Source organism: Oncorhynchus nerka, linkage group LG16, assembly GCF_034236695.1.
Source record: "Oncorhynchus nerka isolate Pitt River linkage group LG16, Oner_Uvic_2.0, whole genome shotgun sequence".
NCBI classification, from domain to species: Eukaryota; Metazoa; Chordata; class Actinopteri; order Salmoniformes; family Salmonidae; genus Oncorhynchus; species Oncorhynchus nerka.
In genome coordinates, this window is record NC_088411.1 from 34181225 (window position 1) to 34322162 (window position 140938).

Sequence of the window (140938 nt, forward strand, 5' to 3'; positions counted from 1 at the left end):
TGTTATGTAATTAAAACTTTAATTAACTATAATTTAGTTAATTGTATGTAGTGCATAGTATTGACAACTCTGAAGTTGAAATGGGTAGAGAGATGCTGACAAGTAGAATAACAATTTGTCAAAATGAGAAATGTTTCAATTAGTTATGTTCTGAGTCAGTACAAATAAATCACAGGGACACACAGGTACAACACCAACACGGCATAGATGTACTTGCATTATGTATAATGAAATGTTTATTCGCATGTATTAAAAAGGTCAGTAATCAAACAAACTTTTTGAAAAGATGACAAAATGTTTTATTCAATGTTGGAACAAACTAATTTATCCCAAAATACAAGTCAGAATGATTAAGTAATTATATCAATCACTTCAAAAAGGATTCTCTTTCATCCCAGTGGAGCATGTAGTTTCACAATCTCCAGAAAAATGGTGCATTCCATAAATGTTTATACAATAGCAAAAGCAGTTGAATGTATTGCATGCGGTCAAACATAATGATCAGAAGCCCTTTTTGTCAATACTACAGGGAATGACTCTCTGTAACACTTTATTTGAAAGGTCCGTAATAAACCATTAATAAGGCATTTATATAAACTATTTATAATGCCATTACAAACAGTACTCACCATTTATTAATCATTACTCCCACATTCATAAATGGTAGCAAATATCCTGTGTTGTGCGCTTATTATTTTACCAGGTACTGCTGGAATGTCTACCAATGGCAGGCCCATCTTTTAGTGAGAAATTACACTGGTCACTCAAAACATTTAGAAGGTATATGTAAAGCTTAAATAGCACTCACTTTAGATTAGGGGCTGCAAAAAGACTTAATAACTAATGATTAGTAAAAGGTTTATAAATGTGAGAGTAATGATTAATAAATGGTTAACACACTTCATAAATGCCTTATAAATGGTTTAAGTGGTTTATTACACTTAAAATAAAGTGTTGCCTTAATCTCTACCCCGTTGTCATCCATTTATGTCACAAACAATTAAATGTGTGTCTCAAAGGCTTCCATCTTTACCTTGGTAAGGTTGAAAGAGGTCGCACCACCTTGCCAGGATCCATCTTTTGCAGGGTTAGCTTTCGGCTCCTCAGATTCAGTAATCAGCAGTGAGGAGATGATGATGTTGTCTTCCTCTTCTGTTGTTGAGTTATTCTCACTGTTCCTCTCTGTGTTCAAGGCCAGGTTGCCAGAGCTTATGCTGCCATCTGCCCCCATCTTTCCCAAAAGTGTGTTATCAAGCTACAGACAAAAAATATGATGTTACTGTTGAAAAAGAGATGTCAGTGTCTGTGCCAATGAGAAAATAATTATGAGCTGTGAATTCAGTTACTCTGCACAACTACTGACAATGTTATAATTGATTAGTAACATTCTTGTTACATTTTAAGTCTGCAGTTGAATGTGTTCCGAATTTTTATCCTCACAACCAGCATCTTAGGACACTGCAATGTGTGGTGGTATGTACTGTCACAGACCTACGGTAAATGACCATTTTAGTCATTGATTGGACAGAGCACCAATTCACCTGTTCTCACAGACCCACATCCATTGCAAATGGAAAAGCATTCACAGAAAATAAGCAAGGACTTCCAGAATTGCAGTTTTGTTAGCAAAATTTTGTTTAGACGTTATATAACCATTTCCTCTATTAACTCCAATCTGGGGTGAGAGCTACTGAAACACTTGTTACAGAGGACTGAAAAATACTTCTGTATTTTTTAAACCTCATGTTTTGAACTTGACGTGTCAATGTATGGTCCATATGGGCATTTCATTGAATTCTTATAAGATTGACCTGATATACATATATGATGTTGTAAAACATTTTTGGGACCTCTCTTGGCTTGAGTGCTATTTTCAAAACTCCTGGCTAAAAAGTATGCCCCATCCCGCCTCCCTGTCCCGCCTCCGTTCCCTCCCTGTCCCGCCCCCGTTCCCTCCCTGTCCCGCCCCCGTTCCCTCCCTGTCCCGCCCCCGTTCCCTCCCTGTCCCGCCCCCCTGGAAGGCTCTTTCCCCAGAGCTAAACAGCCGGATCACGTTCTGCGCATGTGTTACTTAAACTTAACTTTATGCACAGCTTAACTTCATTGCATAGCTGCTGATCACCCTCCCCTCACTTTACGTTTCTCACTTTATCCAACGTGAATGATAATTCTTCACATTTTGCCAGTGATACATCCATTCAGCATCTGCATGCCAACCATTTAATCTCAATCAGTTTAATTGGAATATGCATTAAGATCTTCTTGAATTATGTACAAGGTCGTTTTGTGAGCAAATTCGGAGCCAAACGTTCCCGTGCCGTGTAGGTGGTAGGCTATGAGCCAGAGTTTGACTAAAACAACATGCCTGTCAATTGAAGTGATCAGTCTACCCGCACATAGGTGACAATGTTTGTGGGCCGTAAATGTGATTTTATTAAAGGTAAGTGCCACAGCACTCATGCTACAGGCGAAACCAAGATGAAACCTCAAACAGGAAATGAGCAGAATTTTTGAGGCTCTGTTTCCCATCGTCTCCTTATATGGCTGTGAATGTGCCATGAATGAACTTGCGCTCTCTGCCGTTCGTCCAAGATGTCTGCAGCATTGTGACGTATTTGTAGGCATATCATTGGAAGATTGACCATAAGAGACTACATTTACCAGGGGTCCGCCCGGTGTCCTGTGTCAAAATTATTGCGTAATCTCTAGGTCCATGTGCGTTCCATTTCTTCAGAAGAGAAAGTCAACTGCCACGATGGATTTATCGTCGATAGATATGTGAAAAACACCTTGAGGATTGATTCTAAACATCGGTTTGCCATGTTTCTGTCGATATTATGTAGTTAATTTGGAAAAAAGTTCGCGTTTTAATGACTTAATTTTCGTTTTTTTTCTTACCCAAACGTGATGGAGAAAACGGAGCAATTTGTCAACACAAATAATATTTTTGTAAAAACTGAACATTTGCAATCTAACTGAGAGTCTCCTCATTGTTGCTTGCTGAATGTCAGGCATGTCAGGCATAATACTATGCTAGGCTATCAATAGTGTTACACAAATGCTTGTTTTGCAATGGTTGAGAAGCATATTTTTGAAAATCTGAGATGACAGTGTTGTTAACAAAAGGCTAATCTTGAGAGCAAATAGATTTATTTCATTTCATTTGCGATTTTCATGAATGTTAACGTTGCGTTATGCTAATGAGCTTGCGGATAGATTTACACAATCCTGGATACAGGTTTCTTTCGTAGCTAAACGTGACGCAGAAAACGGAGCGATTTGTCCTAAACAAATAATATTTTTGTAAAAACTGAACATTTGCTATCTAACTGAGAGTCTCATTGAAAACATCTGAAGTTCTTCAAAGGTAAATGATTTTATTTGAATGTTTTTCTGGTTTTTGTGAAAATGTTGCTTGCTGAATGTCAGGCATAATACTATGCTAGGCTATCAATAGTGTTACACAAATGCTTGTTTTGCAATGGTTGAGAAGCATATTTTTGAAAATCTGAGATGACAGTGTTGTTAACAAAAGGCTAATCTTGAGAGCAAATAGATTTATTTCATTTCATTTGCGATTTTCATGAATGTTAACGTTGCGTTATGCTAATGAGCTTGCGGATAGATTTACACAATCCTGGATACAGGTTTCTTTCGTAGCTAAACGTGACGCAGAAAACGGAGCGATTTGTCCTAAACAAATAATATTTTTGTAAAAACTGAACATTTGCTATCTAACTGAGAGTCTCATTAAAAACATCTGAAGTTCTTCAAAGGTAAATGATTTTATTTGAATGTTTTTCTGGTTTTTGTGAAAATGTTGCTTGCTGAATGTCAGGCATAATACTATGCTAGGCTATCAATAGTGTTACACAAATGCTTGTTTTGCAATGGTTGAGAAGCATATTTTTGAAAATCTGAGATGACAGTGTTGTTAACAAAAGGCTAAGCTTGAGAGCAAATAGATTTATTTCATTTCATTTGCGATTTTCATGAATAGTTAACGTTGCGTTATGCTAATGAGCTTGCGGATATATTTACACAATCCTGGATACAGGTTTCTTTCGTAGCTAAACGTGACACAGAAAACGGAGCGATTTGTCCTGCACAAATAATCTTTTTGTAAAAACGGAACATTTGCTATCTAACTGAGAGTCTCCTCATTGAAAACATCTGAAGTTCTTCAAAGGTAAATGATTTTATTTGAATGTTTTTCTGGTTTTTGTGAAAATGTTGCCTGCTGAATGCTAACGCTAAATGCTACGCTAAATGCTACGCTAGCTATCAATAGTGTTACACAAATGCTTGTTTTGCAATGGTTGAGAAGCATATTTTGAAAATCTGAGATGACAGTGTTGTTAACAAAAATCTAAACTTGAGAGCTAGCATATTGATTTAATTTCATTTGCGATTTTCATGAATAGTTAACATTTACATTTACATTTAAGTCATTTAGCAGACACTCTTATCCAGAGCGACTTACAAATTGGTGCGTTCACCTTAAGACATCCAGTGGAACAGCCACTTTACAATAGTGCATCTAAATCTTTTAAGGGGGGGTGAGAAGGATTACTTTATCCTATCCTAGGTATTCCTGAAAGAGGTGGGGTTTCAGGTGTCTCCGGAAGGTGGTGATTGACTCCGCTGTCCTGGCATCGTGAGGGAGTTTGTTCCACCATTGGGGGGCCAGAGCAGCGAACAGTTTTGACTGGGCTGCGCGGGAACTGTACTTCCTCAGTGGTAGGGAGGCGAGCAGGCCAGAGGTGGATGAACGCAGTGCCCTTGTTTGGGTGTAGGGCCTGATCAGAGCCTGGAGGTACTGAGGTGCCGTTCCCCTCACAGCTCCGTAGGCAAGCACCATGGTCTTGTAGCGGATGCGAGCTTCAACTGGAAGCCAGTGGAGAGAGCGGAGGAGCGGGGTGACGTGAGAGAACTTGGGAAGGTTGAACACCAGACGGGCTGCGGCGTTCTGGATGAGTTGTAGGGGTTTAATGGCACAGGCAGGGAGCCCAGCCAACAGCGAGTTGCAGTAATCCAGACGGGAGATGACAAGTGCCTGGATTAGGACCTGCGCTGCTTCCTGTGTGAGGCAGGGTCGTACTCTGCGGATGTTGTAGAGCATGAACCTACAAGGTGGTGATCCGTCATCCACACTGATATGTCTGCCAGACATGCAGAGATGCGTTTCGCCACCTGGTCATCAGAAGGGGGAAAGGAGAAGATTAATTGTGTGTCGTCTGCATAGCAATGATAGGAGAGACCATGTGAGGTTATGACAGAGCCAAGTGACTTGGTGTATAGCGAGAATAGGAGAGGGCCTAGAACAGAGCCCTGGGGGACGCCAGTGGTGAGAGCGCGTGGTGAGGAGACAGATTCTCGCCACGCCACCTGGTAGGAGCGACCTGTCAGGTAGGACGCAATCCAAGCGTGGGCCGCGCCGGAGATGCCCAACTCGGAGAGGGTGGAGAGGAGGATCTGATGGTTCACAGTATCGAAGGCAGCCGATAGGTCTAGAAGGATGAGAGCAGAGGAGAGAGAGTTAGCTTTAGCAGTGCGGAGGGCCTCCGTGATACAGAGAAGAGCAGTCTCAGTTGAATGACTAGTCTTGAAACCTGACTGATTTGGATCAAGAAGGTCATTCTGAGAGAGATAGCGGGAGAGCTGGCCAAGGACGGCACGTTCAAGAGTTTTGGAGAGAAAAGAAAGAAGGGATAATGGTCTGTAGTTGTTGACATCGGAGGGATCGAGTGTAGGTTTTTTCAGAAGGGGGTGCAACTCTCGCTCTCTTGAAGACAGAAGGGACGTAGCCAGCGGTCAGGGATGAGTTGATGAGCGAGGTGAGGTAAGGGAGAAGGTCTCCGAAATGGTCTGGAGAAGAGAGGAGGGAATAGGGTCAAGCGGGCAGGTTGTTGGGCGGCCGGCCGTCACAAGACGCGGGATTTCATCTGGAGAGAGGGGGAGAAAGAGGTCAGAGCACAGGGTAGGGCAGTGTGAGCAGAACCAGCGGTGTCGTTTGACTTAGCAAACGAGGATCGGATGTCGTCGACCTTCTTTTCAAAATGGTTGACGAAGTCATCTGCAGAGAGGGAGGAGGGGGGAGGGGGAGGAGGATTCAGGAGGGAGGAGAAGGTGGCAAAGAGCTTCCTAGGGTTAGAGGCAGATGCTTGGAATTTAGAGTGGTAGAAAGTGGCTTTAGCAGCAGAGACAGAAGAGGAAAATGTAGAGAGGAGGGAGTGAAAGGATGCCAGGTCCGCAGGGAGGCGAGTTTTCCTCCATTTCCACTCGGCTGCCCGGAGCCCTGTTCTGTGAGCTCGCAATGAGTCGTCGAGCCACGGAGCAGGAGGGGAGGACCGAGCCGGCCTGGAGGATAGGGGACATAGAGAATCAAGGGATGCAGAAAGGGAGGAGAGGAGGGTTGAGGAGGCAGAATCAGGAGATAGGTTGGAGAAGGTTTGAGCAGAGGGAAGAGATGATAGGATGGAAGAGGAGAGAGTAGCGGGGGAGAGAGAGCGAAGATTGGGACGGCGCGATACCATCCGAGTAGGGGCAGTGTGGGAAGTGTTGGATGAGAGCAAGAGGGAAAAGGATACAAGGTAGTGGTCGGAGACTTGGAGGGGAGTTGCAGTGAGGTTAGTGGAAGAACAGCATCTAGTAAAGATGAGGTCGAGCGTATTGCCTGCCTTGTGAGTAGAGGGGGAAGGTGAGAGGGTGAGGTCAAAAGAGGAGAGGAGTGGAAAGAAGGAGGCAGAGAGGAATGAGTCAAAGGTAGACGTGGGGAGGTTAAAGTCGCCCAGAACTGTGAGAGGTGAGCCGTCCTCAGGAAAGGAGCTTATCAAGGCATCAAGCTCATTGATGAACTCTCCGAGGGAACCTGGAGGGCGATAAATGATAAGGATGTTAAGCTTGAAAGGGCTGGTAACTGTGACAGCATGGAATTCAAAGGAGGCGATAGACAGATGGGTAAGGGGAGAAAGAGAGAATGACCACTTGGGAGTTTTTTTTAACGTTGCGTTATGGTAATGAGCTTGAGGCTGTATTCACGATCCCGGATCCGGGATGGCTCGTCGCAACAGGTTAAGAATAATTGGTAAAAGTAATAATTTATCATGTAGTTAATGAACTGAACTAAACTGTTGTTCTGAACTGTTCTTTCGAGGTTATCATGAAAAGTGACATCAGACGGTATCTTAATGCATGGAAGAGATAATTGGAACGAATAGTGTGTGTACCTCAAAACCCCCACTAACTGGCTGAAGAAGAGTGACAAAGGCGTTGAAGAAGGCCTTCTGAACCACTTCTACCGAGAGAAAGGAACCAAGCCAGAAATTGGTGTACAGTATTAGATCTAAGCTATCAACTGCTTTTCTTTCATGTTTCTCTCAGGAGTGCGAGAGTCCACATGGAGTGATCATGGAGAGAGATCTGTTCTAACCTTTTCTTATGATGCTGGTATATTGGTTGACGAATGGACAAGGCATGAGTTGTAAAGATGAGACATTGAAATTGGGACATTATCATGGGCTGTCCAGTTTGAACTGTAAAGCTATCTGAAGAAGAACCAAAAAGACGCCAGAAGAATCAGTGCCTGAGAGGGGGGGTTGGTCAACTGTGCCAATAAAATTGTTTTATACTTTTGTGGTATCAGGTCAATTGGAGAGGTCTACACCATGTAAAATTATAGTAATTTAGATTAAGAATGCATTGAGATACTGATCTGTATTATAATCATGATTTAAAAAGTTAATGGTATAATTATGGGATAATTCTACTGAATGAATGTAAAATCTGTTAATATTGATGTGTGTTAATAAATTGAGGTTTTTACTTTGGGTGATAAGACCAATTTGAATCACTGAGGAATGCCATTCTACATTTTGGTTGGATAAATAGTTGGGTTGTTAATTATGATTTGGAATATGAATGATTTCCCTGACCTATTCTCTATTCCTGACTACATCTCTGAGCATAAGGACTTAGAGGGATGTCTGTCCTATATGTTGTGAGGAGGCCTGTGTTTAGATACTGGTTCTCATGTAACTTAGGGAGCATTTCTATGTTATGGTTTTATTTTCCTCAAATAGATTATTCTGTGTTATTAAACATGTACAAGTTTGTCTTGTAGAATAAAGGTTGTAAACTTAGTTTCGGAAGGGAGAAAGCTTACATATAAGCTAAGGTATTTGACATTGAAGGGATTAGATTTTTTATTTTATTTTAAATATTGAGTATGTAATTAATGTTCTGATTCTTTAGAAGGCACAATGTCCCTGAGAGGGGAAAGTCATGGCAGAATCAGAATTCTTTAGGTAACATTTATAAATAAGATGTTTTATTAATTTTCATAAGCATGCTTATGTGGAGAAAGTTACTTGGACCCAGAGAGGGGAGAGGTCAGGTTAGTCTTATCTGTGAATGTGTCTGTAAACTATTCCTAAACCATGTGAGGGGATGGTGTGATTAATGGGGAACCAGTTAGGTTGGCTCCACAATGTCTGTGTGCCAGTCACGTCTCTCTTTAAGCTTGTCCAGGAGGGGGTGTATTTGATATATGCCATTGGATGAGGTAATGTTTTTGGTTCTAAGTGGTACCAAGAATGAGATAAGAACTTAGTTTAGGAGACCAAACTGAACGATAAATTATAGCCAATGCTGTCTGGCTATGTGTGTCTTTGCTATGAAGGATCTCAGTTGCCAATATGTAAGCACTCTCATAGAATTCATTTATGACACTGAATTGATCTGAGAGTCAAACAGGGTTGTGATGAAGCTCATATAATTAAAGATGGACTTTATGATAACTCTGACTTGTGTGTGGTTTGCTCTCTCATGATTTGGTAATACAGGACATTTCCACGACACCACTCAAGGTGGTGAAGTTAGGCAACATCACCTCCTCGACACTGATCCTCAATATGGGGACTCCATTAGGGTGCGTGCTCAGTCCGCTCCTCTACTCCTTGTATACCACGTCTGCATGGTATACACTGACGACACGACAGTAGTAGGCCTGATTACCAACAACGACGAGACAGACTCCAGGGAGGAGGTGGGCACTCTGACGGTGTGGTGCCAAGTAAACAACCTCTCCCTCAATGTCAGCAAAACAAAAAAGCTGATTATGGACTTCAGGAGGAACCAGGCAGAGCACGCCCCATCTCAATCAATGGGATCGCCGTGGGGACGGTCAAAAAGTTCAAGTTCCTCGGCGTACACATCTCCGAGGAGCTGAAATGGTCAAACCAAATTGTCATCATGGTGAAGAATGTACGAGAGCAACTCTTTAACCTCAGGAGGCTATAGAAATTGGGTCTGTCCCCGAGGGCCCTCACAGTGTTCTACAGGAGCACCATTGAGAGCATACTGTTGGGCTGCATCACAGCCTGGTACAGCAACTCCAGGCTGTACCAGGCACTACAGAGGGTGGTACTCTCAGCCAAACGCACCATTGGGTGCACACTGCCCGCCATACAGGACACCTAAAACACCAGGTGTCGCAGGAAGTTAAGATAAGATCATCAAGGACCTCAGCTACCTGAGCCATGGCCTGTTCTCCCCACTTCAATCACACAGGAGCATCATGGCTAAAACTAACAGACTGGCCAATAGCTTCTACCCCCAGAAACATCAGGCTGCTGAATAGCTCCAAACCCCCCTGCGCACTGTTGGAGCGCAGAGCTTCAGAATTTCACTGTACACTGCAACTACATCTGCGACCCTATGCATATGACTAAATAAAAATCTAATCCCAAACATTGTTGATTTGTATAATAGAGAAATTGCGTAAAAATATTTCCCAGATGGCCAATCCGCCACTGAGGGGAAGTGAGAACAGAAAAGAGGGAGCAGCAACTACCTACATTTTTCTGCATCAAATAGAGAATCCCTCACATGTGCAGAACGTTTGGTTGTTTAGCTATGGGGAAGAGATGTCAAGAGAATTCGGCCAAGCAGCCACTCCGTAAAAGTAAACAAAAACATCTGTAATGCATCTTTAAGTGAGGGAAGAAGCACTTCCAACTTTCATGATGCTATATCCTAGAAACAGTAGGTGACAACTTCAGGAAGCAAACATCAGATGAAAAAAGGAAGTAATGGCAATGCAAAGTCAATGTGGAAAAGGCTGAAGGCCATTTGTTAAAGTATTAAATAAGGTGTCTGCTAAGTGTCTGTTCAAGTCTGTCTCTGTGAAATAGTCTATTAATTGAGGTGCAAGAAAAGTAACCCAAACATCCTTGGTCCTGAGCATACAGCTGGAGAAAAGAGCAATTACTGGACAAAGCACTGACATTAGCAATGCCATTAGCATTGAATTAGTATAATGATTTTAATATATTCAGTAGTGCATTCTAAATACAAGGCTATTATGTCATAATAATACAAACCATTCAAAAAATGTCAGACTCCCCACTATGATTGCAGAATGGGTTATTTAATGCAGCGTCTCAACATAGTCTCAATAGATATTATATGTTACCTTTTTGGACATCAGCGCCTCATTCTCATGGATTGTCACAAACGGATGAGTAGACTTTCAGTTTTGGCATCCAGAGTAGAACCACGGACCAAGAACAGAACAACAAGATAAAGAACAAATAATGAATAAGGGGTTCATTCAAATTGAATCTCGAAATATTCAAACACAGTACTCTCTTCATTGTTACCCAACAGAAATAACTATAATGGTCACAAAGGAAAAAGTAACAAGGTACTCTCAAATATGAAAAACATGCTCCATGAGTATGTTGGAAACACCTGTCTGTGACCTATAAATTGGATCCATACCCTTGTTTGCAGCTTGAGTCATACTTGTATTATCACTGCTGATGTTTCTGCCTTGGGGTGACTAAGACAGTGGACACTACGCAAACTAGAACACCACTACGAATTGGTGAATTCTTAAGAGCACAAATACCCTTCAAGAGACGTTCGCTGAATCAAAACATTGGCCTCCAGTTGACTATTCTGTTTACCTGTGCCTGTACTTAGAGTGGATAATTACCTTAAGAATAGTTAATGTACCTGCAGATTGACTGCAACGGTTTAGTTCTCACTGGTGTAATGAATACGTCGCTATTTTTCCGCATGATGTATAAAACAAGATTTATTCAATAAATGAAAACAAAGGCGCGCCACAAATAACAATGAACACAACCCATGACAAAAAAGGATCTCAGTGTGACTGGTCTATAATAAAGACCAAATATATTACCAGACCCAGTGGGCAAAATGTGGAAAACAATACTTGAATTGATATCAAACATGAAAAACCGACTTTTTGTATTTGCATCACTCTGCCTGCTGCTTGATCCAAAGAGACTCACAAATTGTATTTTGTGACAAATGGGAAAACTGTGTGTGTGCCATGGAATATGCCATGGTATGGTTCTCAATCAGGGACAGCTGTCTACAATTGTCTCTGATTGGGAATCATACTTAGGCAACCTTTTCCCCTTTGTTATTTGTGGGAAGTTGACTTTGTTAGGGGCTCTATAGCCCGTGTAAGCTTCACGGTTGTTTCTTTATTTCTTGTTTTGTTGGCGTCATTTTATAAATAAAGAAAATGTACGCTCAGCACGCTGCACTTTGGTCCACTTATTCCAGCCAGGAAGACGGTCGTGACACAGAGGAGAGACTTTTTTGACAGAACCCTCTCAATGTCTATATACAGTACATTCAGAAAGTATTCAGACGCCTTAACTTTTTCTAAATGTTGTTACATTACAGCCAATCTACCCACAATACCCCATAATGACAAAGTGAAAACAGGTTTTATTAAAAATAAAAAACAGAAATACCTATTTATATAAGAATTCAGACCCTTTGCTATGAGACTCAACATTGAGCTCAGGTGCATCCTGTTTCCATTGATCATCCTTCAGATGTTTCTACAACTATATTGGAGTCCACCTGTGGTGAATTCAATTGATTGGACATGATTTGGAAAGGCATACACCTGTCTATATAAGGTCCCACAGTTGACAGTGCATGTCAGAGCAAAAACCAAGCCATGAGGTCGAAAGAATTGTCCGTAGAGTTACAAGACAGGATTGTGTCAGGCACAGATCTGGGGAAGGGTAGCAAAACATTTCTCCAACATTGAAGGTCCCCAAGAACATGTTGGCCTCCATCATTCTTAAATGGAAGAAGTTTGGAACGACCAAGACTCGTTATAGAGCTGTCCTCCAGGCCAAACTGAGCAACTGGGAGAGAAGGGCCATGGTCAGGAAGGTGACCAAGAACCCGATGGTCACTCTTTTTTTATTTTATTTTATTTTATTATTTTACTTTTATTTTACCTTTATTTAACTAGGCAAGTCAGTTAAGAACAAATTCTTATTTTCAATGAGGGCCTAGGAACAGTGGGTTAACTGCCTGTTCAGGGGCAGAACGACAGATTTGTACCTTGTCAGCTCGGGGATTCGAACTTGTAACTTTTTTTGGCTACTAGTCCAATGCTCTAACCACTAGGCTACCCTGCCGCCCCACTCTGACAGAGCTCAAGACTTCATCTGTGGAGATGGGAGAACTTTCCAGAAAGACAACCATCTCTGCAGCACTCCACCAATTAGGCCTTTATGGTAGTGGCCAGACGGAAGACAATCATAAGTAAAAGGCACACGACAGCTCGCTTTGAGTTGGTCAAAAGGCACCTAAAGTCTCTCAGACGATGAAAAACAAGATTATCTGGTCTGATGGAACCTGAATGCCTGAATGCCAAGCGTCACGTCTGGAGGAAACCTGGCACCATCCCTACAGTGAAGCATGGTGGTGGCAGCATCATGCTGTGGGACTGGGAGACTAGTCAGGATCGAGGTAAAGATGAATGGAGCAAAGTACAGAGAGATCCTTTATGAAAACCTGCTCCAGAGCGCTCAGGTCCTCAGACTGGGGGCGAAGGTTCACCTTCCAACAGCACAATGACCCTAAGATCACAGCCAAGACAATGCCGGAGTGGCTTCAGAACAATTCTCTTAATGTCCTTGAGTGGCCCATCCAGAGCTCGGATTTGAACCTGGTCTAACATCTCTGAAGTGACCTGAAAATAGCAGTGCGGCAAAGCACCCCATCCAACCTAACAGAGCTAGAGAGGATCTGAAGAGAATATTAGATTTGTGTGTATTAGGTAGTTGTTGGGGAACTGTTAGATTACTTGTTAGATGCTACTGCACTGTCGGGAACCAGAAGCACAAGCATTTCGCTAGACTTGCATTAACATCTGCTGACCATGTGTATGTGACATATACAATAAGATTTGAAGCATGGGAGAAACTCCCCAATTACAGGTGTACCAAGCTTGTAGCGTCATACCCAAGAAGACTGTGCTTCAACAAAGTACTGAGTAAAGGGTCTCAAAACTTATGTAAATGTTTCAGTGTTTTTATTTTTGCTTTGTCATTATTGGTTATTTTGTGTAGATTGATAACAATTTAATCAATTTTAGAATAAGGCTGTAACCTAACAAAATGTGGAAAAGGTCAAGGGGTCTGAATACTTTCCGAAGGCACTGTATATAAACTCCATACTACGTTTCATGTTTTGTGTTAGACTGCATTCTCTGAAATGATCCAGTCTGTTTAGACTTTGTTTGCAGTTGGCATTTCTTGATGACTTCTACAGTGTTGCTTTGTGTCCGAGCCTCCCACATTGAAAACAATGTTTATTGTGTCAGTCATTGACATTTCAAAATCATCCCTGATGTTTTCATAGAGACAAAATATGCTTGTAAGTGCTCACTGTCATGACATCTCCCTCTGATATTGTGATTGTTTTCTCACTGTCTGGAGGCTGGAAAGATTTGGCATGTGTCCCCAGATCCTCAAAAGGTTTTACAGCTGCACCATCGAGAGTATCCTGACGGGTTACATCACCGCCTGGTATGGCAACTGCTCGGCTTCCAACCGCAAGGCATTACAGAGGGTAGTTCGTACAGCCCAGTACATCACTGGGGCCAAGCTTCCTGCCATCCAGGACCTCTATGTCACAGAAAGGCCCTAAAAATTGTCAAAGACTCCAGCCACCCTAGTCATAGACTGTTCTCTTTGCTACCGCACGGCAAGAGGTACCGGAGTGCCAAGTCTAGGTCCAAGAGGCTTCTAAACAGATTCTACCCCTAAGCCATAAGACTCCTGAACAGCTAATCAAATGGCTACACAGACTATTTGCATTGCCCCACCCCCACCCCCACCACGCTGCCCTTACTCTCTGTTATTATCTATGCATAGCCACTTTAATAACTCTACCTACATGTACATAATTACCTTAATTACCTCGACACCAGTGCCCCCCGCACATTGATGCATTGACACTGAACCAGTACACCCTGTATATAGCCCCACTATTGTTATTTACTGCTGCTCTTTAATTATTTGTTATTCTTCTCTCTAACTTTTTTATGGATTTTCTTAAAACTGCATTGTTGGTTAAGGGCTTGTAAGTAAGCATTTCACTGAAAGGTCTACTACACCTGTTGTAATAACATTTGATTTGATTTGATTATGTGGGTTTTCATGCTGACTTTGATACCACATTACTCAGATCGAAACAAATATCTGCATCAGACATTTTAGTCAGCTTTATAAAATAGTTGGTTCTATTAGTTTTAACATGATCATTTTAGGTATACATGGCAGGAAGACCTAGTTGTACTTGTGACTTCCTATATATTCACAGCTCATAAATAAGAAATTAAATAATTACTCTTAATTGCTAATAACTATAAAGTATGGTCCTTCCTGCATTTATACACTCTAACCTTGTGTTCTGACTTCTATCTTGTTGCTACGCTACCATTTAATGTGAAAAAAAGTGTAAAATAAGACCATGTTATATGTTAACCTTAACTACGTGTTGAGTGTTTGAAAGCTTTTAGTGCGTTGAATTAGATGGAGATGGGATGGGAGAAGAGATTGGACACACTGGGGATTAGAAATTGAATGTGAGAGAGTGGCTCTGACAGAAGCTCTCAAGGTAACAACAGTGGGTACTGAACATTGGGGGGATCAAAATGAAGGAATGCAAAGTTATTAAGATGGACTGATGCAGACTCTGGTTACTTTATTAGGTCTGGTAAACAGCTGACAAGTGTTCCAAAACCTTCTTCATGTATGTGCCAAAATGACTGAAGAAGATATGATGTATACATTTGGTTATGTCATACCAGTAGTTGGTTTTCTTTGTATTGTTCAGTTGGCAATCATTCATAGTCAACCGGAAGTATACCGCCCAAACATATACGTGTGGTTGTCCCCATGCGTAAGCATGAAGGAAGGCCGTGAGGCGAGTGTAAAATTGCTTTTGCCTAGCTACTGCACCCACTTAAGGTCCGGTTTCTGAAGCAATCATCTGTAATTATGGCACTGCCCCGGTTTCAAGTGGTTTGTCTGCCAGCTGCCTACGATTGAGTACATTACAGATGTAAGATCTTAATTTGAGCCAGTTCGCTACAGCAGGAAAATAATCCTGCAGCAATAGGAAATATGAATTGTTATGTGGATTATAGCTAATTGTAAAAAAGGGTAGGGGTTGATACCTTTTCCGTTAGGGCAAATCAAGTCTGCAATTTTAAAGTGGAAATTGCAAACTTTATAAGCCTTTTTAATGCTGGACTGCACTAAAAGTTTTGATTTCTTAGCAAAAAAAAAGAGTTTGGTCCCTATCTCTGTCCACTCACTTCTCCGGTGATAAATCTCTATCCTAATCGTTTGGTTTTATCCCTCTTATAACTTTTATACAAGCTATTTAATAGACCGGCACCAACCAAGTTGTCCTGATGACTGAATGAAAAGCTTTCCATTACAAGAGGATGGTTTGACTGGATATGGTTTGATTTGAAGCTGGATAAAGCTCAAACGTTGTACCATAATGATGCCTGTTGTGATGTGAATACCTGCTGTGTTGGGAGTTGAGCCAAGAAAGTTTGAGATTCTATAATTTCCCCAAGCAGATACTTATCGTCTCACAGCAGATCTACAAAGTGTCACCCAAAGGGAGTACTATACATAATTAGACATGAAACAGAACGTTTCCTGACTTTGTTGTCAGTAAGTCTTGACTGGATTAAAGGTTGTGAATAAAGGACATAAATACATCCATCTTTGATTGGCATTAATATATATATATCACACAACGTGTGGGTCTAATCCTGAATGCATCCTAGCCGGTGTCAATTACACAAGTTACCACCGGCTAAATCCATGACATTAAAATGCCTATTTACTCTGTTCCGTCTGACTGCGCAATCCAATATCTCATTAGCCCAGCCAGGCAATTTATGAACTTGATCTCCATTATAAAAAGCATCTAGACATTACGTCACAGTTCTTGTAGACTAACATTAAGTTTTCAACAGCGGAGATTTATATAAATATTACTGTCTGTCTCTCCGACATTTTCCACATTTTTCAATATTCAAATTCGATCTCCAGCTGTCCCATAGTATGAACGTGTCGGAAGTCGGGATGAGACAGACAGGTAGGCAGCTTTTCTCCATCATTTTTATGTATATATACAAAGAACTGTCGATAGAAAACAAGTCAAATGAAACAAAGCACAGCTAGTTTTCCAGCTTCAGTTTTGAAGTGATTTTGTTAGCTGTGTTGTTGGCTAGCTCTTGAACAACAGTGTCCTGATGAGAGAGGACATTTCCTATGCCAGGTGAAATCTGCATCATTAGCTCATTGTTATGGATGTATACAAATAAATGTCACTAGAAAACAAATTAAACAAATGCAGCTACTTCGTTTTTATTCTGACTGCACTGTTTGATGTAAGTTAGCCATAGTTGGCTAGCTAGCAAGCAAGAGATAAGAATGTTGCCAGCCAATATGGCAATGGAACATTTTGAACAAACGACTGGGTCGTGTCAATAGATACAGAACAAAAAGACTGAACGACTGGGTCGCGTCTTTAACAATCGAACCGATAGAACAAACAACCAACCGGCTTGGGTAGCAACCCTAGATTTGTGTTGGGGCGATATGTTGTGGAAGGATGAAATAGTATGAATAAATTCATCAAAATAACGTTTTTAATGAAAATATGTAAATCATTATTTGAATATTTTGGTAACCCATTGTATAAAAGTGATAATGCCCTCGAAGCCGGTGTTTGGACCTTGAAGCCGGTGTTCGGACTTTGTCTCAGGCCTAACAACCTCCGTGCCAATATCCTCCAAACACCGGCTTCTCTGGCATTATCACTTACAGTAAATATACTCATATGAAGAGTTTATATCCAAAACGCTACATCCCTACATTTTTCACATTTTTGTTTTTTCAACTTATGGGTTATGGGTGTGTAAAATATGACTATCCTCTGATTTTTTATTCATAGATTCTGGATGTGTAAGAAAAATTGCACAACCAAGTATCCATTGTTTAGCTCAAATTGAATGTTGGTACTCAGTATATTTGACTGTGATGTGTGGTTCTCACCTAGCTACTGTCGCTCTGGGTTGACCCATGTATTTATCTCTGTGTACACTCACAAGACTCTACACACTCTGATACTCCAACACACGCACACGCACACACACACTGAATTTGCATCCACACACATAACATGCAAACATTTATACTGACAGGGGTGGGAAAACTTTTTGGCTTGAGGGCCACATTGGGATTTTGAAATTCAATAGAGGGCCGCATATTTTGGGGGACCAATTGTTTGTTAAAATCAATTTGCGAGGGCCTCCCGAGTGGCGCAGTGGTCTAAGGCCCTGCATTGCAGTGCCTGAGGTGTCACTACAGACCCGGGTTTTATCCCAGGCTGTGTCACAACTGGCCGTGAATGGGAGACTCATGAGGTGGCGCACAATTGGCCCAGCGTTGTCTGGTTTAGGAGAGGGTTTGGCAGGCCGGGATTTCCTTGTCCCATCGCGCTCTAGCGACTCCTGTGGCGGGCCAGGGGCATGCGCTTACACTGTCGCCAGGTGTTCAGTGTTTCCTCTGACACATTGGTGAGGCTGGCTTCTGGGTTAAGTGGGCATTGTGTCAAGAAGCAGTGCAGCTTGGCTGGGTTGTGTTTCGGAGGATGTACGGCTCTCGACCTTTGCGTCTCCCGAGTCCGTATGGGAGTTGCAGCGATGGGACAAGACTGTAACTACCAATTATATATCACGAAATTGGGGAGAAAAAAGTGGTAAAAAGTAAAAAATGTCTCGTGAGCCGGATAGCAGTGCCCGGCGGGCCGTAATTTCCCCCCCTTAGACAAGCACACATACAATCATATACAGTTGAAGTCGGAAGTTTACATTTACTTAGGTTGGAGTCATTAAAACTCATTTTTCAAACACTCCACAAATTTCTTGTTAACAAACTATAGTTTTGGCAAGTAGGTTAGGACATCTACTTTGTGCATGAGTCATTTTTCCAACAATTGCTTACAGACAGATTATTTCACTTATTACAATTCCAGTGGGTCAGAAGTTTACATACACTAAGTTGACTGTGCCTTTAAAGAGCTTGGAAAATTCCAGAAAATTATGTCATGGCTTTAGAAGCTTCTGATAGGCTAATTTTGTTAGGTTACAGCCTTGCTCATTTTGTTAGGTTACAGCCTTGCTCATTTTGTTAGGTTACAGCCTTACTCATTTTGTTAGGCTCCAGCCTTGCTTATTTTGTTAGGTTACAGCCTTACTCATTTTGTTAAGTTACAGCCTTGCTCATTTTGTTAGGTTACAGCCTTGCTCATTTTGTTAGGTTACAGCCTTGCTCATTTTGTTAGGTTACAGCCTTACTCATTTTGTTAGGTTACAGCCTTGCTCATTTTGTTACGTTACAGCCTTGCTCATTTTGTTAGGTTACAGCCTTACTCATTTTGTTAGGTTACAGCCTTACTCATTTTGTTAGGTTACAGCCTTGCTCATTTTGTTAGGTTACAGCCTTGATAATTTTGTTACGTTACAGCCTTGCTCATTTTGTTAGGTTACAGCCTTGCTCATTTTGTTAGGTTACAGCCTTGCTCATTTTGTTACGTTACAGCCTTGCTCATTTTGTTAGGTTACAGCCTTGCTCATTTTGTTAGGTTACAGCCTTACTCATTTTGTTAGGTTACAGCCTTACTCATTTTGTTAGGTTACAGCCTTGCTCATTTTGTTAGGTTACAGCCTTACTCATTTTGTTAGGTTAAAGCCTTGCTCATTTTGTTAGGTTACAGCCTTGCTCATTTTGTTAGGTTACAGCCTTGTTCTAAAATGGATTAAATCGTTTTTTACCCCCTCATCAATCTACACACAATAACCCATAATGACAAAGGAAAAACAGGTTTTTATAAATGTTTACTATTTTATTAATAATAAACAAATGAAATATCACATTTACTTAAGTATTCAGACCCTTTACTCAGTACTTTGTTGAAGTGCCTTTGGCAGTGATTACAGCCTCGAGTCTTCTTGGGTATGACGCTACAAGCTTGGCACACCTGTATTTGGGGAGTTTCTCCCATTCTTCTCTGCAGATCCTTTCAAGCGCTGTCAGGTTGGATGGGGAGCGTTGCTACACACCTATTTTGAGGTCTCTCCAGAGATATTCAATCGGTTTAAACCCAGGCTCTGGCTGGGCCACTCAAGGACATTCGGAGACTTGTCCTGAAGCCACTCGTGCATTACCTTGGCTGTGTGCTTAGGGTCATTGTCCTGTTGGCACTGTATAGTGTTTTGGAAATAAACTCTTCATATGTACTTGATAGGAACATAAAAAGTTTGTCAGTAGGAGCTTACATAATGTGACATTGTATTGGAGAATCACCCACAAACTCACTTTTCTTTTGAGTCAAATTAAAGTACCAGTGAAAAATTTGGACACACCTACTCATTCAAGGGTATTTCTTTATTTTTACTATTTTCTACAGGTATATCTCACTGGTCATCCCCAAAGCCAACACCTCCTTTGGCCGCCTTTCCTACCTGTTCTCTGCTGCCAATGACTGGAACAAATTGCAAAAATCTCTGAAGCTGGAGACTTATATTTCCCTCACTAACTTTAAACATCAGCTATCTGGGCAGCTAACCGATCGCTGCAACAGTACATAGCCCATCTGTAAATAGCCCAGCCAATCTACCTACCTCATCCCCATATTGTTTTTATTTACTTTTCTGCTCTTTTGCACACCAGTATTTCTACTTGCACATCACCATCTGCTCATCTATCACTCCAGTGTTAATTTGCTAAATTGTAATTACTTCGCTACTATGGCCTATTTATTGCCTTACCTCCTCACGCCATTTGCGCACACTGTATATAGACATATTTTTTTTCTATTGTGTTATTGACTGTATGCTTATTTATTCCATGTGTAACTCTGTGTTGTTGTTTGTGTTGCACTGCTTTGCTTTATCTTGGCCAGGTCACAGTTGTAAATGAGAACTTGTTCTCAACAAGCTTACCTGGTTAAAAAAAGGTGAAATAAAAACATATATAATTAAACATTGTAGAATAATAGTGATGACATCAAAACTATGAAATAACACATATGTTAAACAAATCAAAATATGTTTTACATTTGAGATTCTTCAAAGTAGCCACCCTTTGCCTTGGTGACAGCTTTGCACACTCTAGGCATTCTCTCAACCAGCTTCCCGAGGATGCTTTTCCAGCAGTCTTGAAGGAGTTCCCACATATGCTGAGCACTTGTTGGCTGCTTTTCCTTCACTCTGCAGTCCAACTCATCCCAAACCATCTCAGTCAAGGTGGCTACTTCGAAGAATCTAAAATATATTTTGACTTGTTTAACACTTTTTTGGGTTACTACATGATTCCATATGTGTTATTTCATAGATTAGAAAAGCCCTTGAATGAGTAGGCGTGTCCAAAGTTATGTTTGCAGTAACTTCTTTGGGGGGGAGGGATGGAAGGGGTGGGTGGGAGGAAGAGAGGGAGGGACGGACGGAAGCGGTGGGGTGGGCGGGGTTTTAAAGGACTGGGTGTGTTGTACTGTTTCAATGTCTCTGTTCCCATGTCTGAAAATCTACAAATAAAAAAAAGAAGAAAAAAAAGGAAAGCCTCTAAAGTAACTTTTATAAGTAAACAGAGACTTATGCAGAAGTTCTACACTAAACCCACTTTCCCATTTTTGTATGTCAAGTATGCTATTTGGAAACAGTTATGTCTAAGTGCTGGTTAATATGCATACTCTGAATGAATCAGGCAATCTCATAAGATAAACGTAGTTGTTTTCAACACATATGTGTTCTGAGGTAACCTAATACCAAGGTATTGTGGGTTAAACTATGCCTACCTTGTTCTGGTCATTGACAGTCAACTCGTCCAGATATTGTTTGAAGGGGTTTGGATGAAACGCTTCATCATCATGTTCCTCTGGCAATCTTGGGATAATATTGGCAGGTCGAATTACGCCAGGCTTGGTCTGTAAGGTTTGAAAATATGTCTCGATTCATTTGATTTAGTAGATAACGAAAACATAAGATCACAGTAAATATACACTTAATAAAGAAATAGCAAAGCATATGTGATGGCCATTCATTAGCATAACATAGTTTAAACAGATTTGACATATTTGCAATAGAATAACTACCTTATAGGTGTCTGCCAGTTTTCTCTCAACAGACCGTTGTAGGTTGAAGGTTGCCTGTAAAAAATAAAATATCAGCACATACTGTATATAATGTTGATGTATTTTGGATTTTTCCTACAAACGTAGGATCTTAATTTGACCCAGTTTGCTACAGCAGAAAAATTATCCTGTAAGAACAGATGAATTATCATTTTGATTATAATAATTAAATTGACATTTTAGTATGGGTTAATACATTTTCCGTAAAGGGAAAATAAAGTCTACAATTTCAAAGTAGAAATAAACTTCAGAAGCCTTTTAAAACCTTAAATACACAACAAGCTTTACATTTCCTGTTATCCTGCAAAATGTTGATGTTCCCTATGCAATGTAACCTGCTTTCATATACAGGGTATCTCTAAATCTCATGAGGACAATCTTTTTCAGGATATTCTATTCATTTATTTTCTTACAAACACATACGAGAAATGAAAACAACTCAACAAAGAACACCTCATGGATTGATCAAATAGCACATTGTGTAGTCATTTAATTACAGACACAGTAATTAGTCAACAAAGTTGTTGTGCTTTCCAATGTAGACATCAGATTCATCTTTTTGTAGAGCCTGAAAATTGTTTGGTTTTTTCCTTTAGGGAGCAAGTTTGCAGTTCCAGATGCACAATGACAAGCATTCTCATTTATTTTGGAATGTATAGTGGATCTTGCTAAGGGGGCAAAACAAACATACATATGTATACTCACATATTTCGTTTCACGTCCCAATGACCTTGGCAATGAGGTGTATCGCTACATGTGGGAGAAAGCAAACAGAGAAACGCAAATATATGAGAACTTTATGAGAAGACTATTCCTGGTAAAGTCAGTTTATCTACTTGCTGGGCTGTTTGTGGTGGTAATTGTATAAGTAGACTGTTATGATCCTGAATGTCACCTTTATACATCTGGACTGTCTTTTCAATCCACTTTGTGTAACACATTGTGTAGCCCTATGGAAGGGGATATTACCAACATAATTATCAGCCAGTTAGAGGATCATCTCATTTCATATGATCAGTATCTGACCACACGCACACACACACACACACACACACACACACGCACACACACACACACACACGAATGCACACACACACTCCAACATACAAAGACAGTTGGAATAATGGATGTAGAAAGGGATATTATGCTACTGTACCTGTATGCATTGTAATGAGATTATTGTACCTGTATGCATTGTAATGAGATTATTGTACCTGTATGCAATGTAATGAGATTATTGTAGCTGTATGCAATGTAATGAGATTACTGTACCTGTATGCAATGTAATGAGATTATTTGAGTTTTCACTGATGCAATGTAATGAGATTATTGTACCTGTATGCATGATTTATAGACATGCATAGTGATACAACGTTTTCCATTGTGCATTAGATTGCCAATAAGAATGGATCACATTATTTCTTTCTAATAAATTATGAGAAACTGAACAAAGTCTGACATAAGAGACGAGCCACCTACGAGACATTTAAACAGACCGCTCATGTAAGAGGGGTAAAGAAATCATTTTGGATAACACATCCACTTAATAGTAAATATGCAATCAGGGCGTATACACTTTTAAAACCAAGAGAACCACTAACAGTTTTTTTTACCAGCGTCAGTACGGTGTTTAAATGAAAAGGTATTTGTGTGCAGTATGTTTATCTTGTATATATTATACCTTGTAAGCATTTATATCAGACTTGTGAATGTTGTTGTTTGTATGTTTACTATATATATCTTTATCTTTTTTTATTAATTTTTATTTTACCTTTATTTAACCAGGCAAGTCATTTAAGAACAAATTCTTATTTTCAATGACGGCCTAGGAACAGTGCTTGTTCACCAGCAGAACGACATATTTGTACTTTGTCAGCTCGGGGGTTTGAATTTGCAATCTTCCGGTTACTAGTCCAACGCTCTAACCACTAGGCTACCCTGCCACCCCTTATCTGACTTGCCACAACTAAAGTTCCTTCTTGGGGGAAAAAAGTGTTCTATTCTATTCTACATATTGCTGTGAGTGCTTCTTACATTGGAAGTTTTTCTTGGTAAGCCCTTCTCCTAATTTTTGACATTGCTATTGAGCTGCCCTCCTTTCATTTGTTTGCTGAAGCACGAAGGCTCACCTGAACAGCATCTTACATACCTTTGGTGCACATTTGTCCATTGATTCCCTGGAGTATGCGAGAGCGGGAGATGCTTGGCGCTGAAAGATGCCAAAAGTAATCATAAAAGAGAACACTTCATTTGATCTCTTCTACTTTGGCTCAAGTGAGTGCAGGTCAATAAAAAACTCACCATTGGAATGGGGTCCTCTAACACTTCGTCTATGACAGCGTACAGATCTTCTGACTGCTTTCGCAACTGTGCAGGGGAACACATCTGTAGAGAGAATCAGCAGTTAAATAGACATTCTTGCAGCATATAGGCAAGGCTATAGTAGCTGTAATATTCTTAACAAGACCTTTATCATCCAGCTAACAGTCCTGCAATATATGGTTTTAAAATAGAAATTTGCACTTTACTTTTGAACGGACTAAATTGGTTTCCGAACACTTCAGAGAAAGTATTGGACTAATTTACAGTACAGATGCTCAGCTGCCTCAAAGTCAAGTACATCTACATGGAAACGTGTAAAGAAAAGTTGTAGCAAACAAGCATTTACAGAATATATTTACAAAATAGTTGATGCTACAAGTACACAGTGTCTTAGGAATCAGAGGCCACACTGTTCTGCACTATACTCCACTGTACTGTACCTCTGCATGTGTGTCCTCTTTCTTACGTCTGTCCACTGGGTCCTGTGAATCTCCTTCTTTGTGCACTTGATCATCAATTGCCTGTGAAAGCAATATAAATTGAGATGGAAACATCAATGGACACAACGTACAGTACGTACAGGTGTAGGATCTTAATTTGAGAATTGTCCTAATCTTTGAGAAATTTGAGAATTTTCCTGATTTTCCTTGTGTGAGAATTTTGTATACATACATATTGTATGAAAGTCTTTCTTTGTATTATATGTTCTCTTCCTTTGTCATGTGATCTACACAAAACGAATAGAACAACAAAGGTTTTACAAACTTTTATCTTTCTTTCAATGGAGCATGTTTTAATGTATTTTCTATTGAGTCAACATTTGTAAAGCAATTGAGACTGTCAGGCATTTTGTAAATGTTCCTGTCATCCACTTCTATCCTCAGTCTGAAGCATGTCAACCCTGTCACAGGCACAATCAAAAGTAATTCATTTTCTGTAGTAACAAAATAAACTCATTCCAATTCTGTTGACTAAATGAGAACTGTAGTGACTCATTCCAATAAGCATGTTATTATTATAGCATGTTATTCCTCCATTTGACTGAATAAACCACCTAATTTCAGTCACTAAAAATACTTACATTTTTCATTCCTCAACTTGTTGCCCTAAAATCCGACTGCACGGTTGAACTTAAAGGGGCAGTTACTACAGACATATTTGGACTGTTGAACTTAAAGGGGCAGTTACTACAGACATATTTGGACTGTTGAACTTAAAGGGGCAGTTACTACAGACATATTTGGACTGTTGAACTTAAAGGGGCAGTTACTACAGACATATTTGGACTGTTGAACTTAAAGGGGCAGTTACTACAGACATATTTGGACTGTTGAACTTAAAGGGGCAGTTACTACAGACATATTTGGACTTATAAATGTATGATGTGTACCCATTGATTCTTCAAGAATATAACTTAAAAATGCCTCATGAGCTTAGTTCAGCTGTCGTACCCCATCAGAACTCAAAATATTAGCTTGTTTAACTCCATTGTTTGTAAACAAAGTAAATGTAAACAAACGCTATATAGCCTCAAAACATGATTGAAACTGTAATTTGTATATCATGGATGGTCAGTCCTTGCATCCCTAACTCTGTCTATAATTTTGAATGGTTACATTTTCTCCAGCCCTATCTGTCAGCTTTTTAACAAAACAGGGGTTGGATAAACAGTTTATTGTTTCTACTGCCGATTGATCCAGGTCAGGTGTGTCTGTATCAACCATAATTTGGCAGCTGTTTAACTGTAATGTTCCTGGCTGATTGTCAATTAACAATGAGATAGGGATATTGGGTTTTCAACAGAAACGTCAGCAGACTGTGCTTACCTGCTGGTCCAACAGAACGATGTTTGTGGGAATTGCAGCGAGGGCTTTATAGCTTAACTTGATCTTGTGTGGCTAGAGTTGAGAGGGATGGGCGGAGGGATATGAAAAATACAAGACAAATCTTATTTATAGTGCTATTCCCAGGCTGGGCTTTGCTAGAAATGTTCAAAATGATTCAATTTCTCAATGTAACAAAACAATTCTGTTTAGACATAATGCACTTGAACCCTACAACATTTTAATGAAAACAAACTTTCACTAACTGTCTCTGAAAAGCAAATATGACAGTTGGGAACCAAGGACAATATAGTTACTGTTAGAGGTTGTAAGTTAACAAGATAATTTTTAGCCGAGTGGCATCTTGCCAGATACGCAATCATTCTTACAGTACTCAATGTTGGTCACAGGACATTAATAGTTTCATTTGTCCTTGTTTACTTGACTCATGCAGGTGGCGTGCGATTGGACTGCATGCCAGCATGCAGAGTAGCTACCTTTCTTTTTGTATCAATGGAGTCTGACATCTCCCTCCATAGGCATGGAGAGGGCGTAGAGCGCAGGGAGAGAGAGGGAGACGGAGTAAGGTCGCGGGTCGGGGGCGCCGGAGAAGGGGAGAGGGTGAAACGGTCGGGTGTAGAGGAGGGAGTGGGGGGCTTAGGGGATGGACATCCTGGGGGTGTGTAGAGGGTGGGAGTGAGGTGGAAAGCTCTGTGAGCTGGGGAGACACCGAGTTGCAGCATCGAGTGTGGAGGTGTTTTCAGGCCGTTCTGTAATGGGGTTGGTGATATTGTATCTGTGTACCTCTGTGCAGAGGAAACTATGCCACTGGGTGAGTGGGATGAGGCAGAAAGATGGCCCTCTGGGGCACAGCAGGAGAGAGAGAGAGGTTTAGGAGACCTGGAAAGACATGAGTAGGACAGTGGACTCCAAACTTGGGGCCTTGCAGTCCCCCGTGTGTTAAGGGTCCCCATAGAAATCCCCGATTGTTAGAGGTTCCCATGGAGGAAACTTCAGGTGTAGACGTATTGAGGGCCTTAAAGGTCTCCTGGTTATTAGCAGGTGCAGAAGACAGAAAGGTGAGCTTTGATTGTAGGTGAGAATTCAGAGCTTGTACAAAGTTCTTGCTAACTGGTTTAGGTTCAGCAGACAGTGTGTCAAGTGTTGAGTTTGATGAGGAGTTTACTATTCCGGGAGGCGATGAGCTGAGCTTTGAGAAGGATGAGTAAAGAGGTTGACATGCAGAGGTCCCCTGGTTGTGAGCTGGATTAGGAGACAGACATTTAAGTCTTGAGTGTGACGAATACAGGGGTTGATTTGAATCTTGGGGCACAGAAGCCCCCTGGTTCTTAACTGGTTTCGGCTCAGGCGACAGTGAGTTAAGTCTTGAGTTAACTGAGTTGTCGAGTGGCTCAGGAAACAGACGTCTGAATCGTGAGTGTGATGAGTACAGAGGTGGACTTGGAACTTTGGTGTGGTCTACTGGTTTGGGGAGGTTCTGAGGGAACGCTTGAGACAACGGTGGGACTGGTGATGCCACAAGGCTTCGATAAGAGGGGGAGGTGACCCTCTCAGAGATAATTCCATTGTTTGATTTCAGTTTTTCTGAGTGTCTTAATGGTGGGCTGTGAGGGCCAACCATTCTCCATGAGGTGGAAAGCTCCTTAGACTCTATGGACAGGGGTGCATTGACAGATCTAAGGGACTCTAACACACATCCATCCCTGTGATGGTAACTCTGAGCTGGGCTGTGTATGGAGGCTGAGGACTGGGCCCTGGATGAGAACACCTCCAGAGGAATAGAGGCCACACTGGAGGCTGCAGAGCAGGCGTTACAGGAAGTCCCATGGTGAATGGGCCAGCAGGGGGAGTAGGGTCTCTGTAGAGTCAGAGTAGGGGACAGGACTGGCAGGCGGCCCTTTCGGAGGATAGCTGTTAGCAGGGAGAGCCGCGTGGGAGGGGGCCTGTGGCGGGAGCGGGGGGACAGGGGACAGGGGGACGAGGAGGGACTTGCACAACAAGTTGGTGAGAGGCAGGTTGGCGGCATGTGGACTAAACTGGAGCCAGGTTCTAGGAAGTGCCTCTTGACTCGCACAACAGAGGGGGTGAACATGCCAGATCTCACTGAGGAGCACGGGGACACCGCGCAAGACGTCTCAGGGGACATTTGCAGTGCTGACCAGCTCCTGTCTTTGTCCCAACTCTCAGAGAGGATGGACTCCTGACTCTGACTCTTGGAAGAAGCAGGAAACAGGTCTGTGGAGTTAGCGGGGCTTAGTCTCTCGTCTGAGTCAGACTCCCTATTTAAAAAGAGATCCAAGCTGACCTCAGCACCCACAGGGGTGTTGTGCCACTGCTGCTGAGAAATGCCCTGGTGTTTGTTAACAGCTGTTTCCATAGTAGCGGGCCCGGATACAAAATGGTGGACTGTATTTTCTGGCTGGGTATTTATAGGGGGAGGGGTCTGGGGTGGGGTTGTGTGATCAGGAGGAGATATCAACTGAGAAGGGGAAAAAACATGGGATAGGGGTGAAAAGGTTCTATGAATATTAATTAACACATTGTTGACTAATGATAACTGAAGACGACTGTCAATGAGGTAGATTTATTTGATTTAATTTCATTTCAAATTCTGAATGATTGAACCATGATAGATAAACATTTTGCCATTCATTTGCAAAGTAATTAAAGCAGTCTCAGGCAAATATAATTTAGAAAAGGGTAAACAAAACTGGATTTTTACATAATCACTAATACGTTGCATATCTGAGACCCAACTTCAAATCAGGATTGTAACCATAGCTTCATATAACCAGGTTGTTTGTCTTGGTATACTATGTAAAAATTGAATCTCAGAAGGCATGTTCTCTCATTTAAAAGGTACAAGCAAAGGTTACAACAATTGGAACAGTATAGATTATGGCAAGTAGGGTTGGAACCAAAAATTCCGATCTGCCATTTGTGTGTCATTTTTATTACTATGTATAGATTTAATCTCAGAAGCTACAGTACGTCATTAAAATGGTCACATATGGAAGGGAGTCAAGCTGTTAGCCTTAGCAAAACATTGTTATTATCAAATATTTTTGACCAACTTCCATTAAAGTTACTATGTCTTGGCCTCAAGCAGAGAAGGTGCGACATATAGAACATGAATACAAAGCTTTAAGATTCACATTGTGATTAATGTTGTTGTTGGTCCTGCTGTAAATGCGAGTATCACATTGAGGTAGTAAGAGTAGAACATAAGCACTTACCCGAGTATATGTCTCCTGTTGGACCATGTCCCCTGCTCCACGTTTTTCACAGTCACTGATATAGATCACCTCCGCCTTGAAAAGCCCTCCGTCCGACATGGTGTGTTCAGTCGCCTTCTGCTTGGGAACTCCTAAATTCTGACAGAGGATCAGGAAACCTTGATGAGCCACTTAGATGAGTTACTGTAACCTGAGCAATCCTGAAGTGAACCTCGGCAAGTCCCTGTGTATAACTTCCAGCTCCTAAGCGAGAGCGGGATGTGTAATTATGTCTCTCTCCTGGGTTTCCTTTTACCAGAACACATGTCCCACATGAACTGTACACATGCACTACCACATGCACTACCACATGCACTACCACATGCACTACCACATGCACTACCACATGCACTACCACATGCCTCACTGGTTGAGTAAGAGCTTAACTGATACTATTTGTTCTTCATAATTATAGTAAGTCGTTTCTCTAGGGGAGAAGGGACACCCGTCCTGGATGACTGAATGACGACAGAATTACACAGTATGTTCTCCATACAGTCACAATTCATTTAGAAATCTTTCGTCACTGTCTAAATAAAATGAAACGAAACATTCATAAATGTTAGTGTTTTCTTTCAGAGATTCACTAGATTCACTAGATGTTAACTAGATGTGTGATACACTGCATTTAAAATGTAATTATTATGCGGAGAAAACATAATGTATTCTGTCTTTCTTTCAATTGTACTCAAAATGGATGTTCAAAAAGGTCAAGCTGGACTTCTACAGTAAGAGAAGCTCTTTTAACAACAGTTGTTGCATAATCCAAACTATTTGGCATACGGTATGATTGACATGATTGAGACTGATCCATGATAACAAGAACCTTTTTATCCATAATGCCAGTTCATTCTATAAGGCTTAGAAGCTTCGATAAATTCAAATTGAATTGATGAAATACGGTGTAAGACCACTCTAATGACATTTGGAATGTCTGTATGGGTTTGACTTTTTCATACATTTGCTACAATATCTCTTTCAAGAATGTACTCTCAAGTCCCCTTTAGGTTCAGTCTGCTTATCCTGATTATTCTTTGTAGCATTCATTCGTCTTGGCTGAATTGGACATTGTGTATGTGAAAATGGCGTGTATAATATATCTCATTCATTCCATGCTAGCATATAACCTATACCAATGTAAGTTCATAATTGAACATCTGAATGGGAAATGAGGGAACATGAGTAATACTGTCAAATTAATATATAATATCTCTAAAATCGTATATATTTTAAAATCAAATGTCTATAAAGGGACTACAGTTATCAAAACTACAGGATATTGCTTAGTAAAGCTGCATTTGAATAGAACAATGTCACAGCAGTTTTCAATGGCAAGTTTAACTCTGAACAGCATTAAGTACCAACAATATTAAGTACTGGAAATGGTTATTGCTAGTAAGCAGTATACATTATATTATTGGTCCTAATCATGCTAGGTATAGAGAGAATATTAAGGAGAACATAGCAAAGAACATTGAGATAAGTATCAACTCACCTTTACGTCTCTCAGCTTTATATCAATTTGAATTGTATTTGTCACATGCGATGAATACAACAGGTAGACCTTACCATGAAATGCTTACTTACAAACCATAAACAAACAATGCAGTTCAAAATAGTTAAGAAAATATTTACTAAATAAACTAAAGTAAAAAATGTAATAAAAAAGTAACACAATAAAATAATAATAACGAGGCTATATACAGGGGGCACCGGTAGCGAGTCAATGTGCGGGGGTACAGGTTAGTCAAGGTAATTTGTACATGTAGGTGTGAAGTAACTATGCATAGATAATAAACAACAGAGTAGCAGCTGTGTAAAAATATTTAAAAAGGGGGGGGGGGGGTCAATGTAAATAGTCCGGGTGTCCATTTGATGAATTGTTCAGCAGTCATATGGCTTGGGGGTAGAAGCTGATAAGGAGCCTTTGGGACCTAGACTTGTATCCTGATCTATCCTGATTTGTAGTATATACTGTATACTACTTCATGTTTGCTCCTGCAGTTTATATTCACCTATGAAATAACCTCCTTGTGACATCTGCTGGTTTTCTGAACAACAGACTCTTAGATATCCATGTGCATAACTCAGACCTTCATATTCATCACAAAAGGCAACCTAAGATTTACTTTAAATGAATAACTTGCAGATTTGGTTTCTCCTGTGTTCTGTATGTTACCATGGTAAAGAAAAAAGGCCTGGAGTTTTTGAACTCTTCACATTTGTATCTATGGTAACCTATTGAGCCAGTCCCTCTAGATATTATTCACAACCACACCTCATGTACTACAAGCCTGATACAATTCTGTCCATGTGATAATGCAGTATTTTTCTACACGACATAGCCAACAGACTTGCTTCATGGTTGCCTTAACTAAATGGATTCGCTAACTGAGTGCTTGAATTGAAGCGCATTGAAAATCCCATGGGAGTGGTGTGAAAGATTCGCTCAATGAAAAACTGATTCCCATATCAACAGTGACTACTTGACAACTGATGTTATATAAACATTATCATTTCATAATCAGGTGCATTGAAAACCAACAAAAGCTACAGCCAAAGTTTGAGACTGTGGAAATGGACGCAAACATGGATTGGTCAAACATATTTTCAATTTCTTTCTCATTTGATGAGAGTATGACATTTGAAATAGCTGTATCAATGAAGAGACGTCATCTCATCCTGTTCAGTTGGTGCATTATTAACAATGTTTTGACAGCGATATTATCTGAGTGCATGTATTTATGTATACACTGTATAAAAAAATACAATAAAAAATATGTTTATTCAACATACAATTGTAAGGCAACCAGTTGAAAATGCACAATCCTGATGCAGCTGGTTCCCTTACAATTTTATGTGGAATCAACATATTTTTCTTTTACAGTGTAAGAATTGAGACCACACAAAAGTGGCTGATTGAAGTTGGTGCCAAGTACCTTATTTGGTTTGCCTGTGAGTAGTCCTGTTTTCACAGCCTCTGTGAGCGTGATTTGAATTGGCAATGTCTTCAGCACCGGCACAAACATATAAGACAGAAGCTTGGATGACACTTCTTCTTCTGAGACCTGTAAATAAAGATGGTTACACATCATCTTATGTCTGTGATCTTCACATTAAAAAACGATTCAAATCACATGATCTGAGTTTGTAATTAAACTACATTGCTGAAGCACTGTTGCACGCTACTGATAGACATATTGTGAATATTTCTACCTATAAAGTATGTATTTCTACAATTTAAAAGGATGTTTAAAGAGAGTAAAGAAGCCCTGAGATGTGGTTTACCTTCTGCTTGCTTTAGTTATTCTGGTCAGAGTTGCATGAAATAAGCCCAAAGCTGCTCAAGACAATAATGCAGTGTTTTTCCAAATTCGTTTTGGGATGTAGTACTCAAAATGGAATGTGTCAGAACAGAAGCTCAATTCAGACTACATGAATATGTACACGTAGGAGGGAGAAATGAGTCCGTCCCTGTTCACATTTTAAGATCTCACAGTTAATGATTGTTGGCTGACTGAGCAAGAGACAAAGAATATAGGCAGACAAGTGCATTTTTCTCCTCCTCCATTTGGAAAGAAAACATGTTTTGTATTATCAATAGTATCTAACTACTTGAAATAAATTAATATACGTTCTGTATATACTACTGAAAGAAATGAATATACGTTCTGTATGTACTACTGAAAGAAATTAAGATACATTCTGTGGGTCTCCCTATTAATATTCCAATGTATATGTTAATTAACTTAAACCTTAACTCCACAAAAGTTTACACAATAACGAGGAAGTATGTGACAGGTTAGCATTTTTCATCATTAATCTTGTTTCATGAATTTTTACAATAATAGCCCATTTTGACTTTTCAGCTGGCTCATCTAATGGAAATCGCTCAGTTCTGCCTCATCAACCTGCTCGTATATGTAGACTACAGTATTCATTACAACAACCAAGACTATGAGTGTTCAATATTGAAGCGTCGTGCTTGAATTGGATCATACTTTGTACATAAGATTTAAAAGTCCTGAGGAAATTAACATAAAGTAAATGTTTAGAATCCCTTACTACCAGTTTAGAGAGATGGATCATGCCGGTAAAAAATAAATGGCACTGCAATCAACGGTCGTTTCTTTAGCTAGCAGAGTGATGCCATGCCATTAACTTGCTTATTGGGAGTGTCATAATGTTGGGTTAAACCAGAACTAAAGGCTTGCGTAATTGATCAACTGCTTGATTAAGTTCTGGGTCCATACGTGTTAAGAGAAGAGATGAATAGATGCTAGAACAAGGAGCGGAACCGGAATGAGTTGTGGAACCTCACTCTTTGCAAGATCCCGGGACGAATTTCCCCTCCCCTCCTGAAATTCGAAAGATGTTAACACCTGCGAAACCGTGATTTGTCCAAATAACAAACAAAACAAACACAGTGATGAAAAACCCAAACGAACTACTGCTGCTCGTTGGTCCATGCGTCTCATTCCTTCCCGACATATTCTACTGTACCAGTTATGTTTAGGTAGATCTGTCCACCAGAGAGTAGGAGTGCCATATAGTGACACTTAAAGGGAAATGTCAACATTTTTCTACTTCATATTCAAAATCTCCTGCACAACACCCAACATCAACATATCTGAAAATGGCGCATTTCTGATTTGTAGTAAAAAGATGAAGGTTTCAAATGACATCATCGGTGTGCATCATGTGTTTTAAACCAATTATGAGTAGGCATTGCCTACTAATTGCCTACTAATTGGTTGATGAAACACTTCTCTTCTATCTTTTTTACTACAAAACATAGAAACGCGCAATTTGCAATGTTGATGTTGGAGTGGTGCTGGAGATGGTGAATATGAAATTGAAAAATGGTTAAAAGTCCCTTTAATTGCAGCCTGGTTGCAATTAGCAATTTTTCAGAATCGACACAACTTTGTATTTTACTATGCTATATATAACTGCTGACAAAATAAGTTTTCGCAAACTTGCAGTTAACTGCATGAGGTATGTCTTGGGATCACTGGAGTGTTCTCTTGTTGAGCCAACAGCTGAACTGACAGTCACTGTAAATGTAGGCAGGCAGCTCAGGTTTTGTCCTCGATTTAATGTCGCTAGACAGAAATAGCCTTGTTTATTTCATGCTCTCGTAACTTCTCCATTGCGAAGTGACGCTGGGTTTATCATGAGACCAGAGCTAACTTGAGAGAAAAGACTCCAACAAAGATTGTCACTAGTTACCACAGCCACAAAGTCATAAACACATACAATTTATCTTCTTAAAATGTGATTTTAAACCTAACCATAACCACACTGCTAACGGTATTCATAACCCTAACATTAAATTAAGACTGAAAAACCTTTTTTTCTTCATAATTTTAAAGATATTATAGCCAACATTTACTTTGTGGCTGTGGTAACTAGTGGAAACCCCACAAACACTGAACTTATACTTCAGATCATTCCATTGTTTTCCCTTCTCTGTTGCTCCAAGACATTGAAGTATGAGTGTTTAATTACAGCAACAAAAACACAACTACTAAGGCTACAGGTATTAAATCAATGGTTGATAGTGGGTTTCCAGTTATTGCTTTCAGAATTGTATTTGATCGGCACAGCAGCTACGAAAATCAAACATAATTTGAAAAAGTGATACAGATATAAGATCTTCATTTGATCACCCTGTGTAGAAGAATTTCCCTGAAATGCAGGACATTTTTAAAAATTGCAGTGTATTTGAAGTTTAAACTGAGGGATTTTGATGGGGATGTTTTTATTATGTCACTTGACGCATCTGAAGTTTCCACTTTAAAACACTTACTGCTGTTGCAGGACTATTGTCCGGCCTTAGCACACTGGCTCAAATGAACATCCTACATCTGTAGTGCTCTCAGAATTGTGTTTGATTTTCATTATTATTATTATTTTGTCTTTAACCTTTAACTAGGCAGGTCAGTTAATAACAAATTCTTATTTACAATGACGGCCTACCCTAGCCAAACCCGGACGACGCTGGACCAATTGTGCACCACCCTATGGGACTCCCAATCACAGCCGGATGTGATACAGCCTGGATTCCCTCCAGGGTCTGTAGTGACACCTCTTGCTCTGAGATGCAGTGCCTTAGACCGCTGCGCCACAGGGTAGCTAATTGGTACAGCAGCTGTGGTAACTAAACATGCTTTCTGAAAATACACTGGAAATGATTGAATAACAACCTCAGTTAATATCTTGGCAGAGGGCTAAACTGCTTGCCCATTCCACAAGAAATTCTCCCCAAAACAAAATGCTGTTATAAATCCATTTGAATGAGATTTACTCTGAAAAAATAAACAAGAGTGCAATCAGCAGCCTTTGAAATGTCCACTCTCACCAGCTGTCCTTATAAATAGTGGAAAACAGAGTAGGCTGAAAGCAATTAGTGACACAATATATCATGACTGACAGACCATAACTTTCATATCATGTTACATACAGTAAATGCTTCTAGGTCCTTTTAGATACGAATTTGGTTAATTATGCACAGCAAGACATTTTATACCTACACCAAAAGTGGATTAGCCAGACACCATGAACAAACAAAGAGATAATAGCAAAATATGAGAGTTGGAAAAATCTTATTCCTACCCTGAATAATACCCTGAATAATTCATGCAATGTTATAACTGAGAAAAAGGAATCTGCTCCCTTGGAGATAAGAGGAGACGTATTTTCACAGAAGTCAATTGGTATGGGAGACGGGTTGGTTGTCTCAGATGTTGGTTGTCTCAGGGGATGTTTTTCTCAAGGGTTGGTTGTCTCAAGGGTTGGTTGTCTCAAGGGTTGGTTGCCTCAAGGGTTGGTTGCCTCAAGGGTTGGTTGCCTCAAGGGTTGGTTGTCTCAAGGGTTGGTTGCCTCAAGGGTTGGTTGTCTCAAGAGTTGGTTGTCTCAAGGGTTGGTTGCCTCAAGGGTTGGTTGCCTCAAGGGTTGGTTGCCTCAAGGGTTGGTTGCCTCAAGGGTTGGTTGTCTCAAGGGTTGGTTGCCTCAAGGGTTGGTTGCCTCAAGGGTTGGTTGCCTCAAGAGTTGTTAGTCACCGTGCTAATTACTTCCAATCTTTGAAAGAACTCATTCACCTGGTCAATTCATGTCAGCATGTCAAAACAATGGGGTGAGGGGAATGTGTGTTTTTCATAGTTGGGGGGGGGGTCTTGTTTGTTGTAATAATAATGATTAACATGTACTTTATAAATCATTTATTAACAACTATAACTGGTTCAAATTGAGTGCGGTACTGTATTTGACTATTGCTATTATTGATTATGGGACAGCAACATAAGGTTTGTAGCCATTGAGAGGTCACTGTATACAATACAACAATGCAAGTGGGCATTATTGCTCATTGAAAGTCATCTTAGCCATGGCCGCAGGAAGATGTTTTGGGGTGGGGGTGTTGTCTACGGGGGTGTTTTTCTCCCCCGCTCTGCTGACAAGTATTTTTCTCCGCTCATACAGGAATAATAAAGGCCTAGTCCACTCATTTATTTGTATTAATTATTTGTTAATTGTGATTTATCAGGAGGTGCTGCAGCAACCTCAGTACCTCTACTTTCTGTGACTATGATCTTAGCTGTGAACAGGGTGTGAGGAGCATGAGGTAACTGTTGTCTGTTTTCTTGTGATGTGATAGTATAGTATCAGGGCCGGCCCTGAACATAAAGCAACATAAGTGGTCGCTTAGGGCCCTCGGTTGCTAGGGGGCCACTGAACTCCTCAAAAAACAGAGTTTAGGAACTCGGTTGGGGTCTGAACTTACTGTTGAGAGTTAGAACAGTAGAATATACATGGTGAAAATTCAAAATTTGGTTGTGCATTAGTAGTCCCTGACAGTCACTCAATTAGCCCATGTCAGCTAAATCTTTTTAGATTGATAAGTTAGTTTAGCCAGCTATCTAAACTTGTAGTAATCATGGTTGAATTATCGACCAGGCATGAAGGGCATGTGCCCAGGGGCCCTGACCTCCAGGGGACCCCCATTGATTTTGTTAGTCACTCTCACTCAGATATCATATTAACATGGCATACAGTATATCATGGTTAAATGTGTAGAATTGGAGGAAATTAGCTTTAAAACTGCAAAGAAAATCTCTCCACCCTATGACAAAATGTGTGGAATAGCAATAAAATTTGCTGTAAAACTGCTACTTTTTCTGTCCACCCCATGGCAACATGAGTAGAATTGCATGAAATTAGTTATAAAATTGCTACATTTTCTCTCCGCCACTTTACAAAATGTGTAGAATTGCAGCAAACTTGCTTTAAAACTGCTATATTTTCTCAGCACCCCATGGCAAAATGGGCTTAGGGTCCACCCCCCCAGAAAAAGTTATCCGCATTGTGTTTACGTTTTGCTGTACGATATATTATGTACTACATATATTGAACCTCACTTCAATCATTAGCCTTTTTATATATTTTACCCCTCTTTTCAATCTTGTCTCGTTGTAACTCCCCAATGTGCTCGGGAGGCGAAGGTTGAGTCATTCATCTTCCAAAACATGACCCGCCAAACCAAGCTTCTTAACACCCGCCCGCACCAATGTGTCGGAGGAAACACTGCTCAACTGATGACTGAGGTCAGCCTGCAGGCGCCCGGCCCGCCTCAAGGAGTCGCAAGAGCGCAATGAGCCAAGTAAAGCCCCCCTGCCAAACCCTCCCCAGGCCCGGATGACGCTGGGCCAATTGTGCGCTGCCCTATGGGACTCCCGATCACGGTCAATTGTGATACAGCCCAGGATCAAACCCGGGTCTGTAGTGACACCTCTAGCTCTGCGATACAGTGCCTTAGACCGCTGCGCCACTCGGGAGGCCCAATCATTCCCCTTTTAAAAACAAAGATAAGATGTTGTGATTGTGAAAAGAAGCCGTGGTCTTGATAGTAGCGCTCACGATCATGGTTTTCTACCTCACTTTTATTACAGCAATATAGATTCTAGAGGCCAGCTACTCCATCAAAAGCCTTCGCTCCACAAATGCACTTAAAACTGAGTGCGAGTGGCAAATACAATGTCAAAAGACATGTTGCTATCATCTCTTAAATGGGGCCATTACTTTGTAGCATTACTTGATGATTACACTTCAGTCACTGTCAGAAAGGGAGCGAAAATTAGGGGTTTAAAGCCACAATAAGCCATTTCAAGAAGCCAGATCACACCAGATCCAATGCAGTACTTAACGTTCATCCAGGTTCCCAGGACGTCGAGAGATGCCTTCAATACATGCCACTAGGGGCAACGGTGAGCACTGTCACCATTAAGTAGGCTACCATCAAGAAGGCTCTGCAGGCTCCAAGGATCGTGGGGTTAATCCCCAGTGCTAGGGACCATTTTAACCTTACCCTAAAACCTTACCCTTTAACTTAACCAATCAGAATTAATGCCTAAATTTAACCGTTGAGTTGTTTCACAGGAGGTTGGCACCTTAATTGGGGAGGACAGGCTCGTGGTAATGGTTGGAGGGGAATAAGTGGAATGGTATCAAATACATCAAACATATGGTTTCCATGTGTTTGTTACCATTCCATTTACTCTGTCCAGACATTATTATGAGCCGTCCTCCCTTCAGCAGCCTCCACTGATTTTAACCCTATCCCAAATCTGTCAAAAATCGGTCGACGTCACCGGTCTTCTAGCCATCATTGATCCATTTTTTAATTTTCCATTGGTTTTGTCTTATCTTCCTACACACCTGGTTTCAATCCCATTCTTTACCTGTTGTGTGTTTAACCCTCTGTTTCCCCTCATGTCTTTGTCAGAGATTGTTTTATGTTCAGTATTCATGTTTTGTATTTGGTGTGCGACGGGTCCTCGTACCCACTTTGTTTTATTGTATTTCATGGTTTTGGAGTTTTGTGTTTTAAGTTATTAAACCTCTCCATTCCACCAAGTTTTGATTCTCCTGCGCCTGACTTCCCTGCCACCTATACACACGACTGTGACAAACTTAAAGGAGCAATCAGCAGTAGAAATAATAACAAAGCTTCTCAGAACTCCTGCCACCTATCATTTCAACCAAATGCCTGCAAGTCATACTAATGAAGACCTTTTATTGAAAAAAGACAAGTTGAATGCAAACTTTAATTACACATTTGTATGTCTAGTAACTGCCCCAATCTAATGTCTAGCCCCCTAATCTAATGTATAGGCCCCCTAATCTAATGTCTAGCCCCCCTAATATAATGTGTAGCCCCCTAATCTAATGTCTAGCTCTGTGGTAACGGTTTCTTCCTACGTTGTTGGCCAACTGTTCTGAGGGGTGTAAATGATTATTGAATCAAATAGATAATGGGGGATTAATTGACAACTGAATTGATAAATTCAGCACCAAATGAATTAAAACAGTGTAAATCATATAAAAGAAGAACCATTCAATGATTCCTTTTATCTCATGACCTTGGAATATTTAAAGTACATTTTAAATGTTCAGTTACAATTCCCACCATTTTTATCAATTTGAATCACTACAATAACATTTGCCGTGGTGGCAAATCAAATCCACTCAACTTTTATCATTGAGGTCCATATGGAGAATGGCTAAATATGTTTTCCTGTCTGGATTCAACCCAACCATTCAGGTCGCATATGGATTTTTACCAGAAGAAGAAAGCTGTATTTGTATTTATTGTGGATCCCCACTAGCAAGGCAGCAGCTACTCTTCCTGTGGTCCAGCAAATTAAGGCAGTTGTACCATTTAAAAAACATTCACAACAGATTTCACAAGACACTAAGTGGGTGCCCTCAGGCCACTAGTATACTACCAAATATCGACAACACAAAATCAACGTCAATAGTGTGTATGTTAATGTGTGTATGCATGTGTCTGTTCCGGGGTTTGTGTCTCTTCACATCAAATCAAATACTATGTAAATAGTCGTCTCAGCCAAAAAGGATATATGCTTGGTCCTAGGAACCTTTCATTTGATTTGAACTGTGTGTTCTCACATGTTAGCCCCTTGCTCTGTATTTCCTCTGTAGTCACAACAGCGGGTAAATACATGATTTAAAGGTTAAGGCAGGCATTTCCTACTTGCCAGTTAGGGCTCCTCTTGAAGGTTTAATTACTGGGACTATTGCCAAGGTCATACTGTCCTCGCAGATCATATTTCCCCCACTATGGGGCAATACTGCCAGTCATTTCACTGGGCCTGAGCTCACACAGGTATTTCTCCAGAGAATTCATGGCACATACCCTGACCAATACCAAACACCAACAAGAAACAGTAATAGATCATTCCCAGAAACAGACCACCCCTGTTGGTGTTCGTTATAGGTACAGTCACACATAACATCCACTATCGACTGGATGTTCACTTTACTTTAAACATTTCAAGATCAAGACCACAGAGAAAAGTGTACTTACATGGAATTGCTTGGAGATTATTTAACCCAGAATTGTAGATCTACATTATGGACAGCTAAGCAATTTTTAGTTTCAGGGGATATGGCATCTCCATTGAGGTTAGAACATAAACAAGTGGGTGTGTCACTTTGTCAAGAGTTTAATTACATCCAAACACTGCCCCTCCTTCAAAAGTAAATATACAAATATAACCATCTGCCAGCTGCTCGGTAAATACGCTGCTGAGACCAGTCTGTCTGTCATAACATGGTGGATATAGGGTTTGTACGCGCTCAAGACAATCACTTTCTTCGGCAAGAATAAGCTTTCCTATTTTAGAGAAAACGTCTCTGTGATCTCACTAGACATTTAGATTAACTCTCAATGCCATGGAGACCGTTGGTTGACTTTCCATTTAGGGTTCCATAAAGTTACATGGACCAAACACATTAGAATGCTGAGCTCCCGGCCTCCCGGGTGGCGCAGTGGTTAAGGGCACTGTACTGCAGCGCCAGCTGTGCCACCAGAGACCCTGGGTTCGCGCCCAGGCTCTGTCGTAACCGGCCGCGACCGGGAGGTCCGTGGGGCGACAAACAATTGGCCTAGCGTCGTCCGGGTTAGGGAGGGTTTGGCCGGTAGGGATATCCTTGTCTCATCGCGCACCAGCAACTCCTGTGGCGGGCTGGGCGCAGTGCATGCCAACCAAGGTTGCCAGGTGCACTGTGTTTCCTCCGACACATTGGTGCGACACATTGGTGCGGCTGGCTTACGGGTTGGATGCGCGCTGTGTTAAGAAGCAGTGTGTATTGGAGGACGCATGACTTTCAACCTTCGTCTCTCCCGAGCCCGTACGGGAGTTGTAGCGATGAGACAAGATAGTAGCTACTAAAACAATTGGATACCACGAAATTAGGGAGAAAAGGGGTAAAAAAAAATATATATATATTTTTTTTAAGAATGCTGAGCTCCCAACACGTGATGCTGACCACAACATAATAGATAAATGACTTTCTATACAGCATCTGTGCCAAGTAGAAAATGGCTGTCCCCAGCATGCAGACTGTGGTATGGGAGGCAAAACTCAATAAAGATCTATTCAATATTCAAGTGAGGCAGAAGTAAAGGAAATCATATTTTTTGGACTTTTGAGACATGTTTCTCTCAAAGCGCAATTCAGCATCTACTATTGAACAGGCCTTCACTAAGTATAGTTCTTTACAGCACAAATTGTTCCATCTGGTTTGAATCAATATCTCTTACTGTAGACACATGCTGAAAGGAGTACGAATATTGTTCTACCAATTCTTCCTGACCTATAGCCTCAAATGTACACAGCTGAGAAAGGAATTCCAACCGTACTACTTTAATTTAAAGCAAAGTAATGAACAACAGTTAGGCTAATGAAATTCACAAGCAATTGAATTCCATTCAATTAAAGAAAAGTAATTCATGTATTTAATTTCTGACACCCAATGAAATGCTCCCTCTTAACATCATCTCCAGCATCAACTCAACATCAACATATGTGAAAATGGCACGTTTCTGTCACAGATCCCTCGGGAACTGTCACTACCCACACCTGGTCCCATTTGATTAGTAATTGTATAAGTCTGCCCTTTGTTCACCATTGCCTGTTGGTTGTTGTTCCAATGTCCGTTGGTCGTGTGAGTACCTGTGCTGTGTTGTATTGGATTTCGTGCTGTGTGTATTGTGCAGATGATTATGGGTCTCGTCCCGTGTGGTATCATTGTGCTCTTGTGTTATTTACTTGAGGAAGTCCTTGCTCTTTTGTTTGGGTTTCAACCCTGTGTTTTGTATACGTGTTTGTTTGGTCTTAGTCCCTGTGCCTTTACACGGCATTTGGATAAAGATTTTTTATTTTTTTTACTTACCCATTCCTGCACCTGTTTCCTGATCCCTTCTACCAACGTGACAGTTTCTGTGTTTTGTAGTTTAAAAAGTTAGCGGTAGCAGTAGTAAACCACTGAAGAAGTTGCTAATGTGTAGCATGATTATTTTTGTTGTGATATGGCGACTAGTTAGTGAAGACTAGATGACATGTATCATAATGTACTGTACAGCAGTAACCTGTGTGCACGCAGTGTTAGAGCTGTCAAATGCATTGAAATGTTCAACCTCTCCTCTGTAATTCCCACATGTTTCAAGCTGACTACCATCGTTCCTGTCCCAAAAGACTCTATGGCATCTTGCCACAATGACTACCGCCCTGTAGCACTCACATCTGTACTAATGAAGTGCTTTGAAAGGCTGGTCATGGCACATATCATCTTCATTCCAGACACCCTAGACCTACTCTAATTCGTATGCCACCCCAACAGATCCACAGAGGACGCAATCTCAATCACACTCTACTCTGCCCTCTTCCACCTAGAAAAGAGGATTACCAATGTGATGATGCTGTTCATCGACCACAGCTGTGTTCAACACCATAGTGCCCTAAAAAGCTCATTAAGTTAAGGACTCTGGGACTAAACACCTCCCTCTGCAACTGGAACCTGGACTTACTGACAGGCCGCCCCCAGGTGGTAAGAGTAGGTAACAACACAACTGCCACGCTGATCCTCAACATGGTTGGCCCCCCAGGGGTGTGTCCTTAGTCACCGCCTGTACTCCGTTTACCCACGACAGTGGCCAAGCATGATTCCAACTCCCAAGTTTGCTGATAACACGACGGACGATGGTGACAAGCCTGATCACCAACAGTGAGACAGCATACAGGGAGGAGATCAGAGACCTGGCAGTGTGGTGCCAGGACAACAACCCCTCCCTCCACGTCAGTGTGGAGAGGGTCAAGCGCTTCAAGTTCCTCGCTGTCCACATCACCTAAAACGTATCATGGTTCTCTCACACCAGTACAGCCTTCCTTAGGAGGCTAATATGACTGGGCATGTCCCCTGAAATCCTTAAGAACTTTTACAGATGCTCCATCGAGAGCATTCTGACCTGTTGTATAACAGTCCGGTATGGCAACTGCAGAGGGTGGTGCGGACGGCCCAGCGCGTCACTGGGGGTGAGCTCCCAGCCATCCAGGATGTAGATGCTAGGCGGTGTCTGAGAAAGGCCTGAAAAATTGCCAAAGACTCCAGCCACCCGAGACGGGGACAGTTCCTCATGCTCCCGTCCTGCAGACGGTCCTGGTGCATCAAGACTCAGACCAACAGACTCCTAAACAACATTTAACCCCTGGCCATAAGACCGTTAACTGGCTAACAACTATGGCTTCCCCTTACACCTACGCTACTGCCTAGGCTTCTCCTGACACCTACGCTACTTTCTCCTAATCCCTACCTGCATGTACAGTACATATCTATCATTTGGTATTGGCACTGTAACCGTATATAGCATCCGCTATTTATTGTGTTTTCTTTATTTTTATATACACACACACACACAGTTGAATTCTGAAGTTTACATACACTTAGGTTGGAGTCATTAAAACTAGTTTTTCAACCACTCCACAAATGTGTTAACCAACTATAGTTTTGGCAAGTCAGTTGTGTCATGCACAAAGTAGATGTGCTAAGTTATTTTTCCAACAATTGTTTAGACAGTGAATTATAAGTGAAAAAATCTCTCACAATTTCAGTGGGTCAGAAGTTTACATACACTAAGTTGACTTCCTTTAAACAGCTTGGAAATCTCCAGAAAATGATGGCATGGCTTTAGAAGCTTCTTACAGTCTAATTGACATCATTGGAGTCAATTGGAGGTGTACCTGTGGATGTATTTCAAGGCCTACCTTCAAACTCAGTGCCTCTTTGCTTGACATTATGGGAAATCAAAAGAAATCAGCCAAGACCTCAGAAAAAAAATTGCAGGACTCCATATGTCTGGTTCATCCTTGGGAGCAATTTCCAAACGCCTGAAGATACCACTTTCATCTGTACAAACAATAGTACGCAAGTATAAACACCATGGGACCACGCAGCCGTCATTACGCTCAGGAAGGAGACGCGTTCTGTCTCCTAGAGATGAACGTACTTTGGTGCGGAAAGTGTGAATCAATCCCAGAACAACAAAGGACCTTCTGAAGATGCTGGAGGAAACCGGCACAAAAGTATCTATATCCACAGTAAAACGTGTCCTATATTGACACAACCTGAAAGGCCGCTCGGTAAGGAAGAAGCCACCGCTCTAAAAAAGCCAGACTATGGTTTGCAACTGCACATGGGGACAAATATCATACTTTTTGGAGAAATGTCCTCTGGTCTGATGAAACAAAAATAAAACTGTTTGACCATAATGACCATTATGTTTGGGGGAAAAAGGGGGATGCTTGCAAGGCGAAGAACACCATCCCAACTGTGAAGCACGGGGGTGGCAGTGTCATGTTGTGGGGGTGCTTTGCTGCAAGAGACTGGTGCACTTCACAAAATAGATGGCATCATGATGAAAGCAAATTGTGGATCTATTGAAGCAACATCTCAAGACATCAGTCAGGAAGTTGAAGCTTGCAAATGTGTCTTCCAAATGGACAATGACCCCAAGCATACTTTCAAATTCCAAACAAAGTCTAGGTATTGGAGTGGCCATCACAACGCCCTGACCTCAATCCCATAGAATATTTGTAGGCAAAACTGAAAAAGTGTGTGCGAGCAAGGATACCTACAAACCTGACTCTGTTACACCAGCTCTGTCAGGAGGAATGGGCCAAAATTCACCCAACTTATTGTGGGAAGCTTGTGGTAGGCTACCCAAAACGTTTGACCCAAGTTAAACAATTTAAAGGCAATGCTACCAAATACAAATTGAGTTTATGTAAACTTCTGACCCACTGGGAATGTGATGAAAGAAATAAAAGCTGAAATGAATCATTCTCTCCTTTTATTTGGACATTTCACATTCTTAAAATGGTGTTGATCCTATCTGACCTGAAACAGGGAATTTTTACTTGGATTAAATGTCAGACATTTTGAAACTGAGTTTAAATGTATTTGGCTAAGGTGTATGTAAACTTCTGACTTCAAGTGTTTGTGTGCAGTACCAGTCAAAAGTTTGGACACCTAATCATTCAAGGCTTTTTCTTTATTCTTACTATTTTATACATCGTAGAATAATAGTGAAGACACCAAAACAATGAAATAACACATGGAAGTAACCAAAAAGTGTTAAACCAATCAATATTTTTTAGATCTTCAAAGGAGCCACCCATTGCCTTGATGACAGCTTTGCACTCTTGGCTTTCTCTCAACCAGCTTCACCTGGAATGCTTTTCCAACAGTCTTGAAAGAGTTCCCACATATGTTGAGCTTTTACACCTGCATTGCTTGCTGTTTGGAGTTTTAGGCTGGGTTTCTGTACAGCACTTTGAGATATCAGCTGATGTACGAAGGGCTATATAAATACATTTGATTTGATTTGAGCACTTGTTGGCAGCTTTTCCTTCACTCTGTGGTCCAACTCATCCCAAACCATCTCAATTGGGTTGAAGTCAGGTGATTGTGGAGGCCAGGTCATCTGATGCAGCACTCCATCACTCTACTTGATCAAAAAGCCCTTACACAGCTTGGAGTTATGTTGGGTCATTGTCCTGTTGAAAAACAAATGATAGTCCCACTAAGCGCGCAAACCAGATGGGATGGTGTGTCGCTGCAGATTGATGTGGTAACTGTGCCTTGAATTCTAAATAAATCAGTGTCGCCAGCAAAGCACCCCCACACCATCACAAGTCTTCCTCCTTGCGTCACAGTGGGAGCCAAACATGCAGAGATCATCCGTTCACCTACTCTCTCACAAAGACACCTCGGTTGGAACCAAAAATCTCAAATTTGGACCTATCAGACCAATGGACAGATTTCCACAAGTCTAATGTCCATTGCTCGTGTTTCTTGACTCAAGCAAGTCTCCTTCTTTTTGGTGTTATTTAGTGGTGGTTTCTTTTCAGCAATTCGACCATGAAAGCTCCTCTGAACAATTAATGTTGACATGTGTCTGTTACTTAAACTCTATGATGCATTTATTTGGGCTGCAATTTCTAAGACTGGTAACTCTTAACAAACTTATCCTCTGCAGCAGAGGTAACTCTGGGTCTTTCTTTCCTGTGGCAGTCCTCATGAGAGCCAGTTTCATCATAGCGCTTGATGGTTTTTCCAGATTGACTGACCTTCATTTCTTAAAGTAATGATGGACTGTATCTCTTTGCATATTTCAGCTGTTCTTTCCATAATATGGACTTGGTCTTTCACCAAATAGGGATATCTTCTGTATACCCCCCTACCTTTTCACAACACAACTGATTGGCTCTAACAAGTTAAGAAATTCCACAAATTAACTTTAACTATGAACACCTGTTAATGTAAATGCATTCCAGGTGACTACCTCACGAAGCTGGTTGAGAGAATGCCAAGAGTGTCATCAAGGCAAAGGGTGGCTACTTTGAAGAATCTAAAATATTAAATATATTTTGATTTAAGACTTTTGTGGTTACTACTTGATTCCATATGTGTTATTTCATAGTTTTTATGTCTTCACTATTATGCAATGTAGAAAATAGTTTTTTAAATGTAAAAACTGTAATGATTAAGTGTGTCAAATTGACTGGTACTGTATGTATTTATTAGTTGTAGTATATTGATTACTGCACTGTTGGTTAGAGCTTTCAAGTTAAGCCTTTCACTGTAATTCGCATGTAACAATATATCTTGAATTTAAGTCTTCCCCAAACAAAGCAGTATGCTGTGTGTCGCAAATGAGAGTGCATGGGGGGGGAGGGGCTTTTTCAAACAAGGTCATTGGCAGCACAACCCTTAAGAAAAAAGATTACAGTCACAGTGCAGTTAGAGTGCAATATAACTACAGTATGCTGCAATTACTGCACCCAAAATACCACAGTCGATTGCAGTTACTGCGGTTTCAAAACTGCAGTCTTTTTTGTAAGGGAAACACCTTACACACTACTAGGTGTTGCATTCCTGCCATAATATGTAAAACCTCTGCAATATGACTAAGCTGCTACTTCCTTTTTCTTTACTGAATTAAAATATTGATTCCCTTCTTACCTTTCCCTGGCTCTCATTTGAGCTGTCACGCTTCTCCACATCTAGGCATTGTTTATGTCCAGGTAAAGGTGAACTGCTCTCAGGGTTACAGAGGTCCATTCGGCTACACACTATAATTCAGATTAAGCAACTTTTCCATATGGAGTCCTAACATGTATTACCCTGTGATAAGTGCCGAGCAGCGCTGGCTTCCATTTATAGACACACAAAGCCACAAATAGCTTTCAGACGGCATCCAGCCTGCAGGGCACCGATAACTATAATGATCATGCCATCGCTAGCAACTGTGCTCTGTGCCCCCGGGAATGCATGGCCACAATTGTATTTGCTCTTCTCTCAGTTCAAATTTGTCCGAGGGGGTCCCTGGAGCGGCGGTCTCCGGTGTAATGATGACCAAGGACGAGTGTTTTCACCCACTTCCCCACAGTTCTTTATATACAGTAAGTCTGTTCCCATTAAACAGTTATAGACAATTGCATTAAGAATAGTGTAGAGCAGGGGTACTCAAATCTTACCCTACGAGGTTTTCTGTTCTACCTGATCATGCATTAAGAATAGTGTAGAGCAGGGGTACTCAACTCTTACCCTACGAGGTTTTCTGTTCTACCTGATCATGCATTAAGAATAGTGTAGAGCAGGGGTACTCAACTCTTACCCTACGAGGTTTTCTGTTCTACCTGATCATTTCTAACACACACCAGGTGACCCTGGTCTAAATCAGTCCCTGATTAGAGGGGAACAATGAACAATGCGGTGGAACTGAGGTCCAGAGTTTAGTTTGATGGGTGTAGAGGAATGGTCTTAATTTGGAGCACTACTTGTTAATTCTTAGTCAACAAAAAAACTATAAGAGTTACAATTGTCATTTCAAAGGCAATTGAGTTATTGAAATGACAGGGCGATGCAGTCTCTGAGAAGAGTAATTATTTTATTAAACAAAAGATTTATTAAGAAATAACCAGGACAAAGCAATGAATCTTATAGGATGAATAAATAGTGTAAACAATTCAGAATAGAAAGGGAATGGGATGAAGGTTAAAAGGTTTTGTCTATTCTACAGCATTTTGCTTAAAAGGATAAAAGCAGGACGATTATTTGAATGTCCTAAAACTAACAAAGACTGGTATTTCTAAGAGAAATAAAAATAGCCTAATAATAGAGTAACGGGTACAGATTTAAACGCTCAGTCAAATCGCTATTTATTTTATGTTCGTATTCTTATCTTGTATTATTTCTTATTGTAGAGAAGGAACCTGCAAGTAAGTATTTCGTTGGACGGCGTATACCATGTGTATCCTGTACATATGACGAATAGAACTTGAGCTCAAGCTGGATACTCTTACGTTTAGTCTGCCTGCACTCAACGGTCTTCAGAGAACTCTCCATGCATGCAGAGTCCAAAACAAAGCTGTTCAGAAGTCCAGTTTTCCCCGGTAGGTAGCCTAGAATCGTTCTTGATTCTTAATGACCACAACCACGTCTGGTCACTGATCCTGAACACAGGGACTGGTGTTCACACGTTCAGTTTATAATCCTGGGACAGGAAGAGGTGAGGTCTCCGGTCAGGAGAGCTGCGATTGGTTCAAGTGACTGAAAGGTTCCAGGGGCTGAGTCCTCTACCATTCATCGCCTGCATTGTTCTGTGTCATTCTACAGGGTTTCAGTTCATCAATGTTCACATGAATGCGAGAGTACTTTATACACTTTCATAAATTCTTTAAGGGCAGAAAATCATCACAGCACACATTCCAGAACTGTCTTATTACACACATCTCAACACTTTTAACCCTGTCATTTTAACCCTGTCATTTTCAGTCTGTTTACACTGTTTGCTTGAGGGAAAAAAGGAGTTTGAGGTACTTCGTGTGCAGTCCATTGATTCCAATAGAGAATCTCATTGGCTGAGCCGTAGTCATCTTCATCGAGGACCCTGCTGTGTTGGTCTCCTGTCTGACTACCGTTTGGTTCAATAAGGCTGATTGTCCTGAACATTATCTTGTGCTGGTAGGTGTGAAATAGGCATAAGGGGGAGGACTACTCCTGCTAGGAACTTGTTGTCCCCCTCTTCCTGTGTTGTCTAGCCAGTGAAGAGGGGTCCTTGCACATTCTCCTTGTGGTTGACATCTGTCTGGTGAAGATGTGTGAAGCATAGAAATAGAAGGAATAGAATTGGAATCTCTAACCCTGGCAATTTGACTGGTAAACAATTGATTTTGTAATTTCAGTTGAGTTGACTCAACAAATCACAGCACAGATCAAACGGTACACTTCCTGATTTTCATTCCTGACATTGGTACACTCAATGGCTGCCAGTCTACCGTTTTTGCCATCATTGACTTGAACGGGGGAGTCCGTTCTATTTCTATGGTGTGAAGTTGACGCTCGCTCCTCTACATCTCCCCCCTGTTGGCCATCCTTCGAGGGCTGGACCATTAAAGCTGATGGACAAATATGGCGGTGTTGCTACAACGGCAACCTTTCTGTAGCCACTTTTCCAGTGCAATTTGTACACACTGAAATCTTATGATCCACTTGGTCGTGTATGTTGAAGGGTGCATTCATTTCTTTCCACTGTGTTATAGTCTGAGCATGCAGAGAACCAAGTTAAATGGAATGGAATGCTGGTAATTCAGATATGATTGACGCTTAAAGTGAGCACCTTAGAAAGCTGACGTAATATCTTTGTCAGGCTGGCTGGCTTCCAGTTGCATCCTGCCTGTATTTTGTTGAAGCACGTTTGGTAGCAATTACAGCCTTGAGTCTTCTTGGGTATGAAACTACAAGCTTGGCACACCTGTATTTGGGGAGTTTCTCCCATTCTTCTCTGCAGATCCTCTCAAACTCTGTCAGGTTGGTTGGGGAACACAGCTATTTTCAGGTCTCTCCAGAGATGTTCGATCTGTTTCAAGTCTGGGCTCTGCATGGGCCACTCAAGGACATTCAAAGACTTGCCCCAAAGCCAGTGTCTTGTCTGTGTGCTTAGGGTCATTGTCCTGTTTGTAGGAGAACCTTCACTTCATTCTGAGGTCCTGAGCGCATATCATTTCATCCATTTTAGAAGAAGGCTGTAACGTAACAAAATGTGGAAAAAGTCAAGGTGTCTGTATTTTCCGAACGCACTGTACAATTTTTGGATGACAAATTAACAAGAGGGTTTTCCTTCAACACATGATTGACTAAATAATGAATGCAGAAGGGAGTGTGATTTATTGTGGTCTATTGCTGCAGACTGTATGTATGAGCAGAAGCCTTACCTTACCCCCCCCCATTTTAAAATACCTGTCTGACTCTGCCCTTCCAGATTTCGGCAGATAGCAGGCCTATTTATCTACCCATGAAGCAAGCCAAATCGCCCTGAAGCTTGAAAGTAAATCGAAGCAGCAGACTGGTGCTCCTGACTGAGTATTCTGAATGTGTTAGGCCTCTTAAAACACGTTTGTTCTCGGTTTGGGAGTAGGTTAAGTCTGTCTGCCTGTCTTTCTGTCTGCGTGTCTGTCTGGGTTACTGTCTACCTGCTAGTATGTATGTCTCCCCTGCCCAACCGGCTTGTCTGTCTGACTTCTGACAAGCCAATGAAAGCAGACCTTGGGAGGTCAGTCTAATCCCCTAAGTGTGCCACATTTCTCCTTTATCACAGCTGTCCCTGTCCATCTCTGCTCAACCATCTCCCTGCCTCCTCCTGTATGGGACTGGGACTGCAATACAACAAGCAAGGGAGCTGGTGGCCTGCCACTTATGTCATAATAATTGTGTTTATATGTGCAATGACAGATATCTGCAGACAATGTTTAATGCCACACATAGTGTTTTACTTCAAAATCAGTGTTTTTCTTTCAGTTTGATTTTGATCTTTCATCATATATACATGGTGTAGAGGGGGAGGGATCACCAGACAATCACCAGACAATCACCAGACAATCACCAGACAATCACCTAAAGATCAAAGTGAGTAATGTGCAAGCCAGGAGACTCAACATGACCTCTTAATGATTCGTAGCAAAGCTTAATGAATCACAACATAACTTGCCTTTTGATTTTGTAAACAAGACTAGCGAGAGAGCTAGTGAACAGGCTTTGAGTAAGCCTCCCTCTGAGTCAAATGTGAAGGAACTCTTTTTGTAGCACTTAAGGGGAAATCTGCAGTTGCTACATCCATTTTCTGACATATAGAATTAATGATAGGTACCCATTGATTCTTGAAGAATATATAACTTATAAATGCCTCATGAAATTAGTTCAACTGTCGTACCCCATCAGAACCCAAAATATAATATTGTTTACTCCATGTTTGTCAACAAAGTAAAAATAAACAAACACTTTATAGCCTCAAAACATGATTAAAACTATCATTGTCATGGATGTCCAGTCCTCTGTCTATGAATTTGAGTGGTTTCTCCAGGCCCATCCCTCAGCTTTTTCAAGAAAGTGGCGGGGAAAATGCTTTGTTATTGTTTCAACTGCTGATTGCCACTTTAAAATAATATTTTAATGGTCCCAGCTACTCAGAATCCTTGGAACGTCCCCCCGTTGAATTTGAAATGTAAAATGGTTAGGTAAGGGTTAAGGTTAGGGTTTAGGGTATGGCTGTCCCAAGGATCCCGGGTAGCACTGGATTAACCAAATGTTTTGCCTAAATCAAACAGAATGGTCATTTTTGGGAACATGCTGACAGAATAACATAGGCCGACTAAATTATTTTCATCCAAGAAAGTTGGTTAAAAGTAATTTAAGTAACTTGTATCTGCTCATGCGTGTTGCCAAAAGGGTCTGATTAAATATCTTGCTTTAAGCAAAAGTAGACATTATTTATTCATTGAATCTTAACCGTATCTTTCTCCTATAGCACGTGCCCACATTCCTCAATTGGTGATCTATGCTGCAGCCCTATATTCCTCATGACTGTCATGTCTGGCTGAAGGTCCTGTGGGCTCAGGGAAATGTTTTTTTTTAAAGTTAATCTATTTTTAAGTGCTGCTGTAATTAAAGTAATCAACATGTTATAAAAAGAAAGGGTTTCCTGGTTTGTGAATTAATTAGTGAGTAGGTAGGTACCATAAATCAATGGCTTCTTGGAAATAATTGTGTATATTACAGATTATGGGTATATGATTGATGTATTTCACTGGGCTGAGGTAATTTCTAATCCTACCTGAATGTATTCCCATGTGTATCAGAGTGAAACCCTGCCTGTATTCCCTCAAACACTTACGGTTATGCTGCAAGAAAACAATGTCATGTGTATGCTGCAAGAAAAAATAAAGAATTGTGTGTACTCAACAAAACCAGTGTGAACAAACAACTATACTGAATTATTAACATGCTTTCTTGCTCTCCAGGAAGGCTGTTTCCAGGAAACCAGTTGTTGGTTGTCTTCTCTTGAGCCACATGCAGACATTTTCTTTTTCATTATTTGCACACAAGAAAAGACAAAACAATGCCAGTTTTAAAAGACAAGTGCAGGAGAGGTAAAAGAAAATAAACCGAGCATCTTGTAAAGGAACCTTTAAAAAATATTGAAAAATGAAAATGTATATCCTGATTATTAAAACACAGGATTTACACCAATACAAATAAAAGATTTAGGTCAAATGCTTAATCAACAGTGACAGATACTGTAGGCAGACAATTATTGGGATGAGTCATTGTATGAATGTCCAGTTGATATTTGTTTTATTTTGTATTTGAAGGACTTGACGTTTCAGTTCGAGGTGGTCTGGGAGAAAGTTCTTTAAGTGATGCAAAATTGACCCAATCTTGTACGGAGAAAAAGTGGTGTCTGGAGCAATGTTCCCTCCAAATTGTCACGGCACTGAGCAAATTTCAGGTCTGCTGAGCGTAAACTTGAACGTTGTGAAAATTCTCTGCAACTTCCAGAGCGTGTTTACTGTGAACACCAAGGCTGTAAACACAAGCACCTTTGGAAGCGATGACAGCATTGTCTTCTTGGGTATGACGCTACAAGTTTGGCACACCTGTATTTGGGGAGTTTCTCCCATTCTTCTCTACAGATCTTCTCAAAGTCTGCCAGGTTGGATGGGGAGCGTTGCTGCACAGCTATTTTCAGGTCTCTCCAGAGATGTTAGATCAGGTTCAAGTCAGGGTTCTGACTGGGCCACTCAAGTACATTCATAGACTTGTCCCGAAGCCACTCCTGCCCTGTGTTGGCTGTGTGCTTAGGGTCATTGTCCTGTGGGAAGGTTAACCTTTGCCCCAGTCTGAGGTCCTGAGCGCTCTGGAGCAGGTTTTCATCAAGGATCTCTCTGTACTTTGCTCTGTTCATCTTTGCCTCAATCCTAAATAGTCTCCCAGGCCCTGCCCCTGAAAAACATCCCCACAGCACGATGCTGCCACAACAATGCTTCACCGTAGGGATGGTGCCAGGTTTCCTCTAGACGTGACGCTTGGCATTCAGGCCAAAGAGTTTAATCCTGTTTCATCAGAATCGTGTTTCTCATGGTCTGACAGTGTGTAGGTCCCTTTAGGCAAACCTCAAGCACGCTGTCATGTGCCTTTTACTGAGGAGCGGCTTCTGTCTGTTCACTCTACCATAAAGACCTGATTGGTGGAGTCCTGCAGAGATGGTTGTCCTTCTGGAAGGTTCTCCCATCTCCACAGAGAAACTCTAGAGCTCTGTCAGAGTGACCATTGGGTTTTTGGTCACCTGACACAATCCTGTCTTGGAGCTCTATGGACAATTCCTTCAACAGTCAACTGTGGGACTTTTGTGACGACCCTCCCACTCTTGTCTGCCGTAGTCTGTCTTTGTTCTTGTTTCCTTATTAGGATGCCGGTGGGCGGAGTGCAGAGGGTCGTCAGCTACATGGGAAACACCTGGGCCAGGTGACTCCCAGGATAAATAGACCTCTTCCACATTCATGGAGGAGACTCTCTCCATGCAGACACCTTTGTAGATTGTGTTGTGGTTCTTGGTGGCCTTTTGTTTGTTTGCTTTGGCACCTTTCAACACCCTGCTTTATCACATTCATGCATGCAAAACACTCACTTACACTACTGATTACTGATTACACACACCATTGTATATTATACTTAGTTATTTAGTTAATAAATATGTTTTGCTACTCCTTATCTCCACGTTGTCTCCCTTTGTTACGGGCTTTGAGTCGGTTCGTGACAAGTGGGGGCTCATCCGGGATATTTGAACTATTGTTTTGGGAGACCGTGAAGGTGAATATTTTGTTTGAGTTTGATAGGCCCAGTATTGGTTGCCTTTGTTGTTTGGTTTGTGTGCTGTGTTGGAGAGTATAATGGTTAGTTTCCAGGCCCTGCCTAGCCTGAACTCTTGTTCTACTTTCTGTTGGGACGTCAGTCTGAGGTGAGTAATCTGCTGTGTACCTCGGTGGGAGATTTGGGTAGGGTAGTGGAACTTGCTACCCGGAGCTATAGCCTTTTTCCCCTGATAGGTTTAGCGACGTGTTTAATTTTTGGAATATGTTGGGCATGGTTAATGTTTGTTATTTTTGTGTGGTGTCTGTGGACTGAGCAGTTGTCTGGGGCACATCCGTGGCTTGGTGGAATTTGCCAGCATGCTGGGGAGTTCTATTTCCTTGCCAGCGGGCTACAGTGCGTAATTCCCACCGCAAATCTGCACGAAGACTAGGGTTGAGTTATTGTAGGTTTTGGGGAAGCTCCGTATCTCATCTCTCTTCTGTGGTGCTCAGGGTGATTGTCAATTCTCGGGTTGTGGTCTGGTGTGCTCAGCAGAAGGGAAGAGCGAGAATTTTTTTGTGTGATTATGGCGTCTTATGTAGATAAGTTTATTCGCTCTCCATCAGAGGAATTGTTAGATTTAGGTATGAAAGAACAGCTGTTAAAGGTCGCGGAACACTACAAGGTTGAGATTAGTGATAAACGTCTAAAGAATTATATTAGGTTGATATTGAAGGCCAATCTGATGGAGAGTGGTATTCTTGAAGTTACCACCGGGCCAGCCTCTGCTGAGGATTTGTCATCTCCCATAATGTTACAATGGCCATTCCATCGGTTAGTCCTAGTAGCCTTCTTTTTGAACAGCAGAAAGAACTGCTTTTGTTACAGCTGGAGCATGATCGTGAGAAGCGAGAGCATGATCGGCAGCATGATCGTGAGAAGCTAGAGCATGATCGTGTAAAATATGAAAAGGAATTGGCATTTAAACAAGATATGGAGCGTGCTAAAATCAAGTTGCAACAAGAACGTATAGAGTTGGTTAGGGAAGGAAAGATCTCAGGGGAGAGTTTGTTTTGGGAAGGTGACCCAGATTTACCTAGGGGTAGTTCCGCTTTTGGTCGTGCCCAGAGACATTTGATATTGTTGGGAACTTACGGTTATTGCCTCGGTTTAATGAAAGGGACCCCGAGACATTCTTTTCGTTGTTTGAGCCGGGTTGCTGACGCTAGAGTTGGCCTGATTCTGACCGCACTTTAATGTTGCAGTGTGTGCTGACTGGTAAAGCGCAGGAAGCATATTCAGCTCTTAGTGTACACGACAGTGCCAGTTATGATAAAGTTAAAACAGCTGTGTTACAGATTTATGAATTGGTCCCTGAGGCTTACACGCCAACGATTTATAACTTTAAAAGGGATGATAACCAGACTCATGTTGAGTTTGCGCGACAGTTATCTTTACAGTTTAATCGCTGGTGTTCCGCCTCTGCAGTTGTGACTTTCCAAGGGCTGTGTGATCTGATTATGTTAGAGCAATTTAAGGACACAATTCTGATCGTCCACGTATATTAATGAACAGAAAGTAAAGAAGGTTGCTGAAGCTGCGGTTTTGGCGGACGAGTATGTGTTGACTCACAAAAGTGTCTTTGCAGAGCCCCGTATTCGGAAAGAGTGGGGCGTTCGGATAGATTTGGGCTTCGCTCACCGAGATACTTTGGTTCTCGGGCAGAGTTCTATTCAACTAGGGTTGAACCTGACTCCCATGGTAAAGCTGACTTTGGGCAGGAGTGTCACTACTGTCAAGGTTCAGGTCATTGGAAAAACGAATGTCCACTTCTCAGGTCAAGGGGTGCTTACGCTAAATCTAAGCCTACTGCGTTAGCTGCACCTGTTCCACATCAGTTTATTCATGACTCATTACCTCAGGCCCAGGAGAATGTGAAAGTCCATATTGATCCAGACTATTTACCTTTCATTACGGAAGGTTTTGTGTCTATGTTAGGAAGTAAAGACCTTGTGCCAGTGAAGATCCTGAGAGACACAGGTGCCTCTGAATCATTTGTGTTGGAGTCTGTGTTACCCTTTTCTGCTGAGACTGATTTAGTGTTCTAATTAGGGAATAGGTTTGAACACTCTGTCAGTTCCATTGCATAAACTGATGTTGGATTGTGGGCTGGTGAAGGGTGAAGTTGTTGTGGGTGTGCGTCCTTCGTTGCCTATTGAGGGTATCGATGTTATCCTTGGGAATAACTTGGCTGGTGAGCGTGTATGGCCTGTCGTGTTTCCATCTCCAGTGGTTTCCACTAAGCCGTCATTTGTTGGGATTCCTGATGAGTGTACAGAGTTTCCCAGAGGTGTTCTCTGCGTGTGCAGTGACACGTTCTATGAGCCGTGGCGAACTGGTCACTGCGCCGACTAATGATAATAATACAAAGTATGTCACTGTTTTCCCTGTTATCCCGTTATCTGTAACCCGCTCAGATCTAATCAATGCGCAACGGGATGACCCCACGTTGGAAGAGTTGCGTGATCAAATTGTGCCTATAGAACAGTTGGGAGATGTCGCCCATGGCTATTTTCTCCAAGAGGATGTCCTGATGAGAAAGTGGGTGTCTCATGATAGTGTTTTTCTGGGGGAGGCAATTAGTCAGGTTGTTGTACCAGTTAAGCTTCATGAGTTGGTGTTGGAAACTTCTCACAGCGACGTTGCTGGACATATGGGGGTGAGGAAAACCTACAATCGCATATTAAGACATTTCTTTTGGCCTAGATTAAAGAGGGATGTTTCTGATTTTATCAACTTGTCACACCTGTCAATTAACTGGTAAGCCTAATCAAGCTATTAAAACAGTACCATTGTTTCCTATTCCTGTACTCAGCCAACCTTTTGAGTATCTGATTATTGACTGTGTGGGTCCTCTGCCTCGTTCTAAAAAGGGTAGCAGTTACCTGTTCACTGTGATGTGTCAGACCACTAGGTTTCCTGCTGCCTATCCTCTCCGATCTATCACGACTAAATCGGTGTTAAAAGCTTTGATTCAGTTTCTCTCATTGTTTGGAATCCCAAAGGTCATTCAGAGTGATCAAGGATCTAATTTTACCTCTAATCTGTTTGGTCAGGTTCTTCAACAGCTCCATATTAAACACAATTTGTCTAGCGCCTATCACGCGCAAAGTCAAGGAGCACTGGAACGTTTCCATCAAACACTTAAGTCTTTGTTGAGAGCTTATTGTACTGAGATGGATAAGGATTGGGAGGAGGGGTTGCCTTGTTTACGGTTAGCCGCTAGGGAAGTTTCACAGGAGAGCACAGGTTTCAGTCCAAATGACCTTGTGTTTGGACATAGGGTGCGTGGACTTTTATCTGTTCTCCAGGATGACTGGAAGTTTCCCGAGCCTCCTCAGTCCCTGTTATCATATGTGTGTGATTTCCGGCGACGGCTGTACGCCGCTGGTGAAATGGCTAAAGAGAAGTTATCATCTTCACAGGAGAGGATGAAGGGCATATTTGATCGCCGAACTGAGCCTCGTCACTGTAGTCCAGGTGACCAGGTTCTTGCTCTGCTGCCAATTGTTGGTTCTCCTTTTCAAGCCAAGTTTCAAGGTCCATATACAGTGGTGCGCCAGTACACTGAGCAAAATTATCTAGTTGCCACTCCAGAACGGAGGAAAGCACACCAGCTGTGCCATGTAAATCTGTTAAAACCCTATTATGCACGTTCCTCTGAGACTGAACAGTGGGATTCTACAGAGGACGGTAAACCTGTTCTTTGGCTGATACCGTTGTTTCCTTGGGTTCTTGTCGTATAGATCTGTGCATGAGGAGGAAGATGTTCCTGGTCCTGACGATTGTATATTGCAGGGTAGATTGAAAAATTCAGAAACACTGGATATTTTAGACAGTCTTCTCACTCACCTACCTGTTGATGGGCGGAAAGAGATGGTTGGTCTGATTCAGAGATTTCCAGGTTTGTTTTCTGATACACCTACACGTACAAACTTAATAGAACATGATATTGACATTGGAGGTGCTGACCCCATTCGTCAGCGGTTCTATAGAGTTTCTTCAGAGAAACTACGTTGTCTGGATGCTGAGGTCAAGTACATGCTGGAGAGTAAGATAGCAGAGCCTTCTTTCTCCAGTTGGGCTTCTCCCTGTATCTTGATCAGGAAACCGGATGGAACAAACCGTTTTTGTACGGACTACCGTAAGGTAAACAGTGTCACAAAGCCAGATTCATTTCCTCTTCCTCGGATGGAGGACTGTGTTGATCAAGTCTGTGCAGCTAAGTTTGTGAGCAAATTTGACCTGTTAAAAGGCTATTGGCAGGTGCCACTGACGAGTAGGGCACGTGAAATCTATGAATCGTTGGAAGTGACTATGAATCGTTGTAAAAATTAAGAAGGACCCTGATGTTCTTTTCGTTGGAGCTTGTAGCTGTTGGTCTTTTGTGCCATGTTCCTGAATGTTTACGTGACTGACCATTGTTTCGGGTTGTCATGTTCTATCTTTCCTGTCTGTTCCCTCCTGGTCTTGTGTTCTTCTTTCCTCTTAAAATATTGCTTCCTATGCATAAAGGTTGCTGAGGTCTGGGGAGGAGGAGGTTGGTTGGTGCAGGTGGTGTGAACACATAACCCCTCGTCAATTTGGGACGCAGAGGCCTGTGTCAATTTGGGACGCAGGGGCCTGTGTCAATTTGGGACGCGGGAGGCTGGTATGTTGTTCCGGGGTCCTTGTTGGTCCCCGGTTTTATGGGGGGGAATGTGACGACCCTCCCACTCTTGTCTGCCGTAGTCTGTCTTTGTTCTTGTTTCCTTATTAGGATGCCGGTGGGCGGAGTGCAGAGGGTCGTCAGCTACATGGGAAACACCTGGGCCAGGTGACTCCCAGGATAAATAGACCTCTTCCACATTCATGGAGGAGACTCTCTCCATGCAGACACCTTTGTAGATTGTGTTGTGGTTCTTGGTGGCCGTTTGTTTGCTTTGGCACCTTTCAACACCCTGCTTTATCACATTCATGCATGCAAAACACTCACTTACACTACTGATTACTGATTACACACACCATTGTATATTATACTTAGTTATTTAGTTAATAAATATATGTTTTGCTACTCCTTATCTCCACGTTGTCTCCCTTTGTTACGGGCTTTGAGTCGGTTCGTGACACTTTATATAGACAGCTGTGTGCCTTTTTCAAATCATGTTGAATCAATTGAATTTACCACAGGTGGACTCCAAGTTGTAGAAAGATCTCAAGGATGATCAATGGAAACAGGATGCACATGAGTCTCATAGCGAAGAGTCTGAACTTACAGTACCAGTCAAACGTTTGGACACATCTACTCATTCAAGGGTTTTTCTTAATTGTAGAATAGTGAAGTAATAAAAACTATGAAATAACAGATCATGTAGTAACCAAAAAAGTTTAACACATCAAAATATATTTTATCTTTTAGATTCTTCAATGTAGCCACCCTTTGCCTTGATGTTAGCTTTGTACACTCCTGGCATTCTCTCAACCAGTTTCATCTGGAATGCTTTTCCAATAGTCTCGAAGGAGTTCCCACATTATGCTGAGCACTTGTTGGCTGCTTTTCCTTCACTCTGCATTCCAACTCATCCCAAACTATCTCGAATTGGGTTGAGATCTGGTGATTTGTTGAGGCCAGGTCATCTGATGCAGCACTCCATCACTCTACGTATTGGTCAAATAGCCCTTACACAGCCTGGAGGTGTGTTGGGTCATTGTCCTGTTGAAAAACAAATGATAGTGGGACTAAGTGCAAACCAGATGGGATGGTGCATCGCTGCAGAATGTTGTGGTAGCCATGCTGGATGTCATGGTGAAAGCACCAATTTGTAAGTCGCTCTGGATAAGAGCGTCTGCTAAATGACTTAAATGTAAATGTAAATGCTAGTTTCGTGTGATTTGAATTCTAAAATCAGTGTTACCAGCAAAGCACCCCCACACCATCACACCTCCTCCATGCTTCACGGTGGGAACCACACATGCGGCAATAATCCGTTCACCTACTCTGCGTCTAACAAAGACACAGCGGCTGGAACCAAAACTCTCGATTTCCCACTGGTCTAATGTCCAGTGCTCGTGTTCCTTGACACAAGCAAGTCTTCTTATTGATGTCCTTTAGTAGTGGTTTCTTTGCAGAAATTCAACCATGAAGGCCTGATTCACGCAGTCTCCTCTGAACAGTTGATGTTGATGTCTGTTACTTGAACGCATTTATTTGGGCTGCATTTTCTGAGGTTTGTAACTAATGAACTTATCCTCTGCAGCAGAGGTAACTCTGGGTCTTCCTTTCCTGTGGCGGTCCTTATAAGAGCCAGTTTCATCTTAGCGCTTGATGGTTTTTGCAACTGCACTTAAAAACGTTCATAGTTCTTGAACTTTTCCGTATTGACTGACCTTCATTTCTTAAAGTAATGATGTCTTTTCTCTTTGCATATTTGAACTGTTCTTGCCATAATATGGACTTGGTATTTTTCCAAATAGGGCTGTCTTCTGTATATCCCCCTCCCCTACATTGTCACAACACAACTGATGGGCTCAAACGCATTAAGGACAGAATTCCAAAAAATCGACTTAAAAAGGCACACCTGTAAAATTGAAATGCATTCCAAGTGACTACCTCATGAAGCTGGTTGAGAGAATGCCAAGAGTGTGCAAAGCTGTCAAATGCAAAGGGTAGCTACTTTGAAGAATGTCAAATATATATTTTTTTGTTTGTTTAATGTGTTATTTCATAGGTTTGATGTCTTCACTTTTATTATACAATGTAGAAAATAGAAATAAATTATGCAAAATCCTTGAATGAGTAGGTTTCCAAACGTTTGACTGGTACTGAACGTAAATAAGGTATACGTTTTTTTTGTGTGTAAAAATGCAAACATTTCTTAACCTGTTTTCGCTTTGTCATTATGGGGTATTGTGTGTAAATTGCTGGGGGAAAAAAACATTTTTGAATAAGGCAAAATGTGGAAAAAGTCAAGGGGTCTGAACTTTCCAAAGGCACTGTAGTCCTACCAGAGTGGCTTACCCTAAAAAACGCATCCCATAACAATATAACATGGAAATAGCTGTTCTATCATTCAGGCTACAGTAGCAGCCAATGTGTGGTGTTTAATGTAGGCCTACATTCCGTGAGACTTTTGAAAAAACATGCATGGCTTGATATTAACCTGTTTATCCACCTGGCCTTCAGACACAGATGTGACAGAAAATTACGTTGTGGTGTTTGATGAACGAAACTACTTAAAACAAATAAAATGTATAATTTTTCCCTGTCACGTTCGTGACCAAGATGTAGCGTGGTATGTTTTCATCCTTTATTTTGGAATGGAAAACTTAAAACAACAAAACAAATGAAACGTGACGCTACTATAATGCTCACAGGCAACTATACATAGACAAGAACGCACAATGGCTACCGAAATATGAGCCCCAATCAGAGACAACGATTAACAGCTGCCTCTGATTGCGAACCATACTAGGCCAACAGAAATATAATTCACCTAGATAACCCACCCTTAAATCACACCCCGACCTAACCAACAGAAAATAAAAGCTCTATAGGCAGGGCGTGACAGTACCCATCAAAACTATGAAATAACACATATGGAATCATGTAGTAACCAAAAGTGTTATAAAAAATGTTTTAATTTGTTTATTTGAGATTCTTCAAATAGCCATTCTTTACCTTGATGACAGATTTGCACACTCTTGGCAATCACTCAACTAGATTCATGAGGTAGTCACCTGGAATGCATTTCAATTAGCAATTTCTTTCCTTTTAATGTGTTTGAGCCAATCTGTTGTGTTGTGACAAGTTAGGGGTGGTAACAGAAGATAGCCCTATTTGGAAAAAGACCAAGTCCACATTATGGCAAGAACAGCTCAAATATGCAAAGAGAAACGATAGTCCATTACTTTAAGATCAGTCAATAACTTTGAAAGTTTCTTCAAGTGCAGTCACAAAAATCATCAAACGCTATGATGAAACTGCCTCTCATGAGGACCACCACAGGAAAGGAAGACCCAGAGTTACCTCTGCTGCAGAGGGTAAGTTTATTAGAGTTACCAGACTCAGAAATTGCAGCCCAAATAAATGCTTCCGAGTTGGAGTAAAAGACCTATCTCAAAATCGACTGTTCACAGGAGACTGTATAAATCAGGCCTTTCATAGTCGAATTGTGCAAAAAAAAACACTACTAAAGGACACTAATGAGAAGAAGAGACTTGCCTGGGCCAAGAAACACGAGCAATGGACATTAGACTGGTGGAAGTTTGTTGTTTGGTCTGGAGTCCAAACTGGAGAAAGCACAAACCACTAAGCGCAAACCCATCTGTTTGAGCTTAGTGGGACTATCATTTGTTTTTCAACAGGACAATGACCCAACACAACTCCAGGTTGTGTAAGGGCTATTTTACCAAGAAGGAGAGTGGAGTACTGCATCAAATGACCTGGCCTCCACAATCCACCGACCTCAACCAAATTGAGATGGTTTGGGATGAGTCGGACCGCAGAGTGAAGGAAAAGCAGCCAACAAGTGCTCAGCATACGTGGGAACTCCTTCAAGACTGTTGGAAAAGGATTCCATGTGAAGCTGATTGAGAGAATGCCAAGAGCGTGCCTAGCAGTCATCAAGGTAAAGGGCTATTTGAAGAATCTCAAATATTAAATATATTTTGATTTGTTTAATAGTTTTTTGGTTACTACATGATTCCATGTGTTATTTCATAGTTTTGATGTCTTCACTACCATTCTACAATGTAGAAAATAGTAAAAATAAAGAAACCCTTGAATGAATAGGTGTTCTAAAACATGACGGGTATATTATATTGTATCGGCGTCAGCCTATTAGAAGACTTGGAGGCATGGCTGGTTAGGGGTGTGACAGATTGTCATGCCAGTTACTGTGTTATGTTGTGTTCTGTCATTAAATGTTAAGCTTGTACACTTCCAGTTCTTCAGTCTTAATGAGACTGACATTAGTGCATGTGATACCAAAGAATCTACTAAATGGTCATTAAGACAGTCACCATTTCGTTGCTATATTATTTCGCTTTTTTGTTACATACATTTCAATTAAAAAAATATATCTTACAAAGACGTACAGTTAAATGCATGTTGGAATACGTTATACAACACATTTCCAAATAAATGTTATAATATATTTACCATATTTCGAGAAAAACATGTGAAAATATATTCTAAAATACATTCGTTAATGTATTTCAGAATGAATTTGAAAAGGCATTAAATACATTTTCCGATGCATTTGACATATATTTTGATTTTAGTATAACTTCCAGATTTAGGATCATTTCACTTCAACAAATGTAATTGCATAACATCTAAATCCTATACAAAAGCACACAATCTATAGCAATAGATATGTTGGGGAAAAAAACATGCCTATGACAGCTTTCTTTGAAGAAATGTAAATCTTACATTTTAAGTCAGGTGCACCACTTTTACAAGTTTGTTTTATGTACAGCTTTGCAGAAATCCAGCTCAACCCTCGCACATTTCTTGAAAACAATTGTGTAAAGCATAGGTGGAAGACAAGATGAAAATACATTTTTTTAAACGGGAGTAAGCCAGAGAATGCGACCTTGCTCCTCAAACACTCCAGCTATAGAGCAGAATTGAGCATCCTGCATACTAGCTGTGAATAACAAGTTGTTGTGGTAGGTGGGATATGAGAAGTGCACCGCAGGAACTCACTTTGTTAGTCAGGCGAAGAATAGTTCAACTAAAGGGTCCTTTTCAAACTTGGAACATACATTTGTGGTTGTACAGCTTATACTTGGGCCTGTACACCTTGAGTTGCAATTATCTCTAATTTTGCCAAATACAGGAGGTTTCACAGAGCCTTGACTTTTCAACAATATTCACAAAACAAAGCTTTCTGATAAATGTTTGAGAAATGTAATAATTGGCAATATATGAATAATGAAAGAATGAATCTCAAAATTAAATATCATACTAGGCAAGTAAAGTCTAAAGTGTTGCACATTCTAATACAGAAGCAGGATATTCTTAACGGATTAAAGGTCAAATGCAGATGTTTTTATCTTAACATAAAATCATTTCTGGGTAACAATTAAGCACCTTACTGTTTTTGTGGGTTTTTTTTACTAACAAAAATAGTTTCTCAGCAAAACGTAATTTCTCAAGTGAGAATTTTGCTAGGACTGTCGAAGTGGTCTGCGAGAGGGGCCTTATTGGACAAGCCTAATGGGAGGGATAATGTATGTAACATGAAAAATGGCAGTTATTAGAAGGACTATTTGAAAACACCACCTGAAATGTCAGCCTGATTTGGTGGGATGGATTTTGGGCCTTCCGTGGTGACATCACCATGCGGTAAATTAGTTAATAGACCAAAATAAAAATGTCAAACCTCTCTGCCAATAACAGCTCATTTTTAGTGTTCCCCTTCCCACTCAGCTCTAACCTAACGTAGCAGGCGTAAAAGAAAAGCCTGAAACTAGATCCCCTACATCCTGGTCTTGACGAGAAGAAAAAAACCTGTAGGGGGAAGTTCTCTTCTGCACTGTTCAACCAATCCAGTAAATGTGGAGGAGTTAAGATGGAGTGTCACCTTGTTAACGTTCAAAAGCGGAAGTCACGTTGCAGGCTGTCTTTCCATTTCCCATGAAAATCTGGTTGTTGGGGACTCGGCAGAGGCTACTCAGACTACTCCCTAACAGTCATAGCAAAATTCTTGCTTGAGAAATTGCTCTTTACTAAGAACACATTTTTGTTTGTTTTTGACCATTTTAATTACAAAGACCTGTAAGATATTAGGTTTTATGTTATTCAGACTCTTTGGCCTTTCACACTTAAGAAATATTTCCGCAAGGTGAAAAGACTATGTAGCATTGGGCTGCAGGTGTTAGGAGAAGTGAGGTTTCAGACTGAGCCTCTGCAGAGACTGTCACTTACAATGCCTGGAGTGACTAAACAGTGGATCTAAGCTCCTACTGGTGAGAGTAAAAAGGGCATCTCACTCTCTCGTGGCTAGGGGGGAATAACCACTTGCCAAACCATCCGGTGGTTCATTGGTAGAGGTAGCTGGAAGAATAACACTTTGATCAACTGAACATAAACTTTCTTAATTGGAAGAGCATAACATCTTTTAAGTGCTTAACAGATATTTTTCATCTACGTTGTGTGAGTCTTCCTTTCAGAATGAGAGGCTGGAGTGTAACAATACTCTTTGTGTCATTGTGGTTGGACTCCTACATGGATGGAACAAGTCTATTGTTCTGCCCAAACAAAGACTCCCGTTGTTCAATGAGTTAGTTCTTGCCATGGTCTTACCATGTACTGTAGCAGTCATTAACATCAATGAACAGTGTTGTAAATTCTCCCAAAATAGCAATGTAATGACAACTGCCAATTTCACTCGTTTTTTACTTACATGAACATATCTTTAGTTGGAATATCTTACATTTTTTTACAAGTCAATACAAAGGTAAGGAGAGACAGTTGTGTGCAACAAGTCAGTTGTTGCCAACATTTTTTGCATGCAAACCTTAGGCATGTGGTCAGGGGGGATAGTAAGCACTGTTAGAGTGGATGTGGCCGTCTGGATCCTGTGGTCGTCTAATGCCTCCCTGTCAGCGTTCTGTGTCAAGGGCTCCATATCATTGTCAGGGGGGTAATCTGAGGTATCTAGCAGTGGATGCCCAGGAATTGAACATGATTGGGTGGGAAATAAAATGGATGATCGGTAAATCATCTAGTTTGACAGCAAACTGGCATTTCACAACTAGAACTTCACAATTGTCAAGACGAGTCCATGTCTCACTTCATCTGTTGTCTAGATCCAGATTTACCCCTTAATTTATTTAATTTTAAATTGAACCTTTATTTAACCAGGGAAGTCAGTTAAGTACAAATTCTTATTTACAATAACGGCCTACCCCAGGCCAATTGTGCGCCACCCTATGGGACTCCCAATCACAGCCGGGTGTGATGCAGCCTGGATTCGAACCAGGGATGCCTCGCCTTAGATCGCTGCGCCACTCGGGAGCCCTAATCCCAAAATTAATGGGAAAGAGGCACTGAAAAAAAATTGGAAATTTGACAGTAGGTATCTTTTTGATTAATCTGGGGTTGAAGGATACTATTGCTGCATCTAAACAACAGATGGGGTGGGTCACGGCTTCAACTTGGCATTACACCACTTCTGAGCATGGAACACTTCTGACAAACTTTTGAATTGAACAATCCAGTTAAGGTCATTTGATAAGGGGCCAACAAGAGCATATAGATGCAGGATCTTAATTTGAGACAGTTTGCTACAGCAGGAGAATAATCCTTCAGCAACTGGAAATGTGAATTACAGTATTATGTGGATTATATCTAATGGATGTTGTAATGGTTGATACATTTTTCATAAGTGAAAATCAAGTCTGAAATTTCAAACTGCAAATTACAAACTTCAGAAACCTTTTTAAACCTAAAATACACTACAACTTTTACACTTCCTGTTATCCCGCAACAGGGCGATCAAATGAAGATCCTACATCTGTATGGGACACTATGCGATGACTCTGACAAGTTTCAAAGATTGCATCAGAAACTCTTTCAAGGATCTTTCAAAAAATATGATTGGTCTGTCCTCCCTTCGCCTCCTTATCTCGACTGATTGGAAAAGACTTGACCAGGTGAAAACCAGCCTAATGATGAGCTTCCACCAGCTGGATTTTCCCAGGTCAGTTTGTCAGACAGTGCTGATAAAGGAGAGGGGAGTGTAGAAAGGGCGTGTTTTTTAGACCCCTGAGAAAGCATCTTGCTTACCGTCATGCTATTTTTCACCACTTGAAGTGCATGGCTTTTAAACGAGGTCTCCGGTTCTTGTTCAAAAAAATGACCAATTAAGGACAGTCTCCAGATCTGGCTGAGAAGAACCAAAGACATTAACAATCATGAAGACCATAACGCAGGGTTTCCCAAACTCGGTTCTTGGGACCCCAATGGGTGCACGTTTTGTTTTTTTGAATAATCCACTAATCGTCCATCTTTGAATCAGCTTGTAGTGTTAGGGCAAAAACCAAAAGGACCGAGTTCGGGAAACGCTGCCATAACCTATAGATGGAGAGAATGTTCTGAAAAAACAAGACATAATATTGAGTCATTTTAAAAAGACAATACCCAACCTAGGATTCTATTCTGCCTCACTTTAATTTTGCCAACACAATTATACCTTGAGCCATTGGAGTGGCAAACTCCAACCCACCACTCCGTTTCCTTTAGAGACCACAGTCTCAATCCTTTTGGACAGGCTACAGTCCACAGCGTGAGCCGGACCTGGCTGCTGGGCTTTGGGTTGCTGGCGTCCTTCCTCCTGGTCAACAAGCTGCCAGCTCATGAGAATGTCTGTCTCCGTGGTTACAGCAACAGCGCTTTCCTGCTGGGCCCGGCAGGCATCGAGGCACGGGATGGCCTTCTCCCTCATGACTTTCATCTTGATGCAGCTCCCAGTATTCCTCAGGGCAGTGACAGCTTCGTGGTGGCTGACCACTTGCATGTCCAGGCCGTTGACCTGGATGGACAAGTGACACATTATACAGTTGGACACCAGCAAAAGTAGAAGCAGGGGTCGGGGTGGGAAATAAACGCTATCGCCTCAAAGTATTTATTCACTGAAAAAAAACAGGTGTATTTGTAGGCCCGCAATAGATTATTCAGAGCCACATTTGGTCTAAGAGTTTGAGATTTCATTTTCAGTGCAGTGCAAATGATGAAAGGACAACTCTTTGACCAATATCACTCATATTGATATTTACCATAGATATAGATATTTTTGAATACTTGTTTTTAAGAGAGAAATATTTGTTTCTACTAACCAGCATAACTCCTTTGTAGCTGTAACCTCTGCAGACCACAGTTTATACATGTGTCTGTCTAATGCCGCTCCCCTCTGGCCAGGAGGTGAATTGCAATGGGCCTGGTATAGGGGGAATGTACACCGTTGATTTATAAACAGGCTGAAACTACAGGGCCTACAACATGGGAGGATATTTGGGTCCAACCTCCAGCAATGTGGACCCCCGCCTTTTCCCATGGCGCTCCTCTCGACACATTGGAAATAAAGATGCTTTGAAAAGGGAATACACTATAGTAAAAGTGGGCTACAATAACTGGAAGGTAATGGCGAACTCGACCAAGAGAATTGTTTTAATCAGCTGTGGTTTCTCTTCACAGCCAATACTCTGATCTGAATTTGAATCTGTCTGCATCTGAAATATGTCAGCTGAGCACTAACACTGAACTGAAATATCAACTGCCTAGGTAAATATTTAGCTATATTACTGCTGGAAACATTCCTGCCATTTATAAATGCCACTCCACAGATATGATTATTATTAGCTACCCTTATCATGCAAGAGGTGTGGTGCTCCGATTGGGGTTGCAACAGTGCTGCATCAAGTCTGACAGCTCTGCTGCTCCTGAGACGAGGCTCACCTGGTCATGCTCCTTGTAAGGCAAAAAGCCCACCCCTCCTGCAATGCTGATTCCTAGCCCCTTTGGGGGCAGTCTAGGAAGTGGGGGAAAACACACAGCGCAAATGAGCCTATTTCTCAGCAGAGCTACCTACAGAAAGAACTTGGCCTGCATACAGAAAGAAAAGTTAGAGTATATCTCTACCACAGAGAGCAGAATGCTTCTATTCTATGCGACTTCCATTGTAGCACTAATAGGAATTGACGTTGTTGACATGAATATACAGTGCATTAGGAAAGTATTCAGACCCCTTGACTTTTTCCACATTTTGTTACGTTAAAGCCATATTTGAAATGTTTTTTTGTAAATGTGATATTTCTGTTTTGTAAAATAAATTTGCTAAAATTTCTAAGAACATGTTTTTGCTTTGTCATTATGGGGTGTTGTGAGAACTATTTAATACATTTTAGAATAAGGCTGTAATGTAACAAAATGTGGAAAAAGTCAAGGGGTCTGAATACTTTCCGAATGCACTGTATTATAAGGTGTGCAGATTTACTCTTAAGGGCACTTTGGAGGTGACCGATTCGTGTGAGGAGGTTCTGTCAGCAGCCCCAGCTTGGACCAGTTTCCCGGAGGTAGCGAGGCTTTCAGGGCTATGTGGGGCGACTGGACCCTGCATGCTGAGCTCTGCAGTTTCCTGTCCTCCCGGATGTCTCCTTTGTGGTGACATAACCTACAGGGCATCCCCTCTCAGAGAGAGAGAGAGAGACAGCACCTTCAGTACAGGTTTAGAGCTCAGCTGAATGAAGTTGAAACCCTTCTTGCTACAGCACAATCCATTAAAGGCTACATCTGAGAAAGGAGGCTCCTCCTTTACTCCTTTGAAAATAATCTGGGGAAAGGACCTTGGTCTGACTATCAGTGATGAGTTATGGGCGGAGGTTTGCGACAGGGTATACTTCTCCTCTACTAATGTAAAAAATGAAAGAATCTAATTACACCCCAATGAGACTCCATAGAATGAAGAGACATTTCTCGTAACTGTAAAACATGTACCTCTGAAAGTGGAACCTATATGCATGTATTTTGGAGTTGTAGAGAGATTGCCGGATTTTGCAAATCTATACATACTGCTGCACAGAAAATACTAGATGTACAGTTTGATATGACCCTGCGTGTCTATCTTCTTAATGCCCAGCAGGACTTTGTTCTTGATCCTGGCAGAGAAAATGTTTTTATGACTATCACATATTTTGCTAAGAAATGTATTATTTTATTGTGGGCTTCTAATACTTCTCCTACATTTAAAATGTGGATTGACCAGATTGTTGACTTTCTTCCTCTTGAAAAGCTCACTTATGACCTCCGCAAGAGACAGCCCAAGTTTGATAGACTCTGGTCTCCACTGCTCAACTATATTTCAAATTGGACAGAGTGAATGGGGTGATTAGGGAAATGAGCACATGTTGTGTAAGGTGCTGTAAAAATAAATTAGCTGAGACAACAAGCAAATAAGGCTGGAAAAAGCTACTAAGAACCTTGATAGTGCTGCTGCAAGGTTCTTTTTTTACATTTATTTGTAATTATTTTTATTTTTAAGTCTGTCACATCAGTGAAAGTGGAATGTGCTTTGTTGGTTGATTGAAAAAGAAAGAAAAACACCCAATACATGGGACATAGTAAAAGTGAGACATCAATGCTAAGTAAAGCAAGACAGATAAGTTAAACAGAAGAGCAGGCTCACGTCTTCAAGCTGTTCCTCCATCTGCTCAGCATCCTTCTCTGGACTGGAGTCCCCTCACGCTGTCGTAGACTGGGAACAGGTTGAGGCCCCCATGCAGGAGCTTCTTGGAGGCTGCCACCCAGCGCAGGCCAGAGATGGGCCAGTTGTGGCTACTGCTGCGACTGGAGGACGCGTTAGCCTGAGCATTTCTACACCCCTGGAGTCAGAAAAGATCCCGCATAACTACCGACGTTATGATTACTCAAGTCTACAATGTTTGCCGATTGGAGTCCAATTGTGAATCGGAGCTGAATTTTCTGATTGATAGACTTCATGGTTAAATCGAGAAATTAATCTCCTTTTAAATTGTATCTCTTTTTTTGTCATCTCATTTTAAATCGACTAGTGCACAGTTCTAGACTAAGGAAGGCACCTTAACAAATGAAACATTTGTACATACCTGTCAGCAACAATTCGCTCTGAGAGCATGCTTACAAGCTGCGTTTTCTTATCTTATTCTTAAATTCATAAGCAGAAATGTGTGTGGGCCAAAAATCTGTTTCATATTGTGCATTCCAATTGCTCTTCAAAAATATATAAACCCACCAGTTATTGCACAATAAGAATACAAAGCCAGGGTGAATCTTGATGCACATTACATGAACAACAATTTAACCCAGAAAAGTGAATTGTTAGATTATGTATTGTTAAGCAACAATAATTTACATTGGATTGTGATCTACATCAAATGTACCACTACAGCATTGTCCCTTATAATGCTCCAATCAAATATGTCTTTCTGAAGGATTAAAGTGGTCCATGGAACCTCAGTACCATGAACTCAGTATGTACGCACTAATGCCTGAAGAGGAATGTGATGTCATTTAGCAGTACACATAATTAGTATGAGATCTTCTGAAATTATCTGCAGATGCTAAACCCATCTTATTACCAGACGGTATATCAGTATTCACTTTGGATGAATGCTAACTTTGTTTCCCAGTCCCAATTAATTTATGCATTCTTGTTAAGTCCACCTGATAACTGCGTGCTCATGCAATTTAGTGCTAGTCACGACAGCCCCAAGCCTTCACATATTTATCAGAAATTATTGTATTTAATTTCCGAGAGGTTTCAGAGGCAAAGCAACACGTCCACCATTGCCAATGTTCTGCCCAAGGAGATAGTGGAGCAGTCTAAAGGACTGAATAAATTAGAAGTCTACTGGCACGGCAGGAAATGGTGAGGAGCACCGCCTTTCCAGGAATGAAGATATCAGAGAGAAAGTTCCTTTGGGAGATATACACACTTCCTTTACAAAATGGATGAGAAGGAAAAGTAGTAAGCTACACAATTCCATTGGTTATCTACAAAGGACCAGACCACTTCAGAACCAGGGTGACATAATTGAAAATCATTCAAACAGTACCAGGGATGTACAGTCGTGGCCAGAAGTTTTGAGAATAACACAAATATTCATTTTCACAAAGTCTGCTGCCTCAGTTTGTATGATGTCAACTTGCATATACTCCAGAATGTTATGAAGAGTGATCAGATGAAATGCAATTAATTGCAAAGTCCCTCTTTGCCATGCAAATGAACTGAATCCCCAAAAAACATTTCCACTGCATTTCAGCCCTGCCACAAAAGGACCAGCTGACATCATGTCAGTGATTCTCTCGTTAACACAGGTGTGAGTGTTGACGAGGACAAGGCTGGAGATCACTCTGTCATGCTGATTGAGTTTTAATAACAGACTGGAAGCTTCAAAAGGAGGGTGGGCCTTGGAATCATTGTTCTTCCTCTGTCAACCATGGTTACTTGCAAGGAAACACGTGCCGTCATCATTGCTTTGCACAAAAAGGGCTTTACAGTCAAGGATATTTCTGCCAGTAAAATTGCACCTAAACCAATCATTTATCAGATCATCAAGAACTTCAAGGAGAGCGGTTCAATTTTTGTAAAGAAGGCTTCAGGGCGACCAAGAAGTCCAGCAAGCGCCAGGACCGTCTCCTAAAGTTGATTCACCTGCAGGATCGGGGCACCACCAGTCCAGAGCTTGCTCAGGAATGGCAGCAGGCAGGTGTGAGTGCATCTGCACGCACAGTGAGGTGAAGACTTTTGGAGGATGGCCTGGTGTCAAGAAGGGCAGCAAAGAAGCCACTTCTCTCCAGGAAAAACATTAGGGACAGACTCATATTCTGCAAAAGGTACAGGGATTGGACTGCTGAGGACTGGGGTATAGTCATTTTCTCTGATGAATCCCCTTTCCGATTGTTTGGGGCATCCAGAAAAAAGCTTGTCCGGAGAAGACAAGGTGAGCTCTACCATCAGTCCTGTGTCATGCCAACAGTAAAGCATCCTGAGACCATTCATGTTTGGGGTTGCTTCTCTGCCAAGGGAGGGGGCTCACTCACAATTTTGTCTAAGAGCACAGCCATGAATAAAGAATGGTACCAACACATCCTCCGAGAGCAACTTCTCCCAACCATCCAGGAACAGTTTGGTGACGAACAATGCCTTTTCCAGCATGATGGAGCACCTTGACATAAAGCAAAAGTGATGCCTAAGTGGCTTGGGGAACAAAACATCGATATTTTGAGTCCTTGGCCAGGAAACTCCACAGACCTTTAATCCCATTGAGTACTTGTGGTCAATCCTCAAGAGGCGGGTGGACAAACAAAACCCCACAAACTCCAAGCATTGATTATGCAATAATGGGCTGCCATTAGTGAGGATGTGGCCCAGAAGTTAATTGATAGCATTCCAGGGCGGATTGCAGAGGTCTTGAGAAAGAAGGGTCAACACTGCAAATATTCACTCTTTGCATCAACTTCATGTAATTGTCAATAAATGCCTTTTACACTTATGAAATGCTTGTAATTATACTTCAATATTCCATAGTAACATCTGACAAAAATATCTAAAGACACAGGCAGCAGACTTCGTGAAAATTAATATTTGTGTCATTCTCAAAACTTTTGTAGGCCTCCTTGCTCGCACATGCTTTTTCAGTTCTGCCCACACATTTTCTATAGGATTGAGGTCAGGGCTTTGTGATGGCCACTCCAATACCCTGAATTTGTTGTCCTTAAGCCATTTTGCCACAACTTCGGAATTATGCTTGGGGTCATTGTCCATTTGAAAGACCCATTTGCGACCAAGCTTTAACTTACTGACTGATGTCTTGAGATGTTGCTTCAATATATCCACATCATTTTCAATTCCTCATGAAGCCATCTATTTTGTGAAGTGCACCAGTCCCTCCTGCTGTCAAGTTCGTCTTAACGAGGAGACCAAGGCGCAGCGTGATTGGAATACATTCTTCTTTTACCAAAACGAAGAACACTAAATAAACAACTAAATGAACGTGAAGCTATATACAACTAGTGCTGACATGCAACTACACATAGACAATAACCCACAAAACCAAAATGGAAATGGCAACCTAAATAGGATCCCGAATCAGAGACAACGATAAACAGCTGTCTCTGATTGGGAACCAATTCAGGCCGCCATTAGACCTACATTTATTTATGCTGCATTAGTTTATGTGTCGGGGGGCTAGGGTCAGTTTGTTATATTTGGAGTACTTCTCCTGTCCTATTCGGTGTCCTGTGTGAATCTAAGTGTGCGTTCTCTAATTCTCTCCTTCTCTCTTTCTTTCTCTCTCTCGGAGGACCTGAGCCCTAGGACCATGCCCCAGGACTACCTGACATGATGACTCCTTGCTGTCCCCAGTCCACCTGGCCATGCTGCTGCTCCAGTTTCAACTGGCCTGGGCCCTAGGACCATGTCCCAGGACTACCTGACATGATGACTCCTTGCTGTCCCCAGTCCACCTGGCCATGCTGCTGCTCCAGTTTCAACTGTTCTGCCTTACTATTATTCAACCATGCTGGTCATTTATGAACATTTGAACATCTTGGCCACGTTCTGTTATAATCTCCACCCGGCACAGCCAGAAGAGGACTGGCCACCCCACATATGCTCTCTCTAATTCTCTCTTTCTTTCTCTCTCTCTGAGGACCTGAGCCCTAGGACCGTGCCCCAGGACTACCTGACATGATGACTCCTTGCTGTCCCCAGTCCACCTGACTGTGCTGCTGCTCCAGTTTCAACTGTTCTGCCTTATTATTATTCGACCATGCTGGTCATTTATGAACATTTGAACATCTTGGTCATGTTCTGTTATAATCTCTACCCGGCACAGCCAGAAGAGGACTGGCCACCCCACATAGCCTGGTTCCTCTCTAGGTTTCTTCCTAGGTTTTGGCCTTTCTAGGGAGTTTTTCCTAGCCACCGTGCTTTTACACCTGCATTGTTTGCTGTTTGGGGTTTTAGGCTGGGTTTCTGTACAGCACTTTGAGATATCAGCTGATGTACGAAGGGCTATATAAATAAATTTGATTTGATTTGAAATTTGATTTGATTTACTTAGACAATACCAAAACCCCATAGATATACAAAAAACCCTAGACAAGTCAAAAACACACATTCCACCCTCGTGACACCCTGACCTAACCAAAATAAAGAAAACAAAGATAACTAAGGTCAGGGCGTGACACCTGCAGCAAAGCACCATGATGCTGCCACCCCCGTGCTTCACTGTTGGGATGGTGTTCCTTGGCTTGCAAGCCTCCCCCTTTTCCCTCCAAACATGACAATGGTCATTATGGCCAAACAGTTCTATTTTTGTTTCATCAGACCAGAGGACATTTCTCCAAAAAGTACGATCTTTGTCCCCATGTGCAGTTGCAGTGTCTTCTTCCTTGCTGAGCGGCCTTTCAGGTTATGTCGCTATAGGACTCGTTTTACTGTGGATATAGATACTTTTGTACCTGTTTCCCCCAGCATCATCACAAGGTCCTTTGCTCTTGTTCTGAGATTGATTTGCATCTTTCACACCATCATCTCTAGGAGACAGAACGCGTCTCCTTCCTGAGCGGTATGACGGCTACGTGGTCCCGTGGTGTTTACACTTGCGTACTATTGTTTGTACAGATGAACATGGTACATTCAGGCATTTGGAAATTGCTCCCAAGGATGAACCTTGTGGTCTACAAATATTTTTCTGAGGTCTTGGCTGATTTCTTTTGATTTTCCTATGATGTCAAGCAAAGAGGCACTGAGTTTGAAGGTAGGCCTTGACATACATCCACAGGTATATCTCCAATTGACCCAAATGATGTCAATTAGCCTATCAGAAACTTCTAAAGATGCACTCACACCTGCCTGCTGCCATTTCTGAGCAAGCTCTGTACTGGTGGTGCCCCGATCCCGCAGCTGAATCAACTTTAGGATACGGTTGTGGCGCTTGCTGGACTTTCTTGGGCGCCCTGAAGCTTTCTTCACAACATTTGAACCACTCTCCTTGAAGTTCTTGACGATCCGATAAATTATTGATTTAGGTGCAATCTTACTGGCAGCAATATCCTTGACTGTAAGAACAATGACTCCAAGCCCCACCCTCCTTTTGAAGCTTCCAGACGGTTATTCGAACTCAATCAGCATGACATAGTGATCTCCAGCCTTGTCCTCGTCAACACTCACGCCTGTGTTATTGAGAGAATCACTGACATGATGTCAGCTGGTCCTTTTGTGGCAGGGCTGAAATGAAGTGGAAATGGTTCTTTGGGATTCAGGTCATTTGCATGGCAAAGAGGGACTTTGTAATCTGATCACTTTTCATAACATTCTGGAGTATATGTCAATTTCCATCATACAAACTGAGGCAGCAGACTTTGTGAAAATGAATATTTGTGTCATTCTCAACTTTTGGCCAGGACTGTATTTGGCTAAGGTATATGTAAACTTCCAACTGCAACTGTATACTTTGGTTGCACAAGCCCAAATTAAATCAGTGTTGGGTAAGCTACACTGATGCTCAATTGCATTGTATTAACACAATATAAAACACTTGAGATAAGCCCATGGAATTCAAACTCAGAATGTAACATTGATTCAAGTGCATACCTATCTTCTCCATTCAAGACAGTGTTTTATACTACAGTGCATTTGGAAAGAATTCAGACCCTGTGACTTTTTCCACAATGTTACATTACAGCCTTATTCTACAATTGATTAAATAGTTTTTTCTCAATCCACACACAATACCTTATAATACGAAGCAAAAACAGTTTTAAAAAATTGTGCACAGCTATTTTCAGGTCTCTCCAGAGATGTTTGAACGTATTCACGTCTGGGCTCCAGCTGGGCCACTCAAGGACATACAGAGACTTGTCCCGAAACCACTCCTGCGTTGTCATGGCTGTGTGCTTAGTCATTGCCCTGTTGGAAGGTTAACCTTTTCCCCAATCTGAGGTCCTGAGCGCTCTGGAACAGGTTTTCATCAAGGATCTCTCCCTACTTTGCTTTGTTCATCTTTCACTCGATCCTGAGTCTCCCAGTCCCTGCTGCTGAAAAACATCCCCACAACATGCTGCCACCACCATGCTTCACATAGGGATGGTGCCTGATTTCTACCAGACGTGATGCTTGGCATTCAGGCCAAATAGTTCAATTTTGCTTTCATCAGACCAGAGAATAATGTTTCTCATGGTCAGAGTCCTTTAGGTGCCTTTTGGCGAACTCCAAGCGGGCTGTCATGTGCCTTTTACTGAGGAATGGCTTCCGCCTGGCCACCCTATTATAAAGGCCTGATTGGTTGAGTGCTGCAGAGATGGTTGTCCTTCTGGAAGGTACTCCCATCTCCACAGAGGAACTCTGTCAGAGAGCCCATCGGGTTCTTGGTCACCTCCCTGACCAAGGCCCTTATCCCCCGATTGCCCAGTTTGGCCGGGCGGCCAGCGCTAGGAGTCTTGGTGGTTCCAAACTTCTTCCACTTAAGAATGATGGAGGCCACTGTGTTCTTGGGGACCTTCAATGCTGCAAACATTTTTTGGTACACTTCCCCGGATCTGTGTCTAGACACAATCCTGTCTCGGAGCTCTATGGACAATTCCTTCAACTTCATGGCTTGGTTTTTGCGCTGACATGCACTGTCAACTGTGGGACCTTATATTGACAGGTGTGTGCCTTTCCAAAACATTTCCAATCAATTGAATTTACCACAAGTGGATGGAAACAGGATGCACCGGAGCTCAATTTCAAGTCTCATAGCAAAGGGTCTGAATATTTATGTAAATAAGGTTTCTGTTCTACATTTGCAAACATTTCTAAAAACCTGTTTTCGCGGTCATTGAAGAGGGAAAAAAATAATTTAATACATTTTTGAATAAGGCTGTAACATAACAAAATGTGGAAAAAGTCAAGGGCTCGGAATGCATTCCAAATGCATTGTATACACACACACACACACACACACACACACACACACACATCATCATCATGCAATAAAAGTCTGGATAGACAGAACAGGAGAATAATGGGTGAGGGGAAAGTACTGATGTTATCAATGACCACCCTGATGAGTACTTATCAAATGGGCGATGACAAAACAAAGTAGGAGCGATTTCCTTTAAAGTGTCATCTAATCCAATTAACGGCAAATACACATTTTATTGCATGGCGTTTATGATTTGACATGGTGAAAACTTAAAGGTCTAAAGGCTGAAACACTAAAGACCTAACGGACAACAAAAACTAAAAACGTGAAATAACGAATCATGTTTCGTTTTAAACCCCTTTAATTCTATCAGTGAGTAAAAGGCATCCAAATCTGTAGGCTCAGTGTCCGTGCCTATTTGAGATTGTGTTTATGTGCAGCTTGATAACTAAAGAAAATCATTTAAAAATAAAGATAAAACAAATGTATATGTTCCTCCTGGTAATACAACAAACAAAAAACTAAAATCATTGTTATCGTATACCATTTGAACAACAAATTGTTTTTATTAAGACACAAAAAAACTAAGTGTATGAGTTCATGCTTAAACTGCATTTTCCAAACGGTTTCACCATGGTCCTCATTTCCTTTTGCGTGGAATGAAATTGGCCATTGAAAGTCCAATGCACATGTGTTAAAAGACGTTGAAAAATTCTGCAGTTTCCGATAAAGTATTTACATTTTAGTCATTGAGCAGATGCTCTTATCCAGAGTGACTTAGAGGACCAATTAGGGTTAAGCGCCTTGCTCAAGGTCACCGATTTTTTTGGTTTGTTCCTTAGTCGACTCAGGGATTCAAATCAGCAACCCTTCGGTTACTGGCCCAACACTTAACCGCTACGCTACCTGCCGCCCAGTATCTACTTAAGAAAACATTTCAAAGCAGTGAAGCGCAATAAAAGAAAGTAAGACAGCCCTGTCACTTCCACTCAATCTGTTGTGGTTAAGGTACACGTTGCTCACTGCATTAGCCCTTAATTACAAAACATGTCTATATCAAAATTTGTTTAGGATTTGATTAAGAAGATAAACAATGGCATAGAAAAGAGTCGAGGCCGTCTATTCACCCAAAGTCAATTACGATAAGACATTAGCAACTGCATTTTTGTTCATTTCTTTACTTAAAAGGAAATAAAATACGTACAAAGTAATAACGTTTAGAACAATTCTGCCATAGATTAAGAAACTTGCTATACATTGTTTTAATTTACACCATCTGAGCTGCCAAAAAGTATAAAATTATCAATATTCACAAAATGACTATACAGTAATCCTTAAATCAGTTGGTCAAGTATCCCGAAATTTTCAACAACAAAAAATTCACCCAGTGTTCTAAAAAAACAAAACAAATATAATATTTATGAAGATGTCAACAATATTTAACATACTAAAGACTTACAGTAGTGCAACTACCTATTGTCCATTTAAAAAGAAATGTAGAAATAAATCTTTAAAAAGCAACATTTTTCAAATGTCTTTGAAAAGGACCACACCTGTGCAGATTATTGCTATGTTAAAAAATATAGCACAACAGTTTAAAAAGAAGGCACATGGGCCCTGGTAGTCTGAGCCAGATACCATGGTGTGTATTGGAGATGAAGTAAGGTACTGGACAAAAGGATCACAGCAGAGTCCCAGGGTTGAGCCGCAGGAGGGCTAGGTAGGGAGGCCGCAGGAGGGGTTTGTGGGATTAAAGTAGGTTCTGGTGGTGGTGCAGAAGAACATGGCGAGAGACACAGGAGATCAGAATGTTTCTGAGGTAGAAGTCACACAGACGTGGTGACTGTAGTGTTATTGACCTCGTTTTTGTTGGAATCCAGAGCTTTGGCAGCGTTCAGGTCGTTGCGGAGGTTCTCCACCGCTTTCTTCATAGTCTTTAACTCACCTGGGTGAGGAGTGGCTTGTCGCATCAGCCTTCCCTGTAGGAGGAGACAGAGGAACAGTGAAGATGGCCAGATTCTACAACAGGTATCTCATTATGCATTTGGAAAGTATTCAGACCCCTTGATTTTTCCCCCACATTTTGTAAGGTTACAGCCTTATTCTAAAATGGATTACATAAAAATAAATCCTCAATCTACACACACACACACACACAATACCCCATAATGACAAAGTGAACACAGGTTTTTAGAAATGTTTGCAAATTTAATAAAAATAATGCATCATATTGCCTTAATAGCAACATACAGTGCATTCTGAAAGTACACAGACCCATCGAGTTAGTGGAACAAACCTTTAATTCATGGCCACTTGCGCAACTGGGCCAGGGGAGCTTTAATTAGGTCAGGTGGAAATGTCCGACATATCTCAACTCCATAAAAAGGAACAAATCGCCATCGCTAGATCTCGCCGCTTTCTCTTCCTTAACTTCATCTAATCCAGAAGTTCTGTGCGTACATGAATCCACGTAAGTCCAACGAATCTGTTACCTTTCATCTGAACTATCTGTTGCGATCGGGAGAGTGGGCCATCAGTTATTGTTTATAGTTATGAGCGCGGCTTGGAGCTCACGCTTCAAACCTATTGTGTAATGTGAATGGTCAATGATCACGGCCCTACGGATCATCACAGGCCAATTATGCCATCGATATATGGTTTCATATGTAATGAAATTACATGTACACATGAAGACACTTGAAAGGGTGAAATATGAAACGTCATTGTTTGCTGAACTGATCGATTCTGATAAACTAATGGGGATCACCCCCCCCCCCTTAAAAGACTTAGATGCACTATTGTAAAGTGGCTGTTCCACTGGATGTCATAAGGTGAAAGCACCAATTTGTAAGTCGCTCTGGATAAGAGCGTCTGCTAAATGACTTAAATGTAAATGTAATTATAGATTAATAAACAGTGATCGGTTATTCATTCTTCTCATGATTATGATAAATAGTTAAGCCTAAATGACTCTAGGATGATTCCTATTGACTTAATGAACTGGATTGCTGAATTCCCTAATTATGTTAATAATGAATGATTGTTATGTGTGATTATGGATTTGATTGGATACCTGTTATTCTGTTTCCTTTGTTATGTAGCACAGACTACTCCGTAAATATACCGCTTTATGGTTAAAGGAATTCCTGCCTCAGGATCATCCATTCCTCTGTCACCTGACACGTGACCACCTGTTCACCTTTACTGTCAGTCATCCTACCTGTCCAGCTACCCACACAGATTCCACTAATCTTTCGAGCCGAATGATGACTGAACCAAAGACCGGTGAAAAGGAAATGGAGGAGGAGAAGGAAGAATTGTCTCCACTGGAAGGAAGGAGAGAGGAGGAAAGAGCAGCTGAGGGAAAGGTCTTGGAACAAAGAAAAGATCTAGGAGCTGAGCCTAAAGCAACAAAGGCTTCATCCTCAACCACCAGCAGCACCAGAAGAACCAGGCAAGCAACTTGGTTATCTTAAGGATTATGTGGTTGAGTTTCCCACACCAAAGGGCAAACCCACCAGAGCTCAAAGTGGGGCTGGATCAACTGTACGTTTCAGCCATCAACCATCCCCTCCGTGCCAAGGACCGGAAACTGCTTTGGGACGGAAAAGTGGTCTACAGGAAGAACGACAGGCTGATGAACGATGTCACCTATTGGATGTGCAGGCCCGTAGAGCTCTACAGGAACGGGAATTCATTGCCAAGGACCTGGCACAGCAGCGACGGTACCGTCAAGCAAGAAGGGAATTGGCCGGACGTCCAGCTCTAGGAAGAGTCTTGGTGATTCCAAACTTATTCCATTTAAGGATGAGGCCACTGATCTTGAGGATCTTCAATGCTGCAGAAATGTTTTGCCACCCTTCCCTAGATCTGTGCTTCGACACAATCCTGTATCTGAGCTCTACGGACAATTCCTTTGATTTCATGGCTTGGTTTTTTCTCTGACATGCACTGTCAACTGCGGGACCTTATATAGACAGGTGTGTTTCTTCCCAAATCATGTCCAATCAATTGAATTTACCACAGGTAGACTCTAATCAAGTTGTAGAAACATCTGAAGGATGATCAATGGAAACAGGTTGCACCTGAGCTCAATTTCGAGTCTCATGGCAAAGGGTCTGAATGGTTTTGATTTGAAATACATTTGCAAAAATTTCTGAAAAACTGTTTCTTTGTCATGATGGGGTGATGTGTGTAGATTTGGGGATTTGTATTTATTTATTCAATTTTAGAATAAGGCTGTAACGTAACAAAATGTGGAATAAGTCTAGCAGTCTGAGTACTTTCCGAAGGCACTGTATATAATGTTATTTTTTGCCATCAATTTTTAGGGGCATGGACTCTACAAGGTGTCTAGGGCGTTCCACGGGGATGCTGCCCATGTTGACTATTGCTTCCCAAAGTTGTGTCAAGTTGGCTGGATGTCCTTTGGATGGCAGCCCATTCTTGATACACACAGGAAATTGTTGAGCGTGAAAAACCCAGGAGCATTGCAGTTCTTGACACAAACCAGCGCGCCTGGCATCTACTACCGTACCCCGTTCAAAGCCCCTTAAATATTTTGTCTTGACCTTTCACCCTCTGAATAGCACACATACACAATCAAAAGTCTCAAATCGTTATTTAACCCGTCTCCTCCCCTTCAGCTACACTGATTTTAAGTGGATTTAACAAGTGACATCAATAAGGAATAAAAGCTTTTATTTGGAGTCACCAGGTCTTGGAAAGAGCAGCTGTTCTTAATGTTTTGTATACTCAATGTACACTTGGACATAATTCAAAAGATCTAAAAGATGAAACGTAGTTTTCAACCAGTTAAGGGACTCAATGACTATAGCTTTATATTAGTTGAACATTAATTCAAGCGGCATCTCTTTCTTTGTTTAGTAATTGGCGCCCCGCCAGTTTTGACATTTCAAACGACCCGTGAGTGGTGACAGTTTTGAATTTTCAAACGACCTCTGTCTTTTCTACCCCATCGCCTCCTGTCATTCCCCTTCACACGCTCCTCTCCACACACACTTCTCGTCCTTCCTCTTACCTTTTCATCATCCTCATCATCGTCATCATCCAGGAAGTGGATGGCACTGATCCTCTTCATGGCCTTGTCGCCCCAGGTGTCATCCACCATGTCATTCACCAGGCTCTCCAGAGCACCACAGCGAGCAAGGTTGTCTGAGCCTAAAACAGGATACATTAAATATGTTGTGAAAGGAAATTAATAATTGACATCTTAAGCAATAATTTGCTTTTCAAAATTATGCTTAAATGCATGCATGAAAGGCCTGTGAAAACTACCACATACGGACAATGGTAGCCTTAATTCAACAGATTCAAATGTATACGTTTAGTATGACGTGTTCTCATTCTGCAACACCCCCAGATTGGTTCTCTCAATCATGTCAGTGAAGAGGAGCTGTCCCATGACACAGTGCTGAGAGTGTGTGCAGCTTGTGACACAATGCTCATAAATGAGAGCTTGGAACCGGGTAGATCAGATTCAAATCCCAGTTTAGTCACAAGCTGAAAGCTAAACACCCCCCCAACTCAAGCTCACAGACTTGACCTTCAAAGTCTTAGATCCTCATCTGCTGCTCAGCAAATGAACAAAGGGTTACAGAAATGAACATAAACACTTAGTCCTCTCATTCTGAGAGAAATCAGGGATTACTAAAGGAGGATGGTCATAACAAGGAGCACACGCTGTAGTCATTCAATGAATCAAATCAGACACATGACATATGGGTTCTGCAACCAGGTTGTGGAGTTTGAGATTTTATTTTTTATCCAATCAACAATTGGATCAGGCCTAGATTATTCCAGGACTCAGCTGAGTGAGCGAGCAAGCGTCTCCTTGCTTCACCTCACCCAGCAGGCTTTTACTGGCTGCAGGCCAGTCAGGAGTTAAGCCTCTTTAGCTATCCAATCCACTGGAGTAACAAAAAAACACACAAAAAACAGCAAAGGAGCAGGCCTGGCACTCGGGTGGGGTTGGGAGGGGGTTAGAGCATATGCCCAGATCCAGAACAGTTACAGGTAGAGCTCAGTTACAGAGACTCTGGGTTGGCGCCCAGGCTGTCTCGCAGCCGGCCACGAACGGGAGGTCCGTGGGGTGACGCACAATTGGCCTAGCGTCGTCCGGGTTAGGGAGGGTTTTGCCGGTAGGGATATCTTTGTCTCATCGCGCACCAGCGACTCCTGTGGCGGGCCGGGCGCAGTGCGCGCCAACCAAGGTATCCAGGTGCATGGTGTTTCCTCCGACACATTGGTGCGGCTGCATTACGGGTTGGAGGCGCGCTGTGTTAAGCAGTGCGGCTTGGTTGGGTTGTGTTTCTGAGGACGCATTGCTTTCGACCTTAGTCTCTCCCGAGCCCGTACGGGAGTTGTAGCGATGAGACAAGATAGTAACTACTAACAATTGGATACCACAAAATTTGGGAGAAAAAGCACCACCAGAACCTACTTTAATCCCCAAAAATGTATAACTTAATAATTAAATTGGATGTAATAAATGTATCACAAGTCACTTTAAACAATGACACATGTATATACTGTACTCTATACCATCTACTGCATCTTGCCTAAGCCGCACGGCCATCGCTCATCCAGATATTTATATGTACACATTCATCCCTTTACACTTGTGTTTAAGGTGGTTGTGAAATTGTTAGATTACTTGTTAGATATTACTGCACGGTAGGAACTAGAAGCACAAGCATTTCGCTACTCTCACATCAACATCTGCTAACCATGTGTATGTGCTAACCATGTGCATTTGATTTGATTTTTGACTTCTGGGTTAAGCGGGAGGGCATTAAGAAACGCGGTTTGGCAGGTCATGTTTCAGAAGACGCATGCCTCTACCTTCGCTGCAGCTCCCCAGCTGGCTCAGGAAGCAATAAAAGATCGAAATCGGGAAGAAAAAAGGAGGGTAAAATAGATCATTCATATATACACATATAATGTGTGTGTGTGTGTGTGTGTGTGTGTGTGTGTGTGTGTGTGTGTGTGTGTGTGTATATATATATATATATACACATACACACAGTTAGTCTGAAGTTGACATACACCTTATACATTTAAACTCAGTTTATCACAATCCCTGACATTTAATCCTAGGAAAAAATCCCTGTCTTAGGTTAGTTAGGAGAACCACTATTTAAAAAATGTGAAATATCAGAATAATAGTAGAGAGAATGATTTATTTCAGCTTTTATTTATTTCATCCCATTCCCAGTGGGTCAGAAGTTTACATACCCTCAATTAGTATTTGGTAGCATTGCCTTTAAATTGTTTAACTTGGGTCAAATATGTTGGGTAGCCTTCCACAAGCTTCCCACAATAAGTTGGGTGAATTTTGGCCCATTCCTCCTGACAGAGCTGGTGTAACTGAGTCAGGTTTGTAGGCCTCCTTGCTCGCACACACTTTTTCAATTCTGCCCACAAATGTTCTATGGGATTGAGGTGATGGCCACTCCAATACCTTGACTTTGTTGTCCTTATGCCATTTTGACACAACTTCGGAAGTATTCTTGGGGGTCATTGTCCATTTGGAAGACCCCATTTGCGACCAATCTTTAACTTCCTGACTGATGTCTTGAGATGTTGCTTCAATATATCCATATCATTTTCCTGCCTCAGGATGACATCTATTTTGTGAAGTGCACCAGTCCCTCCTGCAGCAAAGCAGGACATGATGCTGCCACCCTCCGTTCTTCACGGTTGGGATGGTGTTCTTCGGCTTGCAAGCCTCCCCCTTTCGCTCCAAACATAATGATGGTCATTATGGCCAAACAGTTATATTTTTCTTTCATCAGACCAGAGGACATTTCTCCAAGAAGTATGATCTTTGTCCCCATGTGCAGTTGCAACCCGTAGTCTGGCTTTTTTAATGGCGGTTTTTGAGTCGTGGCTTCTTCCTTGCTGAGCGGCCTTTCAGGTTATGTTGATATAGGACTCATTTTACTGTGGCTATAGATACTTTTGTACCGGTTTCCTCCAGCATCTTCAACAGGTCCTTTGCTGTTGTTCTGGGATTGATTTGCACTTTCCGCACCAGTGGTGTTTATACTTGCGTACTATTGTTTGTACAGATGAAGGTGGTACCTTCAGGCGTTTGGAAATTGCTCCCAAGGATGAAGCAGACTTGGAGGTCTACAATTTCTTTGCTGAGGTCTTGGCTGATTTCTTTTGATTTTCCCATGCTGTCAAGCAAAGATGCACTGAGTTTGAAGGTAGGCCTTGAAATACATCCACCGGTACCATTTTCTGGAATTTTCCAAGCTGTGGCACAGTCAACTTAGTGTATGTAAACTTCTGATCCACTGGAATTGTGACAGTGAATTATAAGTGAAATAATCTGTCTAAACAATTGTTGGAAAAATTACTTGTGTCATGCACAAAGTAGATGTCAAAACCGATTTGCCAAAACTATAATTTGTTAACAAGAAACTTGGAGTGGTTGAAAAACAAGTTAATGACTCCAACCGTGTGTATATATATATATTTTTAAATTAAGACAAATTATAAAGTTGTCAACTATATGATCTGGTCATTATTCAGCTAACAAGCCAAAAACATTGTTTAGAATGTTGCTTTTAGTTGCCTGGTTTTCTGTATTGACATAAATACATTTTAAAACAGGTGCATTTAAATGGTGTTCAAATACACTAGTTACACTATTTTGCTGATATGCAGCCTGTAGTTTGTGTTGATTCTTTTTCATAACTACAAGTTTGTTGGACGACAATAGAATGTTAATGTCGTCGGTGCAACTGTCATAGTGTAAACCAACCTTTAGTCTTGAGATCTTTGGTTGTTTAGTACATGGCCTCCATGCGACTCCTTAAAGAGATGGGTGGGGCTAAGGCTTAAGAGGGTGTGAACAATGTTGAATGGGTATAGACAAAGCGGAACTTGACAGTAGGTTTACCAAAACTTTCGAAGGCCATTTTCTCAAGTGAGGTTACAAGTATATCAACTTACAAAGCAGAATTACTTCCCCATTGTTCCTCAACTGTAGTGTATGATACCATTTAAGCGCCGAGTCTCTACTTTTATTCAATGAAACAACAAAAATCTTTTTAAAAAACAATACAATTTTGCTACATAAGACCGAATCGAGCCGCTCGGTTTTTATTATGCTTTGCTGTTCGTAAAGCTAGCGTAGCTAACAAATTGTCAGCCAACATAACTTATAACATAACTTATTTGAAAAGTCATTACTTTATTACATTGCAGAACATAGCTAAAGCTAAGAATTTGTATCCGCTCTCAGACTTCGGATGTATATTTTACGCCATTTTCTTCAAATCTAAAGAATTGCCTTTTGGGGCCTAAAAAGCAAGGAAACAGTGGCCACTGCTCGTATACTTCATATTTTGTTGACTGTAGTACGACATCCAGAAACTTTTGGCATACTAACCATAGCCATACTATGACCAATAAGCATACTTCATGTGAGGTAAATTGAGTATGAATATTCATACTAACCATACATGAACAAAACTAGGCTACTGTGGATAGCTAGCTAAATGGTGGTATACAAGCTGAGGTTAATCAATAAATGCAAACCGATATTTTGATTAGTTAGGTAGCTAGCTAATGTTTGCTTGCTTATCCGAAGTCCAGCAGCTAACGTTAGCCTTATTAGCTAGCTAACACCAGTCAGCTGAAAGCTAGCGAACAGGCGAAGAAAGGTACTAAGGTAGATGGTTATGGAAGTTTTTTTACACACATTACAACCATAAGCTAGCTAGCTAGCTAGCTGACCTTAACAAAGAAACTAAAATTAGCTAAATTGTCCCCAAACCAGGATTACTAAAGGTGTGGTATATGGCCAATATACCACGGCTAAGGGCATCGTGGTGTGTGTGGGGGAGGGGTCAATGCAAATAGTCAGGGTTTCCATTTGATTAATTGTTCATCAGTCTTATGGCTTGGGGGTAAAAGATGTTAAGGAGCCGTTTGGTCTGATTTTTTTGGGGGGGCCTTCCTCTGACACCGCCTAGTATATAGGTCCTGGGTGGCAGGTAGCTTGGCCCAAATTTCTAAGTGACCCCTAACTTTTGAGCGGTAGTGTATGTACAGTCACTGTGGGGGGGGACGTCGTCGATGCACTTACTGATGAAGACAGTCACCTGAGGTAGTATACTCAATGCCATTGGATGAATCCCGGAACATATTCCAATCTGTGCTAGCAAAACAGTCCTGTAGCGTAGCACTTCTGTATTGAGCGAGTAACTGGTACTTCCTGCTTTAGTTTTCGCTTGTAAGCAGGAATCCCAAGAAAAGAATTATGGTCAGATTTGCCAAGGGAGGGAGAGCTTTGTATGTGTCTCTGTGTGTGGAGTAAAGGTGGTCTAGAGGTTGTTGTTTTTCTCCTCTGGTTGCACATGTGACATGCTGGTAGAATTTAGGTAAAACGGATTTAAGATTGCCTGCATTAAAGTCACCGGCCACTAGGAGCGCCACTTCTGGATGAGCATTTTCTTGTTTGCTTTACGACCTTATCCAGCTCATTGAGTGCTGTCTTAGTGCCAGCATCGGTTTGTTGTGTTAAATAGACAGCTACGAATATAAACTCAGCAAAAATAGAAACATCCCTTTTTCAGGACCCGGTCTTTCAAAGATAATTCGTAAAATCCAAATAACTTGACAGATCTTCATTGTAAAGGGTTTAAACACTTCCCATGCTTGTTCAATGAACCGTAAACAATTAATGAACATGCACCTGTGGAACGGTCGTTAAGACCTAACAGCTTACAGACGGTAGGCAATTAAGGTCATAGTTATGAAAACTTAGGACACTAAAAAGGCCTTTCTGCTGACTTTGAAAAACACCAAAAGAAAGATGCCCAGGGTCTCTGCTCATCTTTGTGAACATGCTTAGGCATGCTGCAAGGCATGAGGACTGCAGATGTGGCCAGGGCAATACATTGAAATGTCCGTACTGTGAGGCGCCTAAGACAGCGCTACATAGAGAGACAGGATGGACAGCTGATCATCCTCGCCGTGGCAGACCATGTGTAACAACACCTGCACAGGATTGGTACATCCGAACATCACACCTGCGGGACAGGTACAGCATGGCAACAACTGCCCGAGTTACACCAGGAATGCACAATCCCTCCATCAGTGCTCAGACTGTCTGCAATAGGCTGAGAGAGGCTGGACTGAGGGCTTGTAGACCAGTTGTAAGGCAGGTCCTCACCAGACATCACCGGCAACAACGTCACCTATAGACACAAACCCACTGTCTCTGGACTAGACAGGACTGGCAAAAAGTGATCTTCACTGACGAGTCGCAGTTTTGTCTCACCAGGGTTGATGGTCGGATTCGCGTTTATGGAACGAAGGAATGAGCGTTACACCGAGGCCTGTACTCTGGAGCGGGATCAATTTGTAGGTGGAGGGTCCGTCATGGTCTGGGGCGGTGTGTCACAGCATAATCGGCCTGAGCTTGTTGTCATTGCAGGCAATCTCAACGCTGTGCGTTACAGGGAAGACATCCTCCTCCCTCATGTGGTACCCTTCCTGCAGGTTTATCCATAACCCTTCAGCATGACAATGCCACCAGCCATACTGCTCGTTCTGTGCATGATTTCCTGCAAGACAGGAATGTCAATGTTCTGCCATGACCAGTGAAGAGCCCGGATCTCATTCCCATTGAGCACGTCTGGGACCTGTTGGATCGGAGGGCTCGGGCCATTTCCCCCCAGAAATGTCCGGGAACTTGCAGGTGCCTTGGTGGAAGAGTAAAGTAACATCTCACAGAACTGGCACATTTAGTTCAGTCCATGAGGAGGAGATGCACTGCAGTACTTAATGCAGCTGGTGGCCACACCAGATACTGACTGTTACTTTTGACCCCTGCTTTGTTCAGGGACACATTATTCCATTTCTGTTAGTCACATGTCTGTGGAACTTGTTTAGTTTATGTCTCAGTTGTTGAATCTTGTTATGTTCATACAAATATTTACACGTGAAGTTTGCTGAAAATAAACGCAGCTGACAGTGAGGACATTTCCTTTTTTGCTGAGTTTATATAAGAACTCTTGTTACAGCTTATCATGAGGTACTCTACCTCAGGTGAGCTATACCTCAAGACTTCTTTAATATTAGACATTGCGCACTAGCTGTTATTGACAAAAATACCCACACCCCCGCCCCTCGTTTTACCAGATGTAGCTGCTCTGTCCTGCCGATGCACGGAAAACCCAGACAGACCGAGGGTAAGTAATCTTGCACGAGCCTTGGATTGTGCGAGGTGGAAAGACTCATGGGAGATGGGCTACAGAAACAGGAGCCTAAGGCAGCTATATGTACAAGTCACCCCCTGGACAGGACCCTTGTCTATAGCAGGCCTTACCCCTAATCTACCTCCTTAATGCTGAGTGCCAAGCAGATACACATCAGGTCACATTTTTCACAGGTCTTTGGTGACTCGGCCAGGGATTGAACTCCAAACTTTCCAATCTCAGGGCGGACACAAACTACAAGGCTACTGAGATGGAAGACAACGAGAAGACCTTACCTTTACTCTCTGGTTCTAAAGGCTGCTGGGGCAGGAGAACACAGGTGAGCACCTTTTCCCCAGACTCTGGGTCTATGTCATTCTGGAAGGTGAGCAGAGGCTGCGACTGGTTCTCTGACAGCCACAGGGCCTTGAGTCGCAGCGCAGTCAGAGAAATGGGTAGGTGGAGCAATCTGGAGAGAGATGACATGGTATAGACAGGCTTCAGAAGAATATTGCAAAATGTTTTGTGAACCTGATTGATTTGTGGACAGCTAAGAACAAGTCTATTGGTGTCAAATATTATGATTTATTGTGAGCACCAGTCACATCTAAAAGCTTTACTGGGTCTGGTGTATATTCAAATGTGAATATTGTATATGATTAAAAAGGTTAATAAAGTGGCATTGAATGTTAATGTAGCCTACCTATTTCCGGAGACATCGAACACATGCAGCTCTGAGGCCTGAGAGATCTCAGAGGGAATCCTTGTAAGCCTGTTCTCTCGTACACAGAAAACATTCAGGCTGCTGCAACCTCCAATCTTGATTTGGGTAGGAAAGACATACAAGCAAGACGTGAAAACAGTGCGTTTAGTCTTTAGTTCACCCACACAATTGCATATTTGTTCCGTGTTCTGAGGCACACAGACATCTTGCAGGGAGGAAGAGGGAAAAAAGCTTTGGTTAGAACAATTTACGTAAAATAAAAAAATCTAAAAAGTTACATTTTTACTTTACCATTACAAAACCACAGAAAAATATGATATGCGAGTGTGTGTATACCTTCATTGTTCAAAATATCCATTTAGTGTATTGGGCATAGAAAGGTAAACCATTCAGAGCATTTGGGAGCTTTGCCATAGAAATGGGCATATTTAAAATCCTGTGTAGCTTAGTTGGTAGAGCATGGCACTCGCAATGCCAGGATTGTGGGTTCGATTCCCACAGGGGACTAGTATAACAATTAAAAATAGGAAAGTTGCTCTGGATAAGGGTGTCTGTCTGCTAAATTACTCAAATGTATTGAACGGCTAAGGTGTTTGGCAGATTAGGAGCCAAAATTAGCTGCAATTACTAGTGTGTTAAAGTAGGGACCTGATGGGCCAGCTAAAGTTCTGTAGTAAGACTAATCTACTAACTAAATCAGTCAGTGGCCAGACAGACTTGAACAGGAACCAAATACAGTAATGGAGTCTCATCATGTTAAAAGGATCTGGCTAAGCTGAAGCCCTCACTGGAGTAAATAAGAGTTCAAGACGAGGGAAGAAGAGAAGTCCAAATACCAACAGGAATCCCAGTTAGTAGGCTACGAAGTAAACTACTCAAAGTCTAGCTATTGCCTCAGAAGTAGGCTATACAAAGGACTACATGCATGGGCCTACGCTCAAACATCAATACCAGATACATTGTTTGTCTATGGAGATCTTCTTAAGTAAATATGAATATTGTTAAAATATTTGCATTAAAATGGAAATAAGCTAATATCAGCCTTTGATACTTTGAGCCAATTATCAATGAGTCATAAATATTTATTTAAAATCAACCACATACCTAACACCACAGTATTGTGGTAAACAAGTGCTTGTCTGGTACCAGGACTACAGTTAACATTAGAAACGTCATGCAGCATTCACGGTTTGAGACAATAAAACAATGACACTATCAATTCATTATCTGGGCCAAGTGCTGTGGACTCACACACTGAACTGTTTGCGTGACTGAGACACAGGGGCATTGTATAATCACTAAAGGGCCTTTCAGATAAAGATTTAACCAGAGGGAGCTTGCTTTCTCTCCAACAGACAAGAGGCTAGAATAAACACAGCACTCGGAGAATAAACCGTAGCTGAACACACCAGAGAACTGCAGAAGATAATAGAAAATAAATGGATGGGGGGGGGCTGCATATTTTGTCTGGAAAAACAGTGTGTTTGCTGTCTGCGCTCGAATCTCCTGGAAACAAAAGATAGCATGCCACCAGCCTAGGAGCTAAAATCATGCAGCTGCTACTGTATAGACAGTCACATGCCAGGAATGATGAGTGGCACAGCCATGTCTTAGGTGAAGACAGTCACAGTGGGAGATAGCCTTTGTGAAAGAGTTCTCCGGGGCGATTTGATAATCGACATTGGTCTGCATAGTACCACAGTGGCATTCTGTATGCTTCTACTGAATGAGATTCAGTTCACAGAAACTGGATTTCCTGGTTAGCAGGTATGAGGATTAGCATTTCGCAATCCCCACTAAAATCAGAAGGGGTCAAATCTAGTGCAGATAAGTTCTGCATGCAAATCACAGTGATTACTGGGGGATGCACTAACCAGATTACACTTACTCATGACTGAAGCTTCTATGATTTTACATCATTGATCCGAGCAGCAGGGTAAATCATGGAGGCAAAATGAGATGCGATCAAGGTTTACATCAGCCTTTTTCTGAGCATGTTCAGACTGAGCATGCACAAGCATTTTGCTTAGGGTAAAATGGTTAGCTTAGCATTACATGCAAATAGACAGTTCCCTCACATTTAGTACCGACGCATTAAACCCCTCCACCCCCCCCCCCCCACCCCCACCACAAAAGTCAATTTCCTGTGTCTACATTGAAGACAAACTGGTGGGTGTGTGTGTGGGGGGGGGGGGGGGGGGGTTATTTCTACAGCAGAGCTAGGAAACAAGTTCTGTCAATTGGAGAAAGTGACCGTTTGAAATCATTTTAAAAAGTACCTCACAGCAGCAAGGGGACAGATTGTTTTTTGATCCAGTCTAAACAGTGCACTCCTTCATATAATACAAGGATTGTGTTGTAAATCAATGTACTGTGGAGCGACTTCACAAATGTGATAAATATGGTAAAATCACAAAGGAAGATGGAGTCAAACTTCGAGCCATTAAACAAGCCCTTATTTTATCACAGAAAGAAACAAAGGAAGAGGAGTCATGTCCTCGTAACATAAAGCATTTACAAGATAAAGATATCTAAGCCCATAATATAGTAGACTATGAACTGTGGTGCCCTTTGAAACAACAAGTCTCAACAAGTCTCACAATGCTTATTTGCTTCAAACTACTACATGTGGAAAGACCATAGCATACCTCTTTTGGTAATGATGCTAATCGGTTTCTGTCACAGTTGAAGTTGGAGAGTCTCTTTAGTTTTCCAATACTTCTTGGCACACTCTAAAGAGGGAAACAACCAGTAAGAAATAACTACATTTTGCACATACAGTAATGGCAGTGACACTTGACTGGCATGTGGCCCAGCATGGGGATTACTTACACAGTCCTCCTGTCAGGATGAAATAAACAAATCTAATTGTTGGTGCCAAAGTGAGGATAAGTCCCTGGCGCACACTTAGATGTTTTTAGCCTCTTAGGAAGTGAAGACTAAGGGCATGATGAAGGTCAAAGGTTACAAGATTATAGGAGATGCATCCCTTCAGAAGGAAAACGAAATTGTGTCATGCTGTACTGTAGATTCTAAGGTCTTTCCAAGGACAGAAGAGCACAGCCATCATAGGTGGGTAATTACTACTGTAGAAATCAACAGTAGCTAAAGAGAACAATGTTCTGACCTTGTTAGCACATAAATTAAACTGCTTGACGTTGGATGAAACCGTTGTCTTTTGCTTTCGATTACATAACAGAAAAGTAATTGGGTCATTACTTAATTGGGTCAAACCTGCCCTCACAACAGTATGTATATATGAGGAACTACAGTGCTATCAAAAACACACCTGTAACTGATTCTCTGTGAGCATCAGTTCAGTGAGACTCTCACAGTTGCCAATGCTCTCTGGCAGCTGGGCAAGACGATTCTGGTCTGCTTTCAATATAGACAGTCGCCTTAGTTTTCCTGCAAAACAAAAAGCCTTACTTACTGTGATGCAGACATATACATGAGGGTAGTCAGGATAGCATGGGAATCATTATAATTCACGAAACATGTTAATTGGCACCAATACCTATGGCTAACAAAACAATATACACTGCTCCAAAAAATAAAGGGAACACTAAAATAACACATCCTAGATCTGAATGAAATATATTTATTAAATACTTTTTTCTTTACATAGTTGAATGTGCTGACAACAAAATCATACAAAAATTATCAATGGAAATCAAATCTATCAACCCATGGAGGTCTGATTTGGAGTCACACTCAAAATTAAAGTGGAAAACCACACTACAGGCTGATCCAACTGATGTAATGTCCTTAAAACAAGTCAAAATGAGGCTCAGTAGTGTGTGTGGCCTCCACGTTTCTGTATGACCTCCCTACAATGCCTGGGCATGCTCCTGATGAGGTGGCGGATGGTCTCCTGAGGGATCTCCTCCCAGACCTGGCCTAAAGCATCGGCCAATTCCTGGACAGTCTGTGGTGCAACGTGGCATTGGTGGATGGAGCGAGACATGATGTCCCAGATGTGCTCAATTGGATTCAGGGCTGGGGAACGGACGGGCCAGTCCATAGCATCAATGCCTTCCTCTTGCAGGAACTGCTGACACACTCCAGCCACATGAGGTCTAGCATTGTCTTGCATTAGGAGGAACCCAGGGCCAACCGCACCAGCATATGGTCTCACAAGGGGTCTGAGGATCTCATCTCGGTACCTAATGGCAGTCAGGCTACCTCTGGCGAGCACATGGAGGGCTGTGCGGCCCCCCAAAGAAATGCCACCCCACACCATGACTGACCCACCGCCAAACCGGTCATGCTGGAGGATGTTGCAGGCAGCAGAACGTTCTCCACGGCGTCTCCAGACTCTGTCACGTCTGTCACGTGCTCAGTGTGAACCTGCTTTCATCTGTGAAGAGCACAGGGTGCCAGTGGCGAATTTGCCAATCTTGGTGTTCTCTGGCAAATGCCAAACATCCAGCACGGTGTTGGGCTGTAAGCACAACCCCCACCTGTGGACGTCAGGCCCTCATACCACCCTCATGGAGTCTGTGTCTGACCGTTTGAGCAGACACATGCACATTTGTGGCCTGCTGGAGGTCATTTTGCAGGGCCCTGGCAGTGTTCCTCCTGTTCCTCCTTGCACAAAGGCGGAGGTAGCGGTCCTGCTGCTGGGTTGTTGCCCTCCTACGGCCTCCACCTCTCCTGATGTACTGGCCTGTCTCCTGGTAGCGCCTCCATGCTCTGGACACTACGCTGAAAAACACAGCAAACCTTCTTGCCACAGCTCGCATTGATGTGCCATCCTGGATGAGCTGCACTACCTGAGCCACTTGTGTGGGTTGTAGACTCAGTCTCATGCTACCACTAGAGTGAAAGCACCGCCAGCATTCAAAAGTGACCAAAACATCAGCCAGGAAGCATAGGAACTGAGAAGTGGTCTTTGGTCACCACCTGCAGAACGACTCCTCTTGCTAATTGCCTATAAATTCCACCTGTTGTCTATTCCATTTGCACAACAGCATGTGAAATGTATTGTCAATCAGTGTTGCTTCCTAAGTGGACAGTTTGATTTCACAGAAGTGTGATTGACTTGGAGTTACATTGTCTTGTTTAAGTGTTCCCTTTATTTTTTTGAGCAGTGTATCACAGTCTAATAAAACATAACATTTTGTGATTCCATGCAACACGACCAGAGAGGTCAATGTTTGTATCTCAGTCTTCTTATTGGGATTTTTTTTATAAATATTTGTATTTTAAATCAAATAATGCTAAATGGATTTAATTATTACATGTTCCATTCTATTGTACCCTAGGGCCACATCACCTGTGATAAGTCAGGTCTGTTACCAAATGTGGACTCCATGTGGTTAACCTTTTTGATAAAACTACGCAATATATTTTAATCTGTTCAGATTACCTTCCCATTTATGCTCAGTTTACACTGATGTTGATCCCAGTTTTGACTCAATCAATATCAGCATGGATCAACATTCACAAATGCAAAGCAGCACACGCACGTCTCAAAGACACTATGGTGGTGTAGAGTAACAGCGTCCTGACCTATGCCCTCTGGCAGAGCATCGATGAGGTTCTGAGACACCAGCAGGTCAGTTAGGGAGACCAGGCCGCCGATCTCTTCTGGAAGGTGCTCCAGTTTGTTCTCCGATACATCTAGACACAGGAGGCTTTTCATGCTGCCTATCTCCTACGGGTTGAACACACTTCAATTATAAATGCATATCCCAGTCCGTGTTAGCCCTTAACAATAATGGTGCATCTCGTGACTGTTATATCAACACAAGTCGCAATATTAATTTAGTTTAAGCACATCCAATGTTTTAAAATGGGTGGGAGCCTTTTACCTTTTGGGAAATCAAACCATATTCTACAAGTTCGTTCAACTGTAATATTAAGACATTAAAAATATATATATATTAGTGCAAACATCTTAAAAATATCTTACTGCAGGTATTTCAGCCAACTGGTTTCCGTCCAGCCACAAGTTCTTCAAGCTGACAAGACAGCCTATTGTTTCAGGCTGCGTGGGAGGAAGGATTTTGGAGGCAGAGGAGATAGCGAGAGCGTGAGAGTGAGGAAATAATTATACACAGGTGACTGAGGCAAATGTAAACTAGACTGGAAGAATTTCAACCATGTGTAAACTGTCATTCCCTAGCCTGATCTGGTTTCAGTTCATCTCTCAGAAAGTGTCTCTCCATATCAGAGTTACCTTTGCATAAACATTAAACCTGACATTGTTGTGAGACTATAAACTACAAAAATAAATGGCCCTGTCACACTACCCCTTCAGAATGACAAGACGGAGGAATCTTTATCAGTACTCCCAATTATGTTTCACATAACAAGAAAAGTGTTGAGTGAGATTTGAGTGCTGCCCATTCTACACACGTTTAGCACATTGTTTACTTCAGTGTGAATGTTCTCCCCACGAGATCAAGGTTACGTGCAAACAAGTCAGATCAACTTACCAAATTGTAAATTTCATTGTTCCCCAGATCAAGTTCCTCAAGTCTGTGAAGTAGCGATAGTGACCTGTGGAATGCACCAGAGGGGTAGGAAATATCCTAAAACATCACATACTGTGTAGGCCCAAACTCACCACACACACAGATGGCTGTACATTTGAGCTACTTCTCGGTCTGTTTCACTGCGGTTTCACTTTAACCATGTGCGAGTGAAAATGTATTGGCCATAGACCAAGCAGTGAGACGGTTAGATAGTCAGCGAGAGACTTGTGCCAACATAAATTGACAGGGTTCTCCCCAAAGAATGTAAGCGAGGCGTGGCCCCCCCCAACAAATATATATATATATATTTTCTCACTTTATTTCTCATCAGAGAAGGTACATTGTTTCTCTAGATAGCAGGAAATGGAAGTTACAGGTGTTTAAAAAAGCTCAAATGTGTAAATCCAAAGGGGGGCACTGCCGGCCGTACTCAACACCACCTGGTTTCACAATCCGGGGGAGAACCCAGGTAGAACATTGAAGAGTTGTCTGTCTTCAGCCAAAGAGCACACTGCGCTCTACGTCACCTCTAAAGTCTAAATATAATCTTTTATATAAATGTCTGTCATGTGAAACGCATACGGCTTCATTTACAGTCTAATTGGCTACATGCTTGTAATGTAGTCATACAGACCCAACTTCATTACATCCCTTTTCAGGGGAATGGGTGCCACTCTCAGAGTGTTTGTGGAACACAGATGTCTGGGGGGGTTGGGAGCAGGGCAAAATAAGAATTTCAGTCTCTGACAGACTAAAAAAGTAGGCCTAGTCGTCTTGTGCCTTCAATTAATATTTGCCCTGGAACAAAGTATTTCCAGTGCATTCTGAAAGTATTCAGACCCCTTCAATTTTCCCACATTTTGTTACATTACAGCCTTATTCTAAAATGGATTAAATTACTTTTCCCCCCCTCATTAATCTACACACAACACCCCATAATGACTACCCAATAATGACAAAGCGAACAGGTTTTTAGAATTTTCAGCAAATAAAAAAAACAAAAATACCTCATTTACATAACTATTCAGACACCTTGCTATGAGACTCGAAAATGAGCTCAGGTACATCCTGTTTCCATTGATCATCCTTGAGGTGTTTCTACAACTTGATTGGAGTCCACTTGTGGTAAATTCAATTGATTGGACATGAATTGGAAAGGCACACACCTGTCTATATAAGGTCCCTGCAAAGGTCCTATAAGGTCAAAGCAAAAACCAAGCCATGAGGTCGAAATAACTGTCCGTAGAGCCCCGAGACACAATTATTTCAAGGCACAGATCTGGGGAAGGGTACCAAGAACATTCTGCAGCATTGAAGGTCCAAGAACACAGTGGCCTTCATCATTCTGAAAGCAAAGAAGTTTGGAACCACCAAGACTCTTCCTACAGCTGGCCGCCTGGCCAAACTGAGCAATCGGGGGAGAAGGGCCTTGGTCAGGGAGGTGACCAAGAGAGAACCTTCCAGAAGGTCAGCCATCTCTGCAGCCCTCCAACAATCAGGCTTTATGGTTGTGGCCAAACAGAAGCCAGACACATGACAGCACACTTGGAGTTTGCCAAAAAGCACCTAAAGGACTCTGACCATGAGAAACAGCATTCTCTGGTCTGATAAAAGCATGATTAAACTCTTTGGCTTGAATGCCAAGCGTCACATCTGGAGGAAACATGGCACCATCGCTATGGTGAATCATGGTGGTGGCAGCATCATGCTGTGGGGATGTTTTTCCAGCAGCAGGGACTGGGAGACTAGTCAGGATCGAGGGAAAGATGAACGGAGCAAAGTACAGAGATCCTTGATAAAGTCCTGAGCACTCTGGAACAGGTTCTCAGACTGGGGCAAAGGTTCACCTAACAGGACATCGACCCTAAGCACACAGCCAAGACAAATGCAGGAGTGGCTTCGGGATAAGTCTCTGAATGTCCTTGAGTGGCCCAGCCAGAGCCCGGACATGAACCCGATCGAACATCTCTGGAGAGACCTGAAAATAGCTGTGCAGCGATGCTCCCCATCCAACCTGACAGCACTTGAGAGGATCTGCAGAGAATAATGGGAGAAACTCTCCAAAAACAGGTGTGCTAGGCTTGTAGCGTCATACTCAAGAAAACTTGAGGCTGTAATCGCTGCCTTTTGTTTTTTGCTAACATTTCTAAAAACCTGTTTTTTGGATGTCATTATGGTGTCGTGTGTAGATTGAGGGGGGAAAAAACTAACAATTTAAACCATTTTACAATAAGGCTGTAATGTAACAAAATGGCAAAAAAGTGAAGGGGTCTGAATACTTTCTGAATGCACTGGGTCTAGGGAAGTACTTACTCTGGTAAATACGTTAGCAGGTTCTCTCTGAGTTCCAGTGACACCAAGTTGGAGAGGCTGTGGAGAGAGACAAAAGAGAAGTGGCTATTTGTTGTTCGTGATAATCTGGTACGATAACAAACCATAGAGGGGGAAAAAAAGCACTTATATTTGTCCTTTTTATGAAGATTACTTGAAGCCATCTCCGACAGTCTCTGAAATCCAAGAATTAAGTCTTTCAGGAGAACGAATACCAACTAAAATAATGGCTGAGGTAATATCTTTGATCCCCAATGAAAGGGAACCATGGAGCGCAGGTAGAAAAATAATAATAAGTATGCACAATCTGTAACTAAATATTTCTTGCCATATTTGCTTCCATCTGATCGTGACCTATAAGAAAGGTATTCAAATAATTACAGCACTTTTGATTCCAGCTGACAGTGGGTGGTAAAGTGATGCGACTCACTCCTGCAGGTCTCTGGAGATATGGCTTGGACATCGTCAGTGGTCTAATTGCATCAGTTAAATGAAGCAGAGGAATCTCTAAATCTTGTGGACTGGAACATTAAAGCCAGAAATCAATCGTGGCTTATTGTGAATCAAATGGCACAAAAAGTAATCAATCTATATAAAGTGTGGTCTTAACTTGATTGACACAACGCTACGATTGAAGTCTTAGCATTTGTTATGACTTCCGGATTCAAAAGTACAGCTAAAAAAATATATTTAAAACAAAGTGTACTTTAAGTCCATGTCAAGACTGTCCATTTAGACCTAGTTAAAGAATAGAACATGAATAAACCAATGACACAGTAGGGCACTCTAAAAACATGTTTTATCTTTTTGATAAACTGGCGTGTCCATGTACACTCTCTACATAATGGTGAGTGTTTAGAGGTAATGTTCTCAGTGTTGGTTGTTATTACTTTCATTTGAAACGAGACAATTAAATTACCATTAGGTTATGATAAAATCAGTGCTTCATTTGAGCTGGGTCCTGCCGGAACGCTCGAATAAAAGCACATTCTAATAAAAGCGATCAGAGTTCATTTCAAAGCGTAGATTTTCAGCACTTGCCTGATATTCTAAGAATTTATTCAGGTTGGGGCAGCCCAGCTTTATGGTTTGCGCAACATTGTAGCCTAGAGATCAACCCGTGGCTGTAGCTGCAGTGAGAGAGAATAATGCCTGTATCTCTCATAGAACTAGAATAAGAGTCACCTTCGATAATCTCTCTCCACTCTGCTAGACATGAGCCTGCAACTCATCTCGCCAGTGTTGCGCTTCATTTATTTCCTCATAACCGCGGGAAGGGGGCTGCTGCAGCACCCCTGAACAATTTAAATACATTTGCGAAAGTAAGAATTACAGGTGTCTGTTCAGAAAGAAATGAACTAATTCAGAATACTACACCAGGAGCAGGCATATCCATTTTGCCACAGATGATCAATAGCCTATTTTTTTTTATTATTAATTGCCTAGCTGTGGATTGTGTGTAGCCCAAACAAAAAGACATAGCCTACAGTCTGAAATACACAGTAAATCTGTCAGTGAACAGCATCCAGCCAAAACAGGCATTGCGCAATATTTCTACTGCAATAGTGGAAAAACACAGGTTGAAAAGCAAATGGCTCCTGCTGAAAAGAGAAGACTAGTTCTGTCTGCTGTAGGCTACCAACATGTTTTATTAACTTCCAAATAGGCCTATTAAGCAAACAGCATTGTTTTACAAAGTAAGACAAGACAGGCTTGTGGCATGAGCACATCGCCTAGGCTATTTATGGATTCAAGATTATGTCATTTTTATTGAGCTCAGATTCTCAGTGTCAAAAGAGCCGGTCATTTCGGTCATTTGTGCTGTATTTAAAAATATTATACTAAAGACTCCAGTCATGTAAAGTGACCTGGAACTGCATGAAATGAATTTATAAAAAGGTCACATTCTTCTCTGGACCTTAGGCTACAAAGATATTTCCCCATGTGTGCAACGCAAACGCCTCTACTGTACTGCTCTATTCCACTATGCAAACGCCTCTACTGTACTGCTCTATTCCACTATGCAAACGCCTCTACTGTACTGCTCTATTCCACTATGCAAACGCCTCTACTGTACTGCTCTATTCCACTATGCAAACGCCTCTACTGTACTGCTCTATTCCACTATGCAAATGTGATATGCATACAATGCTTTATTTTAAATGGGATTTTCTTTTCATGCGTTCCAGTACCTCAGAGCCCCCCCAGGTCAACCCCCGTCTCACTCTTACTTTGTTTTTCCAGTGACAGTATAATGAAATAAAATCCTAAAGTAGTTTTTGGAGGGAGGGAGGCAGCAAATCCTTTAACAAGTAATACAATTTGAATGGTCTACTGGCTCGGGAGCTTTTAATCGAAACAGGACAGTTGACAGTCTGGTCTCTGAATAACATTAATAAATGGGAGTAAAACAAATAAATGTGAGCCATGAAGTCTCAAACGACAGGATAAACAGAGTAGAATTCTTCTTAATCTATGCGGAATCTCTCCTGAATGACAGGCTAACCCTCTGCAGTGACTAACCCGACTGGGTCTTTCTAGATTCCCCCCGTCACAACGGGAGGTTACTGGGCCAGATTAAAAGGACAGAGAGAAATCTCTTCTAGCTCTGATGCTTGCCGTTTTAGCCCTAGCATTTCAGATGACCCAGGAGAGCCAACCAAACCACTCACAACATGCTGCAAGAGGTGCAACTTAACATTCACTAGGCTGTACATTAAGTTGCCACAGAGCCAGCCAGCTGACTAATACCATGTTGAGTTGATAAGGTGTCAGTGCCATTCACCCCTGTGACGGGGAGCTGCATGCGGTGTTGAGCCACACTAACTTGTTTTTAATCGTGTTCTAGTTCTCAGTCATTAACTCCCCTAGTTGTGAGGGCAGATCCTGACAGGCACTGACTCATTGAGTTATATAAGTCTGATAGATACAGGATCTTAATTTGACCCCTACTGTCGTGGCAAAATAATCCTGCAGCAACAACGTTAATCAATAATGTTGCTTGATCAGTGGTTAGGCTATTATCTGGTCAAAATTAGACAACATGCGATGCAGGAAAATTCTCAGCAACAAAAGAGTAATCAAATTAAGATCTAACATCTGTATGGTACACATGCCTTTGGCGGAGGTAGAATCCTATGCCATCGGGAGGTAGACGAAATAGCTCTGAAAACTGATCTGTTATCCCTGAGCCCTCTAAACCACTCTGCATGAGGGTCGGATCCAGTGGAAAGCCAATAGAGAAATCTGTCAAATCTACTGGGAAAGTAAGAGCATAGATCAATGGCTCAAATGCAACACTGATATGGTATATCAATGCTGGATGATTTCCAGCGTGGGTTATCCAAAAGTAGCTACTCCAGTGGTGTCTCGGTGAGAGGTTAGCTGGCCACATTCATAATCGTCATTTTAGAAACATGGTACTAAAATCTTGTGTAATTGCATCAGATGCTCGATTAAGTTCTGGGGGCAGATGTGTTGAAAAGACGAGGAGAGGAAGCAGAGCGTCAGCCCCCTCTCTCTGAAGTTAGTCAATGGGACAAATATCCCCTTTGGAAATTCAAAAGATGTGAAATTGTGATTTGTTTAAATGATCAGTGATGAAAAATCTGAACGAAGGTTCTCAGTTGTCACATCCTACAATCTGTTGACAGACAGTACGATACCATTTATGTTGCATGAGCCTGTCCGAGAGATCAACAGCGGTGTAGACAAGTGTTTTTTCTATAAATCCATAAAGCCTACACCTTTTGAGTACAACCTCATGTGGTGATGTAATTTCAGTCCTCCACAGCTAGATGAGTGAGTGAATGGGTGAACAATCAATATCTGGGCTAATGCTCTCCATTTATTCACAAGTAGGTCCGTCTTAACATTAACTGTCACGGAGCGCTTACTAGGTCACCATGGTAACGCAGATGACAACAGATTTAATAGGACTTAATCGAGCTGAGCGCAATGAGTGTAACATTACTTAAAGTCTATAATCTAGACCTACTAATCACAGAGCCAGAAAACCAAGACTGAATCATTCTGCAAAATACCATCTGTGTATTAATCATGTAAGGCTATGCTACATACAGTAATCCCCAATTTACAGCAATATGTCAAATCAAAACAGAGCTTTGTTTAGTTTTACACTAGTTGCTCCATGCTATATTAAGCCTTTATCTGAAGGGAGAGAGCGCTGGCATTCGTCTGCAAGTGAAACATCAAGGAACATGGCACGCTGGAGAAAATGACACAGGAAATTAACGGGGCCGCTGGGGATAGAGGACAGGAAAGAAGCAGAATCTGCTGATACATTTACAGGGTGAGTTTTATCTGCCATAAATCCAATAACACCATTCTTGTCCCTTTGTGAAATTATATACTGAATCCTCATAAAAATGACCAAAACATTATTTTAAATATTATTAATATAAAAAAGATGATTCTGTATGAAAAGGACTATGAATTAAATGTTGTTGTTTTTTTAGACTAAAAGGATGAGGTACTTACTTTCCAATGTTTTCAGGAAGAATCTGCAACGAAATGTCATTGATGGAAAGGCAAGTTAAATTCCGGAGCTCTGGAAAACTCTCAGGCAATCTGGAAAAACAAGAGGCATTCAAATATAAATCAGATTCTTGCGAGATGATAATAAATGGATGCAGATTCTTGAAAATCTATGGATCTGACTGTATTAATAGGCAATAAGGAAACATCCAGAAAATATACTATAAAGCTGACATAGGCCAACTACTTTCCTCTCTGACAGGAAAGTGTCTGATCAACAGGAACTAACTTTTTCTTTCCATTTGATATATTATGGTTTTAAGCCTTCATGACCTGATTCACACCTATCTAAAAAGTTGTCACCCAGAGATATACATTTTCTACATTTTAGTCATTTATCCACAGTGACTTACAGGAGCAATTAGGGTTAAGTGCCTTGCTCAAGGGCACATTGACAGACTTTACACTTAGTCGGCTCAGGGATTCAAAGCAGCAACTTTTCAATTACTGGCCAAAAGCTCTTAACTACCTAGCTACCTGCCGCCCACTCATATTTACAATGGTGACCCAGAGACAATCTCCGACACACAATGCTACTGTCAGTGTGGGAGAGTGAAAGTTTTATTTGTGGGTTGTAATGCCTGGCCACATTTCATTCCAAATCACAACGCTTAAACATGTTGTATCATCTGCAGGTCAGTCACAGAGTGCCAGCTATATATTATCTTCCTCGGGAACTGAGTAAAGCTTTCTAACAAGAACATCTAGGCCCTTCAAACTCAACTCTGAACCTCGAAGCCAGTTCCACTGCATTTTCCCCCATTGTTATCCTCTGATCAGGGACTGATTTAGGTAGGTAGGTGATTTATCAGGTAGAACAGAAAACTAGCAGGCTCCGGATCTCGTAGGGTAATAGTTGAATACCCCTGATCTAGGCCATATGTACATTACCAATGTGTAGCTAATCACACAGCCCAGTGCATGGCCAGTCCCAAACTGAACCATATGGCATTGTGGCTTTGCCTCCATTGGGGGTGCAAATTAAACAGACCTCACCATGAGACCAGAGGACGCTGGTGGGAGGTGTTATAGGGGGACTACAACGAGCCTGTCCTCCTATAGCTCTTCCCACCAGCCTCCTCTGCATGAGACAGCTGACAGGAAAACTGGGGGGGAATATATCCCATACAATTATATTCATTAACTTAAATGACTAGTTCATGCTAATTGAACAATATTTTAGTTCAATGCCGTCAGATAGGCTAGTTAAAGCAACAAATGAATGCTGTCTGAAGACGTACCTACATAAAAAAAGTTTGTCCATTTTCCTTCCAGTATAGTTCTTATTTACAACGGTCTGCTAAGTGTTCAAACGATTGTTACCTTGTTGACGTTGTCATGCAGTTCCTACATACAGCCTACTATAGTGCTACTACACCGCTGTACTGTCCGGCTTGTTATCCTTCCCATTAGCTAAACATTTATGGAGACATGAATTCAAAGTTCAGTTACCTTGTTAATGGGTTTCCACTAAAGTCTGCTACTTGGAGAGCTTTACAATAAGAAATGGTCTCTGGAATTTCTATGATGTCTATGAGGGAGGAAAGAACTTCATGTTAGAAACATCTTGATCAACACCCTGTAAATGGTATTGGGAAACAACACACTAAACCCTGGCATAAAATGAAGACCGGTTTTGTTAGCCAGGCCTAAGATTTCTTGGCCAAACTATAACGTGCCTCAGTCAAGATTACAACATAGTTCAGAACGTCCATCCAATGAGGCATTCCACTTAAAGCTAGTGATCCAGAAACAACGTTAATAAATATCCATAAAGGAGAAAGGTCTATTTAGAATCACCACAAAATGAGTATGGTTGTGGCGCCAAACATAGAGCTGCATGTGAAACTGCCATTTGAACTTCTATAAATCAACATAATTAGCATTCTGGATTTTGTCCTACTGGGAAGCTCTGCGATGGCAGCTCTCTTTGAGAAATGTTAAGTCCAGAAGTTATGGGAGAAACCATACCAATGTGGCTCTGAAAATATGTTGGGTCTGTACAGTGAAGGGGATTGATAGCACTGAATGGTGGTTTGAGCTACTTCTATTGCTTGTCCAGCATTTATTGCATTTTCTAACAAAGAGCCTAGTCATAAATGAAGCATTATCAAAATAAGCAGGCAGTTTAAAATGTCTTCATTCATAGCACCAGTGGTTGAGTCAATGAGAGTTTAGGCCTGTTTGGTAGGGCTGAAAATCCCACCAACCAAGTGTTTATAGTAGGAATGTGACAAGTGTAAAAAAAAACATTTAAACTACCATTTATTGTTTAAACAATAGGAAATACAAATCTTCAAATTACATGAATTCACAATTCAGATATGGTCCTGCTTGTGACCGCCAGGTGGCAATGCAGTTCAATCAACCACAGACCTGGCTGGCTACCAGACGGTCGCCACTATTTCTTCAATTTCTCTTCTTAAAATGTGGTTTTAAACGTAACCTTAACCACACCGCTACCCTTTTGGTTCGTTGCAGCGATGTATGACAGCGTGTTCATAGACGTCCAACAATCTGTTCTGCCACGTATGGTGTTTAAGAGCTTTGTAGGGCTATTTGCAGAGCAATCATTGTATAATTTATCCATCTGGGCCGTCACGGTTTTTCAGCATTACATCTTGTAATCTGGTTCTAGACATGCCATTAGGGAAACATTGAAGCCGAAGTCCTCTACCATAGACAAATGGCTGCATATCAACTGCAATCAGCACTGCAATTCTGACTCCGTCCCTTATCCCACTGCTGCCAGCAACGGGTTGGGTTTCACGGTGCCACCCATTCAGCATTGCACCTGTACTCCCACTGTAGCTCAATTCCAACTTGCAAAGTTTGCATTTCACAACCTTCTCATTTAACGTCTCAAAGTATTGCCATATAGGACTTTGCTACTGTCGTTTTCCGGTCTCACTCGCTAACATTTTTTCAACTGTTAACGAGGATGACGTGCGGAGCTCTTTATATTCATGGCAAATAATTTGACAGATGCATATCTCCTCCTACTAACGTTACAGCATTGTTGCATTAGGTGTTTATTTAAAGGTGCAATAATGCAGAAATCGAGCAGCCATTTCCTAAAATTCAAACAGTTCTCTAAATTTCAGTTTGTTACAAAACAATCAATGTACCATCTAAACCACTGAAATATTTTGAATACCCCAAAATATTGTATTTTCAGCTCTTTCTATCTGGTGTACAAAACCGAAAGCAAAAGACGCAAAAACAAAACTTAAGACTGGAAGAATAGAAGTAGTGCACATAGAACATCTACTACTTCTTAGACTTGCTTTCAATGAGAATAACAGATTCATAACTCATATTTCTACGTCAATTTAGTTGGGTCGCCCAAAAATACACATATTTTAGTTTCAATTACTTTTATTTAACCTGTTTGTTAGTGGTAATTTTGATAACTGCACTGTGATTTACATTTTTTTTTATACAAAGTTAAAAACACTTTATTTTTTAATATTATTTTTTATGTTAACGATCCCAATTTAGTTTAAACGTCACACCCCTAGTTTAGAGCAGTGGTTCTCTTCTCACCATTACGAGAGACATCAAGTTCTACCAGCTGCATGAAGTTGGCTATCTCTGGAGGAAGCCTCTGGATCTCGTTGTCACTCAGGCCCAGCTTTCGTAGCTTTACCAGCTGAAAAAATGGCTGAAAAAGACAACACACATCAGATTAGCAGTAGGCCTACAGTCGACATGGACATAGGAAACATTCAGTGTGAACAAACACGATACAACATGGTGATCATTAGTTTGTCCCATCCTGAAAATGTGATGCAACAGTAGTACGTTGATAAAACAAAACATTTTCCAGATTGAACCGAATTAAAATGTTGAGTGAGTCTTAAAAACAGGTTGTAGGCTAACCATACTTGTCTACAAATCAACTCAGTAAATAAGTTTAAAACCAGCAAAAAAGTAAAGCAATTAGGCCTAAGAGTGGTGGTCAGTGGCCTGGGAAATATTGTTCAGTTCGTACCCAGTTCTCTGATGTAATCATCCATTCTTCTGGATGATGACCTACTTGGATGGTGTCTTATCCTGACACTGCCAGGCACTCCAAGTCAACATGCAATTTAAACATCTCCGTTTCATAGATATAAAAATTACACCCCCAAAAAGACCCTTTTCAAAAACAGACAATTTCAAGAACACTATGTAAGATGGTTGGAAACGCTTCTAATCGGAACAATGTCCTGCACAAGTCTCACTATAGGTCTCCACTAATAACTGAAAGCGAGATCACAATCTTCATTGTCTTTTCACAGAAGTCGTGAGGGAATTATATATATAGCCCTCCACTTTAATTGAATTATGAATAATAGGCTACTGGTATTAAAAAAAAATCTCAGATGAAGTAGGCCTATTTTAAGGACAAGTAGTCTACTTTGATTGCAAACCCAAGGCAATCAGTGATGACAGTGAACAGGACTCCAATTAGCATTTAAGAGCACACTCAATCTAGGCTTCCACCTTTGACATATTCTACCTACATTTTCCTGTTCACAATACCGCATTTTTCTATGTCCACAACAAACCTAGCCTAATCATAACTGGACTGAAAACAGGTATTCATGGGACGGAGACACAGACAGACACACCCGGACAAGACAGCACTAGATTCAACTAACACAGGTTTCATCTCATGTTTGTCGTGACCTGAAACAACCTTATGACCAGACAGAGAGAGGAGCATACAAGCCTCTATTCTGTTCATTATAAATATAGACTAGGCCTTGGTCTGTTCTAATGTCCCAACAACAAGTTGAATCAGCCGTTCCAGAGTACAATGTCAGAAACAGGAACGGCAGGTTAGGCTTTCATTCACCCCCCACGGCACGCCCCCAACTCATCCTATAGGCTAGAAGTACTGCTGTACATACCATTTTCTATTCATATTATTGTCCATAAAAAACACAAACAATGAACAAAAATATTAAAACGCAACATGTAACAATTTCAAATATTTTACTGAGTTACAGTTCATTTAAGGAAATCAGTCAATTTAAATAAATTCATAGGGCCAAACTGGGTGCAGCCAGGGGCAGGCATAGGCCCACCCACTGGGGAGCCAGGCCCACCCACTGGGGAGTTTTTCCCCACGAAAGGACTTTATACACAACACTCATCCCCCCTCAGACGATCCCACAGGTGAAGAAACCGGATGCAGAGATCCATGGCTGGCGTGGTTACATGTGGTCTATGGTTGAGAGGCCAGTTGGACATCCCTCAAAACTAGAGACGTGGCATTGTGTTGTGTGATAAAACTGGCTTTTTATTGTCCCCAGCACAAGATGCACCTGTGGAATGATCATGCTGTTCAATCTGCTTCTTGATATGCCACACCTGTCAAGTGGATGGATTATTTTTGGCAAAAGAGAAATGCTCACGAACAGGGCTGAAAACACATTTGTGCATAAAATGAAAGAAATAAGCTTTTTGTGCATTTTTTTTTATTTCAGCACATGAAACATGGGACCAACACTTTATATGTTGAGTTTATATTTTTGTTGTGTGTATATTTATATTTCAGATAGATATTGCTCATCCTGATATCTTTATTTTGGGGATTTGTGTATCGTTTGGTATTACTGTACTGTTGGGGTTAGGAACCAGCATTTCACTGCACCTCCGATAACATCTGCAAAATATACATGTACAAAACAAATAAAATTAGAATGATTTGATTGGCACCATGAAAACTAAAATAATATACCGTTCCCCACTCTAACCCAAATATTGACTTATCCTAAATTCAACTGAGGTGTATCCTAATGACTCCCACAAACTAAACTTTCAATTTGTCTCTATACCAGTGTCTTTACAAAAGGAAAGGCTCCTGTTTAAAAATAGATAAATATCAACTAAATAAAAATCTAGTAGACAACAGAGTTGAACTCCTCAGCTTGAACAGCATAGCAGGGTTAGAGGGATCTGTTAATTTGGTCTGTTTGAGATAGCCTATTTCATGATTTAAGCTGTTCTTTAGATTTAAGTTCAGTGTCCATCTTGTACCTTGCACAGGACATTACCCAAAGCCAAAGGTATTAGCTTGAAAACTGAAAAAAAATAGCCTACAATTAGCCTAGTTTAACCCAGGCATATTCCCTGTGGCCTAGCTCAAAGGTTCTCTAAACTAAACTGAACAAGCCTGATTAAGACCATTCAAAGTCAGATGCTCAAGGACGACTTGTTCAAACAGAAGCCAAAATTCATTATCTTAACCTAACAAACTACCGGTACCGACTCTGTCTAGCCTATATAAATGAGGGGCCCCAAGAGGTTAAACAAACCAGAATGGCTAGGGGTAAAGGGGTTTGTCAAACATTCCAAGCCATTTGACGTGGTTACTTTCTACAACATCTTTCATAGTTTTCAAGGGGAAATTATCACATATATCAGGGTTCCCAACTATCGGCACCCCAAATTCTGAGCAAAAAAAAAATATATTGTTTTTTGGGGGGGGGGCAGAAGACTAAAAACACCTGCAAATCAGCTCAGTGATTTTCCTTTTGGAAATCTGTTCCAAAGTGTTCCCATGCATAAAACAGATATGTGATCATATATAAATGTAAGCAAGGTTTGAAATTATTATGTTTAAGTTAAATATCTGTTTGGATTTCTTTTGGTCAATTTGCAGTCTACCATCCACTCCAAAAAAATGTTTTATACAATTTAACAAATGTCCAGCAGCTAAATTGAGTTGATAATCTCTGCCCTAGATGAAGACATTACGGTGTGGTCTATGAGGACTAAAGGTGTCAGCATGTTTAAGTTTAGCCGGCGGCTAGCTGAAGTATAGCCGAAACAGAACGAGTGTCCTCGCATACTCTTAAAAGACCTTGTGCATTTTATCGTTTTTCAAGCAAATAGTACTGTTTGAACATTGAGACACCAAAGCCAGTATACACTTCCTCAAAATAGTCAGAATTAATCTTAGATATCTGTCATTAATTAGATTTCTTGCGGTATCTCAAACAGACCAAATTATGACGTTTTTGCAAAATTGTGTGACTAAGATGTTTGGTGCAGTATTTCTCAAATGAAAAAATGTGAATGAAAACGACTCTTCTCTTGTTGAATGACAAAATACTTAATTGAAGAATCCCTACAGTTGACCAATCACAAACGAAGGGGCGTAGACGTCAGCTCCCGAACTTCGGCTGACCTCGAGAAAAACTAGCGTGCCTGAACAGCCGGAAAAAAACGTACCAACGTCCAAAACGGGGAGAAAAAAACCCGTCACAAATTCTAGTCATAAGTGACCGACCGGCTCGATCTCATGTAGCAAAATTTGAAATGGTGTATTTTACATTCGATAAAAGCAGACTCAGAGCTAGAAAATGGCATATCATACACTACAGTTTAGGAAAAATATGAAAGTAATTCTGCTTTGAAAGTTGATATACTTGTAACCGCACTTGAGAAAATGGCCCTTGAATGTTTTGGTAAACCTACTGGCAAGCTCCGCTTTGTCTACACCCAGACAACATTGTTCACACCCTCTTAAGCCTTAGCCCTGCCCATCTATTTAAGGATTCACATGTGAGGCCATGTACTAAACAACCAAAGATTTCAAGACTAAAGGCTGGTTTATACTACGGGTGTATTTGTAAATTCATTCTGGAGTGCCAGAGTGTGCCGTGGGCGTTCATAAACTCAGAGGGTTGTCAGTTTGTCCATTCGTAAATTCAGAGCATTTAGCTCTCAGAGCACACATTGGACGTTCTGGCTGAGAAGTAGGGTTGATCCAAGCGTTCTGACCTAACAGCAGCAGTCAGGCTCCCAAGCTAACGTTGACTAGCTACTTCCAGACACATGAGAGAACAGCTCACTGACCATTTTAAGACATAGCTAGCTAAATAATTAACCATAAACTCAATGTTACTACCCTGCATGAATCTGCAGGTAGCTAACCAACCAGGTTCAATGTTAGCTAGCTAGCTAACATTAGACCCAGGGTTGACCAACCCCTTCCTGGAGATCTACTGTCCTGGAGGTTCAGTCCAACCCTAAATTAGCATATCTGATTCAGCTAGTTAAGGCATTGTTGTGCAGCTAACTAGTAGAATCAGGTGTTTTAACTTCTTGGCGCACCCATCCCGTTAGTGGGATCATTTGTCAACATCCGCTGAACTGCAGAGCGCCAAATTCAAATTAAATTACTAAAAATATTTAATTTTCATTAAAATCACAAGTGCAATATAGCAAAACACAGTTTAGCTTGTTAATCCACCTGGCGTGTCAGATTTCAAAAAAGCTTTACAGCAAAAGCTATCCAAGCATTTGTTAGGACATCTCTCTCAGCAGACAAAACTTTACAAACAGCTAGCAGCCAAGTAGATTAGTCGCGAAAGTCAGAAAAGCAATAAAATTAATCGCTTACCTTTGATCTTCTGATGTTTGCACTCACGAGACTCCCAGTTACACAATAAATGTTCCTTTTGTTCCATAAGGATTATTTTTTATCGGAAATACCTCCATTTGGTTGGCGCGTTTTGTTCAGAAATCCACAGGCTCGAGCAGTCACGACGGGGCAGACAAATTCCAAATAGTATCCGTAAAGTTCGTAGAAACATGTCAAACGTTTTTTATAATCAATCCTCAGGTTCTTTTTACAATAAATAATCGATAACATTTCAACCGGACCGTAGCTTTTTCAATAGAGGAGAGAGAGAAAATGTCTGCTCCAAGCTGTTGCGCGTGTAAAACTCTGCTGGCACCCAGCCATCCACTGACGCGATGTGATCGTTCTCGCCCACTGCAGGAGAGCCATTTGAAAATGGTCCAATTCACTCACTTATCAAGAGAACATCCCCGGTCATCCCTTCTGCCTCTGATTTGGCGGACTCACGAAACACAAAATGCTTATTTTGTCAAATATGTCTGAGTGTTGGAGTGTGCCCCTGGCTATCCAGAAAAAAAAATAAAAGTAGACATATTGTGCCGTCTGGTTTGCTTAATAAAACTAATTTAATACTTAAGTACATTTTAGCAATTTTATGTACTTTGGATATTTAACTAAATTAAACCAAATACTTTTAGACTTTCCGCAACATCCGCACTGAGCTAAAGGGTAGAGCTGCCGCTTTCAAGGAGCGGGACTAACCCGGAAGCTTATAAGAAATCTCGCTTGGCTCTCCGACGAACCATCAAAACAGGCAAAGCGTCAATACAGGAATAAGATTGAATCGTACTGCTCCAACGCTCGTCGGATGTGGCAGGGCTTGCAAACTATTAGACTGCAAAGGGAAGCACAGGTGTGAGCTGCTCAGTGACACGAGCCTACCAGACGAGCAAAAATACTTCTACGCTCGCTTCAAGGCAAGCAACACTGAAGCATGCATGAGAGCATCAGCTGTTATGGACGACTGTGTGATCACGCTCTCCGTAGCCGATGTGAGTAAGACCTTTAAAACAGGTCAAGATTCACAAGGCCGCAGTGCCAGATGGATTCCCAGGACGTGTACTCTGAGCATGCGCTGACCAACTGGCAAATGTCTTCACTGACATTTTCAACCTGTCCCTGACTGTCTAATATCAACATGTTTCAGGCAGACCACCCTGTGCCCAAGAAAAAGAAGGTGACCTACCTAAATGACTACCAACCCGTAGCACTCACGTCTGTAGCCATGAAGTGCTTTGAAAGGCTGGTCATGGCTCACATCAACACAATTATCCCAGAAACCCTAGAACCACTCCAATTTGCATACCACCCCAACATATCCACAGATGATGCAATCTCTATTGCGATCCATACTGCCATTTCCCATCTGGACAAAAGGAACACTTATGTGAGAATGCTTATCATTGACTACAGCTCAGGGTTCAACACCATAGTGCCCTCAAAGCTCATCACTAAGCTAAGGACCCTGGGACTAAACACCTCCCTCTGCACCTGGATCCTGGACTTCCTGTCAGGCCGCCTCCAGGTGGTAAGGGTAGGTAACAACATCCGCCACGCTGATCCTCAACACTGGGACTTCACAGGGGTGCGTGGTCAGTCCCCTCCTGTACTCCCTGTTCACTCATTACTGCATGGCCAAGCACGACTCCAACACCATCATTAAGTTTGCTGACGATACCAGTGGTAGGCTTGATCACCGACATTCATGAGACAGCCTTTAGGGAGAAGGTCAGAGACTTCACCTACTTGTACATATTACCTCAATTACCTAGACTAACCTGTGCCCCCGCACATTGACTCAGTACCCTTGTATATATGGGTGACTTTCACTTGAGTCATTTTCTATTAAGGTATCTTTACTTTTACTCAAGTGTGACAATTGAGTACTTTTCCCACCACTGCTCTCCTGTAAAGTAGTGATGTGCAAAATACACCAAGTTTCCTGAAACAAGTCACATTTGAATTAACTCTTTCGAACTGTTTCAGCTGGGAAGCATGCGGATGCCTTAAGACTACTAATTTGATGCCTGTGTTGCTAAGTTGACAACACCTAGGCTAGCCTACATCGTAAACGCTAAAAATTGGACGAGAAGAACCGTTTTGATTAGGACTGGCTTTGGTATATTAGGCGAAGTTAACACATCTGTAAATACTTAACAAAGACAATGGCAAACTTCAAAGGTGATGCTAGGCCTAGAGCTTGACAGAACAAAGGAGGACTCATGTTGCGCCATAACACCCTGATACTGACTGCACCTTTGTTAACAACTTCCTTGTTTTCATGGCTCAATGTGAGGAAGAGCAGACCTGCTGGCTGTCAGACATGACTAACCTAGCACAGAAGGCGGCATCTTATCGCTCAACAAACTAGGTGGCTTCTTATACTAGGCTCCTATGCCCTTTAGTCTACTGAGGTTAGACTAAATTCCACATTGGTGATTGGGACTTTTGAATAGCCTAGGCCACCCTATGCCAAATGTGTGGAAATAAATGTAGAGGGGGTGGGGAAATAAAGCTATAACCTATTAATTTGTCAAATTTTCACCTCTTCAAATAAGCATTTCTGAAAATGTCATGTCTTATGGCATCTCTTTATAATCAAAATCCCAAACTATCAATTTCTACTGATATCTAGACGAGCCTAATGCAGAATGATCAACATCTCAAAATGAGATGTGGTAGGCTTGTGCTGTGGTTAGGTGAACAGCTCCCTTTTTCCTGTAGTTCCTACTATTTAGGCTAAGTGAAGTTGTAAAAGTAAAATAGCCTAGGACAGGGCCGAGTTTGGGAAATTATGGCCTAGGCTATAGGCAACAGATATACTCACAGGACTTGGAGAGATCACTATCTCTATTGACAATGGCACAGCTAGTTCTACAAGTTAGGCTAGCCTGCAAGTATATGCAGTTAGACATCCCTTGCTTGATTCCTCAACGAAAGGAACACCTGATAAATCTAGGCTACTTCTTGTCCAATCATTCACTACCTGACCATTTGCTATCCCCCCCCAAAAAATCAGAGATTTATTTAACCACTAATAAACTAACACAAATCTCCTGGCAATTGTAGTGCACCAAACGGTTAATTTCTCTATAGACGAGTTCCTCGCCAACACTCATGAGAAAGTGATGGAAAAGAGGAAAAACAGGAACGTGGCCAACTCACTCCCGTTTCATGTTTCCACAAGTTGATAAAAAGCCCAGTCTGCATTTTCTCTGCAATGACTCCTTTTCAAGAAGAAAAATGTATCACACTATTATGTAGACTATATAGAAAGCTATATGATACGTTAAATCAGAATTTTATTTAATTAACTAGGCAAGTCAGTTAAGAACAAATTCTTATTTATAATGACAGCCTTCCCCGCACAAACCCGGACGATGCTTGACCAATTGTACACCGATCTATGGGAATCCCAATCACGGCCGGAGGTGATACAGCCTGGATGATCCCAATTTATCCAATCGAGAACTTCTCAAGATACAGATGAAGAAATCAAAGAGCCTACGCCAGCCTTTTCCTCAACTCATTAACTTGAAACAGACAGACTAAATTCTTCATGCTGTACCATTGTCACGACAACCCAATGGTGAACACACTCATACTATAGGCCTGTCTAGTGTTAAGGCAAGTGTTACATCACCTTGGTAGCAAATCTGATGAGACCACACAATGAGCAGAGCACAGTACAACAGTTACCTGGATAATCTATTCTGTTGGACTCATCTAGAGTTCATTTAGCTAGCCTAGATGGTATTAGTTGCATGTGAAGGAACACGAACAATGGTTGTGGTCCATCTTACTGCATGGAATGCAATGTAAGGGCGTAACCCTCTTCCCCGCAAACACTCGCACAAAGAAATGACATGCAAACTTAGAGAATGATGACTGGGATGAAAATGCATGTTTGCTGAATACATTGCTTTCCAGAAACTATTCAAGTTTGACAATCCTGTTTGTCATGGATGACTCATGGTGGTGTATGGTGGTGTATGCTAAATGGGTCAACTTTGAGCACCTCTATCTCCTGAATGTTCTGGCACTGTGACCTGAATTTCAGGTCCAAAGTCACTGTCTGACCACTTTTACGATGGGCAAATATGTTATGGGAGGTTTCGATCAAATCAAAAGGGGTGCGGCCAAAAAGGTTTGGATTTTTTTTTTGTTTAATGGAACGAGCCCTTTATCTTTCAAATCGATTTATTTAGTTTGTTATGTAGCTAGGCTATTCAATAAAGACGTTCGTAGCCAACTAGTCTTCCCCATAATAAAGATTAAATTGGCAGTAGAAATTGTAACTTTTTGGAGCAGCAGAGGTGTTGCAGTTTGCCAAATAATAGGGCGCGCATCATTTCAAAACAGTCCCAAACATGGGAAATTAATACGACATGCGGGTGTCCTCTGTCCAGGGTCTTGGCGAGAAGGGATTGTCATTTTAACGTCAGATTTGACTTTTCGTAGCAGGTTGGGATGTCACCCAGTAGGTTAGAATAATTAGGTTATGGTTAGCTCAACCGTAACCCAAAAAATATATACTTCTGATGTTCATTTGACAAAAGCTGTAAAGCGGAATAAGGTACTGCATCTCAGTGTTAGAGGCGTCATTACCCGGGTTCGAGTCCAGGCTGTATCACAACCTGCCGTGATAGAGTCCCATGGGGCGGCGCAGAGTCGTCCGGGTTTGGCCGTAATTGTAAATAAGAATTTGTTCTTAACTGACTTGCCGAATTAAATAAAAGGTTAAATTAATTTTTTTAAATTGTTTTAAGATCTCTGCCCGGTCCAGACGAATAGCAATATTGTATAATGATTATGTCCCCATGAAATGAAATAATGTACCCAAGTCACCTGTTCAAACTGTAAGTTGTTATTTTCCATGGATAAATAACTCGTCATTGATTACATTTAATGTACAACTATTTTTTTCCTGACATGACACCACGTAACATTACATCTCATCAGTGAACTATGCATAATACAGTTTTAGTTAAGCCAGCTAGCAAACACATTCTGCTTACCTTGGGCAGGTCGCGGAGTTGGTTAGCGTCCAGCAAAAGCTCCTCCAAACTCCGACTGTAGCGGTAGATCTCATCCGGGACGTACAACAGAGAGCAGTGCCGCTTATCGATCACTTCAACATGACGGTTGCACCGCCACAGAGGTATACAGTGAAACATCACCGGGTGATGGCAAAATCCGTTCTTAACAAATATCCCGAATAGACGTCCAATTAAAGAAACGGAAGGCGCAACTGAATACAGCCACCTAGCTACTAGATTGTTTGCCAAACACTTTCTTGCAGTTGGTCGAACGAATTTCCAAAGCAAACATCTTAACCACCTCCCCCAGGCGTAAATAAATACCAATGGGCACCATGGAATAAAAACGGTGTCTGGCGCTCTCACATTCAATACTTTTGTAGGCTTGGTTTTTTATTCTTTACTCACGTCGCCTCTGGAATGTTAGTTTTTCTAATCGGCTCCCGAAAACGAACACATCTCTGTTTAGGTCTTATTTCGTGTAGCCTACTGATTTCGTTGTCCCAGAGTTATTTTCCCCTCAGACCAGTGGTGTACTCATTCGGCAGATTCTGTTGCCAAATGTTTCTTAAACGGAAGCAAACGAAACGACATGGGCGGGACTTACCTGAATTAGTCCAATAGAAACTCTTGTTTTAGTTGCAAAACGTTTCTGCAAATGTTTGGACAAATGATTACACCCCTGTTTCTGACCCGGAACATTCACTCCCTCGTTTCAATCTGACGTCACCATTCCTAACTGCTCCTCCCTTTGTATTTCACTCACACCCTCTGGAAAAGTAGAAGCAAGAGAGAGGATCGCGATTGAATCAGTTGCCTTTCTTCAGTTGACCTACTGTACCTCAGCTCAGTGTTATTTTAGCCTGAAATATCCTAGTTTTGTCTAGTTTTGTGTACTCTGTTCTTAAAACAGTTTATTCTGGGAGTTATGCTCCCGAGTGGTGTAGTGGTCAAAGGCACTGGATCTCAGTGCAAGAGGCGTCACTACAGTCCCTGGTTTGAATCCAGGCTGTGTTTGAGAGTCCCATAGGGCAGCGCACAATTGGCCCAGCATCGTCCGGGGTTGGTAGTCATTGTAAATAAGAATTTGTTCTTAACTTACTTGCCTAGTTGTTGGTTCAATTTAAAAACATACACACACTTTAGAGTAGGTAACATACAAACAAGATTGACACCCGGATTTGTTTTTTTTTGTAAGTCAAATATGAATCTGTCTTTATGGGGCAGCTGTCAGAAATGTACATGTAAATCTGGGGTGCGTTCAGTTTGGTTCAACGTTTACTACGTTGCATTAGTTTGTAGCCTACTGAACACTTTCCAAGAACAGTGCACAGTTCAACAGCCTTTGAGGTAGGCCTGTTTTCTCCCATTTGGCTATATCAATATGGGTGTGACCATTAGATATCGCAAAACTCATACACAATCGCCCTCTGGGCCACCATAACCACACAGTTATTTACGACCAGTAAAGATCAGTACAGTACCGGTTCTGTTGAATTAAACCGTTGAACACAGTTGTCATACTGAATGCACCATTGATGTAGGTCCATCCACCAAAAAGCAATGAATACAAATATAGAACCCATTTTCAAAATAGTGAGGGCGTACAGTCTGAACTCAAGTCATCGATTGCCTTAGTAATTCAGGATTAATCCATCTTCACTTGATGAACATCTAGGTCAGCGGGTCTCAACCCTGGGGTAACTCTACTAGTACCTGGCATACCCACAGATGGTACTTGGGAAGACTCATAAGAACATGGGCATTGGGATCAGTTGGTGGGATATTTTGGGTAGAGCCAAATGTGTTGTGTACAGCACATGTCAAACGCATTCCACAGAGGGCCGATTGTCTGCAGGTACATTCTTCCCTTGTACTTGATGAATAAAGGTCACTAATTAATAAGGAACTCCGCTCTTAATTTCCAGGTATTCATTTAAAGGAAAAACCAAAATCCAGCAGATACAAGGCCTTCATGGAATGAGTTTGACACCTGTGTCCAGTAACCAAAAATGTTGACAACCACTGCTCGATGGTGAAAAAAAAAATGATTTGTTGATAATATGGGCATAACACTTGCATTTTCTTCTCTTATCCACTAAGAGGCACTAGAACATACTAAATGACAACACTAGCCCCCTGAAAATAACAGGCATGCAGGTATCTGCCAAAATAATGTTAACACTTGCGTAAATGAGGGATACAATGTATATTGAACGCAGGCGGTTCCACAAGGGTGTGGTTCCTGAATTAAGCAATTACCATGCTTAGGGTCATGTTTAAAATAGCTGGGCAGGCAATTAAAGTATTTTTGCTACCATGGCTATGCCACCATCAGAAGACTATGCCCCCTCCACAGGGAACAAATGGTCACAGAATGGTTTGATGAGCATGTAAACCATATGCCATTGTCATCTCAGTCACCAGATCAACCCAATTGAACACTTATGGGAGAATCTGGAGCTGGGCCTGAGACAGCGTTTCCCACCATCAACAGAACACCCAATGGAATTTCTCACAGCAGAATGGTGTGGGATCCTTCCAGTAGAGTCCCAGACTCTGGCTCGTTGTAGCCCAACGCTCTATTAAGACACCGTTGGGGTTTCCTTTATTTTGGCAGTTAGCGCCATGTCCACAAATAGATGAAAGGCCAAAAACAATGCATGGTTTTCATCATATTTAATAGTGCAATTCAGTGTTTGACAATATGAACAAACAAATAACATTGACACATACCCAACATTCAAATGCAGCAATTGTTTTACAAGCAGCATGGGCAAAAAACCTCATACAAAGACGTCCCGGCCCAATAGCTACACTGAGTATACAAAACATTAAGAACACACCTTCCTAATATTGAGTTGCACACCCCCCACCCCTCAGAACAGCCTTAATTCGTCAGGAATGGACTTTACAAAGTGTCGAAAGCATTCCACAATTGTCAAGTTGGCTGGATGTCGTACAGTTATTGCCAATTCTCCCTCTGAATGCCACACATACACAAGCCATGTCTCAAGGCTTAAAAATCCTTCTTTAGCCCATCTCCTCCCTCTCATCTACACTGATTGAAGTGAATTTAACAAGTGACATCAATAAGGGATCATAGCTTTCACTTGGATTCAACTGGTCAGTCTCATGGAAACAGCAGGTGTCCTTAATGTTTTGTATACTCAGTGTATAGTTACAGCTCCAATTTGGTCTCAAAAAGTAAAGTAGGCCAAGAAAGGGACATTTGGCCTGGAATGAATAGTGCAAAGGCATGAAGTGGAATCAATGCACCTGTATCCACAAGTTTCCAGCAGTCCATCCATCCTCTTAGGGCCTTCATCTACGCCCCATCGTTTTAAAGGCCTTCAGAGACTTTGCCATCATAGGTGCCACCCCTCAAGAGAAAGAAGAAGTAGAACATTCGCAACTTGGCCATAGCCTGGTGTAATAAGCCTCATCTGTGTATTTCACAGTAAAAACAATGGTTAACTCTGATCAAGCTGGTTCCACAGGCTAATTTGATCGGTCTAGGATTATGAACGGCCAGACTGATGTTGATTTCTATATTTGATCTTCACAAGTACACCTGTATACCATTGTCATGGGGTGTATTCATTAAGAAATGTTAACAGAATCAGCGTAAACAGCGTAAACTGATCTGAATTTGTCCAGTAGAAACTCTTGTTTTGCTTCCGTTTGGTTCATAAAGAGTTAACAGTTTCCGTAATGAATACACCAAGTCTTTGTAGGACAAAACGCATTTCTGAATCGAATGAAAGATGCTGGTATATTTCAAGGAAAACAAATAAATGTAATGTAGCCATTGTGAACAGGCCATTTCTACTCCTACACAAAGTAATTCAGCAGAGTATTGATGTAATCCAACAGTCAAACTCACTTCTCACAAATCCCCCACTTTGTGGGAATGCAGACCTTTATCACCTGCTGGTTAAAATGTAATCCTGCATTAAGGCACAAGCATTGACTTCTACTAGAAGTTGCTGGCCTACGACAGCTGCATGCACAAAATGGGAGAAGTACAATTTGATCCACGTATATTACCATTAGTCTCACAAAAGGAATCAGTCCCTGGAGTAAAAAGTTAGAAATAATGTCAATACAATTACACTGTTCATGAATCAGTAGTGAAGTACTGTTAACCCATTAGGTGCCAAGTGATTCTACTTACGTGTTTTTTTGCGGGAATCTTGTCCTTGGCTTGTCCCAGAGACAGTGGTGCTTGGCCTAGGAGGTTCAACATAGCAGGGTCTGGCTCTGTTTTCCTGGGCCTTGACACTGAGAAGGAGAGGGGCAGTGCACAGTGTTAAGATCATGGCGTCTACATTACGGTTACATCCCAATTGCATACACACACAAAAATGATTTAATAACACTGTTAGAGAAACTGTAAACCATACTCCGACAGAAAGGGTTTAACAAACATGTTGGAGTTTGAACAAATCCATTTTTTTAAATGGTTTAAATAGCATCAGTTCAAAAGCGCCACCAGAAATGTCTAAAACCATTTGTTGTATTGATACTGCCAAATGTATTGAGTCAAGTCTAGTGAACAATGTCTATTACAATGATTTGTTGCAGTGGAAAACTGAGGACAAGCAGAATGAAACCAGTTTATCCGGCACTACCACGATCTTAACAGCCAGGTTATGGCTCTGTTTAGCAACCGTTGCTGGTTATTTTCATTTGGGGGAGTAGAGCGTAGACCATGGGAACAAATAAACACTGTCCATGGTCAGGTGATTGAGCTACCAATGAAAGTACAATGACATGAGTCAACCATTGAGTAGTAGAATGTCAACCATGTCTTATGATCCTCTAGTGCATACATTAGGCTCAGTATTGAGTTGTTACCCATCTTATGAAATTATATTAGGAAAACATTACAGTTCATCAAGATATTGATTAAAATTAATTTCAGTTCAAATTCTAAATTATTCAAAGAATAGCAACTCCATAAGATGTATGATTGTCATACTTGGAGCAAGAATAATGTATTTTCTGGCATATACATTTGTAAGTAGGCATCTTTGTCACCATGGTCAATATGAGAATGACAGGATGGTGGGGACAGACCTGGGCCTGTCTAGTGGGTGAGGCGGCAGTACGACACCAGTAGGTCCATTGTTCTCCTGCTGGATTCGTGGATGTCTTGCAGTTCCATGGATCTCTTGCTGAATTCTCACATTTCTAGGCGGCTTGGCAACAGAGTTAATAAACGCCATTTTCACCTGCCGACCTGGGAGTGGGAGAAAGAGGGAAGAAATTACATTTTAGAAGACAAATTCTTATTCCACAACTAGTATTAGTGAAAAGACCTACAGTAAGTAAATATGCCAACTGTGTGGAGTCTATAAGATATGATTGGAGACAAACCAAAGATGTTTGACCCAATAATAAAAATACAACCATTTACACATTAAGGAATAATTGCACTATAGCATTGAGTTTACTGTTAGAAATGGGGAGATATGGATTTGACAGAACCCCAGTCAGTGATGGGAAAGGCTTTATTCTACATAATCTCCAGCCCTACAAGGCCAGCAGAGGCCATGACAGATTGACAAGGTTTAGATTTAACCCCGTAGCCAGTCGCCCTTTAGATCTATTCATAGCCTCTGTTGGTCGGGGGACAGATGGCCAGGTCGACATTAACCCAGTGCCTGGTCAGCATTAAGGGGTAGTCTTGCTCAGATCACTTCAAAACAACTGGGCCAACTGTTGCTCAGTCCCTTTCAACCCAAGACCAGAGTTTGTAAAGTGGAGGATCTCAGTTTAAAAGGTAGCATAACTTGACGTCAGAGCATGAGCACTGTCCAAAGGCTGAATGGTAAGACATCTAGGGTTACTTTTTGACCCGTCCAAGAACTTGAATGTCAAGGATTTCCTGTGAATGATGTGAAGCAATACAAAAACATGATGAAATAGCAAACCTTTGGGTTTTCCTGAATGGGCAGAGACTATGGTTTTAGTCAGTCTTTGGAGCTTCCTCTCCCTTTCCTCAGATAGCCTCATATGCATCTCTCTCCAGGACTCGTACTCCTCTAGATGGGCATTCCTGAAGTCCCGCTGACAGTGCTTCTCCCATAAGTGATCAGTCAATCCAACATACATCTGTCAGAGAGCATAGATGGTTTAGCTGACAACTTCACGAAAACGATGTGCACGATTCAATGGGGCAGAAGTCCTGTGATTCTGGATGGCCAGATAGCTAGCAACAATGAGAAGCTGCCATGTGGGGAATCGTAGGTGGCTCGTGTCAGCTTGTTCTTGATACTATGTCTTGTTGAGGTGTTGACTAATGTCATGTCTATGCTAATTTGGCAAAACAAATTGCTAGCTAGCCAACCAACAACGATAAATGTATTTGAGAGAAGCACTCATTGTGCAAATGTATTTAAACATTGAAATATAGTTTACATGTTGTAAATAATCTAAGCCAACCAAGTCTGTTTTGTCCCATAGTTGCGTGCGCGTCAGTTCTTGCTAAACAACCAACCCGTCTATTGGTTGATCAGTGAAAATGGCAAATCTGCTCACAGTACCCATATTTCTTGCCAAACCTTACAAATCTAAGCCATCAGTACTCACAGCTATGAAGTGTCAAATTGGTGTAAGAATATTATTTTTATACCAAGTTGCCATGGTGAAGCCATATTACCTATGCAGCACTATCAGACATACAGGAAGTACTTGCAGGTTGGCACTCAGGGGTAAAGTGATGGGAGGCCTGTCCAGCGGTAACCCTTGCAGGCACAACACTTAAATCAGGCCTCCTCAAAATCAACTTAAGAATGGGATTCTTACCGGGTTGCACTCTTCAATACGAAACAGCTGATCAGGTGTACAGCGCTCTAGTACTGGCTCAAGGATTTCAAATGGGACCCCTCCGATCTCATAGAGCACTAAGAAAAGATCAGAGCGTTAACATTCTCTCCATCCAAAGGACAGCCTGCGTAAGAGTGTTGAGGTTCCCTGCCTGGGCCATACTCACAGTCAATGTTGTTCTGCAGTGCCCGGATACATTGCTGGTACAAGGACATCATGGCTGGGAGAAAGGCGGACTTCACACCAGAATAGACCTGCATCTTCCGGTTGAGTCTTTGACCAGTGAAGACCGGGCCCTCAGAGACCAAGACTTTAGATTTCTCTTCCACTGAAACAAATTACACCCACCCCGAAAATACTTTATTTGATCATTAATTCAACAGGGAGTCCCATTGAGACCAAGGTCTAACAAGGGAGCCCAGCATTTTACATAGCAAGATAAAATAGGATTCAAGTCATGACATGCAACTACATTTTCAGTGGAGTTAGATTAAGTTTGTAAAGCTTGCTCAATCACAAACCCTTGGGGGAAAAAAAACACAGTTTACACTCACTTTTCCTGTCGTAGTAGTTGAAGTTGGAGAGCTCGTCATATTCGGGTAGAAATGTTGGCAATGGAATATTAAGCAAGTCCATCACAGACCCCTTCATAGCCTTAAAAAGGATGTCTTCGATCAATGCAACATTGTTGAATCAGAATGTCACCTCAAAACATTTATGAAAATATTTACAATGCATTACAACTCCATGCCAAATGTACCTTTTTAGGCAGTGAAAAATCTGCAGTCGCCGCAGGTAACTGCTTATTGGTTTTCGTGCTGGGTGTCTTCACAACCTTTACTTCTTTTTCAACAGTCTTAAGTTTCTTAGGTGTTTTTTTACTGTCAGATTTTTTCTTCCTCTTAGGCGTGTTGATGTCATAGCTCAAGAAAGACTCAAAAGACATGGAGGGCACCTCGACGTCATCGCCATTCGGCTTGTCCTCAATCGCCATTTTCTCTTTGGTCTTTGATTTTCCCTCTTGTTTAGCCTTTTTGTCTTCATGGCAGACTTGATTTCTTTCACTTGGTTTCCGCCTCTCTCCATTACAACCTAGGGAGTCACTCACTTTTTTGTTGTCTTGGTCATTGGATTTGTCAATAACTGTCCATTTTTTATCAGGTTTAGATTTTGATGACTCGTCGCTGGATGGTTTAGGACACGGCAGTGTTTTTCTATTGGAGTCTCTCCTTATCCCACATTTCCCTCCGTTATCTGAATTGTTGTTAGATTCTTCCCTGGAAATCGACTTGGCTTTCTTGTGGCTGGTCTTAAATGAAAATGTTGTGTTTGGCAGCAAAACATTTTCATCTTCAGAATTTCTACTCATATTACTTTTTTTTCCAGTAACCATTAAACACTCTCGTGTCCCCTTCTGTTTTTTCCCCTCATCCTTGTCCTTCTTCCAAGTACGCTTGTTTTCCTTCTCACTTTTAAAATGATCATTTTTCAATTCACTTGAGTCTTCATCTACTTCCTGTAAATGAGACATCGCTGCAGTACCTTGGTTTTTGTCTTCAGTTTTCAAATGCTCATCTTTGGAAGTTCCTTGGTTTTTGTATTCAGTTTTCAAATGCTCATCTTTGGAAGTACCTTGGTTTTTGTATTCAGTTTCCAAACTTTCTTCATTTCTGTCAGTTTTCAAATGCTCTTTTTCTGAAGTGCCTTTGTTTTTCTCATCAGTTTTCAAATGGACCCCTCTTGAAGTAGGACCATCTTGGTTGTCCTCATCGGTTTTTAAACGCTCATCTTCTGAAGTATTTTGACTTCGGTCCTCTATTTTTGAGCATGCCTCTTTTGAACGGTTTTGAATCTCTGCATCGGTTACCAAAAGCTTGCTCTGCGAAGCTTCCTCCTTCTCTGTATGGCTGTATGAGGGAGAAATTCAAACACTCTAGTAATGAACACTGGACAATCATTCAAATTATTCGAAAGCAAGTGTGCTAAGTACAATACCTCACGGTTTCTTTAGGAACCAATTTCTTCCAGTGACTGACCAATAGCCTAACAGCTTCTCCTGCATCCCCATGCTTGCGCAAAGAGTTTACAGCTTTGCCGATTCCAGTCTCCTAATCATAATCAAGACAAAAATACATGAAATTGAGTACAAATGGGCACAGGCAAACCACAACTCTTCATGCAACACACACACAATTTTAAGTATAGGAGTGTCTTACTGCAAGAATGTCTAGGGTTATATCCAACTCCCTTAGTTTCTTTAAGATTTTCAGGACCTGTAAGATAAACAGATGGCTATGCATAAACCAAAGACTGTAGATGGTATACATTTTCAGTTTACATTAGGATGCAAACATAGTGCCCATTTCCAAACATTTGTACTAAACTGTCCTTGCACGATTAGAACGCCTAACATGTTTATCATGAACAACTACCACATGGGGGGGATCATGTTTATCATGAACAACTACCACAGGGGGGGATCATGTTTATCATGAACAACTACCACAGGGGGGGATCATGTTTATCATGAACAACTACCACAGGGGGGATCATGTTTATCATGAACAACTACCACAGGGGTGGGATCATGTTTATCATGAACAACTACCACAGGGGGATCATGTTTATCATGAACAACTACCACAGGGGGATCATGTTTATCATGAACAACTACCACAGGGGGATCATGCAGAGTTTGTATGAAAAAATAAATGTTTTTTTTTTAAAGTTAACGTAATCTGAAACAGCAACGGGAACTAATGGACAGACATGCACAATATGGTAATCCTCGTTTCAGTTCACTAGAAAGCAGTGCTTGATTTGTACATGAGCGCACCAGAGTAGAGTACCGGCACCTAAAATGTTCTACTGCTTGAGGTCCTGTTCCTCTTAATTATTGTGGTGCTCCTGCACCTACATAGAAACAGTAACAGCACCCAAAGTGAATACCTGATCCTATTTCAGTTTGAGTCAAGTACTCCTAGACAATCCCCTCCCAGCTTGCCTGCATCCACATCAGTTGTAAAAATGTGGCTGCCTACAGTATGTAGCCTACTGCATGTGTGCAGCAGAGGCCTCACATCCAACCCAGAAACAAGGTATTCACGTGACAGGTGGCAAACGTTTCATCTGTATTCATAATTCTCTCAAACATAACTATTCCAGTAAGTGTTTATTCCAGGAGGTGTTTCAGCAACTCAGCGCCGAGTTGACAGACAGCAGCCACAAATTGGGCAACTGGCTGGGTTGCTAATTATAGCGCCAGAGCACTTCATTCCCCCCAACAATCTTCCCCACTCCACACTGGTTGACAAGACGGGAAGCATTTTATGTCAAATGTGACTTTTCGTAGAAGGTTGTTAATTGTGTTAAGGTAAGGAAATGGGTAAACTAAACCCCCCTCCCCCTCCAAAAAAGAAAAATCAACGCGACGTCACTTTGATATTAGCTGCAGCACTTCCTGCCATAACCCTCCTCACGCCTAACCCAATATGAAGTTGTTGCACACATGCTCAGACAACGCATCACCAGCAGCATATACTTAGTCACAAGAGTCCCATGTTGTTAAAGTTGTTCATAAACTCTTCCAAACATGAATGTGTCAAACAAAACACGCATTTAATGAATTGATTTGGGGGAGCAGCTCTGCTGACATTGAATATGTTTAAATAGACCACGTGACTTATTTTGTAAACCTCAGTGCTTCCATCACTAGCCTACCGTACAATAATTGTGATTCAGTCGAGAAGGCTATCGAATTTGAACCATTGGTGTTAATCTATTTATTACTGTCCAGGTAGAGTAATTGTAAAATAAATAACCGGCGTAAAACTACAAGCAATTACACTAGTGCGTCTAAAATACCTTCTTTGATTCTGTCGTTTCTTTGAGCTGAAGTTTTAACTGCAGCACTTTCTTCGACACGTCAAGTGCGTCCATCACGTTGGCTCACGTGCATTCATTGACCCGAAAGCGCTACTGCGCCACAGTCACGTTATATAAGGGGCGGTGTCAAAGTGTTTTTTATTAAAGAGGTATGTCCAATTATACAAATATCAATTAGTGAACGTGAGCAGATGTCAGTGTCACTGTAAAAGACCCCTCTACATCAAACCATCCCAAAAATCCTTTAGTATACAAATGAGCTGATGAAATGATGTGGTCCTAAGTCACAAATGACACATCCATAAGACACATTAGACATCACAGTTGTCTGAGAATCTTCATTCTCATGATAATATTTTTTCTCCATTTGCAATCGGAACTTTATCACTAGTCGAATGAATCACCAGATAATTATGATGTCTATTTGAGTTATTACATTGGGTTGACAATTAGGCCCTACCCATAATAATCAAGCCAGAGAGATGGATTTGAATGTAGCCTATGCTATATGACAAGTTAAAACCCTGACCTGTTCACCGGACGTGCTATCTGTCCCAAACCTGCAGTTTTCAACTCTCTATAGACAGCAGGAGAGGTAGAGATACTCTCAATGATCGGCTATGAAAAGCCAACTGACATTTACTCCTGAGGTGTTGACCTGTTGCACCCTCGACAACAACTTATTATTTGACCCTGCTGGTCATCTATGAACATTTGAACATCTTGGCCATGTTCTGTTATAATTTCCACCTGGCACATCCAGAAGAGGACTGGCCACCCCTCAGAGCCTGGTTCCTCTCTAGGTTTCTTCCTAGGTTCTGGCCTTTCTAGGGAGTTTTTCCTAGTCACCGTGCTTCTACACCTGCATTGCTTGCTGTTTGATGTTTTAGGCTGGGTTTCTGTACAGCACATTGTGACATCAGCTGATGTAAGAAGGGCTTTATAAATACATTTAATTGAATTTGATTGAAGTTATTCAGGGTGATCCCAGCTACCATATTACAAGTCAGTAGACTAGTATTGTGTCCCCCTCACACGTATTGGGCAATACTTCCATTCGCATGCTCAGAGGAGGAGTTTACTCCACTTTTCTGGCACTGTTGAGTATAACCAGTCTCTATTGCCCACTATCTGAAGGTGCAAGTCTTTTTTCACCTGCTTCTCATCTCTTTGGTAAGTAAGCCACGTTTTGGCCATATTATTCCTATGTTTGTAATGTCTTTGTGTCTGTCTGTCAATTACAAAAGTTGCCTAAATGTTTGTTAACATGTTTGGTTTGATTTTGGCACAGTGACACAATACAGTAACCTAATGTGTAGGTTTGACACCATAGTTTTATTGTCAGTTTATTTCCATCAGATTTCAAATTAACTAGGAAAGTTTTTACAAAAGGCTGATTATTTTTTAGGCTATAATTATAGATCTGTTGACTTTCTGGATAATGTTTTGGATTTTTCTTTCAACTTTCAGTTTCTTTACATTTATAATTTCTACAAAGGTGAATTATTTAATTGATTAGTTGATCATTGGGCCTTCTTTTTTTAAATCTTCAGAATTAACTGAACTTTTTAGAAGGACATTTGGCTAGGTCCTCCTGACACAAGTCTATAAAAGGAACGTCATGGGTGAGCTATCCAGCGTTGCTATTCCTGGTCACAGAACTGATACATCGCGACAGATGCAGATAGCGGAATGTTTATTCGCTGACTTGCGCTACAGCATTATTCTGGAATAGGCCAACTATATGTAATTTTAACTCATTTGATGGAGAAAAAAATGGTAGTCTATTGTAATGATGTTTACGTTGATTATGTCTAACAACATTGCTTTGAATTGATATCAAATTTTAATGTAAAAAAATGCAAGTAGGATAGAATGGGCCTTCATACTGTTAGAGAATGTAATACCCTTGTCACAATCGTTTCCAAATGTATATTAAAATACATGTAAAAAATACAACGGTTTATATTTTCATTAAGGTGTTGAACTTTGGTTGCAACTTTCAAATATCAAAATAACAGTATAAATGCAAAGAAATGATTGTGTTTTCTTCAGACAGCCTCACTTGTTCACACTGTATTCAGCCACTTTGTCAATTATTCCACAACATACATTGCCAAATGGCCGCAGCAACGTATATAACATGCCTAGATGCAGGACTCATAAAAAAAAGGCCTACTTATAACCACAAATACAAGTAAAGCTGTAATGATTATGATATTACACATTTGAATTTGACAATATTTTGTGTGACAATATTTCACTCAACTGTACATCTGTCAGTTTTGTCATAAATGTATTAGTTGCCATATGGTGTTGTGATTGTTTTTTCATTTCAACAGGTTGCTCTTGCTCTGACATATTCTTATTTTCCTTCAAGTAGGTCTGGGCTGTGTCCATCTGTTGCAGCCATGGCACCCAAAAAAAACAAGACTGCCAAAAAGAACAAAGGGGATAACAATGACATTACTATAATGGTCGAGGATAGCCCGATCAAAAACATTAACGGGCTGAACACCTTGTTGGAGGGAGGAAACAGCTTCACCTGCATCTCAAGTGAAGTCACTGACCCTGTCTATGCTCCTAACCTCCTGGAAGGTCTTTGTACCATGAGGCAGGACAGTTTCCTCTGCGACCTGACCGTCTCTACAAAGTCAAAGTCCTTTGATGTCCATAAAGTTGTCATGGCCTCCTGCAGTGAGTACATTCAGAATATCCTGAAGAAGGATTCCGCCCTCACGAAGATCGACTTGAATGACCTTTCACCCACAGGCCTGGCCACTGCCATCACATACGCCTACTCAGGTAAACTAACCCTGTCATTGTACAGCATTGGCAGCACCATTGCAGCAGCCATGTTGTTGAAGATCAACACCCTGGTGAAGATGTGCAGCGACTTCCTCATGCAGGAGCTCAGCGTGGAGAACTGCATGTACGTGGCCAACATTGCCGACACCTACGGCCTCAAAGAAACCAAAGAAGCCGCCCAGAAGTTCATGAGGGGGAACTTTATCGAGTTCTCTGAGATGGAACAGTTCCGGAAGCTCACCTACGAGCAGATCAATGACTTCCTCAGTGATGACTCCCTGCAATTGCCCTCTGAGATTACAGCCTTCCAGATAGCCATGAAGTGGTTGGACTTCGATGAGAAGAGACTGAAATACGCCCCAGATCTTCTGACCAACATTCGCTTTGGCACCATCTCAGCTATGGACCTGGTCAATCATGTCCAGAATGTGCCCAGAATGATGCAGGACCCCGAGTGCCATCGTCTCCTGGTGGACGCCATGAATTACCACCTGTTGCCTTACCAGCAGAACATTTTGCAGTCCCGCAGAACAAAGGTACGTGGTGGCCTCCGTGTCATGCTGACAGTGGGTGGACGACCAGCTTTGGCGGAAAAATCTCTCAGCAAAGAGGTTCTCTACAGGGATGAGGATGACGTATGGAATAGGCTGACAGAGATGCCAGCCAAGAGCTTCAATCAGTGTGTGGCAGTCCTGGATGGCTTCCTTTATGTTGCTGGTGGTGAAGACCAGAATGATGCCAGGAACCAGGCGAAACATGCTGTCAGCAACTTCTGCAGGTGAACATTTGATTCTGTATGAGCTTATTCTATTGTAAATGTATCCTTTCTGCTCTTATAGTATGGCTGATATTACACAGACCATGACCAGATATTGTACTGTACATTCAAATAATAATTTGTATCTAATAACGTCTTTGTCCATTAGGTATGATCCTCGTTTCAACACCTGGATTCATTTGACCAACATGATCCAGAAGCGCACCCACTTCAGTCTCAACACCTTCAATGGTCTCTTGTTCGCTATTGGAGGTCGTAACTCTGATGGATGCCAAGCTTCAATGGAGTGCTACGTGCCTTCCTCCAACCAATGGCAGATGAAAACCCCCATGGAGATCCCCCGGTGCTGCCACGCCAGCTCTGTCATTGATGGCAAGATCCTTGTTAGTGGTGGTTACATCAACAACGCGTACTCCAGGGCTGTGTGCAGCTATAACCCTTCCACTGATATGTGGCAGGATAAGAACAGTTTGAGCTCCCCTAGAGGCTGGCATTCCACTGCTACAGTCGGAGACCGGGCTTATGTGATTGGTGGCAGCCAGCTGGGTGGTCGTGGAGAGAGGGTGGATGTCTTGGCTGTTGAGTGTTTCAACCCTCACAATGGACAGTGGAGCTACTCTGCCCCGCTAAACACAGGAGTGAGCACTGCTGGTATAGTCAGCATGAATAATAAGATCTATCTCCTTGGAGGCTGGAACGAGATTGAGAAGAGGTACAAGAAATGCATCCAGGTGTATAACCCTGACCTCAATGTATGGACTGAGGATGATGAGTTGCCAGAGGCTACAGTTGGCATCTCATGCTGTGTCCTTACCATACCCACACGCAAAACACGAGAGTCCAGGGCCAGCTCTGTTTCATCTGCACCAGTCAGCATATAGAGTCTGGCAGGTTGTTTGATGTAGTCTGCCAGAGGACCAAAAATCCTCGAGCCAGTCCAATTCAGAAAATCCTTTATGCAGAAAGTGATCATCCCTCTTTGAGTAAAAAAAAACAACTGATAACCTACAAATGTCACACACACACATCTAATTTGGAATTGAATCAGATATATTCAAATTGTTTTTTATACGTTTTATGAAGGATGGAATTTCTTCCAAATTAAGGCAAATCATAAAATTGTTATGTGCGACATCAATTCAGGAAGTTGTTTTGTGTTGTGAGACAAATTTAAATATTTTATTATCAAGGGAAACATTTCTTTCCTTTTGGGGCCAATTCAGCCGTAATAGTTGAATCAGCCCTACTCTCCCTAGACCACAGATTTTATTCCCAATATTAAACTTATTTGGTGTTGTGCTAATAGTAACTACATTATTTGTACAATACACATAAACATGCCTATATGGTGAACCCTTGTTATGTCACTATCATTACTTTCCAGTGACATAAAGCTAAATACACTGTATATAGTATAATCAACGACTGGACATATGATGATGATGGAAGACCATTGACTTAAATCCTCATATACAGCAGTGGAGGCTGCTGAGGAGAGGACAGCTCATAAAAATGGCTGGAATCCATGGAATGGCATCAAACACATGGTAAACCACAACAATTCAGGCGCCACCAACCTCCTGTGATATACAGGTATACAACTGTGATTAACATTTACAGGGACGTTTAAAAAAAAATGTAAACTCATATTCATCATCTCCAGCACCACCCCAACATACAACATATGTAAATGAGGGCGTGTTTCTATGTAGATGGAGAAAGACGAGTGTTTCCACAGACATCATCGGTTTGCATCCAGTATGTTGATGTTGTGGTGCTGCTAGAGATCATACATTTCCCTTTGAAATCTTCAGATGTCAATGCAGAAGATAAACTAATTACTAAGCATTCTTTGTTGCTGAAATATGATATTGTTGCTTCAAGGAGTAGACGCTGCTGGTTTCTTGTTTGTTTTCTTTAACACACTATACACTACAGTCATGTGAATTGTATGTACTGTCCTGACTCAGAAGAAGCTGTTGGGAAAATGTGGTTATGATGACATTGGTAATATTTGTTTTGTAAAAAGAGTGAATACTGGAAAATACAGCTATTAGCCTGAGCTGTTAAGGGTGTGGGCACTCTGCAACAGTGCCTCCTAATTTCCCTGACAGCTCATGATTTATTTTGTTCTTATATTAAACATTTTTAAAAAGTTGTGTTTGACATATAACTGAAATTGTTTAAGAGGTGGATGGTTCTAATTTTCACTTGTAGGTGAAGCTGGATTGATTAGTCTCACACATACCATAAGGCAATACACCAGTATAAAAAAAATCCTACATATATAGTCTGAATTGGTCTTTTCCTGTAATTTATGCAAAGCTATATTTTACAATCATATATGCAAACACTTTTTCACTTTTTGGCATAAATTCTCATATTTTTACGGGGCCACAGAAGCATTTTGCTTTACGATTTTGGCTAGAAAACTATCATGTTTTCCTGCCAAAAGTTTATTACTAGAGCAGGGGGCAAAACGACAGGTCAAGGGCAGGCAGAGGTCAGTAAACCAGATCAGAGTCCATAAGGTACAGAACAGCAGGCAGGCTCAGGGTCAGGCAGAGGTCAGTAAACCAGATCAGAGTCCATAAGGTACAGAACGGCAGGCAGGCTCAGGGTCAGGGCAGGCAGAATTGTTAAAACCGGAAAAACAGACAATAGAAAAGACAGGAGCAAGGGGAAAACCGCTGGTAGGCTTGACGAACAAAACAATCCGGCAACAGACAAACAGAGAACACACTGGGGATAACGAGAAAGATGTGCAACACCTGGAGGGGGTGGAGACAAGCACAAAGACAGGTGAAACAATTCAGGGTGTGACAAAAAAGTCACTCATCAATCAGTATATCAATCAGTATATCAACTGTACTTGAGTTGTTGTTTTAGTTTACCCTGTACAATGGAACCAATGGAGTAGTCTAATTGAAGGAGTGAGATAAATGAAGCACACCTTAAACACTAAGTTCACATGACATGCATTTGACCCATGTCTGCTGAACATGTATGAGCTTACCTTGCTTTAGTGCAGTAAATCCAGTGGCTGTGAGACACATTTGCCTATGAATACTATAGATGAGATAAAGCCACCTGTATGTGAGTCACCCTGTTTCATGGTCTATGAGTCATAGTTGTTGAATCATTGTGACTATCAGGTTCAAACAGAAGACAGCAGAAGACTACAGAGGGCGTCATTTTCAGTCCTCTCCACAGTGCCGAAATGTACAAACGTTTTTGTCCTATAACTTGCAGCATACAGTTTAAGTCAGAAGTTTACATACACCTTAGCCAAATACATTTAAACTCAGTTTTTCACAATTCCTAACATTTAATCCTCATAAAAATTCCCTGTCTTAGGTCAGTTAGGATCACCACTTTATTTTAAGAATGTGAAATGTCAGAATAATAGTAGAGAGAATGATTTATTTCAGCTTTTATTTCTTTCATCACATTCCCAGTGGGTCAGCAGTTTACATACACTCAATTAGTATTTGGTAGCATTGCCTTTAAATTGTTTAACTTGGGTCAAACGTTTCGGGTAGCCTACCCCAAGCTTCCCACAATAAGTTGGGTGAATTTTGGCCCATTCCTCCTGACAGAGCCGGTTTAACGTAGTCAGGTTTGTAGGCCTCCTTGCTCACACACGCTTTTTCAGTTCTGCCCACACATTTTCTATAGGATTGAGGTCAGGGCTTTGTGATGGCCACTCCAATACCTTGACTTTGTTGTCCTTAAGCCATTTTGGAAGTATGCCACTTTGGAAGTATGCTTGGGGTCATTGTCCATTTGGAAGAACCATTTGCAACCAAGCTTTAACTTCCTGACTGATGTCTTGAGATATTGCTTCAATATATCCACATAATTTTCCTACCTCATGATGCCATCTATTTTGTGAAGTGCACCAGTCCCTGCTGCAGCAAAGTACCCCCCACAACATGATGCTGCCACCCCCGTGCTTCACGGTTGGCATGGTGTTCTTCGGCTTGCAAGCCTCCCCCTTTTTCCTCCAAACATAACGATGGTCATTACGATCAAACAGGTCTATTTTTGTTTCATCAGACCGGAGAACATTTCTCCAAAAAGTTTGATCTTTGTCCCCAAGTGCAGTTGCAAACCGTAGTCTGGCTTTTCATGGCGGTTTTGGAGCAGTGGCTTCTTCCTTGCTGAGTGGCCTTTCAGGTTATGTCGATATAGGACTCGTTTTACTGTGGATATAGATACGTTTGTACCCGTTTCCTCCATCATCTTCACAAGGTCCTTTGCTGTTGTTCTGGGATTGATTTCCAATTTTCGCACCAAAGTATGTTAATCTCTAGGAGACAGAACGCGTCTCCTTCCTGAACGGTTTGACGGCTGCATGGTCCCATGGGGTTTATACTTACGTACTATTGTTTGTACAGATGAACGTGGTACCTTCAGGTGTTTGGAAATTGCTCCCAAGGATGAACCAGTCTTGTGGAGGTCTACACATTTTTTTTCTGAGGTTTTGGCTGATTTCCTTTGATTTTCCCATGATATCAAGCAAAGAGGCACTGAGTTTGAAAGTAGGCCTTGAAAGTCATCCACAGGTACACCTCCAATTGACTCAAAGCTTCTAAAGCTTCTAAAGCCATGACATAATTTTCAGAGAAGAGAGAGGAAGAGAGGATGAGAGAGGTAGAGAGGAAGAGAGAGGTAGAGAGGGAGAGAGGTAGAGAGGGAGAGATAAGGAGAGAGGATGAGAGAGGTAGAGAGGAAGAGAGAGGAAGAGTGAGGACAAGAGGAAGAGAGAGGAAGAGGAGAGGAAGCGATAGGTAGAGAGGAAGAAAGAGGAAGAGAGAGGTAGAGAGGGAGATAAGAAGAGAGAGGAAGAGAGGAAGAGAGACAAAGATAGAGGTAGGAAGGGAGAGGAAGAGAGAGGAAGAGAGGACGAGAGGGGAAGAGAGAGGAAGAGAGAGGTAGAGAGGAAGAGAGGGGAAGAGAGAGGAGGAGAGAGGTAGAGAGGAAGATAAGAAGAGAGAGGAAGAGAGGAAGAGAGACAAAGATAGAGGTAGGAAGGGAGAGGTAGAGGAAGAGAGAGGAAGAGAGAGGAAGAGAGGAAGAGAGGACGAGCGAGGAAGAGAGGAAGAGAGGAAGAGAGAGAGGTAGAGGAAGAGAGAGGTAGAGGAAGAGAGAGGAAGAGAGAGGAAGAGAGGAAGAGAGAGGTAGAGGAAGAGAGAGGAAGAGAGAGGTAGAGGAAGAGAGAGGAAGAGAAAGATAGAGAGGAAGAGAGAGGAAGAGAGAGGTAGAAGAAGAGAGAGGAGGAGAGAGGAAGAGAGGAAGAGAGAGGAAGATAAAGATAGAGAGGAAGAGAGGAAGAGAGAGGAAGAGAGGGGAAGAAATCTGGAGGATCATGAGAGAGTACCAAAGAGAATAGTAGAATTCCTCAAATAGACAAGCACCTCTTTTATCTCAGATTTTTCTGAACTAATAATCTCTGTATGCCCCACCCTCTCCAACACTGTAATTCTGGGAGATTTTAACATCCATGTTGACTAACCCAAGTGCTCTATGGCTGCTGACTTCCTTAACTGGGCTGGCTAAACCTGTCTTTGCAGACGGTATTGGAGCATCGGGTCACAGACCACCAGGCTCAGAGACAGCTTTTACCTACAAGCCATCAGACTGCTGAACACCTGAGCTAAGACGACCACCTGTACATCAACAGTCTCCTTGTACTGACTCTTCGCACCTTAGTACACATGCACTCGCCCATACATTCACTCACACATATGCACAAACACATACACACATACAGACACTCATGCACACACTCACACCCACTATAACTAGTATAGTAGGCATTGGAATGAATGTACAGTATATTGTATAACAGTCAGGTTATTGTAACAGTTATTGAACAAGACAGTTAACCCACTGTTCCCCGGTAGGACGTCATTGAAAATAAGAATTTGTACTCAACTGACTTGCCTAGTTAAATAAAGGTAAAATAAAAATAACTTTTTTGGCAATGTAATCACTGTAATCAATGTAATCAATGTAATCACAGTAATAACTAACCAGCAGTGGCGGATTTAGGTATGGGCGGCACGAGGCGCCCGCACAAAAAAAATTGGAACGGTGACATTTGTGCGATCGCTCATTTGCACGTCACATCAATGATATCATGTCACCGTGTGAGACTGTGGGTCAATTAACCTTGTCGGAGTGGGCGCCCTGATTCTAGGTTGTGAGCTAGGCAGGCTACTGCCTGGGAAGGTCTCACACTCAGAAGTACAAGATGGGGAGGGGCGGGGGGAGGTAGACCTCAGGTCTCCCCACTGGAAGCCTGAGGTAGGGGGAGCGGTGAAATCTATCAAATATAACGCACCTCTAACTTTGTACAGTACTGATGCAATTAGTAAAATCAGTCACACTATCAAATGCTACCAAATAAACCACAATTCCTTCATAATACTGTGAATATATAGTTTCACACACATAGCTTTTGTGATATATTGAGTCTTTTGGGGTGTCTTATGCCTAGAATTAGCCATGGAGGTTGTATGGTTTATTTGGTTCCTTCTCTGAAAGTTTGATAAATTGTGCATAATGACATGCATATTTAATTGCGCAACAAACACATTTTGAGTGTCAGACTCATATAATGTTTTTCAATGCACATTCAGGGGCACTTCTGAAATAATTTGGAGCACCCTCTGGCACTGGCCAGGATGAGGAGCCATCAACCTCCTCAGCCACACAGGCGTCTCCACAAATGTTGTCTGAGCCTGAGGATGAAGAGCCATTTTCTTCCACTTCCCCCCAGCAGGATTCTTCAGGTGTGTTTGTGGGCAAACGCATGTGCGTGTGTGTGTGTGTGTGTGTGTGTGTGTGTGTGTGTGTGTGTGTGTGTGTGTGTGGGTACACGCACATGTGTTTATGTGTGCATCCCTGCATAAGATAAACAAAATAAATAATTTCCCTTTTCCAAAGTTTTAAGTTTCCATATTGTAGGTAACAAGGATTTTATTATTACTGGGTATGTGGGATGTTCCATCACTATAAATGCTGTGAATAACTTGTGTAAACTAATGCCCATGTGCTCTCCATTAGAAATGCCTGTAGCAGCATCCCCACCAGACCCTGCTGCTGAGGATGAACCACTGTCTACAGACCCTGCTGCTGAGGATGAACCACTGTCTACAGACCCTGCTGCTGAGGATGAACCACTGTCTACAGACCCTGCTGTTGAGGATGAACCACTGTCTACAGACCTTGCTGCTGAGGATGAACCACTGTCTACAGACCCTGCTGCTAGTTGCAGAGGACCTAGTGAGGTACCACCTAACTTAGTTTTCCAAAGGAATGACAGTGATGGAAGAAGTTGCCACCACCAGAATTTCATGAAGACCTTGGTGAGTGGTGAAAAAATCCCTAGAAGTTAGTTGGTATATTCTGAAAGAAACAACAGCCTCTTCTGCTTCTGCTGTAAACGATTTTCAAATAAGAAAATTAACTTAGCATACTCAGGACTGACAGACTGGAAACATGCAAGTTCTTTGCTGACTTCACGCGACAGCAGTCACAAACACCAAAACTGCATGAAAACATGGAAAGAACTGGCAAACCTTCCAAAGTCTCTCCAATGAGGAGCTGACAGAACAATGTTAGGCCCTTAGTGTGACACTGCACTATAAAGAACACTCAGACTCGGATGGCAGAGAGCTTGCACAGGAACTGAAGAACTTGCCTGACTTGCCATCAAAGACGATGACCCTGCTTGAGCTGCTGATATTTATACAAGAAAGGGAGCTCTCAGAAATGTATCCAAATTTGTGGATTGCTCTCAGAATTAGTCTTACTCTTCAATAATCAGGTTCTCCTCTTTGTAAGTGTGTTACTTTATTTGTGTGATATAGGATTTGTGCAATTTAGTTTTATTTGCGTGTTTTTTGTTAGCAATAGGGTAATGGTGTAATAATTTGTATTTATATACTACAATTAGTTTGTCTTTGTCTTTGTTGCTTCTTTTTGATATTTATGAGTGTAATGATGTGCGCTGAGAGTCGGGAAGCAAGTTCAGGGAATGAGTGTTAATACAAAACAAGAAACATGCAGTTTATTAGGTTACAGATACATTCAATTATGATGAACTTCACAGGGTGGTAAAAGTGCACGTGATGAGCTTGATTCTTCTTTGCAATAAATACACAGGGTCTTATTCTGGTGACATGATGATCGACGCTTGGCTGCCGTTTGACAAATCTTCTCCATAATAATCTCATCATGTGAGAATGAGAATCGCAGAATGGTGAAATTACTAACTGACTAGAGTTGACTGTGTGATATTAGGTTGCTCCTTGTGTAAATATTTTCCTTCTGGATTTGAATCAACTACCGTGTGGATTTGAATCAACTGTGAATGAACTAGCCTACCCGCACGGTTTCTGTGAGCTGTTGGCTAGAGTGCAAATGCCAAGATGAGTAGGCACATTCGCTATATAACGCACGTTTTTTTGTGAATATCTGTAGAGTTGAAAATGCGATGGAAACACATTGAACATAAATTGTTTATTTGGTACATGACAATTTAAAGGAAACATGTTGTGTGCACTACGTCATCACCTAATGATTTTTATCTGCCACAAGTCAGTTTGGTGGAAACACCACTGGAGAGAAAAGGCGCATATTTTCCTTAAACGGATTATTCAATATGCGCATGAAAATCTGTCGCCAATTGGATGGAAAAGTATCGACTGTTTAAAAAAAAACACCCTATCCTAAAGCAATGTAGCAGATGTGGAACTCACTCCTCAGCGT

At 41.5% G+C, this 140938-nt stretch overlaps 4 protein-coding genes and 1 non-coding gene across 12 annotated transcripts; 2 read left to right on the plus strand and 3 right to left on the minus strand.

The window, feature by feature from the left end:
• Positions 1 to 214: 214 nt before the first annotated feature.
• On the minus strand, positions 215 to 47611 carry mlip (muscular LMNA-interacting protein). 6 transcript variants are annotated; one of them, XM_029685429.2, is made up of 12 exons: positions 47396 to 47574; positions 31951 to 32079; positions 28973 to 29110; positions 25719 to 25790; positions 24333 to 24413; positions 23872 to 23955; positions 23720 to 23779; positions 22276 to 22320; positions 21532 to 21585; positions 21235 to 21363; positions 10475 to 10528; positions 215 to 1255 (listed from the first exon to the last, which is right to left on the minus strand). In XM_029685429.2, exons 1-12 carry the CDS (start codon positions 47492 to 47494, stop codon positions 1001 to 1003), a joined length of 1200 nt encoding a protein of 399 aa, XP_029541289.1. In that variant the 5' UTR covers positions 47495 to 47574; the 3' UTR covers positions 215 to 1000. The 6 variants fall into 6 exon arrangements, 5 of the variants coding, with proteins under 5 accessions (XP_029541289.1, XP_064858713.1, XP_029541288.2 ...); XR_010459346.1 differs by lacking the exons at positions 215 to 1255; positions 10475 to 10528 and adding exons at positions 18590 to 20383; positions 20498 to 20964 and having other exon boundaries at positions 47396 to 47580; XM_065002641.1 differs by lacking the exons at positions 215 to 1255; positions 10475 to 10528 and adding an exon at positions 18589 to 20964 and having other exon boundaries at positions 47396 to 47580.
• A 30785-nt stretch (positions 47612 to 78396) lies between these two features.
• lrrc1 (leucine rich repeat containing 1) lies at positions 78397 to 118421 on the minus strand. Its single transcript, XM_029685431.2, has 14 exons — positions 117832 to 118421; positions 107938 to 108055; positions 105844 to 105922; positions 104335 to 104424; positions 99817 to 99873; positions 97465 to 97528; positions 96939 to 97013; positions 96536 to 96680; positions 94311 to 94429; positions 93670 to 93753; positions 91001 to 91116; positions 90594 to 90766; positions 83100 to 83239; positions 78397 to 80037 (listed from the first exon to the last, which is right to left on the minus strand). Exons 1-14 carry the CDS (start codon positions 117988 to 117990, stop codon positions 79885 to 79887), a joined length of 1572 nt encoding a protein of 523 aa, XP_029541291.1. The 5' UTR covers positions 117991 to 118421; the 3' UTR covers positions 78397 to 79884.
• On the plus strand, positions 91455 to 91528 carry trnaa-cgc (transfer RNA alanine (anticodon CGC)). Its single transcript has one exon. It is a non-coding gene; the product is annotated as a tRNA-Ala (tRNA).
• Positions 118422 to 120514: 2093 nt separating the features above from the next.
• eloal (elongin A, like) lies at positions 120515 to 128647 on the minus strand. 2 transcript variants are annotated; one of them, XM_029685434.2, is made up of 12 exons: positions 128551 to 128647; positions 126903 to 126959; positions 126682 to 126794; positions 125447 to 126593; positions 125241 to 125340; positions 124853 to 125014; positions 124666 to 124763; positions 123792 to 123972; positions 122935 to 123097; positions 122030 to 122136; positions 121739 to 121782; positions 120515 to 121235 (listed from the first exon to the last, which is right to left on the minus strand). In XM_029685434.2, the coding sequence occupies exons 1-11, from the start codon at positions 128623 to 128625 to the stop codon at positions 121742 to 121744; spliced, it is 2244 nt and encodes a 747-aa protein (XP_029541294.1). In that variant the 5' UTR covers positions 128626 to 128647; the 3' UTR covers positions 120515 to 121235; positions 121739 to 121741. The 2 variants fall into 2 exon arrangements, with proteins under 2 accessions (XP_029541294.1, XP_029541293.1); XM_029685433.2 differs by lacking the exon at positions 121739 to 121782.
• A 991-nt stretch (positions 128648 to 129638) lies between these two features.
• Positions 129639 to 133710, plus strand: klhl31 (kelch-like family member 31). Of its 2 annotated transcripts, none has more exons than XM_029685435.2 (3): positions 129639 to 129744; positions 130955 to 132157; positions 132306 to 133710. In XM_029685435.2, the coding sequence occupies exons 2-3, from the start codon at positions 130983 to 130985 to the stop codon at positions 133036 to 133038; spliced, it is 1908 nt and encodes a 635-aa protein (XP_029541295.1). In that variant the 5' UTR covers positions 129639 to 129744; positions 130955 to 130982; the 3' UTR covers positions 133039 to 133710. The 2 variants fall into 2 exon arrangements, with proteins under 2 accessions (XP_029541295.1, XP_029541296.1); XM_029685436.2 differs by having other exon boundaries at positions 129641 to 129744; positions 130952 to 132157.
• Positions 133711 to 140938: the final 7228 nt, after the last annotated feature.

Coding starts and splice junctions, on each gene's coding strand:
- lrrc1 (XM_029685431.2), bottom strand. CDS start 117,990: ATGTTTCACTGTATACCTCTGTGGCGGTGCAACCGTCATGTTGAAGTG. Junction 94,430..96,535: donor TGCTCTGCCAGAGGGCATAG/GTCAGGACGCTG, acceptor TTTGTTTTGCAG/GAAAACTAAGGCGACTGTCT. Junction 90,767..91,000: donor TTCGATGTCTCCGGAAATAG/GTAGGCTACATT, acceptor ATCTCTCTCCAG/ATTGCTCCACCTACCCATTT.
- klhl31 (XM_029685435.2), top strand. CDS start 130,983: ATGGCACCCAAAAAAAACAAGACTGCCAAAAAGAACAAAGGGGATAAC. Junction 132,158..132,305: donor GCTGTCAGCAACTTCTGCAG/GTGAACATTTGA, acceptor TTTGTCCATTAG/GTATGATCCTCGTTTCAACA.
- eloal (XM_029685433.2), bottom strand. CDS start 128,625: ATGGACGCACTTGACGTGTCGAAGAAAGTGCTGCAGTTAAAACTTCAG. Junction 126,795..126,902: donor TAACCCTAGACATTCTTGCA/GTAAGACACTCC, acceptor GATTATGATTAG/GAGACTGGAATCGGCAAAGC. Junction 124,764..124,852: donor ACTGCAGAACAACATTGACT/GTGAGTATGGCC, acceptor ATCTTTTCTTAG/TGCTCTATGAGATCGGAGGG.
- mlip (XM_029685428.2), bottom strand. CDS start 47,494: ATGGACCTCTGTAACCCTGAGAGCAGTTCACCTTTACCTGGACATAAA. Junction 32,080..47,395: donor CAAATGAGAGCCAGGGAAAG/GTAAGAAGGGAA, acceptor CTTTATTTACAG/GTCTCAGAAGAAGAAGTGTC. Junction 28,216..28,972: donor AACAGGAGACATATACTCGG/GTAAGTGCTTAT, acceptor TCCCCTTCTCAG/TTGATATCTCCTCCTGATCA.